The sequence below is a fragment of the Scyliorhinus torazame genome, chromosome 14 (assembly GCF_047496885.1).
Source record: "Scyliorhinus torazame isolate Kashiwa2021f chromosome 14, sScyTor2.1, whole genome shotgun sequence".
In the NCBI taxonomy this organism is placed as follows: Eukaryota; Metazoa; Chordata; class Chondrichthyes; order Carcharhiniformes; family Scyliorhinidae; genus Scyliorhinus; species Scyliorhinus torazame.
The window spans coordinates 99,376,887-99,521,065 of NC_092720.1; the positions used below are offsets into that span (position 1 = coordinate 99,376,887).

The 144,179-nt window shown below is 46.9% G+C and overlaps 2 long non-coding RNA genes across 2 annotated transcripts; one reads left to right on the forward strand and one right to left on the reverse strand.

Moving 5' to 3' along the window:
* Positions 1-48,007: 48,007 nt before the first annotated feature.
* Positions 48,008-80,380, reverse strand: LOC140389324 (uncharacterized). Its single transcript, XR_011934348.1, has 4 exons — positions 80,263-80,380; positions 64,600-64,641; positions 64,133-64,231; positions 48,008-49,314 (listed from the first exon to the last, which is right to left on the reverse strand). It is a non-coding gene; the product is annotated as an uncharacterized lncRNA (long non-coding RNA).
* On the forward strand, positions 80,344-116,300 carry LOC140389326 (uncharacterized). Its single transcript, XR_011934349.1, has 3 exons — positions 80,344-80,453; positions 86,972-87,119; positions 116,028-116,300. It is a non-coding gene; the product is annotated as an uncharacterized lncRNA (long non-coding RNA).
* The last annotated feature ends 27,879 nt before the right edge of the window (positions 116,301-144,179 follow it).

The following is a 144,179-nucleotide window of genomic DNA, read 5'->3' on the forward strand; positions in this document are numbered from 1 at the left end:
CCACACCATCCGGTCACTGCTTTGTACCACGATCAACCAAACACCTCACAAACGTCTCCTTGTCTTCCCCAGGAAGTCCTCCTCCAGGAACTCGCACCCGACGTGGCTGGCAGCACCCGGACCCATCCTGCTCCGAAAGCACGTGCGGGCGCACAAGTCGGACCCGTTGGTCGAGAGAGTCCATCTGCTGCACGCTAACCCCCAGTACGTCTATGTGGCATTCCCTGACGGCCGACAAAATACGGTCTCTCTACGGGACCTGGCGCCCGCCAGAATCCCACGTACATCCCAGCCACCAGTCCCACCCTCCCCTTCACCACAGCACCTTACGGGAGGATCAGTCCTCCCGCTGCCCCTGCCTAGGCCCCCCCACCCACCGACGCACCCTACAGGCGCCCCCTTCCCAGGTCAGCCGTTTCTCCCACCAGCCCACTAGGGGCGACGAAGCTGCCATGGAGGCCGAAACCACGCCCCCGGAATCGCAGATGCCCGGGCCCCCACCGGAATCACCACCGAGGCTCAGACGATCCCAAAGGATGACCAGGGCACCCGACCGACTGATTGCTTCATTTTAATGAATGTATCTACCCGCCATGCTTCTAAATATTCGCTGTAAGGAGGTATCACGGTACCTCCATATCTGATCATACCATGCTGTTACATTTTGTTGTTACTGGCCACCACCCCCGCCAGACTCCTTTTAACAGGGGGTGAATGTGGTATTATCAGGTATTACGGTACCTGAGAGGCTGAAGTACCATTGGTTAAACCTAGGGGTTTACCATTGGCTGTATAGTATTGTAGCTCCGCCCTGATAGGCAGGGTATAAGAACACGTGCCGTCCCAGCAGCCCTCATTCCGTACCTGAGCTGCTGGGGAACAGTTCTAGCTTATTAAAGCCTTCAGTTGTACTACAACCTCATTTTAGTAGTTATTGATCGTGCATCAGGGATGTGACCAACTCATGGGGCTGTAGGGTCTCACATGGTTGGGCCGGCCGGAAACGCTGACAAGTGGGGCAGTTGAGCACTGTGTTGGCGATGTCGTCATTGATGCCGGGCCAATACACTGCCTCTCGGGCCCGTCGGCGGCACTTCTCCAAGCCAAGATGGCCTTCGTGTAGCTGTTCCAAGGCGAGCTGGCGCATGCTGTGCGGGATGACAATGCGGTCCAGTTTCAGGAGAACACCATCGACTACCGCCAGATCGTCTCTGATTGTAGAACTGCGGGCATTGGCCTTTGAGCCACCCGTCTGTTAGGTGGCGCATGACACGCTGTAGCAGGGGGTCAGCCGCTGTCTCGCGGCCAATTTGGACGAGGTGTTCATCCGTGGCAGGAAAATTGGAGGCCACGAAGGCCACATGGGCGTTAACTTGGCAGACAAATCCCACTGGGTCACACGGAGTGTTGGCAGCCCTGGAGAGAACGTCGGCAATGATTTGGTCTTTGCCCGGGGTGTATACCAGCTGGAAGTCGTATCGCCAGAGCTTGAGCAGAATGCGCTGGAGGCGAGGCGTCATGTCGGTCAAGTCTGTTTGTATTATGTTGACCAGCAGGCGATGGTCGGTCTCAACGGTGAGTTGGGGAAGGCCGTACACATAATCATGACACTTGATGTCACTGGTCAACAGGCCCAGGCACTCCTTTTCTATCTGCGCGTAGCGCTGTTCCGTGGGGGTCATGGCGCGTGACGCATATGCAATGGGGGCCCATGATGAGGCCTCATCGCGTTGCAGGAGCACTGCCCCAATGCCAGATTGGCTGGCATCGGTCGAAATTTTTGTCTCTTTCGCTGGATCAAAAAACGCCAATACCGGGGCCGTGGTGAGTTTGGTTTTGAGTTCTCTCTGATGTGTTGGGTGCTCTGCTACACAGATGAACCAACACGGTTGCGGATGGTGCAACTCAGTTTTATTACTAACATATATTTACAGTGGTAAACTGGTTAATGAGGTTCGATCATAACCCTTGAATCTGTGGACCTATTCCTAACACTATCTTGGAGTGGCACTCAGCACATGGTGGATGTCTGAGTGGCTTGCTGTGAGCTCTGTGCCCTGACCTGTCTCCTGCTGGAATGAGCGGGAAGTGTCATGTTCCCTGTTTTATAATGTGTATGCTCTTGCCTGTGGTTGGCTGTGGTGTTGTGTGTGTATTGATTGGTCCGTTGATCTGTCCATCAGTATGTATGTGTGTTTGCACCATGATGTTTACCTGAATATCATGACACTCTCCATTCGCGCTCGTGGGCAGGAAGCCATTGGAAGTCTGTCGTCTTCCTGACCAGGTTCCTGAGAGCCGTGGTATCAGAGGCGAGGTTAGGGATGAATTTCCCTTGGAAGTTGACCATGCCCAGAAATTGGAGGACCGCCTTCTTGTCCTCTGTCGTTTTCATGGCTGTGATAGCAGCCACCTTGTCCTCATCCGGCCGCACACCCAACTGGGAGATGTGGTCCCCTAGGAACTTGAGTTCCGTCTGACCAAAGGAGCATTTGGCTCTGTTGAGGCGTAGGCCCTGCTCCCGTATGCGTTTGAACACGTGCTGGAGGCGACTGACATGCTCCTGAGGGGTGGTGGACCAAATGATTATGTCGTCGACATAGACTCGAACACCTTCAATGCCTTCCATCATTTGTTCCATGATCCTGTGGAACACTTCTGAAGCCGGTATGATCCCAAATGGCATCCTGTTGGAACAATATCTGCCAAAGGGGGTGTTGAAGGTACAGTTTCCTGCTGGATTTATCGAGCTGGATTTGCCAGAATCCTTTTGAGGCGTCATGTTTGGTGAAGAGCTTGGCGCGAGCCATCTCGCATGTGATCTCTTCACGATTGGGGATTGGATAATGCTCCCTCATGATATTGCGATTCAGATCCTTGGAATCAATACAAATTCTGAGCTCGCCGGAGGGCTTTTTATCGCACACCATGGAACTGACCCAGTCGGTTGGTTCTGTAACTCTGGAGGTCACTCCTTGGCCTTGGAGGTCCTGCAGCTGCTGCTTTAGGCGGTCCTTGAGGAGTTCTGGGACTCTGCGAGGTGCATGCACCACAGACATGGCGTTCTGTTTGAGTTGGATCTTGTAAGTATATGGGAGCATGCCCATGCCTTCGAAGACGTCGCGGTGCTGGTCGATGATGGCGTCGAGTTGCGCCCTGAAGTCAGCGTCCTGGAAGGCAGACGTGTCATCAGGAGAGAGAGAGTGGACTATTTGAACGAGGTTTAGCAGCTTGCACGCCTGTGCGCCAAGCAGGGAGTCCTTCGAGGAGCCCATGATCTCGAAAGGAAGGATGGCTTTTCGTGACTTGTGCGCCACTTCAAGTTGGCACGAGCCGGTAGCAGGAATGATGTTGCCATTGTAGTCCAATAGCTGGCAGACCGATGGAAGGATGGCTGGTTTGACACGAAGGCTTTGGAAAGCAGACCACGCCATGAGATTGGCAGAGGCACCAGTGTCCAGGCGGAATCGTATTTGGGACCGGTTGACTGTCAGGGTGGCACACCACTCATCGTCTGGATCGATGCTGTATACCAATAGCGGCTGGTGTGTTTGCTTCGGGGACAGCCTGTTTTTCGTTACGACCACGACTCGAAAAGGCGCCTTTGGGTCCTCGGTGTCACTCCTGTGTGGGTGGTTCGCATCGGACTCGGTGACCATGGGTTGAATTGCCCGAACATTCTTGCGAGGCTGGCTGAAGCGATATGAGTTGGCAGGCTGAGCTGCTCGACAGCAGGCAGCATAGTGGCCAAGTCTTCCACATCGTAGGCATTGTTGGGATTTGCCGGGGCATTGACGCTTTAAATGGGCGGAGCCACAGTTGCCGCACGTCGTGATGTCAGCACGTTCGCTGTGCCACCGCGCATATGCGATGCGGTAATGCTTGGTGCGTGCCTGCGCATTCCGTTCCTCAACGTCGCCGTCCCCTCGTTTGGTGCGTACAAGAGCGGGAGTCCGCGAAAAGTGCGTGAAATGGCCGCCCTCATCCAGGCTGAGACCCTGGAGGTGCTCAATCACTTGGACCCGTTCCGCCTCGTGGAGACCTTGCCACGCCGTTTCAGCCGTTTGTATTTGGGAATACCGACTCGTGGCGTTTTCATGTAAGACACAGGTCTCGATGGCGGTCACTGGGGTGAGCTGCTTTACTTTGAGGAGCTGCTGATGTAGGGGTTCCGACTGAACACCGAAAACGATCTGGTCGCGTATCATGGAGTCGGAGGTGGACCCGTAGCTGCAAGATTGTGCAAGGATGCGGAGGTGCGTTACAAAGGATTGGAAAGGTTCATCCTTACCCTGCAAACGCTGCTGGAACACGAGGCATTCAAAACTTTCATTCACCTCTATGCTGCAATGAGTGTCAAACTTGAGGAGAACTGTCTTGAACTTCGTCTTATCTTCATCATCTGCAAAGGTGAGAGAGTTGAAAATGTGGATGGCATGGTCCCTGGTCGTGGAGAGGAGAAGATAAATCTTTCTGGTGTCCGAGGCGCCCTCCCTGTCCGTGGCTTCGAGGAAGAGCTGGAAGCGCTGTTTGAAAATCTTCCAGTTGGCCCCGAGGTTGCCGCGATGCGGAGCGGCGGCGGCGGCGGGCTGATGTTGTCCATGTTGCAGGATGACGGAATGCTGGCGGAAGGCAGATCACTTGCAGGTAGGTCTAAGAAGTGCTAGTATCCCACTACTCCTGGTATCATGATGTGTTGGATGTTCTGGATCACATACAGGTCACCAACACTTGAAATTGTGCAACACTATTTTATTGAATCATTAACTGTTTAAACATACTCAGACTGTGGGTTTATATGATAATAGCTTTAACTAAAGACCTTTGCTTTGTCCTAACCAGTTGATGCATTCAGCACATGGTGAATGTCTGTGTTACAGGCTGTGAGCTCTGTCCTCCTAGCTAGCTGCTACTCGAATGAGCGGGAACTCTGATGCCCCCTGTCTTTATAGTGCGTGTGCTCTAACTGGTGATCGGCTGCGGTGTTGTGTATCTTGATTGGTCCCACTGTGTGTCCATCAGTGTGTGTCTGCACCATGATATACTGGTGTATATTATCACACTATCCACATGTCCCTGGACTATCCTCATAACCCTTCTTGTCTGCCTGTTGCAGCACAGAAGGAAGCCATTTGGCTAGTTGTGCCTGTGCAGACTCTTTGTAAGACCAACTCAGTTACTCCAATTCCCCCATCTTTTCTCCCAACCCTTATTTTCAAGTACTTACCCAATTCCCTTTTGGAAGCCACAACTGAATCTTCTTCCATTACTCAGGATGTACATTCCAGATCCTAGCAAGTTAGTACTTAAAAAGTACTTTGTGTTGCTGTTTCTTTTATCACTCATATTAAATCGTTGTCCTCTGGTTCTCAACTTTTCAACCGATGGGAAAAGTTTCCCCCCGCTCTGTTGAGGCCCATCATGATTTTCTTTTTGAAAATCTTTTTATTGGCTTTTATTGGCTTTTCTCATATTTATAATGTATATTTGTGCTATACATTACATTTTTCTTGCCCGCGCTAATTTGCTTTATTTTACAGAGAGGTTTATTTTGTCCTTCATTCAACTAACTATGTGCATTCCGTTGCCCTCTGGAACGGTCTATGATCCCCCCCCCCTTCCTCTCCCCTCCTGCTCCCATGGCTTCAGCACCCTTCCTCTTCTCTTGTGGTTTCCCCACCTTCCTTCGTGCCTCCCCCTCCTTCCGCGCACACCAGCAGGATTCTCCGGCATGCGATTAGGGAAGCAAAAGCAAGGGCGTTGGCCCCCTTCCCCCTGTGTAACTCTGGCTGCTCCGATACCCCGAAAATTGCCACGATTGGGCATGGCTTCACTCTCACCCCCACAACTTTGGACATTGCCTCGGAGAAGGCTGTTCAGAACCCAGCAAGCTTGGGGCAAGCCCAAAACATGTGGGTGTGGTTGGCCAGGCCCCTCTGGCACCGTTCACATTTGTCCTCCACCTCCAGGAAGAACCTGCTCATTCAGGTGTATTCTGTGCACCACTTTGAGCTGCATTAGGCTTAGCCTTGCGCAGGAGGGGGTGGAGCTCACCCTGCTCAGTGCTTCGCTCCAGAAGCCCCATCCTACCTCTATCCCCAGTTTGTCCTTCCATTTCTGTCTGGTCTCTTCCAGTGGTGTTCGAGCTCTGTCCAGTAGCTGTCCATATATTTTCCCACATAGCCCCACCTTCTCGCTGCTTCTGCGTAACAGGTCCTCTAGTAGTGTGTTTTCTGAGGCTCAGGTACCCCACTGTCTCTTTGCGGGGGAAGTGCTTTATTTGGAGGTGTCTCAATTCCTGTCCTCTTGCTAGTTTCCACTTCCTCGTCAGTTCGTCCAGTGTCGCCAGTCTGTGCCCTACGTAGAAGACCCCGACCGTCAGTGTGCCCCCATCCCGCCTCCATCTTTTGAAGGTGGTATCTAGCAAGGCTGGGGGGAATCTGTGATTGCCACAGATGGAGGCCATGGGGGACATTTTAGTTATCCCGAAGTGCTGTTTCAACTGGGTCCATGTTCTCAGCGTGGCCGCTACCACTGGGCTTGTTGTGTATCTTGTTGAGGAGGATGGGAGAGCTGCTGTAGCCAGGGCCCGGGAGGTTGTTTCATTACAGGATGCCTCCTCCATTTGTACCCAATCTGTGTCGGGTTCTTGTACACATCCCCTCACTTTTTCTGCCGTTGCTGCCCAGCGGTAATATTGTAGGTTCGGTAGAGCCAGGCCCCCTCTGGCTTTCCCTCTTTGCAGTGTCGGTTTGGGAATTCTCAAGTTCTTACTCCCCCACAAAAACGCCATGATTAGACTGTCTATGTTTTGGAAAAAGGCCTTGGGAATGAAGATTGGGATGGATCTAAACAGGAAGAGGAACCTTGGCAGTACGTTCATCTTGATCGTCTGCACTCTCCCCGCCAGGGAGAGTGGGAGTGAGCCCCACCGTTGAAGGTCTTTTCTTACCTCCTCCACCAGGCTGGTCAGGTTCCACTTGTGGATCTGTGTCCAGTTTCTGCTGATTTGGATCCCCTGGTAACCACAATCTGTTCTGGGCTGTTTTAAATGGGAACCCCTGCAGCTCTGTCCCTCCCCATTTTGGGTTCACTGGGAATGCCTCGCTTTTGCCCAGGTTAGGTTTTCTAGCCCGAGAAAGTTCCAAACTCTTTCAGTATTTGAAGTATTGCCTTCAGTCCCTCCTGTGGCTTCGAGACATAGAGGAGCAGGTCATCTGCATAGAGTGAAACTCTTGTGCTCTCCCTCTCCTCTCCGGATTCCCTGACCCCTCATGATTTTGAACACCTCTATCAGATTTCATTTTAACCTTCTGTTCTCTAATGAAATCTCCTCAGCTTCTCTAATCTTTTTTTTTTCATTTATTCATTCTTGGGATGTGGGCTCGGCCAGCATTTCCCATCCCTAACTATCCTGGAGAAGGTGGTGGTGAACTACCTTTTTGAACTGCTGCATTTCATGTGCTTCTGGAATACCAGCAGTGCTGCTAAAAAGTGAGTTCCAGGATTGTGACCCAGTGACAGTGAAGGAAGGGCAATATAGTTCCAAATCAGGGTGCTGTGTGACTTGGAAGGGAACTTGTAGGTAGTGTGTGATCTGTTGGGTGTTCTGGATCACATACAGGTCACCAACACTTGAAATGGTGCAACATTATTTTATTGAATCATTAACTGTTTAAACATACTCAGACTGTGGGTTAATACGATACTAGCTTTAACTAAAGACCTTTGCCTTGTCCTAACCAGTCGATGCACTCAGCACATGGTGAATGTCTGTGTTGCAGGCTGTGAGCGCTGTCCTCCTAGCTAGCTGCAACTCGAATGAGCGGGAACTCTGATGCCCCCTGTCTTTGTGCGTGTGCTCTAACTGGTGATTGGCTGCGGTGTTGTGTGTGTTGATTGGTCCCACTGTGTGCCCATCAGTGTGTGTCTGCACCATGATATACTGGTGTATATTATGACATCCCCCCTTTTATAAAAAATGTACCTGCGTGGCAATAAATAGTGTATGGTGAATGTCCCTGACGACGTGTGTGCGAAATATTTACAGTACTATGTACATGAAAACTATGCTATTTACATGGAAAGGTGCCTGGTGCAGTAAAACACCACGTAAACGATTAAACAGAGGAACAGAACAAATCAGAAAGTCCATAAGTCCACAAAGTTCACAAATTAAGTCTCTGAGATGGGCGATGAATTCTGGTTGACCGCCTCACGGGTGGGTCGGGAGCCGCCGGCTGAGGAGCGAGCTGGACTGCGTCAGAGTGAGGAGGATGCAGAGTGACCGGAATCTCTGCATAGTCCAGGGCAGGGTCAGCAGGAGGGCGAGACGACAGTGGAGGATCACGTAGCGAGCGCGGAACGAGACGAAGGGCACGTCGATTGCGGCGCAGAATGGAACCATCCAGTAGATGAACCAGGAACGAGTGGGGGGCCACCTGCCGAAGGACAACAGCAGTTGCAGACCAGCCACCATCCGGAAGATGAATGCGGACGTTGTCATCTGGAGCTAGAGCAGGAAGATCAGCTGCATGGGAGTCATGAGCCGCCTTGTGCTGTGCGAGAAACAGCTGCATTCGTTGAAGGACCGGAACGTGGTCGAGGTCTGGGACATGAATGGACGGCACCGTTGTCCTCAGGGTGCGACCCATGAGCAGCTGGGCTGGTGACAGGCCAGTGGACAGTGGGGCAGAGCGATAGGCCAGCAGGGCAAGGTAGAAATCGGACCCAGCATCGGCAGCCCTGCAGACGAGCCGTTTGACAATATGGACTTCCTTCTCCGCTTTGCCGTTGGATTGGGGGTACAGGGGACTGGATGTCACATGGGCAAAATTGTACCGCCTGGCAAAGTTGGACCATCCCTGGCTTGTGAAGCAGGGGCCATTGTCCGACATCACAGTGAGTGGGATTCCGTGTCGAGCAAAGGTGTCCTTACAGGCACGGATGACTGCAGACGATGTGATGTTGTGCAAAGGTATCACCTCCGGGTAGTTTGAAAAGTAGTCTACAATCAGGACGTAGTCCCTGCCAAGCGCGTGGAACAGGTCGATGCCCATCTTGGTCCAAGGGGACGTGACCAACTCATGGGGCTGCAGGGTCTCACATGGTTGGGCCGGCTGGAAGCGCTGACAAGTGGGGCAGTTGTGCACTGTGTTGGCGATGTCGTCATTAATGCCGGGCCATACACTGCCTCTTGGGCCCGTCGGCGGCACTTTTCCACGGCAAGATGGCCCTCGTGTAGCTGTTCCAGGATGAGCTGGCGCATGCTATGCGGGATGACAATGCGGCCCAGTTTCAGGAGAACACCATCTACTACCGCCAGATCATCTCTGATGTTATAGAACTGAGGGCATTTGCCCTTGAGCCACCCGTCTGTTAGGTGGCGCATGACACGCTGTAGAAAAGGGTCAGCAGCCGTCTTGTGGCGAATTTATACGAGGCGTTCATCCGTGGCAGGTAGATTGGAGGCCACGAAGGCCACATGGGCGTCAACCTGGCAGACAAATCCCGCTAGGTCACACGGAGTGTTGACTGCCCTGGAGAGAGCGTCGGCAATGATGAGGTCTTTGCCTGGGGTGTCTACCAGCTGGAAGTCGTATCGCCAGAGCTTGGGAAGAATACGCTGGAGGCGAGGCGTCATGTCGTTCAAGTCTTTCTGTATTATATCGACCAGCGGGCGATGGTCGGTCTCGATGGTGAATTGAGGAAGTCTGCACACATAATCATGAAACTTAACCACACCGGTCAGAAGGCCCAGGCACTCCTTTTCTATCTGCGCGTAGCGCTGCTCCGTGGGGGTCATGGCGCGTGACGCATATGCAACGGAGGCCCATGATGAGGCCTCATCGCATTGCAGGAGCACTGCCCCAATGCCGGATTGGCTGGCATCGGTCGAAATTTTGGTCTCTTTTGCTGGATCAAAGAAAGCTAAGACCGGGGCCGTGGTGAGTTTGGTTTTGAGTTCTCTCCATTCGCGCTCGGGGGCAGGAAGCCATTGGAAGTCTGTCGTCTTCCTGACCCGGTTCCTGAGAGTCGTGGTATGAGAGACGAGGTTAGGGATGAACCTAAAAAGTTGACCATGCCCAGAAATCCGACGACTGTGTTCTTGTCCTCTGGCGTTTTCATGGCTGTGATAGCAGCCACCTTGTCCGCATCCGGCCGCACACCCAATTGGGAGATGTGGTCCCTGAGGAACTTGAGTTCCATCTGACCAAAAGAGCATTTGGCCTTGTTGAGGCGTAGGACCTGCTCATGTATGCGTTTGAACACGCGCTGGAGGCGACTGACATGCTCCTGCGGGGTGGTGGACCAAATGACTATGTCGTTGACATAGACGCGAACACCTTCAATGCCTTCCATAATTTGTTCCATGATCCCGTGGAACACTTCTGAAGCAGATATGATCCCAAACGGCATCCTGTTGTAACAAGATCTGCCAAAGGGGGTATTGAATGTGCACAGTTTCCTGCTGGATTTGTCGAGCTGGATTTGCCAGAATCCTTTCGAGGCGTCGAGTTTGGTGAAGAGCTTGGCGCGAGCCATCTCACATGTGATCTCTTCGCGCTTGGGAATTGGATAATGCTCCCTCATGATATTGCGAATCAGATCCATGGGATCAATGCAAATTCTCAGCTCGCCGGAAGGCTTTTTTACACATACCATGGAACTGACCCAGTCGATTGATTCCGTAACTCTGGAGATCACGCCTTGGTCCTGGAGGTCCTGCAGCTGCTGCTTGAGGCGGTCCTTGAGGGGTGCTGGGACCCTGCGAGGTGCGTGCACCACAGGTGTGGCGTTCTGTTTGAGTATGATCTTGTAAATATATGGGAGCGTGCCCATGCCTTCGAAGACATTGTGGTGCTGGTCAATGATGGCATTGAGTTGCGTCGTGAAGTCAGGGCCCTGGAAGGCAGACGTGTCATCAGGAGAGAGAGAGAGTGCACTCTCTGAACTAGGTTCAACAGCTTGCATGCCTGCGCGCCAAGCAGGGAGTCTTTCGAGGAGCCCACAATCTCGAAAGGAAGGATGGCTTTGCGTGACCTGTGCGTCACTTCAAGTTGGCACGAGCCTCTAGCAGGAATGACATTGCCATAATAATCCAATAGCTGGCAGGCTGATGGAAGGATGGCTGGTTTGACACAAAGGCTTTGGAAGCCAGACCACGCCATGAGATTGGCAGAGAATGTCCGGGCAATTCAACCCACGGTCACCAGTGTCCAGGCGGAATCGTATTTGGGACCGGTTGACCGTCAGGGTGGCACACCACTCATCGTCTGGACTGATGCTGTATACCAACAGCAGCTGGTGTCTTTGCTTCGGGGACAGCCTGTTTTTTGTCACGACACCGGCTCGAAAAGGCGCTTTTGGGTCCTCGGTGTCACTGCTGAGTGGGAGCTCCGCATTGGACTCGGTGACCGTGGGTTGAATTGCACAGACATTCCTGCAAGGCTGGCTGAAGCGATATGAATTGGTAGGCTGAGCTGCTCGGCAGAAGACAGCATTGTAGCCAAGTCTGCCACATCGTACGCATCGTCGAGATTTTGCAGGACATTGCCATTTTAAATGGGCGGAGCCACAATTGCCGCACGTCATAGCGTCAGCATGTTCGTTGCGCCACCGCGCATGCGCGGTGCGGTTGTGCGTGGTGCGCGCCTGCGCATTTCATTCCTCAACGTCGCCGTCCCCTCGTTTGGTGCGCACAAGCGAGGGAGTCTGTGAAATGCGTGCGAAATGGCCGCCCTCATCCAGGCTGAGGCCCTGGAGGTGCTCAATCACTTGGACTCGTTCCGCCTCGTGGGGATCTTGCCGCGCCGTTTCAGCCGCTTGGATGTGGGAATACCGACTCGTGGCGTTTTCGTGTAAGACACAGGTCTCAATGGCGGTCACTAGGGTGAGCTGCTTTACTTTGAGGAGCTGCTGACGTAGGGGGTCCGACTGAACACCGAAAACGATCTGGTCACGTATCATGGAGTCGGAGGTGGGCCCGTAGCTGCAAGATTGCACAAGGATGCAGAGGTGCGTGAGAAAGGATTGGAAATGTTCATCCGTACCCTGTAAACGCTGTTGGAACACGTAGCGCTCAAAACTTTCATTCACCTCTACGCTGCAGTGAGTGTCAAACTTGAGGAGGACTGTCTTGAACTTTGTTTTATCTTCATCATCCGCAAAGGTGAGAGAATTGAAAATGTGGATGGCATGGTCCCCGGCCGTGGAGAGGAGAAGAGCAATCTTTCTGGAATCCGAGGTGCCCTCCTTGTCTGTGGCTTCGAGGAAGAGCTGGAAGCACTGTTTGAAAATCTTCCAGTTGGTCCCGAGGTTGCCGGCGATGCGGAGCGGCGGCGGCGGGTTGATGTTGTCCATGTTGCTGGATGACGGAATGCTGGCGGAAGGCAGGTCACTTGCAGGTAGGTCTAAGAAGTGATAATATCCCTTATCTCCTGGTATCATGATGTTGTGTGTGTTGATTGGTCCCACTGTGTGTCCATCAGTGTGTGTCTGCACCATGATATACTGGTGTATATTATTACAGTGTGTTCCCATGTACCTGCTGTCCTTTTCCTTCTAAGGTCGTAGATGTTGTGGTTATGGAAGGTGCTGTTAGTGAGCCCCTGCTATGCACCTTGTACATAGTACTCACTGCTATCATTGTGTTATGATGGTGGAGGGAGTGAATGTTGAAGGTGGTGAATGGGGTGTCAATCAAGCAGGCTCCTTTGTTCTGGATGGTGTCAAGATTCTTGAGTGTTGTTAGAGATGCATTCATCCAGACAAGTGGAGAGTACTCCATTACACTCCTTACATGTGCTTTGTAGATGGTAGATAGGTTCCGGTGAGTCAGGAGGCGAGTTACACCCTGCAGAATTCCTAGTTTCTTGCCCATTCTTATAAACATAGCATTTGTATGGCTGGGCCTGTTCAATTTCTGCTCAACGGTAACCCCCAGGATGTTGATAGTGGGGGCTACAGCCATTATTCATTCCCTTGAATGGCAAGGATAGCTGGCTGGATTCTCTTTTGTTGGAGCTGGTCTTTATCTGCCCAAGCCTGAATATTGTCCAGTCTTATTGTATATAGACACAGACTGCTTCAATATCTGAGGAGTCACAAATGGTGCTGATCATTCTGCAATCACCAGCGACATTCCCTATTTCTGTCCTTATTATGGAGGGAGATCGTTGATTAAGCAGCTAAAGATGCTGGGCCTAGGGCCCGAGGGACCCCTGCAGCAATTCACCAGGACTCTGGTGATTGACCTCCAACAACCATCTTCATTCAGTGTAGAGTTTTCCCTCTGATTCCCATTGACTCCATTTCTTTGTCCATATTTGGATCAAGGCTGTAATGCATTCAGGAGCTGAGACCCTGACAGAACCCAAACTAAGCATCAGTGAGCAGGTCATTATTGAGTAAGTGCTACTTGACAGCTTTGTCGTTGACACCTTCAATCACTTTGCTGATGATTGAGAGTAGATGGATGGGGCAGCAATTGACTGTGTTGGATTTGTCCTACTTTTTTATGGACAGGATAATCCTTGACAGTTTTACCGATTGTTGGGTACATACCATTGTTGTAACCGTACATGAACAGCTTGGCTAGGGGCACGACTAGTTCTGTAACAAAGCCTTCAGTACTATTGCCAGAATGTTATCAGGGCCCCTACCACATGGACATAATCAAATTGGCAGAAGACTGTCTGCTGTGATTCTGGGGGCCCATGAAGGAGATCAAGATGGATCATCCACCTGGCATTAATGGCTAAAGATAGTTTCAAAGGTTTCAGCCTATGTTCTGCACTGAAGATTTAGATTGTGAAACCTCCTCCTCTTCTTGGTTGTTTCATTGTCCACCACCATTCACAACTGGACATGACATGGGTCCAGAACTTAGATCTGATTCATTGGTTGTGGGATCACTTCGCTCTCTCCTTGACTATTATCTCTTAACTCTTTGTAATACATATTTGTAATTTTACGCTTCCCTGCCTACAGCACGGCCTATCTTTGTTTCATTGGCAAATTTGGATATGCGGCACTCTATACCCCCATGCAAGTTGTTCTGGAATTCAGTGAATAGTTAAGATCCATTGACCCTTGCAGTAGTCACATCCTGCCAATTAACGTACCTGCTCTATTCTCTGTCTCCTTCTGCTCAACCAAGTCAATAATTTGCATTCAATTCCATTTGCTTCAACATTAGCTAATATTATCTTTATGAGTGACTTTATCAATTGCCTTCTAAATGTCCATTCAGATAAAATCTATAGCTAGTCTCCCCTACCTTTGACACCTCTTCAAAAATTCTAACAGATTCATCAGACATGACCTGCTCTTAACAAGTTCATTCTGGCTCTCCGTAATTTTCAATTTTCAAGGTGTTCAGTCTCCTTATCCTTAGTTCTAGACAGCAGCAATTTCCAGACAACAGATGTTCGGCTAACAGGTCTGAAATTCCTTGGTTTTCCTTTCTTAAATAGTAGAATGGCATGCACAACTTTTCAATCTAGGGGAACAATTCTCAGCTTGGTGTACTTTGGAATCCCAATTGCTTTCAAAAAGTGTTACTGGATCTTTTTCATTCACTAAAGTTGGCCGCGAAAGGCCTCTGTTCAACATCTCAGCTGAAGGATGGCACCTCTGATATTGTAGAAGTCCCTTTGTGCTGCTCAACTGTCTAGAGTGTGATATGAACCTACCACAATATGACGCTGGGGCGAGATTCTCCGACCCCCCGCCGGGTCGGAGAATTGCCGGGGGCTGGCGTGAATCCCGCCCCCGCCGGTTGCTGAATTCTCCACCACCGGATATTCGGCGGGGGCGGGAATCGCGCCGCACCGGTTGGCGGGCCTCCCCCCCCGCGATTCTCCGGCCCGAATGAGCCAAAGTCCCGCCGCTAAAATGACTGTCCCGCCGGCGTAAATTAAACCACCTACCTTGCGGGCGGGACAAGGCGGGGCGGGCTCCGGGGTCATGGGGGGTGTGTGGGGCGATCTGGCCCCGGGGGGTGCCCCCACGGTGGCCTGGCCCGCGATCGGGGCCCACCGATCTGCGGGCGGGCCTGTGCCGTGGGGGCACTCTTTCCCTTCCGCCTTTGCCACGGTCTCCACCATGGCGGAGGCGGAAGAGACTCCCTCCACTGCGCATGCGCGGGAATGCCGTCAGCGGTTGCTGACGCTCCCGCGCATGCGCCGCCCGGAGATGTCATCTCCGCGCCAGCTGGCGGGAAACCAAAGGCCTTTTCCGCCAGCTGGCGGGGCGGAAATTCGTCTGGCGCCGACCTAGCCCCTCAAGGCTGGGGCTCGGCCCCCAAAGATGAGGAGCATTCCGCACCTTTGGGGCGGCGTGATGCCTGACTGATTTGCGCCATTTTGGGCGCCAGTCTGCGGACATCGCGCCAATACCGAAGAATTTCGCCCCAGAAGTGAGTGCTACCACAGAATTGAAGCTAAAATTATGATATGCCATGTCTTAACTTTCAACCTCAAAAAGTAGCAAAGTAAAGTCTGAGCCAGGGACTAACGATCCAGAGCTTTTTTTCAATAGAACAATAGAACATTACAGCGCAGTACAGGCCCTTCAGCCCTCGATGTTGTGCCGACCTGTGAAACCAATCTAAAGCCCATCTACACTATTCCATTATTATCCATATGTTTACCCCCCCAAAATCGATTATTTGCAGAAAATGGATTTCAGGTTCCATGCTGAAATGTGCTCTCATTTGGTCAACTTGGCATAATTTTGTGCCCTAATTTTGCTCATCTGTTTAACATGTCCATCTAAAATTGTCATGTAACACCATCATTACCATGCTTATTTTAACCAGGATAACATCTGTTTTTTAATGGACAAGAATTTATGTGAACACATTAACAGGTATCTTCAAAAAAGCAAAGAAAATAGGGAATTGAACCGCGGGTGAAAATCCACACACAGACTGGGCTCAGCAATGATGTCCTCCATGAGGAAGTGCCTGCCAGCATACATTATCCATGCTCCCACCAGAATAAATGACCAGTAAAAAATGACTAGTTGGCAACATTCCAGTGGGTTTCAATGTTGAGAGATTGATCCCCTGGCAGGGGAGTCCAGAAAAAAGGTTAAGGAGCCTACCATTTAGGACTGATATGAGGAGAAATGTCTTCACTCGGAAGGCTGTGAATGTTTGGTCATTGACTATAATCAAGACTGCAATTGGTAGATGTTTGGGCACCAGGAGAATCAAGGCATGTGGGGATAGGGTGGGGAAGTGAAGTTGAGGTTGAAGATCAGCCAGGATCTTATTGAATCATGGAGCAGGTTGAAGGTGTATTGTGGCCTATTGCTGCTTCTATTTCTTATCTTCTTATCTTAGCATTCCCTGTATCGGCTGAGGTTATTCATGAAGGCCTGCCTTCTCAGCCTTACCTTTGCTTGAGGTGTGGTGATCCTCAGATTATATCACCGCCAGTCAGCTCTTCCCCTCAAAGGGGAAAGCAGCCTATGGTCATCTGGGACTATGGCGACTTTACCCTTTTACTAAGCAAGAGTGAGTTACCTTAGCAGAGAGAGACAATTGGGGAGAATGCATTGCACAATATAGAAACTAAAACCTTGGGAGGTTATTTTTGAAACAAGTGCACAAATTCATTATAGAGCCTTGTTTTGAAGTATTCTTTCATATCGTGACAATATGTTAGTATTTTACATTAAAAGACTCTCAAAAGCCATAAAATTCAGCCAGTACGTTCAACACAGTTCTATAAGTAATCGTATCGCTCCAGTGGTCATGTTACCGGTATTTTCAGCAACAGCCATGTCGTCTGAGCTAATAGTTTTCACCATGTTAAAATAAACAGGTCTCCTGTTAAAAAGCAGCAGACCTGAGTTTTCTATTCAGCACATGCTATGTGGGAGGCTGCCTGGGTAATATCCGAACCCACTTATTCTTTTTTCTGCATGTCAGTACAATTTAATTATTAGCCTGTTTGTTTTATTTGACTGTTTCATAGGAATGAACCTATTGTTCCTAAAGTTGGAGAATCCATTTTCTTGGGGATTATGATTTGGATTCAAACCTGGAACAAGGTGAAAGTAAAAAGCTCATACTGCAAATTTAGCACTGTTGATGCTTTGGGCCCTTGAAGGTGACAATTTTATGTATTGAGCTAACATGACATATTAACAAGAAGCACTTTAACAAAATAAACCCTACCCAGTAAAAACTAATGGTTTGTGATTCATTATTTAAGAGAAATCACAGAGCTGTTATTAGATGTCACTGTCTAACTGAATTCTGGAAGCTCTATTTAATCAGGATCTCAGAAATATTTGGTTTTGAAAACATTCAAAAAATTGCTTTTTAAATTGACTAAGTGTAGAGACCGCAGGCGACTCAAGTTGGGAGGGATGGAAAACTGTATTCCATAACTTTATTCATTACATTATTCATTTTATTTTTATTTGTGTCATGCCCTGTAAATAATATGCATAACATTAAACATGGATTTTATTCGGTATAAAATTTTCTAAACTGCTTCTTCTTTTAAAAATGGACATTCAAAGGCTGATAAAATGGCTCCTGAATGTCAGATGACGTTTGCAGTTTCTCCACTAACTCAGAAATAACTCAAGTCTCCAGAAGGTTCCTAATCGAATGACAATGGGTGGAGTGCCTCCCTGGTTTAGACATACTAACATGAAAAGCTATTTGTGGAATTCATACCTCCTATGGTTTGCGGATTTACCTGAAACTCCAAATCCATGGATTTTCAGACTCATTGTCTCCGAACCCAAAGCTTAACAAAGAGAGCTGTTGAGAAAGCAGTTCATCATAAGTAGGTGTGAATGGTTAACATCCATTCGCCTTTGTGTAGCAATGGCTTCTAAATTTCAGTCACCTAGTTTGGATAATAGAAGTATTGATCATGTCGACACCTGATTGAAACTGTCTTCAGATAAGCAATTTTACTTACTCCATGCACAGGCAGAAACCAGTTAGTCAACAAATAACACAGCAAGAAACACAACATCAGCAGCAAAGGCAGCAACATCCAAGCCTTAAGACTGAAGACTGCTACATTGTAAGTCTCCAAGCCTGTTTAATTTAAAGTCCACCAGTTCAGATAACTGACATTCTAACAATAAGACTATAAGCAACTAACTTTGTGACCATTGGAAATCTACGTCTTCAAGGGATTCCTGCAGTGACTTTGTGCAAAAAAAACATCCTGTTCAATCAGGCCTGCACTGAGATGAGCCAATATTACTTACAAACTTCTGTTTTTTCTAACTTGTAACAGTACACTATATGTGTGCGTAAGCGATGAGTGAGTGAAATAGCATTAGATTTTCACTGTGACATATGAATAAATAATCCTCTTTGTTTAAACTCATGTAAAATGCTGCGGTTTATTCAAACTGACCATACATTCAGCGGTTTAGAAGCACCCACGTTTTCCTTTTTGAAGCACTGGGGTTTCAGTTATCCCTCATTCCTGCCCGTGACAATGTAATTACAATCATCTATTCTCAACTGCATCTTACCCCTCTGCTGTAGGGGGATAGAGGAAATAGGGTTAAATAATTAAAGAAATATTTTCATACTTTATATGGAGCCATGAATAGTAGAAACTCTATAGTTGTCAAAATGAAAATGACTCTTGACTGATCATGCAAATTGCCAGATAATCAAATATTCCCCATACACTGGGTTTACGCGTGTAGTTTTACAATATCCTAGTCACAGCAATGAAGATAAAAGCAATGTAAATCAAACAAGCCTTATGCAATTTTATTCACCAAGAGAAAGAGATGAAATATATATAATAAAAGGCGCAAACTTCATTATCTCAAGCAAAGCTTTGTCCTGCAAAGATCTTGTTGGATAATCTGGATTACAATTATTGAATCTTTGGAGTGCTCAGATAAAGCATTGGAGTTACCATTTGTGTTGGTTATTTAATGATCTCTGCTAGTACTATCAGTTTGTGGATGTCAACAGAGAGCAGAATCATGCTCAACTGTGATGCTTACTATGGTCTAATAGCTTGATGAGGCGGGGCTGAATCCTTCACGTCAAGAGGAAACTTTCACTTTCTACTCTGACCCTCACGCCAGTGTTCTGAGGACGGGCCATTACTTTTTCATGGCAGATCCCCAGCAACAAGTGGGAGCCTAATAATGGAACAGAAAACTGCAGGATCAGATTAAGCATTCTCTGATAGCCCCAGAGAGCTGCAATAAGACAGGTATTTATATGGAGGATGTGGACAAGAGTCACTGCAGGCCTAATGCGGATAATGGTTCACTCCTACTAAAGGGGAGTCTTGATGGTTTCAATGGCTGGAATCCTATATCAGCATTGTTGCAGGATTCCCTCAAAGGCATGGGACAGGATTCTCTGTCCCGCCAGCCCCATTTTCCTGTTCGGTGTGCCCTCGCCAGCAGTGTGATTCTCCGTTCCTGCAAATGGGGTTTCCCATGGTGGCCACCGCACGCCCTCGGGAAACCTGCGGGCGCTGCCAGTGAAGCGGAGAATCCCACAGAATTTTTTCAGACGTTCACAAAATCAATTATTTTTGTTTTCATACCAGGAGATCAAATGTTTGTTTTGGTAGTCTCTGAAAAGGAATGGCTGGAAGACAAGATTTTATAGTCTTCAGGATTTAAAGGTGTCGATCTTATTGACTTTTCTAAAGCTGTTGTTCCTTGCTGTGGTTTCTGCAGACATACCAGTTTCTCTCTGATGCTTAAGAAAATAGATTTGTCATCTAAAGAGTTCTAATCAGGTGACTAGCTGATCATACACTATTGTCTATTCGTCACATTTTAAAGCTAGAAGCCATTCCCATGCAATCGAGAATGGATAGTTGGAGGAGGAGAGGGATTCTGTTCACACCTACTTAAGATAAACTGACCTCTTCAGCTTTCTTTTTTAAGTTTATAATTGGAGACATGGGCCAGAATTCCATCCTCCCCCACCCCAGCTCCCACCGGCAGGATCTCCCAATCTCATTGAGCCGATGAACATTTGAGAGGTTCACCACATCCACTGTGGGAGAACCCATTGTGGTGGGCCAGACAATTCTGGCTATGAAGTCCGGAAGTCCATTGATATTGAGTTTTGGGTAAACTACAAGCAATATCAAGTCTAAAACCCACATACGAGTTCCTTCTGGGTAGGCCCATCCCCATTGCTATTCAACCAGGAACTTGCCGGAGACCTGAGGCAGAACTTGTAGTCACATGATCTTCAGCAGCCATCTTCGCCACCTTGTTAGTTTCCATTGTTAAATAAAAGACAGTTCTGGAAAATTACATGCTGAATGCAGTCCATGTTTAAAGTTATGAGTAGTTCATGTCTTCATTGGGCCATATTGGACCAAAATAAATGTAAAATGCAAAATCATAATTGTACATTCACTTTCTGAATGTGCACATGTAGAAGACATGTTCGTAATTCTTTCTAACTGTTCCACTGCAACATTAGGTCAACAAGGATTGAGGGGTTTGTTAGTAGCCTATGAACAATCAGTTATATTCATGGGCAGCATGGTAGCACAGTGGTTAGCACTGCTGCCTCACAGCTCTAGGGACCCGGGTTCAATTCCGGCCTTGGGTCACTGTCTGTGCGGAGTCTGCACGTTCTCCCCGTGTCTGCGTAGGTTTCCTCCGGGTCCTATAGTTTCCTCCTCCAGTCAAAAGATGTGCAGGTTTGGTGGATTAGCCATGATAAATTGCCCTTAGTGTCCAAAAGGTTAGGTGGGGTTACTGGGTTATGGGAAAAGAGTGGAGGCGTGGGCTTAAGTGGGCTGCTCTTTCCAAGGGTCGGTGTACATTCAAAAGGCCGAATGGCCTCATTCTGCACTTTAGAGATTCTATTGATTCTTCATTGATTGAGCTAAACACATTTGGAAATGTAGGACTGGCTAAGGTCAAGGTACCACCAGATGAGCTTTGGTTAACTATGTGGAAGGCATGTTAAATAAAGCAAGGACAGGCTATTCTTTTAATTGCTGAGTTCTTTGTACTCTGTTAATTTTTTGGTGAACTCTTCGTGCTCTCTGTTTGTTAGGTCAATATAAACATTAAATTCCTTCCTCTTCTTTGCAGTCAAGTCACATTTATGATGTAATCTAACAGGACAAATTAACGGCATGAACACATGCTACTATTGTCCATTTCATCTGCTAATTTATGTAGCCTTCTCTTGGTAAAGAACACAACTCAAGCCTACCCAGCCTCTCTTCGTGGCTCAAATGCTCCACCCCAGGCAACATCCTGGTGAATCTCATCTGCATCCACTCCAGTGCAATCACATCCTTCCTGTAGTGAGGTGATCTGAACTCACACTGTACTCCAGCTGCGGCCTAGCCAAAGTTTTGTACAGCTTCACCATTACCTCCCTGCTCTTATAATCTATGCCACTACTGATAAAGGCCTTATTAACTACCCTGCTGACTTGTGATGCTGCCTTAAGCGATCTGTGGACAAGCACACCAAAATCCCTCTCTTCCTGAGCTTTCTAGTGTCCTCTCATTTATTAAATACTCCTTGTCTTGTTACTGCTTCCAAAGTGCATCTCTCACTTTTCAGGGTTAAATCCAGCTGCCACTGATCTGCCCACCTGACTAACGCGTCTATATCTTCCTGCAACCTAAAATCTTCTTCCTCTCTAACCATGCTGCCAAACTTCATGTCATACAATAAGGGACCTAGCACTCACCACTGTGGTATGCCACTTGACTGCCGCCAGTTGTAGATACAACTTACCAAGTTACCTTGTGCATTTTACCTTCTTTATCAGTCTCCCATGTGCCAAAGGATTTGCTGCAATCGATATAAACTATATCAAGTGCACTATCCTCAACCTCAAACCTGATCACCTCGTCAAAAATTCAATCAAATTTGATAGGCATGATCTCTCTCTGACAAAACTATGCTGATTATTTTTGATCAAACGTTGCCTCTCTAAGTGGAGATTAATTCTCTCCTTCAGGATTTTCTCCAATAGTTTCCCTACCACTGATGTGAAACCCAATGGTCAGTAATCCACTGGTTTATCTCTACTACCCTTCTTGAGAAGTGGAATCACATTAGCTGCCCTCAAATCCTTTGGCACCTCCCCAGAGGCCAAAAAGGAATTAAACATTTGTGTCAGAGCCCCTGTACTTTCCTCCCTTGCCTCCCCCAACAGCCTGGGATACTATCCATCAAGACCTGGGGATTTGTCCACTTTCAAGCTCGCCAAGACCTTCAACACTTCCTCACTCCGGATGTCAAACTGTTCAAGAACCTCACAGTCCCTCTCCCTGAATTTTGTATCTACATCCTGCTTGCCCTGAGTGAAAACAGATGTGAAGTATTCGTTTAGCATCCTACTGATGCCGTCCGACACCAAACACAGATTGCCCCATTAGTCCCTAATAGGCCCTGCTCTTTCCCTGGTTAGCCTCTTCTTCTTAATATATTTACAGAATATCTTGGGATTCTCCCTAATCTTACCCGCCAGTGCAATTTCATGCCCCCTCTTTGCTCTCCTAATTACTTACTTAAGAACCCTCCCCTGCACTTTCTATACTCCACAAAGGCCTCGCTGATTTGTTCCCTGAGTACATGCTAAAAGCCTCTCTTTCCTTTCTTATCGAGTCCTGAATATTCCAAGACATCCAGGGTTCCCTGGGCATGTGATTCCTATGTTTTACCCCAAAGGGTAAAGGGTAAACTTGCTGAACAAGTTTAAACTCCCCCTAACAGCACTAGCAAACCCACTTGTATGGTTGTTGGTACCATTCTGGTTCAGGTCCAGACTGTCCCATTTGTACATGTTCCACCTTCCTCAGAGATGGTCTCAGAATCCAGGAACCTAACACCCTCCCTCTTGCACCAATGGTAGCACAGTGGTTAGCATTGCTGCTTCACAGCGCCAGGGACCCGGGTTCAATTCCTGGCTTGGTTCACTGTCTGCGCAGAGTCTGCATGTTCTCCCTGTGACTATGTGGGTTCCCTCTAGGTGCCCCGGTTTCCTCCCGCAGACCCGAAAGACGTGCTGTTAGGTGAATTGGACATTCTGAATTCTCCCTCTGTACCCGAATAGGTACCGGAATGTGGCGACAAGGGGCTTTTCACAGTAACTTCATTGCAGTGTAAGCCTACTTGTGACAAAATAATAATAAAGATCATAAAAACTCTTTTGCCATATTCTCCTATATCTGTACATGCTAGCATGTGGCACTAGGAGTAATTTAGAGCTCACAACCTTTAAGGTTCTGTTTTTTAATCTGCTGCCTGGCTCCCTGAATTCTTGATGTAAGACAATGGGCGAAATTCTCCTACCCGCCCCGGCACATTTCTGCGCCGACCGGCCGGCGGGAGTCTCCGTAACACCGGCCGGTCAATGGGGTTTCCCATTGTGGGGCAGCCCCACGCCGTCGGGAAACCCCCGGGCGCGGGCAGAACGGAGACTCCCGCCGGCGGAGAATGACGCCCCTTATCTTTCATTTTATCTGCATCATTGGTACCACAACCTCTGACTTATCACCCTGTCCCTTTAGGATGCCTTGCAGCCGTTCAATGATATTCCTGACCCTGGCCTCAAAGAGGCAACACACCATCCTGGAGTCACATCTGCGGCCGCAGAAATGCCTGTCTGTTCCCCGAGCTAATGGACCCTCTATTACTATCGCTCTTCCCTCCATCTTCCTCCCCTACTGTACAGTTACGCCACTTATAGAGCCAGAAGCGTCGCTCCGATGGCGCTCCCTTGAGGAACCAGTGCCCTCATCAGCTTAAAAATGGATAACCGATTTGAGAGTGGGACCCCAGGGGACTCTGTACTACCTGCTGATGCGCAATCAATTACACTCGACAAAGTGATTTCATAACTGAAGGCTTTAATCTACTAGAACTTGTTCCCCTGCAGCTTCGGTACAGAAAGTGAAGGCTGCTGGGATGGCCCTGTTTCTTATACTCCGCCTGTCAGGGCGGAAGTACGTACACCAGCCAATGGTAGACTCCTGGGTCTGACCAATGGTCATTAGCCTCTTAGGTACCGCAATACCTTGTACTACCTCATTCACCCCCTGTTTAAAAAAGAGTCCAGCAGGGGTGGTGGCCAGTGGTAACAGTCGCCTTTAACATGGTATGACCAGGTATGGAGGTACCGTGGTGTTGAGGATATTTACAAAGTGTTCACAGTGAAGCAATCAGTCGATCGGGTGGCCTGGTCATCCTTCTGGAGCGTCTGGGCTTCGGTGGTGATTCTGGTGGAGGTCCCAGTGGTTGCGACTCCGGGAGTGTGGTTTCGGCCTCCCTGACAGCTTTGTCACCCCTAGGCGGCGCTATTGGGGCAAACGGTTGACCCGGGGGGGTGGGGGGGGGGGGGCGCCTGTAGGGGGCGTCAGTGGGTGGGCGGCCTAGGCAGGAGCGGCCGGAGTATTGACCCCTCCCACTGCTGTGGAGGGGGGGTTGAGGGGGGGGGGGGGGTAATGGTAATGGTTCGGGTGCGCGTGGGGTTCCGGCGGGCGCCAGGTCCCGAAGGGAGACTGTATCTTGCCGGCCGTCAGGGAACGCCACGTAGGTGTACTGGGGGTTAGCGTGCAGCAGGTGGACCCTCTCTACCAACGGGTCCGACTTGTGCGCCCGCACGTGCTTCCGAAGCAGGATGGGTCCGGGTGTCACTAGCCAGGTTGGGAGCAAGGTCCCGGAGGAGGACTTCTGGGGGAAAACAAGGAGACGTTCATGGGGTGTCTGATTTGTGGTTGTACAGAGCAGCAACCGGATGGCGTGGAGGGCCATCGGGAGGACTTCTTGCCAGCGGGAGACAGGGAGATCCCTGGACCGTAGGGCCAGTAGAACAGTCTTCCAGACCGTTCCATTCTCCCTCTCTACCTGCCCGTTTCCCCGGGGGTTGTAACTGCTCGTCCTGCTCGAGGCGATGCCCTTGCCGAGCAGGAATTGACGCAGTTCGTCGCTCATAAAAGAGGACCCCCTATCGCTGTGTATGTACGCGGGGAAACCGAACAGTGTAAAGATACCCTGGAGGGCCTTGATGACGGTGGTTGTGGTCATGTCTGGGCAGGGGATGGCGAATAGGAACCGGGAGTGCTCGTCAATCACGTTCAGGAAATACGTGTTGTGGTCGGTGGAGGGGATGGGGCCTTTGAAATCCATGCTGCGGCGTTCAAAGGGACAGGGAGCCATTATCAGGTGCGCCCTCTCTGGCCGGTAGAAGTGCGGTTTGCACTCCGCGCAGATTTGGCAGTCCCTGGTGACTGACCTGACCTCCTCGATGGAGTAGGGCAGGTTGCGGGTCTTGACAAAATGGAAAAAGCGAGTGACCCCCGGGTGGCAGAGGTCCTCGTGGAGGGATCGGAGGCGGGCCACTTGTGCAGTGGCACAAGTGCCACGGGACAGGGCATCAGGAGGCTCGTTTAGCTTCCCTGGACGGTACAAGATCTCATAGTTAAAGTTGGAGAGTTCTATCCTCCACCGCAAGATCTTGTCGTTTTTAATCTTGCCCCGCTATGCATTATCGAACATGAAGGCAACCGACCGTTGGTCCATGAGGAGAATGAATCTCCTGTCGGCCAGGTAACGCCTCCAATGTCTCACAGCTTCTACGATAGCTTGTGCCTCTTTTTCGACCGAGGAATGGCGAATTTCGGAAGCATGGAGGGTATGGGAGAAGAAAGCCACAGGCCTGCCCGCTTGGTTGAGGGTGGCCGCCAGAGCTACGTCGGACACATCGCTCTCGACCTGGAAGGGGAGGGACTCATCGATGGCGCGCATCGTGGCCTTTGCAATGTCTGCTTTGATGCGGCTGAAGGCCTGGCGGGCCTCCGTCGACAGGGGGAAGGTTGTGGACTGGATTAGGGGTCGGGCTTTGTCTGCGTAGTTGGGGACCCACTGTGCTTAATAGCTGAAGAACCCGAGGCAGCGCTTCAGGGCCTTGGGCAGTGAGGGAGGGGGAACTCCAAAAGGGGGCGCATGCGCTCAGAGTCGGGGCATATCACTGCACTTCGCACTACGTAGCCTAGAATGGCTAGACGGTCAGTGCTAAACATGCATTTACCCTTATTGTATGTCAGATTAAGGATTTTCACGGTCTGGAGAAATTTGCGGAGGTTGGTGTCGTGGTCCTGCTGGTCGTGGCCGCAGATGGTGACATTATCGGGATACGGGAACGTTGCCTGTAAACCGTACCGGTCAACCATTCGGTCCAACTCGCGCTGAAAGACCGAGATCCCGTTAGTGACACCGAAGGGAACCATTAAGAAGTGATAGAGCCACCCGTCTGCCTCGAAGGCAGCACGTACAGGCGGAAATTGCGGAACCCTTTTATCTGCACTGCGCGTGACCCAGAGGCCGGGGAGATCCTTTGTTTGACGGGATAGGTGACCAGAGAACAGCGCCTTACCGTGTCGGGGTGAACAAAGCTTTCCGTGCTCCCGGAGTCGATCAGGCACGACGTCACGTGGCCGTTGATGGCGATCGTTGTGGTGGCCTTCGCTAGCTTACGGGGCCGACTCTGGTCCAGGGTAACGGAGGCCAGCTGCAGCAAGGAGTTCTGGTCGGGCATCACGTAGTCAGCCGTGGTGAGGGCTTGAGGCCCCATCCAAGATGGCGCCGGCCATGGGTCGCACATGGAGTCCGGGGACGGGGATTCCGAAGATGGTGGCGGCGAGGGACAAAATGGCGCCGCCCACCCATCCAGCATGGTTGCCGGGGGGCAAAATGGCCGTGGCCGCGGGTCGCACGCTGCCTGGAGAGACAAAGGCTGCGGTGGGCGTTGGACGGCCGGGACCTGCAAAACGGACTGCGGTGGGCCTTGGGCTGGCGGGACCTGGAAAAAGGGCTGCGGTGGGCCTTGGGCTGCCGGGACCTGAAAGAACGGCTGTTGGTGGTCGCTGGAGACCGCGGCCACAGCACGGGCCAGGCAGACCGTGGTATAGTGGCCTTTCTTGCCGCACCCTTTGCAGATGACGGTGCGGGCTGGGCAGCGCGCGGCAAGGTGATTCGCCTGGCCGCAGAAGAAGCAGCGTTGGCAGGCGGCGGTAGCGGGCCGTCTTGCCGCGCAGGCCTGCGGAGTTAGCGGGTAAGTCTGCGGGGTTGGGCAAGTCTTGGGGGCTGCCGCGGCGGGTTGCCACGCAGCCCAGGGGGACGCTATGCCCACGGGGGCATTCGCGAGTGCGTTCTTGTACGCAATGTCCATGGACCCTGCCAGGGCCCAGGCCTCAGTGAGGCCCAGTGTGTCCATTTCAAGGAGCCTTCGGCGGGTGTCGGGGGAAGCCATACCTGCCATGAAAGCGTCCCGAATTAAAAGTTCCGTGTGCTCGTTCCCCGTCACTGCTGGGCAGCCGCAGTTTTGGCCCAGCACTATCAGCGCCCGGTAGAAGTCTTCGAGTGTCTCATCTGGGCTCTGCCGTCTCATTGCCAGCAGGTGACGGGCGTAGACCTGGTTCAGTGGACGAATGTAATGTCCTTCTAGCAGCTCCATAGCTGCAGCATAGTTCGCCGCCCCTTCAATCAGGGGTAGATCGCCGGGCTGACCCGCGAGCGTAAGAGGTGTATCTTCTGTCTTTCCGTGGGGGTATCGGCAGCCGTTTCGAGGTAGCTCTCAAAACGCGCCAGCCAATGCTTAAAAATAGCAGCGGAGTTTTCTGCGTGGGGGCTGAGCTGAAGGCACGCCGGCTTGATGCGGAGATCCATCCTTCAAAAGTACTAGCTGATTAAATTGATGCACAATCAATACTCTCGAGACAAAGAGGAGTCATATCTAATTGGCTTTAATCAGCTAGAACTGTACCCAGCAGCGATGGGCTGCTGGGATGGCATTGGTTCTTATACCCCGCCTCTCAGGGCGGGGTAGACCCCTTGGTCTAGCCAATGGTCATTCACCTCTCAGGTACTGCAATACCTGGTATTACCACACCCAATTATTTTCTTTCCCAATTAAAGGGCAATTTAGCGTGGCCAATCTAACCAACATGCACATCTTTGGGTTGTGCGGGTGAAACCCAAGCAGACATGGGGAGAATGTGCAAATTCCACACAGACAGTGACCCGGGGCCAGGATCGAACCCGGGGCCTCAGCGCGTAGGAGCAGTGCTAACCACTGTGCCACCGTACCGCTCTAAATGTGCTTCAACTTACTTGACAACTTTTCAAATTACTTAGTCTTTTTTTTTAATTTAGAGTACCCAATTATTTTATTCCAATTAAGGAGCAATTTAGCATGGCCAATACACCTACTCTGCACATCTTTGGGTTGTGGGGGTGAAACCCGCGCAAACACGAGAGAATATGAAAACTCCACACAGACAGTGACCCAGTGCCGGGATCGAACCTGAGACCTTGGCGCCCTGAGGCAGCAGAGCTAACCACTGCGCCACTGAGCTGCCCTAAATTACTTAGTTTTAAACAAACTCCTCTTACCTTAGTCTCCTGGTCTAATTTTACTTCGCCCTACTTATCCTTGTATTACTTATTATAATTATTTATAATTATATATAAAATAATTTGAGTTACTTTTTAAAAGCTAGAACTCTTGGGCGTCATTCTCCGCCGGCGGGAGTCTCCGTTTTGCCGGCGCCCGGGGGTTTCCCGACGGCGTGGGGCTGCCCCACAATGGGAAACCCCATTGACCGGCCGGTGTTACGGAGACTCCCGCCGGCCGGTCGGGGCAGAAATGTGGCGGGGCGGGTAGGAGAATTTTGCCCCTTATCTTTCCTTCATGTAGTTTTAAATTGTATAGAAACAGCTCACCCATGACTGACCAATCAGCTCTCTCCCTTGTAGCCTCTACTCCTGCAATGGGGCAAGACCACTCTCAAACAATCAACTTATAGCTTCCCTGGGATGTCACTGCTCACTTTGTATTAACACTCAATGCACTCCCAGACTCTTGGGAACTCCATTCTCCGCTCCCATGAGTATCTCCCGTAGGTCTGACTCTTCCCTCCTCCCCAGAAGGTGAGTCGGGATTTTGTCCTGAGAAAGGAGTGGAAGTCTCACCTTGAAGCAATTAACGCTGCTACCAACATTAAGTTGCTGCTGGGCAGCCATTGTGGGCAACCAATCCACTGGATCTACTCTGGAGAGCAGGGACAAAGGTACCCTATAAAATCCAGCCCACCTTGTTCGTTGTTTGAGATGTGAGTTGCATTTGACAATATATTGTAATCCATCTTTGGACCAGTACAAATACTTAGGAATAGTTTTATCAACAAACCACAGTCATTCACCAAGATAATATCAGTATCACAGGCTGCTTTTGTCAAGCTGCATTACACAAATGAAACAATGTACACATGCCTATGTCTCAAATTTATTTTAACAGTGTCATATGAAAGAGGTGCAGCAGAGGGTAAGTGGCCTGAGAACTGTCAATTGCAGCCAAGGGTGGCATACGAGAGCTCAAGTGTGCTGGGGAACAATCAAACCAACAGTACCCATGATTTTCATCACCATCACAGTTTATAGTGCCAGGAAACTGAGGTCAAGCTCATTTCTCTAACTACTGATTTTTGGAAACCAAACACAAAGACAGGTTTCATTCTAAATTGGGTTTTGCAGTATCGTGTCACTTAGAATGGTAAACAGAAGCTGAATCACACATTGATTTAGTTTCTGGTAGTTACTATGGAAAAGGCATGAGTAGAAATGCTCTTCTTTCCATAGAACTAAATATTGCAAAAGTTTAATTGCATTTCTTAAAACATTAAGGATGTGGTTCCATGGTTTACCTGTTATCATTCAATTTATCTTCAACCCCACAGATGTTCAATTTACTCAGATCACAGTGTCAATTTAGTTAACAGATTATGCTGTCAAGCCCCCTTAAATAAATAATCTTTAAATAATCTTTATTGTCACAAGTAGGCTTACATTTACACGGCAATGAAGTTACTGTGAAAAGCCCTAGTCACCACATTCCTGTGCCTGTTCGGGTACATGGAGGGAGAATTCAAAATGTCCACATTACCGAATAGAGACTTGTGGGAGGAAATCGGAGCACCCGGAGGAAACCCACGCAGACACGAGTAGAACGTGCAGACTCCGCACAGACAGTGACCCAAGCCGGGAATCGAACCTGGAACCCTGGCACTGTGAAGCAACAGTGCTAACCACTGTGCTACTGTGCCGCCCGTGCTCCCAGCACATAATCTACACTTCAATGTGCTTCCGAGCGTGTGCTGCAGTATTGGAAGCAACGGTTTTTGACAAAGATGTTAAAATCAGATCACAATGAAACTATTTGAACAGTACATATTTCGCTCTGTGTTTTAGCCAATATTTTTCACCCAGTCACTAAAACAGATTAACTGGTACCTTCTTTGTTTGCTGTTTGCCGTGTCTGCCCCCAAAAGAACAACTAATCCACCAGAAGTAATTTGCAGAATGCTTTTTGGATTGTTGGAGAACGTGAATGGTATTCCACAAAACCAAATTCTTTCCTTTCCTTCTTGTCAATTATCCCCAACGTGTTTAGTCAGATCTCTCAGCGTAGGGATAGTCTGTGCTCAGGCCAACACAAATGTGGAGGACCTGGTGACAGGTTAAATCATTATTCAAAGCAGGAGTGGGTTTTAAACATCATCTGCCTGTTTTATGGCTTTGAAGAGAAAGTAGGCACATGCTTTACATGAGATTCCTCTATTTGCTCATTTAATTTAGGTGTTAATGTATTTTAAATGATTAATCCAATGACTAGAGTAATGTCAAATGCAGCATACATATCACCAATGACATCACCAACAGTTTTGAATCCCTAATATATTTTAATCATGTTTTATACAACCTTATTCTTTCAACTTTTAAATTTTATCCAACATTTTCCCATTCTGGCTTTGAAGTTTATAACTTCTGGCATATCCAATTTCCTTCAGCGATGCGAACCAGTGTATGTGATCTCCCAGTTTCACCATATAGCATCTATCACCACTTGCATTTGCATAGTGCCTTTAAAACAAAAATAAAAATCATCTGAAGGCAGTTCAAAGGTATGGAGAAAGAAAATGGATCAAATTCAAATTACAGATTTTTTATAAAAACTCAAAAATGTATCTACTCTGAAATAAAATATTTTAAATTTATCTAACATCCATTTCAAAGAACAAGCAAAATATGCTGGAATAAGCACATAGCTTTCTTACTTCCTAACATATCTATATTGTACATCATCTAATTTTGATGTTATCACAAAAAGCTTAAGAAATTAAGACTGACAATTGTGATCTGAGCTGTTACAATTGTGGATGCGTATCTGTACATCTGATTACTGCAGTTACTTGCAAACCAAACAAAATTCAATCAGGAATGTTAATAAGTTTCCACTTCTTATTGCAATATTAGGCATGCTTTTCAAACATTTAATTTCATTAATTATTAACATTCTCCTCTGGGAGTGTTCTTTTCATTGCTTGCAATCTTAAAACTATCAAAATGTAACCATTGTTACCCAGCGTAAATGGCACATGGGGTGAAATTCAATGGCAGCAGAAGCTCAAAATATACAGTAGCAGAACAGCCCCTTGTTATAACCCCCCCACCACCACCAATGAAAAATTGACCATCATGATGAGGGGGTGATCCAGCACCAGGCAGAAGTCAAACTTTACCTTTGAATTGTGCCAACCACTCCAAGTACAGTATGATATACTAACTGCTGGTTACATAGAAATAACAATGAGGAAAAAGGCTGTCCAGTCCAAATTGGTATTCCTCCTCTACACGAAGAGTGTCGTCATCTTGTGTGCCCACCCCGTTTTGACAATGCTTCATTTCCCTTTCTTTTTTAAAAATTTAGAGTACCCAATGTGCAAAATCCACACTGACAGTGACCCAGAGCAGGGATCATACCTGGGACATTGGTGTTGTAAGGCAGCAGTGCTAACCACTGCACCCCCGTGCTGCCCTTGCTTCATTTCCCTTTCAATCACCTATCTGATCTACTCTTTGTGATGAACGGTTACTGCCTTATCATCATGTAAGGTGATGTCCCCTTTAAGACCAGGCTTGGAACCCTGGGGACTCCGCCTCTGGCTCCGCCCATCTGGGAGCCATACATAAAGGCCTGCCTCATGGCCTGTATAGCAGTCAGCTCTCGTCCAAATCTGTAGCATAGTTATTAGCCTAATAAAGCCTTCTTTACAGTTTAATCTCTAAGCTTCATTATTGAGGGTACCTCACTCTTAAAATTTGTCATAGTTTTATCTTCAATGAACATTCCTCAGTCTCACTGTCTTTTATTTTATTATTTTTAACGTCTCCTGCACCCGATCATTAACAATTCCAAAATAGATACATCACACAAAGGTTGCAATAAAATGATTATATAAGGGCAAGTGTCTCCGTTTGTCAGACTACGTTTTGACGTCAGGACTGAATTGCGTGCGGTCCGCCTTCCCTTTGGGGACGCTATTCGTTGAGCATTTCAGGACATGCTAATGGGCCAGCACTCTGCTGGCGTGAATTCAAAGCCATTCCCGATCGGTTGAGGCGGTTAGCACCAAAGAGCCTGGCAGCTGGAGCTGTTTTTAAACGCTTCACTTACCCATCGCTCACTGCGGCCACCAAGATAGATCAGAGAAGACCTCCTCCAAGTCGGGAGTCCGAGCTGGACCTGCAGCTCCATGCCAGTGAGTAGCGGAGAGACACCCTCTTCCACAGCATGGCCACAGACTCAAGTCCACCCTCTTGAACACTGCCTGGGAGGTGGGGCAGAGGTAGTCAGTGCAGCCAGTCTCACCAGGTGGATCTGGAGGGTTGGCTGTCACTGGTGAGTCCTCTGTCCTGAGAGGGGCAGAGAACCAGGGATAGTTCCAAAGGCTGCAGTGCAGTTGTCCTCTGGCTAGGGTGAGCTCTGCTGATCCCCTGTTTCCTCCGCAATGGGGCAGTGCTTCTGAGGAGTGCCAACACCTGGTCGGCTCCTGATTGAGCTTGGCACTTGATAATACATTTGGGATCCAGAGGGGTGCCCAGAGGAGTGGCCTGGGTGGGCTCCCAGACCACTGAGCATTTAAAGGACACAGGTAGTGTGAGCAGCCAGGAACCTGTAAGTAGAACCAAAGGGGTGCATGTAAAAGGCAGACTGCAGCAATGGGTGGTCTGAGCCAGGCCACCCAAGGGGGACACCCCAAATCTGATTCGCAGCCAAATGCAGACCTCAATTTTGGCTGAACTCCCAATTCTCTCCCCAATCGTGATTTGCGTTTGCGGCGTCGTGAGGCGGAGCATTTCGCTCCAGGTTAGTGTTTTGATAGTATCAACCCGCAGTGAAATATAAGAAACCTGTATTCTCACATTGCCACATTTATTTTATAAGGATTACTAGATACCAAGGAGTGAGGAAATTCAATACTTGATGTGTCAACATTTTAAATTTTACTGCTAATTTTTTCATTTTCCACAGCTGTTTTAGTGGATATTATTCCATGTGAATAATACCCCTGTGATAGAAGGGAAAGAAAGAGAGGAAAATACTTGAATTTCTGTCCTGCTGATTAGAAAGTATTGAAAAAATGGTTAGAATCTAGGTTTGGTGGCAGGAGCGAAAGTCATAGTGATTTCCGCTGGGAGGGCTGTGAACTCATTACCTCAGCATCCATGTGGAGCATACCAAATCTCATGGCGGGAGGGCAGAAAGTCATGTCCATGCCATTATCTCATGGGATTGAGGGTCCGGGCACCAGGACAATCATTCAGTCACTGCAGGCCAGAGGCTTCAGTCTGACTATCTTTAATGTCAAAGAGAAGAACTTGTGGCTCCACGGTTCAGCACAGCCTCCTGGAGACTCTTCTCCATGCCTTCCAGGATGGCAGCAGAAGCCCCCCCCCCCCCGCCACCCTCCTCTACCTGGCCGTGATAGCCTAAGTCCCAGTGAAGGCTAGGCTGTGGGGCCCAGCACAGAAATGTCCAGCAGTATCTGAAGGGGATGAATGATCTGCTGCACACCACCAGGGCAAGTGCACATCTGCTCACATTGCAACTGACAGTCATAAGGGCATCAGGCAAATGGACAGGGATGTCAGACAGCAGTTTGGGTTACAGCATGGACCAGCAGATGGAACATGTTCACCGAATGTGTGCCAGCCACTTAATGCTGTCAATCTTCTAACAGCACCAGAATATCCTGCTTCTTAATCACACTGGGGTGAGCTCACCAGCTGCCATTGGATAGTCTTGATCTTTTCATGCAACCATTGGGATGCCAATCTTTCCTTCTGTCTTTTGGCAGGAGAACATTCACAACAAGCAGGAGTGGTCCCAGACCGAAGGTAGAATTCCAGATATTCAATTCCTCATCCCTTTCGAGGGGCAGGCTACTGAGCGAGCCATGGATGAACAGGACCATGTCAATGCTGAAGGAAAGGTGGGCTCCCTCAGGAAGCCATTGAGGATGCCTCCAACTGGCAGTTGTCAGCTGTCCACAGAATAACATATTGTTTTAATTGAGGATCCTGCTTAGTCAAGCCCTAAATCTTTATTTTCTCTAGTCCAGGTACCAGTAAAAAGATGGGGGACCCACAGCTCATGTCCAGCTCCACATCCGGGCTGGATACCTCAGAAGCCTCAAAAGATGCACCATCATAGTGTTCTCCTGCACCCTCCACCAATGCAGGTATACTCACCTGGGTGGGTCCACATTCTAGAGTATGCTCGAGGTCACAATTTGGTGAACACTTCACGGACACGGATCCACAACTGGCGTAGAAAATACAGCTCATTATGTCTGACACTCGGATGACTGCTGGAGAGCAGGTCCCTACTCAGCTCTATGCAGATGATAAGCCTCTGGAAGTAGCCATAAAAGACATGTTGGATATGCAGAGACAGGTAGGATACAGCAGGTTGCCAAAGGCCATGTGCAAACTGAACTGAAGGCTGAAGGAGCCCATTCACTTTCTGTCTGCTGACGTTGCTCTGGTTTGCGAATGCTTGACTGCCTCCATCTTGGAGACACAGATCCAGCAGAACACACAGTGGCTGCCAGATACATGTTCGGGCCTTCACTCTGTCGCTCTAGCCATGAATGCAGTGTGGTAGTGGCTATGCAAGGTGGGATGGGGCACCTCAACCTCCCCCCAGGGAGGCTGTAGTTTCAGGGCTGAGAGAGTGAAGCTCTACACTGTCTTCCTAACATTAAAAAAACCCAGAGACTTCCCTCCATGTCTGGAGAAAGCTGTGGTGGGCACATCCAATTGCTAATGACCTTTCTTGATGATTTGTCATTTTGAGCTAACATGTGGGCAGCACAGTGGCTCAGTGGCTAGCACTGCAGTCTCACGGCGCCGAGGTCCCAGGTTTGATCCCGGCTCTGGGTCACTGTCCGTATGGAGTTTGCGCATTCTCCCCGTGTTTGCGTGGGTTTCGCCCCCCACAACACAAAGATGTGCAAGGTAGGTGGATTGGCCACGCTAAATTGCCTCTTAATTGTAAAAAATGAATTGGGTGCTCTAAATTTTTTATTAAAAATAAATTTTGAGCTAACATGCAAGTAAGGAGGCAACGGGCAAGTTAGCTTTGACTGCAAGAGAGATTGGAGTGTAAGATTCAAGAGTGTGTGCAGTTGACTGCAGCCTTTGTCACATGTTACACAGATATTTGTTTGGCCTGCTCATCTCCTTATCAAGAGTGGCAGTAGAAAACGCGTAAAGGGGTTGCAGCCAAAGTGCATCAGACATCATTGAAGTACCGGGCTCCTACTGCATGAGGTTAGAGAGGGTAGAATGGACCTGAGTGCTGGACCAGACTGACATCAATGAAGCTATCCCCGTGAAGCATCAGCAGCTCTAACAGGCCTATGAAGGGTCCATGCAGAAACTTACTTGGGACGCCAAAATGAGGATCGCAATTTCACACTAATATGAGGATAAAACAGGTAGTGGTCACTCCGATTGGAGGGTCCGGAATATTGCAGGTGAGACACTCTCAGTAAGTGGATTCCAAATGAACCTGGAAACTTTTTTGGCATGATAAAGATACAAAGGGATATGGGTTTCCTGGGAGGAAGTGGCAGTGGGGGCAGGAACAAGACATTTCCTGATCAATCTGCATGAATGAGCGATCTTGAGGGGCCAAATGATGGTGTCATGCTGTTCCCTCCCATAGACCCATCTATCTGGTTCTGCCTGAAAGAGCTCTCTGCAAGGTCTGTCATAGAATCATAGATCATAGAATTTACAGTGCAGAAGGAGGCCATTCGGCCCATCGAGTCTGCACCAGCTCTTGGAAAGAGCATCCTACCCAAGGTCCACACCTCCACCCTATCCCCATAACCCAGTAACCCCACCCAACACTAAGGGCAATTTTGGATACTAAGGGCAATTTAGCATGGCCAATCCACCTTGATTGCACCAGAGTGCAATCCCCACATTGCGGTCAGGATAATGTGAGTGCATTCCGATATTGCTTCCAAGTTGCCATAAAATGGACCTTGTGAGGGCATGGGTAAAATCACAATTCTGCTTACAGGTTCTAAGGCCATGCAATGCTGTGCAGTTCTAAGGCAGATGTTTAGTACCAGGACTCTGCATGGTTAGCATAGTTTGGTGCATGCAAAGGATCAAACCAAAGCAGGGCAGATGTTAAGCAGTGCAATTTAATCCAGCTATCATAAATCAAGCTACATTAGATGTAGGTCGGGCAGTGCATGTGGTGTATATGGATTTCAGTAAGGCATTTGATAAGGTTCCCCATTGTAGGCTCATTCAAAACGTTATGGGGCATGGGATACAGGGACATTTGGCTGTCTGGATACAGAATTGGCTGGCCGAAAGAAGACAGCGAGTGGCAGTGGATGGAAAGTATTCCGCCTGGAGGTCGGTGACCAGTGGTGTCCTGCAGGGATCTGTTTTGGAACCTCTGCTCTTTGTGATTTTTATAAATGACTTGGATGAGGAAGTAAAGGGTGGGTTAGTAAGTTTGCTGATGGCACGAAGGTTGGTGGAGTTGTAGATAGTGTTGAGGGCTGTTGCAGGTTACAACAGGACATTGGCAGGATGCAGAGCTGGGCTGAGAAGTGGCAGATGGAGTTCAACCTAGATAAATGTGAACTGATACATTTTGGAAGGTCGAATTTGAATGCTGAATACAGGGTTAAAGGCAGGATTCTTGGAAGAGTGGCGGAACAGAGAGATCTTGAGGTCCATGTACATAGATCCCTCAAAGCTGCCACACAGGTTGATAGGGTTGTTAAGAAGGCGTATGGTGTGTTGGCTTTCATTAACAGGGGGCTTGAGTTTAAAAGCCTCAAGGTTTTGCTGCAGTTTTATAAAACCCTGGATAGATCACACTTGGAATATTGAGTCCAGTTCTGGTCGCCTCATTATAGGAAGGATGTGGATGCTTTGGAGAGGGTGCAGAGGAGATTTACCAGGATGTTGCCTGGACTGTGTCGTGTTAATCACCCTGGGGTAACACGGACTGCAAATGGATGCAGTTGCACTTGAAAGTAGACTCCAAACTTTGATGTTAGTTCAATACGCTTTATTTAACTTGTTAAACAGTGCACACAGTTCGCTATGGGTTTGACACTCTACTAATCTAAGCGTGCTTACTATAACTAACTAGACCAGACTAGCTCTGAGCCACGTGTAGAAGGTGCTAACTGATATGTACACCCTGACTGTTACTATAGTTGTCACCAGTGGAAAGAGGCAGTGTTGATGCCTCGTGTGTTTTATAGTGGGAGACCACCGTCTACTGTTCTGCCTGGTGATTGGTTGTGTTCTGTCCTGTGTGTTGATTGGCTGTACTGGGTGTCTGTCACTGCCTGTCTGTATCTCATTATGTGCATGAGTGCATATCATGACATCTCCCCCTTTTAAAAAAAAAATGTTGGTTGCTTGGAACATATGCGACTGTATTTACATGTGGAACTATTTATATTAAATGGCGAGCGGATGAAAGCGAGTGGATGAATATATACTGTCATGTGAGAAAACGCCTCGCCCATAACAATACATAAGAGGTGTCCAGCGTGCAGATGCAGAACAAAATTTACAAGATAAATGTCCAAAAGTCCAATCTTTGGGGCTTGCGTCTGATCCTTGTCGACCGCCTGAGAGGTGGAGGTGGGGACGACGGCGCCTTGACAGGCGGGATTGCTGCCAGATTGGTGGCCTCGTGGTGCGAGGTGTCCGGAGGAGGCATAACAACACATGGAAAAGTAGGATCTGGTGGTGGGCAGGCAACTTTACGCAGTGCCCTTCTGTTGCGCCTGACAATGGAGCCATCAGCCATACGAACTACAAACAATCTGGGAGCAGCCTGTCGAACAACAACAGCTGGAGCTGATCAGCCTCCATCAGGTAACTGGATCCGAACAGCATCCTCCGGAGAGAGCACAGGCAAATCAGTAGCATGAGCATCGTACATCAACTTTACCAGTTCCTGAGTTGCTGCACCTTTTGAAGCACTGGGAGGTGACCCAGGTCTGGTAAGTGTACAGCTGGAACAGTCGTCCGTAGGTCTCTATTCCTGAGGAGTTGAGCCGGAGACATACTGGTGGACAGAGGGGTTGCCCTGTACGCCAACAGCGCAAGGTTGAAGTCAGAAGCAGAGTCCGCAGCCTTGCAGAGCAGTTGCCTCACTATATGGACCCCTTCCTCAACCTTCCCGTTGGACTGCTGGTAGTGTGGACTTGAGGTAATGTGGTTGAATTGGTACGACTTGGCGAAATTGGACCACTCTTGGCTGTGGAAGCAGGGGCCATTGTCACTCATGACAGTGAGTGGAATACCTTGCCTGGCAAATGTCTCCTTGCAGGCCTTGATGACTGTCCTTGATGTGAGGTCTGACAACTTCACAACTTCCGGGTAATTTGAGAAGTAATCTATGATGAGCACATAGTCACGCCCATTGGCGTGAAAAAGGTTGATTCCCACCTTGGACCATGGAGAGGTCTCGATCTCGTGTTGATGGAGTGTTTCTTTTGTTTCAGCAGGCTGGAAACGCTGGCAGGTCGCACAATTGAGGACCATGTTGGACATGTCCTGGCTGATTCCAGGCCAATAGACAGCCTGCCGGGCTCTGCGCCTACACTTTTCGACACCTAGGTGTCCCTCGTGGATTTGTTTGAGTACTAAGCTCTGCAGACTGTGAGGAATAATGATACGATCTAGCTTGAGGAGGATCCCCTCGACGACTGTCAGGTCGTCCTTCACATTAAAGAACTGAGGACATTGCCCTTTTTGCCAGCCATTTGCAAGGTGGTGCATTACACGCTGCCGAACAGGGGTTTTGGCAGTCTCTTCACGAATGCTGATCACTCTGAGGCCGGGAGGTTGCTGGCACACAGCTGCACCTGTGCCTCAATCTGGCGGATGAAGTCAACCTGTTCACAGGGCGAGGTGATGGAGTGGGACAGGGCATCCGCAATTATCAGCTCCTTGCCTGGTGTGTATACAAACTCAAAATCGTACCTTCGGAGTCGAAGGAGAATGCGCTGAAGCCTGGGCGTCATGTCATTCGAGCCCTTATGAATGATATGGACCAAGGGTCTGTGGTCTCCACTGTGAATGTTGGTAGACCGTAGACATAGTCATGGAACTTTACAATGCTGGTTAGGAGGCCCAAGCACTCCTTTTCTATTTGGGTGTACCTCTGTTCAGTAGGAGTCATGGCCCTTGACGCATAAGCAACTGGAGCCCAGGACGAGGAGTCATCCCCCTGGAGGAGCACCGCACCAATGCCGTCCTGGCTTGCGTCCGTGGAGATTTTGTTTCCCTGTCCAGGTCAAAAAACACTAGTACCGGAGCAGTGGTGAGCTTTGCTTTGAGCTCGAGCCACTCTGCTTGATGTGTGGGTAGCCACTGGAATGCAGTGGACTCCTTCACCAGATGCCTGAGAGCCGTGGTGTGTGAGGCCAAATTGGGAATGAATTTTCCCAAGAAGTTCACCATTCCGAGGAAGCGTAGTACCGCCTTCCTATCTTCCGGGGTCTTCATGGCATTAATGGCCTTGACCTTGTCCGAATCGGGCCGCACAACCTGCTGAGATATCTGGTCGCCCAAGAACTTGATGGATGACATGCCAAAGGAGCACTTGGCCTTGTTCAGCTTGAGGCCGTTTGCATGGACACTTCAAAAGACTTGTTTGAGATGAGATATGTGTTCCTCGGGGGTCGTGGACCATATGATTAATCATCTACGTAGACACGCACACCCTCAATGCCCTCCACCATCTGCTCCATGAACTTGTGGAAGATTTCAGAGGCTGAGACAATGCCGAACAGCATATGGTTATAACCGTACCTGCCAAACGATGTGTTGAACGTGCAGAGCTTCCTGCTGGACTCGTCCAGTTGTATCTGCCAGAAACCACGCGATGCATCTAGCTTCGTGAAGAATTTGGCGTGTGCCATCTCACTGGTCAGTTCCTCCCGCTTCGGGATCGGGTAGTGTTCCCACATTATGTTCTGGTTAAGATCTTTGGGATCTATGCATATCTGCAACTCTCCTGAGGGCTTCTTCACACAGACCATCGAGCTCACCCAGTCAGTCGGTTCCGTCACTTTGGAGATGATGCCCTGGTCTTGGAGCTCCTGTAGCTGTGCCTTTAAACGTTCCTTCGGAGGAGCCGGCACCTGGCGTGGTGCCTGGATTACAGGTGTGGCATCAGGCCTGAGTAGGATCTTGTAGCAGTATGGCAGAGTACCCATTCCATCAAACACATCCGGAAATTGAGCAAGAATGTCATCAATGTCAGCCCGAAGATCCACATTGGAAGAAGACATGGCATGTACTCGCTGTACGAGGTTGAGTAGCTTGCATGCATGGGCACTGAGCAGGGATGCCTTATCAGGCTTGAGGATTTTGAATCGCAGTGTGACATTGATGGTCTTGTTGGAGACGAACAGATGACACGATCCTAGTGCAGGGATGGCATTGCCATTATAATCGAGGAGCTGGAAGAATTTTGGGTTGCTTTTTAATGTGGTCAAAATCAGCTTGAGAGATGAGATTGGCAGAAGCACTAGTGTCCAGCTTGAACTGGATGCAGCATTGATTTACTTGTATGACAGCAAGTCATTCATCCACAGAATCCACATTGAGGATAGATAGGCATCTTGCTGAATTTGAGGAGGCATACTCACATGTAGTGATGATGCCCACACGATAGGGGGACTCCAGGTAGTTGTCCTCTGGATCTGTAGTGCTACCAGGATCAGAATCCAGTAAACCTTACAGTACACATCGAACGTGCTTGCGTTGGAATTGGGATTGCTGGCCCTTGACTGGTGGTGCAGACCTACACAAGGCTGCATAATGTCCAGGCTTCCCGCAATTTAAACATCGCCTGCCTTTTGCAGGGCATTGCCACTTCAAGTGGGCGGTGCCGCAGTTCGGGCACGTCATGAAGTTGACGTCATAACGCTCCGTGCGTCGTCGCACATGCGCAGTGCGGTCAGCCGACGTTCGCACTTGCGCAGTTTGGTTTTCGGCCGCTTTGGTCTTCCGTTCGTGGTGTGTATGCGTGGGGCCCCGGGAAAAGCACGCAAAATGGCCGCCTTCATCGATACTGAGGCGCTGCATCCGGGCAATGGCCTGTACACTCTCTGCCTCGTGGGAGGCAAGTTTTTCGTATTCTGCCGATTTGAAACGGGAGTACCGATTTCTCGCATGCTCATGCACTATACACGTCTCGATTGCGACTGGCAGGGTCAGGTGCTTAATTTTGAGGAGTTGCTCCCGCAAGGAATTGGAGTGCACCCCAAACACGATCTGATCCCTGATCATGGAATCAGCGGTTGCACCATAATTGCAGGACTGCGCTAATATACGGTGATGAGTTAGAAAGGATTGGAACGGTTCATCCTTACCCTGAAGGCGTTGCTGGAAGATATAGTGCTCAAAGGTCTCGTTTGTTTCGACTTCACAGTGACTGTCGAACTTCTCCAAAACGGTCTTGAATTTGGTCTTGTCCTGGCCGTCGGTAAAATTAAGCGAGTTGAAAATCTGTAGTTGATAGGAGCAGAGCGATTTTTCTGGCATCGGATGCATCCTCGAGATCTGAGGCCTCAATGTAGAGAAGGAACCTCTGCTTGAAGACCCTCCAGTTGGCGCCGAGATTGCCGAAGGTCCGTAGCTGTGGAGGGGCCTGGAACTTCTCCATGCCGCTGGAAGGCACTTGCTGGTCATCACGGAATCACTCGAGGTAAACCACTTTGAGATAGTAGACTACTGGTACCATGTCTTTTTAATCACCCTGGGGTAACACGGACTGCAACTGGATGCAGTTGTACTTGAAAGTAGACTCCAATCTTTGATGTTCGTTCAATACGCTTTATTGAACTTGTTAAGCAGTGCACACAGTTCGCTGTGGGTTTGACACTCTACTAATCTAAGCGTGCTTACTACAGCTAACTAGACCAGACTAGCTCTGAGCCATGTGTAGAAGGTGCTAACTGATATATGCACCCTGACTGTCACTACAGTTGTCACCATTGGAAAGAGGCAGAGTGTTGATGCCTCGTGTGTTTTATAGTGGGAGACCACCTTCTAGTGTTCTGCCTGGTGATTGGTTGTGTTCTGTCCTGTGTATTGATTGGCTGTACTGGGTGTCTGTCACTGCCTGTCTGTATCTCATTATGTGCATGAGTGCATATCATGACAGACTGGAGGCCATGTCTTATGAAGAAAAGTTGAGGGAGCTAGGACTTTATCTCACTGAAGCAAAGAAGGAAGAGAGGTAACTTCATAGAAGTGTACAAGGTGATTAGAGGCATGGATAGTGGATAGCCAGAGACTTTTCCCCAAGGCAGAAATGGCTGTCATGAGGGGACATAATTTTAAAGTGATTGAAGAAAGGTATAGGGGAGGTGTCAGGGGTAGGTTCTTTACACAGAGAGTGGTGGGTGCTTGGAATGTGGAGGTGGTGGAGTCAGGGTCATTAGGGACAATTAAGCGAGTCTTGGACAGGCACATGGACAGCAGTAAATTGAAGGGGTGCAGGTTAGGTTGATCTTAGATTAGGATAAATGGTCGGCACAATATCGTGAGCCGAAGGGCCAGTACTGTGCTGTACTGTTCTATGTTTTATGTTCTATTCGAGAAAATTATAATGCCTGTAACTAAAACGGAGCTGGGGCCTTTCAGCCAGCGGAGGATAGGAAACAAAAAAGTTAAGGAAATGTGTCGACAGCTTACTCTGCTTGGAATCTGGTAGCGATCAGATTGAAATGGGTCTGACTGCCACATTTCACCCCTACTATGGCCTCTGCATGTGGCTCAATGACATTGTGGTCCTCATGAGCTCCATCCCCTTCACTCCTCATCGTATTCTCCTCCGTCCCCCTTCAGCCAAAGACATCCCGCTTTACAGCACAAGGCTGTGCAGGCTGCAGCAGATAACAAAATGCTGACATGATTTCATGAGCAACAATGGCAAGTTTTCATTTTTTTTATTGTTGGGAAATGAAATGAATCCCCAGATTAGATTGTAATCTTAAATCTCTGCCATGTTACCTTGATGATGTACATTTTACAATTTGGGGAGAGTGGTAACCCATTTTTGTGCAAAATAAAATCTGCCACCAATAAGTTATTAAGATTTGTACTGCTGGACAGCATGTCTTGCATTCCTATTATATGTTAAAACTGACAAGCTGGTGCAAGATTCCAAAGGTATGTACGAGTATGTATGAGTAGCTGACACTGTCAGTAGATTCAAGTCCCACTCCAGAGACTTGAGCACAAAATCTAGACTGACACCCCAGTTTAGTATTGAAGGAATGTCGTAATATTGGATGAGGCATCTGTCCCACTCAGGTGCAAGTAAAGGATCCCATGGCATGATGCTGTAGAAGAGCAGGACAATTCTCCCGAGTTTATCCATCCAGCAGTATCACTAAAACAGATTAACTGACCATAATCTCATTGCTGTTTGTGTGATCTTGCTGTGTGCATGCTGACGGCTGCATTTCCTTCATTACAACGACGGCTATATTAAAAATAAAATTTCACTAGCTGTAAAGTGCTTTGGGGCATCCTGGGGTCACAAAATAAATACTAAATGCAAAGTATTTCTTTCTTTCCCTGCCCTTTTAACATTCCCCTGTGGCTAATCTTTGTCTCCATCACTGTGCTCAGCTGGCTTCTCCTGAAGCTGTTTAAATCTTAATAAGATGATCAGATAATAAAACATGGCACTATGAGTGAAAACAAAATCACTACTTTTTTCTTAACCCACTATTTTGTGTCCTCCTCTCTGAAGAGACAATAATTGGAGTACAGTACAATACCACAGACACCAGCAGTTTTCCAGTAGTTTATCAAGTGACCATCGCTCAAGGCTGAAGCATCAGGAATATCATCAGCAAGGTCCGACCTTCTGGCCTGCAGCTTAATAATACTTTAACACTGTAATCACCGGTGATAATTCACAGTGTATCAGATGGTGACAGAGTCATGATATTAGGAATAGTAATAAGTGTGGTGATCCACTGTAATAGGAGATGTAAGGTAGGACCTGCATTACATGTTCGCCGGTAGCTCCTGCCGGCTGGCTCCGCCCAGGGAGAACTGTATAAATATGCATGACCTCCAGTGCCCTGCCATTTCGCCAGCTGCAGCAGGAGGCCTCGCATCTGACTGTAATAAAGCCACAGTTGTACACAACTTTAGTCTTTGTGCAATTGATCGTACATCAATAAGGTTGAGAGAATCATGATAAAATCTCATTTATTTCAAGTGCATTTGCTGATTTCATGAAGACACTCTCACCTGTTTCTATGTATCACATGATAAATTCAAGCCAAGGATGAATATCTTCAATGTGCTTACAGATTCTCCCATGAAAACATAGGCCAGAGGTTTATGCTTTAAGAGTGGGGCGTGCAGCCAACACAGACCGTGAAATTGCGTGTGGAAATGGCGGGCGTGCGTCCTGAGGTCATCATGTCCTCATGCCACATTAAGGTCGGTGGATGCATGCAGGAGTCAGAAGCACATTAGTTAACAATTAAACAGACTATTAAGCTCATTAAAAAGGCAATTTTATGACATTTTATGTGGGCCAGACCTTACTGTGCATCTTGTTGGACAACCAGAACCTGCTAACTGATGGACAACTCAAGAGGCTCATCATCTGCCTCAAATTCAGTTTGGATCTGCTCTCTAGCAGTCCTCCAATGGCTGGCACACTGGGCACTCTCTGCCTTTGCAAGCTCCTCATGCAAGTGTGATGTTCCCTCACCATTGTGCACTACCAACTGAACCAATGCGCTATTGTCCACTGACATGCCTGTATCTGCACTGGTGTTTGGTTTGGAGAGAGGATGTAACACGGCTGCACCTTTCCACGGCTCCTTCTCATGTGTCATTGGGAGAGTTCTAGGGGTCTCTCAGGCATCGTGAGATGGCATATCTGAGGGAGGAGGGAACATGTCAGTTGATTGTATTATAACAAAGTGACTGTGCGTGCACGACAACTCCTTCATAAGAGGCATTGGGAATGGATGAGCAATGGAGACTCTTGATTCAATCTTCTCATTCGAGATGTCATGCCCCTACCTTTCTTATACACTTCCACAGTCTCTCATCTGTCCACTGGACTCTTACCTTCATCCAAGGTTCCCTACCTCTCTGTGACCTGTGGCCCTTTCTCCACACGCGCATTGCATGTCCATCTCGAATTTGGAAAGTATCAGCAGGTTGGGCATCCTACCAACCATTCGTGCTTGCTTCTCCTAGGCTTCTCTTCTCCTGTATGGACAAAAGTATATTAATTAGTGCACCATCTACACACCGCATGATACTAGCCTCGTGCCCCCAACCCCCTCGGGCCCCCAACCCCAAGGGGAGCCAGTTGAGGTGCCCGTCTGATTAGCACACTTCACCCTTCTCTACATCCAAGGCACATTGGCACATCACCCAGCCTTTGTAGCACAGTGATTTATGCCATTTGGCACTCTGCATCTCATACCCCTGAGCACCACAAAAATCTCCAAGACATCTATGCACAGTTCCATGTCAAGCTGATATTACCTTTGCAGAGTGCAGAAGATCATTGACCTTTTTCCAGCACTGGGTCCAGTTGTGCCACGCAACATCCTGCTCTCTCACTTGGGCAGTCACCACCAATCATGCACATATGACATGCATAAAATTCATGCCGTGAAACATCAATTGTTTGCAGAATAATAGGAGGCCATTCAGCCCAGCATGTCTGTGCTGGATGAGAAAGAACTATTCAACCCAATCCCACTTTCCAGCTCTTGGTCTGCAGTCCTGCAGTCACAGCACTTCCAGTGCATGTCCATATTTTTTTTTAAAGTGATAAGGGTTTCTGCCTCTACCACCTTCCTAGGCAGTGACTTCCAGACACCCACCGTCTTCTGAATGAAATCAGTTCTCTTCAATTCCCCTCTCATTCTTCTGGTAGCTAAATCTAGTGAAGCTCCTGGGAGCGGGAAAGGAGGCAGGTGGTTAGGATGGGGAAGGGAAGGCACTTAATTGTACAGGAAGAAAATATCAGCTTCCTGGAAAGCAGGCTGGAAGGTGAGACGTTGGTGGCAAATTAAAGAAAGACCCTGGTAAGTGTCAGGAACCTACTTTTAAGCATTAGCATGTCAATCATACTCATTAAACCATGTTTGCCAAATTAAATCGCACATAAATTGGCAACAAGCAAGTAATATGTTCCTTCAGATTCACAACTGGTGGATTTTGAGGAGCTGCTATTCTTGTATTGGGAGCTTTGTTCAACCAAGTAGAGATGAGGATGAGCTTTTTCACTGAGCTCGGCAGCTGTCAAAGGTGGTCGGAGCGTGGCTGTCAGAAGCAGAGTGGCGGCTGTCCAAGAAGAGCGGGACATAGCTGTCTATGGAAGGCAGGGTGGGTTGCGGAGGTGCTAAGAAGGTTAGGGGGGACAGGTGGAGTGAACTGAATGACAAAGGGAAGGTCAGTCTCCACTGGCTGGAATTTAAGCTTGATAGAGGGGAGATCAAGGAATATTACGGGCAGGTCAATGTGAGGCTGGAAAATTCGAGGGTAACCATGGGCAGGATAATAGAGGGAGGGGTGAGGATGATGGTTGGTAGGTCCAGGGTGGTTGGGGGGGCAGCCAGATAGAGGCAGTTCTAGATTGACAGTTGATCAAAGGTGATGGTGGCTGGTTCATGGATCACAGAAGGCGAGGCTGGGGTGAAGGAGCGAAGTTCAAAGGTGACTGAGGGAGGGTGCTAAGTGCTGGCTTGTAGCTCCAGGGATCCAATTGTGGTAGTCGAGGAGGGCATGGGGGTGCTGGCAGTTTGAGTTCAAAATCTTTCTCTCAGACAGGCAGGATGATGCTGCTGAGTTGCAGTGAGTGGATGCCTGTTTGGATACCATTTAAATATCGTGCCCAGATCTTCGGCTACTGTATGGTGATTGCGAGATCAGGAACTTGCTAATCACAAGACCCCTCTACTGTGCATAGCTAATTGGCTGGCCAGCTTGTAATTGTGTGTGACTACGCATCCCGCCTTTGTATGGAAGTCCTACTTACTTTCGATCTCCCCACTTGGACACACACTGCTGCAACAAGATTCCGCCCACTGTTTCCAAGTTATTAATCATTCTGCTAAGGCAAAATGATCATTCCTATTCACACCCCGCATAATTTATACATTTTAATTTCATACATCAATTAAACATCTCCTCAGCCTCTTCTGTTCCAAGAAAAGAACCTCAACTGATCCAATATTTCCACTTACCTAAAGTTGTCTCTTTGCTACCTGAAACGTATTAATAATGAGGAATGTGAGTAGATAGATGTGAACTGTTTTATCTAAAATTGGTTAGATTCAGATCTTTAAGTCTTATAGTTTGTGCTTTCTCACAAGATAGAACTCGCCCTCAGTGAAGTATTTCACTGATCTTTAGTTGTTTGTTAACCAATTTAGAAATAACAGCAGTCCCTCAAAGCCAACAACCAAAAACAAATCATTACCTATTGATTTTAGGACAATTAATTAGACCTTTATAGAAAGTAAGTAAAGTAACAAAAGCCACTAAACAGCAGATATTTATTAGAATCATCCACTGCTTTGGAGTTGCATGTATCTAATAGACACAGCCAATCAAAAATGGTTATCTGTCACCACAGCTATTTGAAAAAACTAATCAGACGAGGTCATCTATCAACACGGCCATTCAGAACAGCCAATCGACAATGCTCCTGAGGCTAAATGCTGAAAAAATGCATGGGTCGGTGACATATGAATATTAGAAAATCAGTGCAAAGTTGGACTGTGCAAAAGGAAACGATAGCATTTCTCACAAAGGAATCCTTTGTAAACCATCAACTGTGCGTTAATGGGAGCAATTCAAAATGACTTTCAGATAGCTGTGGTTCTATTGCTTGCCATTTTTTTAACCAACCTTATCAGAAGATAAACTTGGATTGCATTGTTGTTCATGGAGTGTGTTCGAAATTTACACAATACTTAGGAGTGAATCTGCCAATTGTAATACATTTCATTCATTTAAAAATAATATTTGTTTTGCAAACTTTGGAGTTTTTCTCTTAAATAGTTTGTGCATCGATTGGGCCAGCATTTACTGTAGCCACTGAAGAATGGAGGCAACTTCAATTTTCACTTGTCTGTTTAATTTCTGCAATTTGTTGCATTGTAAGTTGCAGTAATTTAGAGATTCAAACATTGTGGGCAGGATTCTCCGGTCTCCCAGCCGTGTGTTTCTCACCGGCACGCCGTTCAATGTCGGTCGGACTTTCTCTTCCCGCCACTTGTCAATGGCATTTCGCATTGAAGCCACCCCACACTGACGGGAAACCCATGGTACTTAGACTGAAATAGACAAGCTTTCTGTGGTGAGTTTAGTTCATATCACGCAGGTACAGTAATTTCATGCCTTTGTATGGTGAGTCGGACAGTGAGATGCCACAGTTTAGAGACAAGTGACAGATGTTGGATGGCAACTTCTGGATAGTCACATTTATCTGTGCATTCGCCATCACCTGAAGCTGCTATCCGATGTGTGTGTGAATATTGGTGCAGGTATTAGCCTATTTTTTATGTAAATTCTGGTCCAATATCTGTTTTAAACAGTTTTTAATATCAAGTGAAAATATAGTTTTCAGTTGATAAAAAATAATGTAAATAATCCATAACTTGCTTTCCCTGGCATTTTAAAACTTATTTTGTCTCTTCGCTCTCATTTTCAGGGCTCCATTGTACATGTTCAGGCTTCAAGGTAAAGATGCAGGCATATCCCAGTCTGTGTCTATTCGCTTTCATAGTTGATGCCAGTAGGACTGACAGTGGGATGACTTTCTGATTTTTGCTCTGTTTCCAAGGGGAATTAGTTGGCTTCTGAAGAGCACTGCACCTGAATGCACAATGGAAATTGGTAAGCATACATACTTTTGCAGAATGCATTTTCCACACAGTCCCCGAAGCTCCATAAGGTTAGCAGGACCTGCTGGTCTCCCTAGGTGTTTCCAAAGTCCATATTAAGCACTGGCATACAAACCATTTAGTCTTCTGAAATCCCAGGATTCTTAGGCACTCCATGCAAAAATTGTACTCTGTAAATTGTGAATTAATTTTTCCCACCAATATACACACCATGCATTAATGTACTGTTACGATCCCAGACCAGACCACAACAGAGGCTGAATACTGGACAGAAACCTCAATATTGTATGTTAACTTTGTAAAACTCTGAGGAAAGGATAACTCGCTCCAGTTACTTTCTCAGCTTGCCTCCCAGCCACAAACTAAAATGGAACCACAACACCTGACTGCTTCAATCCCTGGCTCCTCCCATTAACTACATCATCTCCCCAAACTGAACACAATGGCCGGGGACCCCCCGCCAGGTCGGAGAATCCCCAGTGGGGGGAGCCGCAAATCCCTCCCTGCCGCCACGACGCCGGCTGCCCTATTCTCCGGCGCCGTTTTTCGGGTGGCGGTGGGATCCCCGCCAAGTCGGTCGGGGGCCAACGACAGCGTCTCCCCCCTGATGGGCCGAGCGGCCATCCAGTTTTGCACAGACCCGCCGGCGTGAATTACGCACCTCTCGCAAGGTGGGACCTGGCAGGGGAGTGTGCGGGTGCGGTCCTCGGGGGGGCGCGGGTGGATCCGTTCCCGGGGTGGGTGGGGTCCATGGTGGCCTGGCCCGTGATCGGGGCCTACCGATCTGCGGGCGGGCTTGTTCCATGAGGGGACTTCTTTCCTCTGCGCAGGGCACCTGTAGGGCTCCGTCATATTGCCCGGGGGCCGGCGTGGAGAAGAGAATCCCCGTGCATGCACGAACTACACCGGCCGGCCCACACATGCGCGAGATCACGCCGGCCATTCCGTACATGCGCAAACTCACGCTGGCCCTTCGGCACCGGCTGGAGCGGCGCCAACACCTCCAGTGTCCACCTAGCCCCCTAGAAAGGTGAGAATTGACCAAGCGTCCATCGAAAAAGATTTTTCTATTTGGGATAAGTGAACATCTGTGCTTCTGAAAAGAGGTGGTAGATTGTGGGCGGGTTTCTCCGTTGCCCGACGTCGAAATCGGGGTTCAAGCGTTGACACCTGTGCGTTGACCTCCGAGGAGGGATACAACATGGCGCATAAAGCAACATGATCCGCCATTAAGCATACCATTGGCATCTTGAAGATGTGCTTCCAAACTTTGGATTACTTTAAATGGCTCTGCAGTACTCTCCACAGAGGGTGTCCCCATCAGAGTGATCTGTTGTGCTTCAAAGGAGGGATATCTTGCTAGGGGGAGACATGGAGGAGGCTGAGAGCCCCTCAGCTAATGAAGAGCAGGAAGGTCAGGAACCTGAATAAAGGGATGAGGGTCTGTTTCCATGGGAAGATACCATCAAAGAAGCACAGTGAGGAAGATGTGTCTGTGTCACAATGATAGCCACACAATTCCAGGAGGATTAAGGCGCAGACAATGGGACACACCACATACCTTCTGTCTCTTAGATACATGCCAGTTAATAGCAGTACCCTGGGAGTTCCCATGACTCCTACATCCTACTTCATTCCTGGGGTGTCCAGCTTCTTGGGGAGCCATTGACGCCGGAGTCGTTGGCACTGGTTTTCCCGCCGGCGTGGGGACATAGCCCCATTTTCAGAGAATCCCACCCAATGTCTCTAATTAACTGCTCTGCAGGAGAACCTCGCAATATAAACAAAAATCCAATAGCCCATAGTTGTACAATGCTTTAATTGCATGCATGGCTCCCAAAAAGCCTAGCTGTCTTGCAAAGCAGGATTTTTAAAACACTACTGCAGCAGTTGTACACACTAACCCAGGCTTTTAACCCTTACTGCACCAAATACATACAATACAATATATCGGAAATTCCTGCATTCATTATAGTAGCAAAACATTACTTTGGAATAAAAGGTGAGGAAAATGTCTTGGCACGTTTTATTAATCGTTGGTGAAATTCAACCTACACCTTCCAATTTATAATTCCCTTGTTTTTGAGGTAATACTACAAGAAGCAGAAATGAAATGCAACAATGTCAGATAGGTGAGTAGAAGGAAAGCCAAGTTCCAGGTTTAGATGTGTGCTTTTCAAGTGAACAACTTTTATTTTTTAGCATATTAAATACAATAAAACGCTTCAAGGTACTTCACAGAAACATTATAAAACAGAATATGACACCAAGCCACCTAAGAGATATTCAGTCACATGGGTAGGGCAAAGTTTTGTACAGGCACAAAGCAGGGCAAAGAGTCGTAGGGCGGGGTTTCCAGAACTTGGGGCCCAAGCAACAGAAGGCACGGTCACTAATGGTGAAGCAATTAAAATCAGGGATTCTTAAGAACAAAGAACAATACAGCACAGGAACAGGCCCTTCGGCCCTCCAAGCCTGCGCCGACCATGGTACCTGCCTAAACTAAAACCGTATGCACATACAGAGTCCGTATCCTTCCATTCCTACCCTTTTCATATATTTGTCTAGATGTCCCTTAAATGCTGCTATCGTACCTGCTCCCACCACCTCCCCAGGCAGGGCGTTCCATATATTTACCACCCTCTTGTGCAAAAAGACTTGCCTCGCACATCTGTTCTAAACTTTTCCCCTGTGGTAGTCTGTGTAGAGGTATTACGGAACCTGGTAATGCTGGAACACCATTGCTAGATATTGTATGTTTCCTATTGGTCAAGCTGTATGGAAGCTCCGCCCTGCAAGTCGGGGTATAAGAGCCCGTGCCGCCCCAGTAGCCTTCTTTCTGTACCTGAGCTGCTGGGGGAAACATCTAGCTTATTAAAGCCTTCAGTTGGACTACAACCTCGCTTTAGTGGTCATTGATCGTGCATCATCCCCACGCACTTTAAACCCATGTCCCCTAGTACTTGCCTCTCCTACCCTAGGAAAGAGCATCTGACTATCCATGCTACTCATAATCTTGTAGACATCTATCAGGTTGCCTCTCAACCTCTGCCGTTCCAGTGAGAACAGGCCGGGTTTAGCTAACCTCTCCTCATAGCTAATGCCCTCCATACCAGGCAACATTCTAGTAAACCACTTCTGTACCCTCTCCAAAGCATCCACATCCTTCTGGTAGCGTGGCAACCAGAATTGTGCACAATGTTCCAAATGAGACATAACTAAGGTCCTGTACAGTTGCAACATGATTTGGCAATGTTTATATTCAATGCCTCAACCGGTGAAGGCCAGCATGCCGTATGCCTTCTTGACCACCTTATCCACATGCTTGCCACTTTCAGTGATCAGTGGACATGCACGCCCAGATCTCTCTGCCTGTCAATACTCGCAAGAGTTCTACCATTTACTGTGTAATTCTTACATGCATTGGACCTTCCAAAGTACATTACCTCACACTTGACTGGATTAAATTCCATCTGCCATTTCTCTGCCCAAGACTCCAACCAGTTTATATCTTGCTCTATCCTCTGACAATCCACTTCACCATCCGCAACTCCACCAATTTTTGTGTTGTCTGCTAATCAGACCAGCTACATTTTCTTGCAAATCATTTATATACACTACGAACAACAAAGGTCCCAGAACTGGGGCGGGATTCTATGATCCTCCGATTCCTGCCGGGTCGGAGAATCGCAGGGGGCGGCGTGAATCCCACTCCGACGCCGGCTGCCAGATTCTCTGGCACCGGGGTTTTGGCGAGGGCGGGAATCACGCTGCGCCGGTCGGTGGCCGCTGGCAGCGGCACCCTCGGCGATTCTCCGGCCCGCGATGGACCAAGCGGCCGCCCGTTTTCGGCCGGTCCCGCCAGCGTAAATCAAACCAGGTCCGTACCGGCGGGACCTTGCACTGCGGGCGACCTGCAGAGTACTCGGGGAAGCGCGGGGGGATCTGGCCCTGGGGAGTGCCCCCACGGTGGCCTGGCCTGAGATTGGGGCCCACCGATCCGCGGGCGGGCCTGTGCCATGGGGCCACTCTTTCCCTCCACGCCGGCTGCTGTCAACCTCTGCGGAAAATAACCCCCCTGCGCATGCGCTGGGATGACGCCAGCTCTCGCTGGCGTTCCCGCGCATGCGCCAACTCGCGTTGGCCGGCGGAGGCCTTTCAGCGCCGGTTGGTGCGGTGCCAAGCCCTTCCGTGCCGGCTGGTGTGGTGCCAACCCCGCGGGCGCCGGCCTAGCCCCTGAAGGTGCGGAGGATTCCGCACCTTCCGGGCAGCTCGACACCGGACTGGTTCACGCCACTCCTCGGTGCCGTTACGGCCTGCCCCGCCGGGTAGGGGAGAATCTCGCCCCTGATCCCTGTGCAACACCGCTAGTCACAGCCAGCCATTCAGAAAAGCACCCTTCTACTGCTACCCTCTGACTTCTGTGCCCAAAATTAGAGGGCCATTGGTAGCTTGGAAGTTTGTGGGATTGGAGAAGATTACAGAGGTGAAGCTGTGGAAAGTTGGGCGGCATTATGGAGATGGAAACAGGTGCTCTTAGTGATAGTGCAAAGGCCAGAAGCTCACCTTGGTGTCAAATGTAATACCCAAGTTACAAACAGACTGGTTTCATCTCTCAGACCGGTTAATGTGTTGCCAGGGAAAGGGATGGAGCTGGTAGCTAGGGAACAGAATTTGGATCAGGGATTGAAAAAAATGGCTTCAGTCTTCCAAGTATTGAATTGGAGGAAATTTCTGCTCATTCAGTGCGGGATGACGGATAAGCAGTCTAAAAGTTTAGCAGTTTAACAGTGAAGAAGTTGAGAACAGTGAGTGAGGGAGTACTGGGCACCACAAGCATACAGATGAAAACCAGTGGGCCTTTAGAGATGTTTTTGTGGGGCAGCATGTAGATTAGATGTAGGAGGGGGCCAAAGATAGATCCTTGGAGGATACCAGAAGTAATGGTCTGGCAGCAGGAAGAGAAAGCATTGAACATGATTCTCTGCCTATGATCATATAGGTAAGACAAGAACCAGGTGAGATTTGCACATAGCTGGATTACGGGGAAGAGATCTGGGAAGAGGATGGTATGTTAGAGGCTGCGGACAGGTTGAAAATGACAAGGAGACAGTATACTTTGCACGGGATTCTCTCAGCCCACGCCGGGCCGGGCGCGAATCACGCGGCGCCGCCCCGACGCTGGTCCGCCGATTCTCCAGTGAGCAGAGAATCGGCACCATTGGCGCCGGCGCGGTCGGCGCGCCGTCGGTCGGGGGGGGCGCTCTACGCTACCACCACTCCCCAGCGATTCTCCACCCGGGATGGGTCGAGTGGCCGCAAAATAAATCCGAGTCCCGCCAGTGCCGTCCACGTATGGTCTTACCCGGCAGGACATTGGCATGCATCCTTTTGTGGGCGGCCTGGTGGGGGGAGAGGGGTGGGGGGGGGGGGGGGGGGGGGTCCGACCCCGGGGGGGGCCTCCGCAGTGGCCTGGCCCGCGAATGGGGCCTACCGGTCGGTGGGCCGGCCTCTTGGGCTGGGGCCTCTTTGGCTCCGCGCCGGCCCCTGTCACCCTATGCCATGTTGCGTCGGGGCCGGCGCGGAGAAGGAGGCTACCGCACATGCGTGCATTCGCACCGGTCGCAGTGGGCATGCGTAGACCTGCAGTGCACATTTGACGCTGGTATCGGCAGCTGGAGCGGCGTGGGTCGCTCCAGTGCCGTGCTGGCCTCCTGTCGGGCTTGGAATAGCTGCTCCTGGGGGCCTGTTGGTGCCATCGTAAAACGCGACGGCATTTACAACAGCGTCAACACTTAGCTTTAGGATCAGTGACTCCCGCCCCCTGTATTTTTACTTGTAGAAATGGCTTTTGTAGCCATGACTGTCGGCTTTATGTTACATATAAGAGATGAAGTTATGTCATTGTAAGTTCGCCATTTTTGTGAGTAGTCTGGGCTAATGTTAGAAAGGATGCTGAAAAAAATAGTTATGGTGATATATCTGGGGTTGTATTCTCCGGTCCCCCAGCCGCTGTTCTTGGCGGAGCGTTTTTCCTTACTCCAGTCACTTGTCGATGGAATTTCCCATTGAAGCCACCCCACACTGCCGGGAAACCCGCGAATGGGATGCGCTGGCGGCGGGAACAGGGAATCGCAATGACCGGAGAATTCCAGCTCGTTTATTAAAAAATGTTTTCATTGTGTTTTCATGTTTTCTATCCAACACTACATAAATTACAAATTACAAAACTGCACAAAAGAAAACCCAACATATATATTTACAAGCAAGTTTCTTCACTGCACCTGTGGCTGTGACCCCCCTTCAGCCAGCACACATATTTAAAATTCCCCAATATGGCCAAAACACGTACTTACGAGCATCTATTTGGAGTTTGTTTTGGGCCTTAGCCCCTACAGCTTTCTCCCTTCTGCTTGTCCCTCATGTTCTTTTTCTTGCCTTTGCCCCTCCTTCCTACCCCCTTTCCCCTGCCCTCCCCATGCCCTCCCCTCTTTTCCTTTCTATCTCTGTCTTGCGGCTCGTCTGTGTCTCACCGCCACCTCCCCTCTCCCGCCTCTACACACTACTGGTTGCCAGCTACGAACAAGCTGGTGAATGGCTCCCACGTCCTGTGAAAGCCTTCTTCCGACCCACGGATGGCAAATTTTATTTTCTCCAGATTGGGAGATTCCGCCATTGTGGTAGAATGGTTTACTGGGCAGTCCTTATTGGAGTTGCCACCACCCTTTTGGACTGTCATCAGGGTTTGTGGGTGCGGGGTTGATTTTGAAAGACTGTTCCATGGTGGTTGGACTATGAGATGGACTACAGTGGTATTTTACATGGCGATTGATGTTGCTGCATGGCTGAAGGTTTTGTGCTTACAGAAACTGTTGTGGTGTGTGGACCCTACATTTCTTTTGTGTGATATGCCTGATTGAATCAGTACTGTATAAATTCTGGGGCAACGGCTCCCTGGGCATTCGGTGGGCGCAGTTAATTACCTTTTTTCTGTACGCTGAGGTGAACGTCTTTGCCCTTTGTGTGGTTAGTGGGGATGTTAGGCCAGATGTAATGTTCGGCGGGGTGTACACCGGTCCGTCCTGTTCCCTGTTTTTGTGGCGTCTTGTTGGGCCTGGGATGGTTGTTGTTGTCTGGTCATTGAGGTTTTGTTGTCCTGGATTTTGTCCTCTTTGTTCTCCTAATTTTTTGTGTGCCTCTCCTCCATGGTCGTTTTTGTGAGTTTTGGACTTTGAGGGGGAGGGGTATTATAACCCTGCATGGGACTCATCCAGCCAGGGATGATTGTTTCCGAATGCTGATTCAGTTATGAGGTAACCAGCATTAGTCTAACAGGTCAGCTGCTGTCAGAAAGGAGTGAGGACCCTGAGATGTGTAACTGGGTCCTGTGTAAATACTGCTGTTACGCTGAATAAACGTCTTTCTTATGAACTCATCGGGCTCACCTTTGCCATTTATTTCAGTACCCAACAAGTCTGAGGCAAGCCGGGCAAGCCTGGAACATATGGGCTAGGTTGATCGGGCCTTCCTGGCACCATTTGCTTTTGTCCTCCACCTCTGTAAAGAACCCACTCATTCGAGTTCTGGTGTGCTCTGTGCTCTACCTTTAGCTGCATTATGCTCAGCCCTGCGTACGTGGAGGTGAAGTTTGCCCTCTGCAGTGCTTTGATCCGGAGTCCTCCCCCACCTCTATGAGTAGTTCCTTCTCCCATTTTTTCATTGTCGAGTCCAGGGGGAGTATATCTCCTCCAACTATCGTCCATATATGTCCGCACAGTTTCCCTTCATCCCCGGACTTTTTCTGCGGTGGCTGCCCAGTGGTAGAATTGTAGTTTCGGAAGAGCCAGGCATCCCACATCTCTTCTCATTTGTAGGACCTTCTTTTGGATCCTTGGGTTCTCCCGCCCCCCCCCCCCCCCCCCTTCACACACACACACAAATGCAATGATTAGTTTGTGGCATGTGTTGTAAAAGGCCTTGAGGATGTAGATCAGGAGGGATCTGAACAGGAATAGGAACTGGGCAACACGTTCATTTTGATCATCTATATTCTCCCTGGGAGGGAGCGTGGGAGTGGTCCCCACCTCTGCAGTCTCTTTTTGACTTCCTCCACCAGACTCGTCAGGTTCCATTTGTGGATCCATGCCAGTTGTGGACTGTTTGGATCCCCTGGTAGCGAAGTTTGGTCTGGGCTTGCTTAAACGGCAGTCCCTCCAGCTCTGTCACTCCGCCCTGCGGGTTCACAGGGAAGATCTGACTCTTGCCCAGGCTAAGTTTGTAACCTGAGAAGGCTCCAAACTCCTTTAGGAGTTTCATTGTCCCTTCCATGGTGGTCTGGGGGTTAGAGATGTAGAGGAGCAGGTCATGTGCGTAGAGCGAAACTCTATGCTCTCTGCCCCCCCCCCCCCCCCCTTCGATACCTCTCCACCCATTCGTTGCTCCAAGGATAATCGCCAATGGCTTGATTGCCAGAGCAAACAGCAGCAGGGATTGCAGCATCCGTGCCTCATGCCTCTGCAGCCGGAAGTATTTAGATCTGCCGGTGCTTGTCTATGCACTCACCATGGCAGGACTGTACAGTGGTTTCGCCCAAGAGGTGAACCCTGGACAATACCCAAACCATTCCAGTGCCTCGATTAGGTCTTCTCCAGTAATTCTATTAGGTACTTCCATTCGGCTCTATCGAAGGCCATTTCTGCATCCAAGGAGATGATCACTTCTGGTGTTCTATCGCCAGATGGGGACATTATCATGTTCAGCAGATGCCTGATGTTCAACGTTAGCTGCCTGGGACCTCTGGGACGCAACTCTCCAGCTGCTCCGTCATGGCCTTCACCAGGATCTTTGCATCTATGTTAAATAGTGAGATGGATCTGTAAGACCCACATTCTGTTGGATCTTTGTCTTTTCTGAGTATCAGCGATATTAAGGCTCGTGCTAGTTTTGGTGACAGGGAGACCCCTTACTAGCGAATATCTCTCACAGGTGTGGGGCCAACGCATGTCCTGTCCATCGAGGAGCTGCTTCGTCTTCGAGTCCCCTTCCGGTGCTCGGAGGTGTACAGCCCTCGGTTGAAAGTTGTGAAGGCTTTGTTGATTTTTTTCTGGCGAAATACCTAGCCTGCTGCTTCTGTCTTTATCCTGAGCTATCCCTTGTGGCTGCCTGCTTTCTCAGCTGGTGAGACAGCAGGCGGCTGGCTTTATCTCCATGCTCAGAAAATGTCCCCCGTGTCTGGCGGAGCTGGTGCACTGCTTTCTCGGTGGAGAACAGATCAAAGTCCATCTGTAGTTTTTTCCTCTCCGCCAGTAGTTTCACAGTCGGAGTCGAGGAGTACCACCGCTCCACCTCCAGTTGACTAGCTGTTGCCTAGCCACCCTTTTCTTCCTGTCTTTGCACATATTGTATGCAATAATTTCCCCCCTTATCATCTCATTCAGTGCCTCCCAGAACGTGGAGTGAAACGTCCCCATTTTGGGTGTTGGAGTACCCGCCTATGGTGTTTGATATCGGATCGCAGAATGTCTTATCGGCCAGGAGGGCAGTGACCAGTCTCCATGGGGGGCGTTGTGGCCAGCCCGTCTCCAACCTCACATCCACGTAGTGTGGAGCATGGTCGAAGATTACAATTGCGGACTACTCCGCTCCCACTAACCCTGGGAGCACCGCTTTCCCAACTATGAAGAAGTCGATCCTGGTATATACCCTGTGTACGGGGGAGAAGGAGAACCCGTTCTCCCCTGGGTGTGTGAACCTCCATGGGTCCACCACCCTCATTCTGTTCCATGAAGGCGCTCAATTCCTTCGCCATGATTGATCTTTTCCCTGACATGGGGTTGGAACTGGCTGTTCATGGGTCCTGTACGCAGTTAAAGCCAGCCCCCCCATGATGAGTCGGAGTGTGTGTGTGTCTATATTAGATATTCTGCCCATGGTTTACTTCATGAATTCTGCATCATCCCAGTTTTCAAGGGCCAGGTTTGTGCTTGGCCAGATCTGCCCATGTCCTGGTACACATGGATTGAGTGTTGCTCCCACTTACAGGACGATGTGTGCCTTGCCCAACTCAGGATGTTTTCCCAGTCTTGGTGCAGTTTTGCGATAATGGGCCTCAGCTGCTTCCCAGCTTTGGGCCTTGGCCAGAGAGACCTGTGGTCCCTGTCCACTTCTGGAGGCTTGGGGAAGCTTTCCCCTCCAACCAGCTTGCCCAACATCTGGGCCATGTGCTCCATGGGGTTCCTGCACTCGGTACCCTCCGGTAGGCCTACAATGCGGCACGATCAGTTCTCCTGGTCCTCAATCTTCCCCTTCAAAGTTCCTTGTGTCGCCACCCACTTAGCCATCTCCAGCGAGGTGATCCGGTTGCTCTGGTCAGTCGCAGCCTTCTCCACCTCCTTGATCGTCGCCTCCTGTACCTCCAGTCACCGCTCCACCTTTTCCAGCGCCGCTGGAAAGGGGACCAGTGCCTTCACTACTGTCGCCTTCACCGTCGTCATCATTTCTAATTTGATGGCATCTCTGTTCAATTGGAGCTCCTGTGTTAGGAGGTCCATCCATTCATTTACGGTGTGTATACCCTGGAGACCCATCCCATTTGGGTGCAGCCGATTCCTCACCGCCCTGCGTGTTTGTTGTCGCCTCAATCTTCCTCTCCAGGCTTTTGCTGACATCCTTCTGGCTCCAAAATTGTTGCCTGGCACGTCTCATTTGTTGTGGTGAGGTTGGAGGAGGATGGGATTTTTTCCCTCAGGTTTAGTGGCCTATCTTTGTGCTAAAAGTGCCTAATTCCAAGTTTCCATGAGGAGAGCCACCTTTCCTGCATCCATTGAGCACATCCCCATCCCCGAAAGTCTCAATTCCAGCCCTGATGATCCTTTTCTCTAGCATCAATTTATTCATGCTTTTAAAATTTCATTAGTGCCCAACAAAAATTTCTCCTTCGCGACGCTTGTGCTATGATACCCTCATTGGGGCACTGCTTTTACTGAAAATGGAAGATAAAATTTGTTACCCTTTATCCATCTATCACATAAGCATTTCAGAGATCAAAGATTACATAATTGCAAAATATCCACTTCAAAAGTCATCTCCGCCATGTAAGCACATAAGGGAGCAGAGATTCCCACTGAACCAATAAACACCATCACTATAATATCATGTTAGTGAGGTACAAAAGAGAAAAGAAATTCAGGATTGGACACGTAGTAACTTCCTTCAAAGGAGGTTTCATAATATTGTGTAAATTTAAAAATGTTATCTTGTCAAAATGCCTCAGTGTAGAGATTGCCTCAGTGTTGAGATTGTAATGTACACAAATGTAGGAGTCATTCTTCATGAACAACATTTCATAGTCATGAGGAATTAATCTGTATTCTTTTGATGATTTTATTTTAAAAGAAATGTTGGACAGATTCCAGAAATACTCCCTGCTCTTTTTCAAATAGTATCATAGCGTATGAATGTCCCTTTATCCAACAGAAAAAATAGAGAGATTTTAGTTTTACAGGTACAGGGATATGCCACAAAACTCCTTCAGCCCCATCTGCCATTATAGATCTATTGATCACAGTCTTGAACATGTTAATTGATCCAGGGACCACAGTCTTTTGGGGGAGTGTATTCCAGATTCCCATTACCATGCATAAAAGCATGCTTCCAGATTTTTCTCTCATTTTAATGTTATGACATTTTGTTTTAGATTCCCCCACCAGAGGAAATTATTGTTTTGTATTGACCCAATAAATCGATGAATTATTTTAAATACCTTCTGCATACTAGATTCTCGTGATTTGAGTATATGGACACATTTCTTCTACAGTTTCTGGGGCAACGTCTTTTATGTACCCCCACAACAGATTTGCAAGGGGGGGGCATAACATTCTCGGGATTGCCTCCCCAGCACCCTCCCATTCTCCTGACCTATCCACAATTTTACTGGGTATGGGCAAGTCTTAGACCAGCCTGCACTCCCTTGCCCCATTTGAAGCCCTTAATGGGATATTAATGATCACATAAGGTGTTATTTCCTGTCCAGCCTCAATTTTGAGGCTTACAGGGGGAGTTCAGGAGTAGGGGGGCAAAACCAAAAAATCAACCTCGGGTGGGAAGAGTGGTGGGGAGGGGGTGACACCTCCCTCAATGGCGTCCTTTCCACATTGGGTGCCCCTCCCACCCCACAAGATCTGCCTCCATGGATGTTCCCTCCCTCACCACCCAGACTTTTCAACCAAGACCCTCACCTCTCTTTCCCCTTCACCAAGGCCTTATCTTCCAATTCCACTGGGAGACCTCCCACACTTACCTGGCCCACTAAAAGCTGATAGTGTCAGTGATAATGGGGAAATGGAGACATGTTAAACATGTTGAACAATTACTTTGCCTCAGTATTTACAGTAGAAAAGGAGGTTAACTTGCGTAAGTCCTGAAAAATATAATAGTCGATAGAGAACAGGGACTTAATACAATTAACAGCATCACTAAATAGGAAATTAATGGAACTAAAGAGTGACAAATACCCAGGACCTGACAGTTTCCATCTGAGGGTAGTAAAGGAAGTAGGGGAGTACATTTTAGATGCCCTAAATATAATCTTCCAGAGCTCACTAGATTCATGAGTAGTCCCTCTGGATTGGAAAAATGCATGTGTCACTCCACTTTTTAAAAAGGGTGAAAGGGGGAACCTGGGGAATTACAGAGCAGTTAGAGTAACATCTGTGGTGGAGAAATTGCTGGAGTCTATAATCAGGGATGGTGTAACTGAACACATTGAAAAATGTTAGTCGATCGGGGAGAGCCAGCATTGGTTTGTGAAGGGAATATCATGCCTGACTAATCTTATTGAATTTTTTTCAGTGGTGGCTAAGGTAATCGACATGGATATGTATATGGATGCCATTTTAATGGACTTCCAGAAGGCATTTGATAAAGTCCCACACAAGAGACTGTTAACTAAGGTGGAGTTGAGGGCAAATGATTGAAATGGTTAGGAAATTGGTTGAGTGGCAGGTGACAGAGTGGGGATAATGGCAGGGGGTGATTAGTGGTGTACCACAGTGATCTGTGTTGGGGCTGCAATTATTCATACTATTCATTAATGATTTGGATGATGGCATAGAACGTCATATATCCAAATTTGCTGATGATACAAAGTTAGGTGGCATTGTAGACAGCCTAGATGAAAGTATAAGGAGATATTGACAGACTAGGTGAATGGGCAAAATTGTGGCAGATGGAATTTAATGTAAACAAGTGTGAGGTTATCCATTTTGGAAAAAAAAAGATTAGAGCAGAGTACTTTCTAAATGGAAAGAGGTTAGGTACAGTGGATGTCCAAAGAGACTTGAGGTTCAGGTGCGTAGGTCCTTAAAATGACAGGAACAAGTGCTGAACATATTCAAAAAGGCTAATGGAATACTAGTCTTTATATCTAAAGTATTGGAGTATGTTATGTTGCAGCTATACAAAACCCTGGTTTGACCCCACTTGGAGTACTGTGAGCAGTTCTGGGCAGTAAGGGTATTTTGGCCTTGGAGCGAGTGCAACAAAGGTTTCCAAAATTATACCTGGATTACAGGGGTTGAGTTATGAAGAGAGGTTACTCAAATTAGACCTGTTTTTGCTAGAGTTTAGAACGTTAGGGGGTGATTGAAGTATTCAAGATATACAGGGAAAGACAGGATAAAGATAGGATAGATAAACTATTTCCAGTGGTTGGAGATTCTAAAACTAGGGGAGCATAGTCTAAAAATTAGATCTAGACCATTTAGGAGAGATGTTAGGAAGAACTTCTTCACTAAAAGAGTGGTAGAGGTTTGAAAATCTCTGCCACAAACAGCAGTTGAAGCTAGATCAGTTGTTTATTTTAAATCTGAGATAGATAAACGTTTGTTAAGCGAAGGTATTAAGGGATATGTGCCAAAGGCAGGTGTCTGGAGTTAGGTCACAGATCAGCCATGATCTCACTGAATGGTGCAGCAGACTTGAGGGGTTGAATGGCCTACTCCTGTTCCTATGTTCTGGATTCCAGGGACTGCTTGTGGTCCCTGTGCTTGGTGGTGCTACTGTCAGCCAATCTGACTGATTGCTCAGGGCTACCTGAAATGTCTGAGGCGGTGTTTCCCCCAGCTTTCCGGTCCACTGACACCCTGACAATGTATCACCCACTTTGTCTTTTGTTTGCTTGGTGGATTGTTTGTAACACAACAGTTAAACTGTTTGAATGAAGGTCAATAATGTACTAGAAACTTCCCCCGTAGATTTGTGGGTGAAATTTGTGACTTTTGTGCCGAGTTTGTTGACTCAAACTTAGAAACAATAAGAACTATATATATTGCTGACTTTTTAACCATTGATCAACAGTAACAATGACACAGCACCTGCTTCATCCCACATTTAGCAGTCTGCCTTGAGCTGCCTAAAGGGCTATTATCAGCAGCAATAATGTGATATCAATATGTATCCACATTGATAAGTGACAGCCATGTTTCCCTCATTATACAATGACTGCACTTTAAAAGTCCTTCTTCGGATATATGGAATGTTCTCAAGGCATGAAAGGTAATATATAAATGCGTGTTTTAATTTTTTTAAATCACTCTAATATGATTAATACTCAAACACCACATTTTTGAAATCCATTTATAGGTGCTATGAAGACTGAAGGACTGACTAATGAGTGTGCAGCCCATTTTGTGTCTAGGAACACATTTATCCCATGTTCATGGTAACACACTTGTCAATGGCATAATTTTAATAATTCATATGTTGTTTAGACAAACTGGCAGGATACTTACAGTTGTAAAAGTTAAAAGAGCACGGTCATAGGCACCCACAAGGCGGTTACAGGATGTATCACAGTTTTAAATAGTCGATTTACCAATGCAGTTTCAATTCTGGAAAAGACAAAATGCAGCTTACCAAAGATGCAAATTTAACGGCGTTGCGCAGGGAGGCCAGATTAGGCAGGGCTGCTTTTGTAATTAGGTGCCTCCTGCTGATTTACTCACAAGGCAACACTATGAGGAGGTAGGACTTTAAACTACAAGCAGTTTATTAGTTTTAAACTATGCCCCTGGCACATTTACTTTATTTTTTACTGTAGTTTATTTTATTGCATGCAGTCTGCTAAGGAAATTTGTTGGATGCGATTATGTTTAACCAATGGAGAATTTGACTAGTAAAATGTCAGATGAGCTATTAAATTTTTTGGGTCACTAACAGCAGGTGTCTAGCAAGCATTAAATTTAATACCCAACCTTACCGGGTGTTCTAGTCACTAATATCCTGACTGGCGGTTCACGACCTAAAAGATGAGAAGAAAACTTAGTGAGGATGATGAATTCCAAAGGAAGAAAGTAAGTCAAGTGAACCTCCTGTTTTTTTTTTAATAGGTGAACTGAGTGGTCTGGGAAAAGGTTTCTCATCTCAGATGGCACTTTTACACTGTCAAGAAGGTCACAGGGAAGCAGGGGTCAAATGTAGAAAGGTAGGACTTGCATTTATATAGATACTTTGTGACCTCGGGGCATCAAAAAGTACTTCACAGCCAATGACTATTTTAAGTGTGGTCACTTGTTTTAATGGAACGAAACCCAGCAGCCAATTTAAGGTCTTACAAACTGCAATGAAATGAATCATCAGGTAAGCTAATTTGGTTGTGCTGGTTGAAGGATAGATATTGTGCAGGAGTACACTGAGCAAGCTCCCCTCCTCTTCCTTTGTATGGTGTCATAGGTACCCAAGAGGGCAGACAGGGTCTGAGTATATTGTCTCATCTGCTTGGAGACAGCATCTCCAACAGTACTGAACTGAAGTGCCTTTCGATTAAATGCTGTATCTCTAGGGGGGCATTTAAACCTACAACCTTCTGACTCAGACGCCGGAGTGCTATCACTGATCGGTCCAATATTCCAGCAATTGTGAGCAGAGATTTTATCAGAGATTAAATCAAAGAGTTTATGTGTGACTACAATCATTAGAAAATATCATACATGAAAAGCTTAAGAGTCTGGTGATAACAGTAAAATTCCCAAACGTTATACCCTGGTTACATCTAGAATGTGAGGAGCCGAGTGCAGACGGTCAGTGGAAACTAACCAATCTCTCACTGTGGGAAAGTAAGGAATTCACATCATTCGAGAGGAAATGGAGACAATGTGGCAAAATACCAATGAGGTGTGGCACTCTTTTACAGCACCAATCTAGAACGTCCACTTTCTCTTTTGAAGATGTATGCAATTGCTTCATGCAAGACTGGCAAGTCTTCAAATTAGACATAGAGCCTCTAACCTCAAATGCAAACAGAGGCAGGGAAATGGAATATGGTTGTCCAAATATCTCGTTATTCTATGAGTACATGAATTAAAAAAAATCTTTTTGTGACAATCTGTTGTTAAAGAATTCAAACAGCATAGCTTTGTGGGCTCTCTCTGTTTTACAAGATTATGCTTGTGCCTATATATTTGTGTCCGGTCGTCAGTTTGTCCAAATGTGCCAATGTGTCAATGAATGTATCTGTGTATTTTTATATGAGTCTACACACGTGTGTGCACATGCAAATGCTAATATATATTAGAATATGTCACTGTATGACTGTCAATAGAATCATACAATCATAGAATACCTACGGTGCAGAAGGAGGCCATTCAGCCCTTCAAATCTGCACTGAAACTTCAAAAGACCACCCTACCTAGATCCAACCCCACCTTATCCCAACCTTTGGACACTTAGGGACAATTTAGAATGGCGAAACAACCTAGCCTGCATATCTTTGGACAGTGGGAAGAAACCGGCTCACCTGGAAACCCACGCAGACACAGAAAGAATGTGCAAACTCCACACAGACAGTAACCCGAGGTCGAAATCAAACCCGGGTCCCTGACGCGGGGAGGCGGCTGTGCTAACCATTGTGCTACCTTGCCACCCATATGTCCACATTTCTGCATATGCAGGCCTGTGCCTATTATGTCTATACCTCTGCGTGCCTGTACCTCTGTGTGCCTGTACCTCCTTGTGTCCATTTCTCCCTGTGTTCATCTCTCTATGCCAGCGTTCCCGAACTCAATAGAGCCGTAATCTCCATGAGTCCAATGCTCCTAGTTTGTTTTGTGGTTTCCCTAGCTCCATGTCATAAGGTCAGAATTCCCTTCACTAAAAGAGAGAGAATCGGACTTTACACATTTAGTTTTACATGGAGATCTGAAAGGCTCAGGAAGATGTAGAAACGCAGTTTTGTGGAATATGAACAAATAGATTCCTTACATGTGGGAGTACCACACATCTGCTGCCAATAGCATTGCTCCTTAACAGACTGTATCCAATAAAACACACTCCAATAAAACAAAATAAATGAAAAACTGTTTTTAGTATTTAGCCCAGGCTAACAAAATCTCATAGGTGGACACTTATACATGAAATGAGTTGTGGGCAACATTAATATTCTCTCCTGAAGGTGCTGTTTCATCCTGGGGTATACACCAAGAAAGTATAGTTCACAAATGAGTCCAGACATTGATTGTCAGTATACTATTTAACCACTGGAGCATCACCTCTAATCCTAATCCTGTCTTGAATACATAGACACTTTTAAAAAAAGTTATTAGATGACACTAACTGGAGGAACCCTCTTTTCTTTCCCTTCTATATTATAGTGGTATTGCAACCAACGAAGCTATAACTAGCTAACTTAGAACGTTTTCACTTCATGGCCTGTGTGGCCAAGTGGTACACAAGGTGATTTACTTGCCACTAATCTGTGAAGCCAGCATGGAAAACTGGCTTCCTGAATGACAGTGATGCATCTGTGGGTATGTGGAAATATTCATACACTGAAGCCAAAACTAGTTCTGATGTTGAGATATTGCAGTAAGTTTCCAACTCATTCCACTCTCGGCATAATATTCAGAGCTAAGAAGCTAATCTGCTCTGTTTTTAAATAGGAATGTCCTGACAGAAATTGCCAAAAATTAAAAAATAACTGGTAATATTTGTCAGGTTTACTGTCTCCTAGTTCGTTTGTCACTGTGAGCCACACAGAACAAGTGAAAAATGCTATTGTCTCCTTTCTTTAGACTCTCTCCATTTTGACAAAGTATTAAGTGCATTTTCGAATCGACATAATTCTGAAAGTTCTCTGGGGCTCTGAAAACGTGTTTAAGGACAGCTATTGCCTCAGAAAGAAAAATAAGAAAATGTTCCTTTAGAGTTTTGATGTTAAAAGGCCCCATGTTTATGAAAACATACATCATCCAAAGATACCAGATGAAAAACAAAAGCTTCAGTGTGTCATGGAGGCATTTTTGCCATGGATCCATCCAGGGTAAAACATTGGTGATGGGCTTGAAGAGGATGTTGAATCAGAAAGGGTGACATTGCTAGGAACAAATTTTATTTTACCTTCAATATTTCTGATGTGCTGGGACTAATTGAATGCAACTATGTGTGTGTCACACAACACAACTAATTAGCCATCCGGCATTAAACACTCAGAACCGTTGAACGTGATTATTTACTTCCATCATATCCTGACATGCTTTCTCCCACCCAATATTAACTGTCTGTTATTTCAGTTGCAGTATTTCAACAGGACTTGCTCATATATGAACAGGAAAGGCAAATTGTAAATGATACAGAATTGCGGATGTTCTCTTTCAAACTGAAATCAATGGGTCTATTACGCCGCGTTAGGCCAGAATGGGCTCTGCAGTCAGAGCTGATCATTACAGGCCCCTTTGAATGTACCCTTTCAGGAAACAATGTAAAAACACATCTCTCTAACACTTGGCCTCTGGTGCTGAGAGAGTACTGGAGTGTTGCTGTCATCAGGGGCAAAGATCATCTAGGATTACCTACACCATAGAGGAGAAACACATCTGTATTGAGTGGATAGTTGGAAAAAATATTAAACTGTACTTTACAGGTTATAAATCTACTTATTTATTCATTACAATGCAATGGATAATACTTGTCTGAAGTGACATTTATTCTTAGCTATTAAAACTAATTTAATGTCACATTGTATTATGTTTTGTTGCATAATTTCACATTTTTCTTCTACTTCAAACATCTTTAAAACTTCACAATTGTAAGATGGTAGCTGAACAGTGGAGTTAAGGAACAGAGTGGCATAGTTCTATCAAATAATCACAAACTCCAGCGTGGATAGTACCTATGAGAGTGTGATCTGTGAATTTATCGTTGCCTTTTGCTTCCTATTTCCAAGTCAATGTTCAATCTTGCCAGTTAACTTGCTATGCATTTTGAGTACTTTTACATTATTAAAGTCCCAGATGTGGAACCTTATCACTTGCATTATGAAAGTTAAAGCATAGTAGGTCTATTTAATATCCCTTAGCCACTAATTGAATTGCCGCCTCAGAGAAATCCAGTTGATTAGCGAGGCCAATTGCTTCTAAAATCATGCTGTCTTTCCCTTGTGGCCTTTGCTTTCTTTAGATATACATTGACAGTTCTCCTTAAAATGTCCTTGTACAATTTCTCTCCCACACCACAAATCATTTATGCTCCATTCCTTCTCTGAATACCAGGATTGTTTGAGCCAGCTTCAATACCTCTGACTCAATGTCTAGGTACCAAAGCACTGACAAATGTCAGTCACTGTTTCCTCATTCATTTTATTGATGCTGTCAGGTTGTATCCCACCTGATCTAGTTATCCTGTCTTTACGTGGGGATTTGGAATTGCCCATAATCTTCATTATTGAAGGCTTGTGAGGAAAATGAATCTCCAATACCCAAATTCTCTAACATCGCTGCATTAGTATTATTTATCCTTAACACTCATATGTAGTTAAAGAAATTATCTTCCTTTTACTCTCCGTCCTCTCCTAAAGGTGCTGATTTGTACAGTTTCATCAAAATTGATCATCTTTAATTCCTTACCATTTACACGTGAGCCTTGAGCAACTATCAGCAAGCCCTTTGACCATGACAAATATCAAGCCTGAACCAAATTGTGTTCTCACCAACATTTGTACGCAAATGCACAAACATACACAAGCACATCAAAAGCCACAGGATACTGATCAGGAGTGGGATTCCTACCTGTTATTTCCTCTCCCTACACCAAGGATCTGAGATCTCTGCTGGTATCCTGGATGAGTTATTTTATTGGAATTACTTTTACGTTCCAACTTGGTTCTTATGAGATTAACCTAAATTATGGCATTTACCATTAAATAGTGCAGTCAATCTTCTGAAATTTGAGTTTCAGTATTCAAAAACTGACAATGACAGTTCATCCATTTCACATGTAGCACCTAGTTCCAGAAAAGACCAACGGCAACCTATTAAAATCTTTAATGTCTTTTGCGCTTTGGTGCGGTCAACTGCCTAAGATCTGTACATTTGGAGCCACTGGTACATGAGATATACAAAAACAATTACAATGAAACAAAGTCTTGTTCCTTCTATTTATTTCAGTTACTCCCAGTTGACTATTGTATGATTCACTGCCTTCATTGTTACTTCTGCATCTTAAAGTTTATTAACCTATTTGTGTACCCATTAGCACAGGTCTGGCTATTTGACTCATCAGGATCTAGTTTTTTTTCATATCTACATGTACCATTAATTTCCATCTTTGTTCCATTATTTTACAATCCAGCCCAGCCCTTCACGTAAAGCCATCCCTATCTTCAGCCTTAAAATTCATTTTGCTGAGCCTCTGTGTTGTTAGTCTTAACTTGAGCCTTTAAAATAATGTTAAATCTGTTAAATCTAACATTTTTTTTTTTAATTTTTAAAAATTCTTTTACAGGATGTGAAAATAAACTAACCAGCATAATTGCCCATCCCTAATTGCCCTTGAGGTGATGGTCGTAAGCTGTCTCCTTGAATTGCTGCAGTACATGTGGTGTAGCAACATCTACAGTGCTATTAGGGAGGGAGTTCCAGGATTATTATGCAATGACAGTGAAGGAATATCAATATAGTTCCAACTCAGGATGGTGTGTGGCTTGGAGGATAACTTGCAGATGATAGTGTTCCTGTGCATGTGCCGCCATTGTCCTCCGATATGGTAATGGTCAGGGGTTTGGAAAGTGATGCAGAAGAAGGTTTGACAAGTTTATGCTGTGCATCTTGAATATGATGCACACTGCTCCCTTCCATGTCACTGGTGGAGGAGCGAATGTTTCAGATGGTGAATGGGCTGCCAGTCAAGTGGGCTGCTTTGTCCTGGATGATGACTGGCTTCTTGAATGATGTTGAAGTTGAGCTCATCCAGACAATGGAGAATATTTCAGCATGCTCCTAACTGGTGCCTTGTGTAACACAGTGGTTAGTACCGTTGCTTCACAGCGCCAGGGCCCCAGGTTTGATTCTTGGCTTGGGTCACTGTCTGTGCGGAGTCTGCACGTTATCCCCGTGCTTGCGTGGGTTTCCTCCGGGTGCTCCGGTTTCCTCCCACACGTCTCCCTCAGTGTACCCAAACTGGTGCCGTATGGTGGCAACTAGGGGATTTTCTTAGTAACTTCATTGCAGTGTTAATGTAAGCCTACTTGTGACAATAATAAAGATTATTATTAGATGGTGAACAGGCTTTGGGGAGTCAGGCGGTGAGCTACTCACTGCAGAATTCTCAGCCTCAAACCTGCCCTCGTATTTATATGGCTAGTCCAGTTCAGTTTTTGGTCGATGGTATTGCCTAGGATGGTGATACTGGGGAATTCAACGATGATAATTTCATTGAATGTCAAGGAGAGATGGTTGTAATGTCTCTTTTTGGAATATAAAAATGTTTTAGATAGCCTTTGCCTGTCTCTCACATGACACAAATGTTCCTAAACACTTATCAGTCCAAGCTCAATGGTACTGAACATTGCATAGTTTTATTTTTATGTCACAAATGCAAACCCCCAAAGCCAAGCTAGAGCCTCTTTATTTGTTAGGTTTGAGGTGATTAGACAGCCACTTAATCTGCAGAGGGAAAACTCTTCGGTAATGTGCAGCATTGTTTGTGTCTTTCCACAAGTTCATTAGCAGTCTGTACTAAGGCTCCAGAGATGGAGGTTGGCTACCCAGGTGTCCTGGTCTGTCCTGAACCTGTTTAGCAAGGACCATTCTCACTGTGGCAGTTCAAAACCTGCCATTCAATAGATGGCCTTTGTCAAAGGAACTTGTTAGTGACTTCCCAGGTTTTCCATTCCTTGATCTGAAGGAAGGATGTCTTCTGGTAGATCTTTCTCAGGAAGAGTGCTCCATATGGAAATTGAGATGGGGTGCAGGCAGTAGGTCATTATGGAATGTTACATGAGGTCCAACTTGGATGGTTTCAGCTAGCTTGTGGGTTTTTGTCAGTCAGCAAATATGGGTGAGAGTGATGTTTGAGATGACAGGAAGCCAGCGGAGGACTTTTGAATGGAGAATTCCAGTTATAATGCACATTGCTGTATGCAATTGAGTGCATGATGACCTTTTCCAGAGAAGCGCACAACAGTATTCAGCTGCAAACTATGTATGATAGGGCAAGTACTGGCGTCCGGAGTGTTGCAGCAGCAGCATCATACGTAAATCCAGTAAATTTGGTTAGTAGTTTGTGTCTGGTTTTGGCATTTATTGCTGTTTTCTTCAGATTCTCCTGCAAGGACTGTCTAGAGGCACTCCCAAATATGTTGGGTTGGGATTATGGTTCAACTATGACTAGGGCACTACTCTGAGGAACTTCTGAAACAATGTCCTGGGACTGAGATGGTTGACCTCCAATAATCACAACCATCTTCCTTTGTGCCATGTATAGCTCCAACCAGCAGAGTGTTTCCCCACTGACTTCAGTTTTACTAGAGCTCTGAAAAGGGGAGCGAAATGCACACACGCTGGCGTTGCCAGCATCATGCCAACCCGGGATAGCATGGTTAGCAGGCAGGTCTGCAAATCGGGAGCCTGCCCACACCATGTATATTGAAGGTTAACGACGGAATTTTCCCATAATTTGTCAGAGTGTCAGGCTCTGACTGAAAAACGGTGTATATTGCTCCAGATGCACTGCTGAGTTTTCAGAGCAGATTTCATCGCTCACTGACAAAGAAAATCAGGGCTGGGGGGAAGGTTTACACCATTAGTCTGGTGGGGCAGAGCCTGATAGAGCTTGCAAGGCACAGTGGGGCAGTGATTAGCACTGCTGCCTCACGCCGACGAGGACCCAGTTTCGATCCCGGCCCTGCGTTACCATCCGTGTGGAGTTTACACATTCTCCCCGTGTCTCCGTGGATCTCACCTCCACAACCCAAAGATGTGTAGGGTAGGTGGATTGGCCATGTTAAAATTGCACTTTTAATTGGACAAAAAAAATCGGGGTACTCTAAATTAAATAAAAAGATAGAGCCGGCAGGCCAGCTCCACAGAGATTGGGGTGCCATCTTTAAAAGACACAGAATCACCCCCAATAGGTTAGTGGTGCTCATTAGAAAGGCAATCAACTGCCATAATGCTTGCAGAATGGAATAAAACACTTCCAAAGTGGGATTTACGGCAGCCTTATTTACCGGTTTGTCATCAGGCCCGTTGTAGTGGTGGGTTGCCTGACCGCAGAGTTAAATCTTGGCTGTTTAGCGTTCTTTGGACACTGAAAGTACTTTGTGGAAGAGGTAGATGCAGACTGACTTAAATTCAGAGCAGAGAGGTCTATTTCTGCATTACACTGCTAAGGAGGCCAGAGTGGTCTTTTCAATTACAGGCCGTGACCGCAATCTAGTTATCCAACCCTTCTGCTCTTGTTGGGTGGGATATTCTCTGTCTGTTACCCGGAATCCATTCAGCATTCTTAATTGGTTCAATTGACACTATAGTCAGCATTTTTGGGTGGCAGGGAGCCTGATGATAGTGATCCCAATAATTTAACTGAAACACTGTCACTTGGAAACTTGGCTTTTGAAGAGCAGCATTTCCATTGAGTACTTTTCTACTGTGATTGTCCAATTTTAATTGGATAGGTAGAGGTACTCATCATTATTGTAATTATGCCTGGGGTGAGGGGAGCACTTCAATAATGTGCTTGCTACATGAAGTCAGTAAATGGTCTAATATACACTGAGGTCCTAAGATGTGTTCTAAATGAAGCAGACAAATGGAAAGCAACCAGCAGCAGGTTGAATGCTGCCATCAGTCCAGCTGCTGAATACAACACAGAGTTTACTGGGGCTGCTCTGAATTTGGACTAAAAACATGGAGCTAAATAATACGCGCCTGTCCGATGCACTCGGAAGGAGCTGGCTTCTTACAGTTTTGAGTGTTTTTGGTGATATTACTGTATACCTGTGATTTGCTTTCAGGTCAGGGGAGATAAATTTACACTGATCAGTAATCAGTCAAATTACTGATATTTCATAAATAGAGTTTTATCATGAGGATGTATTTGCCACATTTACTTTGGTTTGGGTCGGGAGAAAAGCAGTGTCATGTTTATTATAAATCACACAAGCAACCCAATGGCATGATAAAATATCGTGTTAGTGTCATTGCTTTGGTTACAGGTGGGAAAAGATTACCAGTGTATGGTAACTCTTCACATTTTATGCAGATCGTCAGAGTTTGGTTGTATCCAAACTTGCAGTCGAAATACAAAACAGAACAACCAGGATTCACCCAGTTCAAGGTGCAGGAATATAGTGCATCAAATAGTTTCCATACTCAATGCAACAGGTGGAAAGGAACTTCCTTGGAAAGATGCCCCAGTGAGATTGTCAAGGAAAGTGGCTCAGTTTCAAGTGTGAACATCTGGACGTGTATGTACCAGGGGGCTGGATTCTCCGCCCCGCCGCACCACATTTCTGCCCCGACCCTCCGGCAAGATTCTCCGTTATGCTTGCCAGTCAATGGGGTTTCCCATTGTGGGGCAGCCCCACACCGTCGGGAAACCCCGGGCTTTGGCAAAACGGAGAATCCCACCGGCGGAGAATCCCGACCCAGGTCTATTGACTGCAACCACATCAGCAGGATCCACAAACAGCCCTATTGCTTTCATGTGAGCTTCACACCATCTTGAATCCACTGCTCCTTCTATCCTGCCACTGGCCTTGTGATTACAAGAAAAGCAATATCTTTTCATATGATCTTTAGCTTGACCTAATTTAGTGGTATCTTAAATTGGAGATATGACCGCTGGGGTTTATGTTATCTTTTGCCTTGAGAGCTAATGTGTAGAGCAACTCTAAAATACTAAATAGGAGATCATTATCCATTCTGATGAAAGGTCATAACCTGACACATTAACCCTGTTTCTATTTCCACATGCTTTGAATTTCCAGAACTTTCTGTTTTATTTCAGATTTTCAGCAATCTCTGAAATAGCAAATGCATAGAATCCGTATAGTGCAGAAGAAGGTCAGTCGGCCATTGAATCTCCACTGACCCCCTGAAAGAGCACCCAATCTAGGCCCACTCCCCTGCCCTATCCCCGTAACCTCATAACCCCACCTAACCTGCACATCTTTGACTGTGGGAGGAAACCAGAGCATGCGGAGGAAACCCATGCAGACGCCGGGAGAAAGTGCAAACTCCACACAGACAGTCACCCAGAATTGAACCTGGACCCTGGCGCTGTGAGGCAGCAGTGCTAACCACTGTACCATAAATGACAGCTCTGGAATAGTAAAACTCAAAGCAGCCTATCCATTATCCAAGTAATTAATGAATAACCCAACATTAATGAATAATTAGTGTTGGCCGAATGTAAAAGAATTTAGAAATTTCTCTCAGGTCATTGGCCATTAGAAAAGGTTTCTTTTTAAATCCGAGAAGTCCAAAGCTGCCAGGACAGCTGTAATTGATTCAGTTTAATTCTGGCACATCAGAATAGAGAAATGCAGTTTTGCATTTTCATAAAGAATCATTAAAAATTTCATTTAAAGATATTGCTAGGAACATAGGCATTTATGTTGTACTAGTTTTAGAAAACAATTCAATATTTACGTGCAAATTAAAAAAAAAAACGGATGAATTAGTTGCACAGATAGATGTAATGGGGTATGCCATAGTTGGGATTACGAAGGCATGGCTCCAAGGTGACCAAGGATGGGAACTAAACATTGAGGGTTATTCAGTTTTTAGGAAGGACAGATCAAAACAAAAAGATGGTGGAGTTGCATTATTGATTAAAGAAAATATTGATACAATATTGAGGAAAGATATTAGTTCAGACGATATGTATGGGTTGAGTTAAGAAACACTACGGGGCAAAAGTGAGGGTTGGTATGTAGACCACCAAACTGCAGTGGTAATGTTGGGAATAGTATTAGACAGGAAATCAGAGATGCATGTGATAAAGGAACATCTGCGATTATGAGTGACTTTAATCTGCATACAAATTGGCTGAGTCAAATTAGTCACAGTACAATAGAGGAGGAATTTCTAGAGTGTGTATGGGATGATTTTTCTGGACTAATACATTGAGGAACCAGCAATGAAACAGGCAATGAAACAGAAATGCACTGGGTGTTGTGCAATGAGAAAGGATTAGTTAGCAACTTAGTTGAGAGAACCCTTGGGGGATGAGTGACAATAATATGATAGACGTCTTTATCATAGTGGATGGTATGAATCTTAATAAATGTAATTATGATGGTATGAGGCATGAGTTGGCTATCATAGACTGGGAAACATTACTGAAAGGAAGGACAGTAGACAGACAATGACAGGCATTCAAGGAACGAATGGGTGAACTACAAAAGTTGTTTATTTCTATTTGGTGCAGGAGTAGAAAGGGAAACTTTGCCAAACCATGGCTTACAAGGGAAATTAGAGATAGTTATCAAGAAAAAGCAATAGATCAGAGGATTGGGAAAAGCTTAAGATTCAGCAAAGGAACATTAGGGGTTGATTAAGAAGGGGAAAATACAATATGAAAGTATGCTAGCGGGGAACATAAAAACTGACTGTAAAAGTTTCTATAGTAATGTAAAGAGAAAAATATTGATAAAAACAAATGTAGTCCCCTTACAGTCAGAAACAGGGGAATTCATAACAGACAACAAAGAAATGGCTGAAGAACTAAACTCATACTGTACTTCTGTCTTCACAAAGGAATACACAAATAATGTACCGGAACTTCTGAGAAACACAAGTTTTAGTGAGGAGCTGAAGGAAATTAGTGTTAGTGGAGAAATAGTTTTAGGGAAATTAATGAGATTGAAGAATTATAAATCTCCAGGGCCTGATAATCTTCATCCCAGAGTACTTAAGGAAGTAGCCCTAGTAATAGTAGATCCAACGGTGGTCATTTTCCAAAATTCTTTGGACTCTGGAATGGTAGCTATTCAAAAAGGGAGGTAGAGAGAAAATAGGGAACCATAGACCAGTGGGCCTAACTTCAGTAGTAGGGAAGTTGCTAGAGTCCATTATCAAGGATTTTATAGCATAGCATTTGGAAAGTAGTGGTATAATCAGACAAAGGGAAATCATGCTTGACTGGAATTCTTTGAAGCTGTAACTCATAGAGTTGACCAGGGAGACCCAGTGGATGTGTTTTATTTAGACTTTCAGAAGGCTTTTGACAAGTTCTCTCATAGCAGATTATGTTAAAGCAGATGGTTTTGCGGGTAGTGTCTTGAGATGGATAGAAAGCTGGTTAGCAGACTGGAAGCAAAGAGTTGGAATAAATGGGTCTTTCTCCAATTGGCTGGCAGTGACTAGTGGGATATCGCAGGGATCTGGGCTAGGACTTCAACAGTTCACATGATATATTAATGATTTGGACGAGGGAACTAAATGTAGTATTTCCAATATTGCAGATGATACAAAGTTGGGTGGGAGGGTGAACTGTGAGGAGGATGCAAAGATGCTTCAGTGGGACTTGGACAGGCCGAGTGAGTCGGCATATGCATGGCAGATGCAGTATAACGGGGTAGATATGAGGTTATCCACTTTGGTCGCAAAAATAGATTATTATTTGAAAGGGTGTAAATTGAGAGAGCAGGATACACAGTGGGACCTCGTGCATTAGTCACTGAAAGCAAGCACGCGGATACAGCAGGCTGTAAAGAAGGCAAATGGTACGTTGGTCTTCATAGAAAGAATTTGAGTATAGAAATAGGGATGTTTTACTACATTATGTAGGGCATTGGTGAGGCCACACCTGGAGTATTGTGTGTAGTTTTGGTGTCCTTATCTGAGGAAGGATGTTCTTGCTATGGAGGTTATGCAGCGAAGGTTTACCAGGCTGATTCCTGGGATGACGGGACTGTCATATGAGGAGAGACTAGTCGGTCCGGATCATATTCATTGGAATTTCGAAGAGTGAGGGGGGATCTCATAGAAACTTATAAAATTCTAAGAGGATTAGACCAGGTAGATTCAGAAAGAATGTTCCCCAATGATGCGTGAGTCCAGAACCAGGGGTCAAAGTTTGAGGATAAGGGGTAAACCTTTTAGGACTGAGGTAAGGAGAAATATCTACACCCAGAGAGTGGTGAATCTGTGGAAATCACTGCCACAAAAAGTAATTGAGGCGAATACAATGTGTAATTTCAAGAAAGAATTAGATATAGCTCTTGGGGCTAAAGGGATCAGGGAATATGGGGGTAGTGGGGGGAAGGCGAGATGAGGGTATTGAACTTGATGATCAGCCATGATTATAATGAATGGTGGAGCAGGCTCAAAGGGCTGAATGGCCTCCTCCTGCTTCTGTTTCCTTTGTATGTTTCTATGTAAACACTGCAAATTTAACTTGCTATTGTATAAGGTTACATCGTTTGATCAAAATATTTAGCCTTGTCACTGAAATTATGTAACCTATCAGCATGATATTCTCCATTTATGAGAGGTCAAAATAATGTGGTGCCCACCATGCTCTGCTTCTAACAGTGCAAATGTTAATCGTTAACCTGAGACACACCAGTCCAACATATACTAGATGCTCCTCAATTAATAATTTTAAATCTGACTTTTGCCAGATAAGGGTACAAAAGACCTGGAACCAAGGCAGGTGGATAGAGTTATGATACGCATCAGTTACAATCTTATTGAATGGGTGGAACAGTTTCAGGGGGCTAAAAGGCCTACTACTGTTTCAATGTTGCTATGAATCATAAGGTTGATATGTGTTCAGACAAGGCTACTTAAGGAATCAGCCTTTGAAAAAATAACCAATAAAAAGCGATGGTGAAAAAAGCTAATCTTAACAGGCCTAAATTCAGAGTTGTTAGTTTTCTGGTTTGACATGGATCTGATCACCAGGCTATGATATTCTCTTATTTTCAACTTTCTAGTCATTTCTCACGGGATACCAAATATTAAAACTAATCTCTTCAATGAACACCTGAATTTCTTGTTGGCCAAATAGCTTCTTCATTTGCCAGTATTCTCGAAAATGAACTGATTACTCTTGCAGAGCTCTTTCACTGCTGCTTCAGGTCTGTCCATACCGCTGGGATATTGAAATTCTCCATGATCAGCACATTACAATTCTCTGCAACCTCTCTTCCATGCCTGAACAATTTACTATCTACCCAATCACCTTGAGTTGGCAATCAATAGCAATTGTCAATTATTTTACTGCCTTTATCATTATCAAGTTCTGCCCAATTGCTTCCACCATCCTCTCTTCTCCAGTTCTGCTTACTTTTCTGATGGCTGTTATATCATCCCTCACCAATCATGAAACTCTTCAGCTTAATCAGTCTGTGTCTGAGAAACATTCTATCCCCTCTTAATTCCAGCTGTACTCTATCTTCGTCACTCTTGTCGGTATGTTTGCTTGTCATTAATAACTCTTGATAAGTTAGTCCAAATATTCTCTGCATTAGTATAAATTCTGTTTCCTTACATTTCTATCCCTTTGTCTTTTGTTGAAGCTATTATGCTTGTACTCTCTCTGAGGAACAGATCGCTTTCTTTTATTTTGTGGTAACCAGCTTGGTAACTAACTGAAGTATACTCATGAAATGCAGCAGAATACATGCTCTTTGTTCAGCATCCAACCAGATATATTGGGATATTTTAAAACAAAAAATTGATAGCCCAATATAAAATATTCCTACATAGATATTGCTCGCCCAATTTTGCACACAATATTTTTACCTGTGGAAAAAGAGATTTCACAATGAGCGCTGAATTACTTTATTCATTAAATTTCCAGTAGATTTTGGATTAACCTTTTTGCCCTCCCCAAAATTTCCTTTTTGACACTATGCATCATCTTTTGATTGCCTTCATTGCTCCCCCGGTAGCTTAAGCCTCAATTCTGACTGCTGTTTTATTCTATGCGGCTGAGCACAGCACAATTATGCTTTAGTGTAAATTTGTGCACAATGAACACATGCAGCACTCTGAATATATTAGATACAGCTGCGATTCTGCAGTGTTTTTGTTAAGTTACCAAAGCAGGGGGGGGCGGGGAGAGAAAGCCAGATTCTGGCTACAAACTGATTTTATTGAACATCTAAATTTAGCAAAGTATGTTCAATCCTCTGAGGCCGATGGCTTGTGTTATTAGATCATAGCGATGCTTAATGCAAACTCAGCCACCTGAAATCAATCCTTATTCATCAGGGCTACAAAGCCTGACCTTCATGGAATAATTGAAAGTGAATTTGGACTTGATTTTCATTCATCTATGTCAGAATAACCCCAATTGTGTAACTTTTAAAGCATGTTTTATATTTTGTGCTGTTTTAACAGCAAGGTGATAATATTTCACTGTGCTTTCATACATTAAAAATTGCTTGGTAACATATGAGGTTGCTCACATTCAACTCCTTTCAAATGTTGCCTAAAAAGATTAACTATCAAGTTAATTCATAAACAAGTTAAATATTGTGACAGCATACAAGAGTCAAGAGATGACCTTCATACCCAGGAGAGTAATATACTTGTTATTTTACATGGAGAGAGGGCTCAGTTGGAATAAATTAAAGAATGATGTTTCTTATTTGGAACAGACTGCTTGTTCCCATATCATACACGTAGCTTACCTTTGTCACATTGAGCCTTGGTTAATGCACTTGAATGAAGCAACTTTAAACTGAGCTAATGCAGGTCCTTCAAAAGCCGTGCCTTTGTACAGCTGAACTGGAAAAATGTGTACTGAAATGGTTGTTTTACCAATTCTGTCTCCTTAACTTTTCAGATGGAAGGCCTGATTTTAACTCCAGGCAAGTTTCGGGTGAGTGAGCACGATGCGAATTACAATCTCATCTGCTGCTCCAGAAATTATGACGTTGTGTTTTACCAGTTTGTTGTATACTTTATATATGTTTGGTTTGCCTCTAACAATGCAGAGCGACATTAGTTTCTAAGTATGCAACAAATTTATTTACAAGAATTTTAAAATTCTTAACTCGTGGGGCAGTTGAAAGACATTAGCAAACCCAATGGATTTTTATGACAATCGGCAATGGTCACCTTCAGGCATATAATTCCAGAATTTTATTGAACTCTAATTTCACTATCTGTCATGGTGGGATTCAAACCTGGGTCCCCAGAGCATTACCCTGGGTCTCTGGAATACCAGTCCAGCGACAATACCAATATGCCAATGCCTCCCCTGCGAATTGCGATTTGACGTGAACCTGGCACCTGCCACGATTTCGGTGTCAAAACTGATTCTCTGCCCAATCGCCTTTCCTGATTTCACCATCCGTCAATGGAGAATCCCACCCATAATCTTTATTTTCAATTACACCAAATCTCTTGGTTTGAGTTGAATTTCCCCATTGTCCCCAACTATGTTATCAGTACTATTTTTAAAATATTAGGTATCATGCTGTCTCAAACTGTACCTAAATATGATATGTGTCCCCAGGAATCTTTCAAACTGCTCAAACTTCCTCAAGTTTCAAACATATGCTGCTATGTTCTTCAGTCCTTAATTTCCCAAATGAAATATACAAAATAATTCAATCGCAGCCTTGTCACCATCCTTCGTCTTTTTTGGCAACAATTAAGCTACCACATGCTCAACTGCAGGCATCCATTATTGACAACGTTATTTATACCTTTCCCAAGAGAGAGGGAAGCAGGGTATGCTCTATACTGCAGCTACTACCATCCTGCCCCACCAGGGGATGTAGTGCGGGGGGAGACGGCCACTCTTGCTCTTGTGGCATAGCTCACAACCATTTAAAGGTTGGGAGGGGTGGGGAGGGAGCATAAGTGACCTGAGGCGAGTCTTCTACCCCCCAATTGGGGAGGGAATTCCACCTATGGGAGTTGCCATCCAATCAAATGGCCTGTAGTTCCTTCGGCCCAAAATGTCACCAGGAGCAGTAGCCACTGCTGCAACTGCATCCAGTCCCAATGACGATCGTCACCAGTTTGGCAGACTGAGGTGAAGGGGTGGAGTCCGGGTTGGACAGACCATGGGGGAAGGGGATATGTGGCGTGGGGAAGTCTGAGGGGAGGGAGGGAGTCCGATGGCCCTCTTTCCCACCACCAGGCACCCAATTGTACATCCTATGCTCATCTGCCAACACTGCCCTTGTGGAGTGTAAATTTAAATGACCCACCTGCCCTCATATATTCATTAACAGAAACGAGAATGTAAAAGACATAAGTTTGCTCTGTCACAAAATAACAATGGCTTCTTGTTCATCCTACACTAAAGTATCATTATCATGAAAAGCCTGTTGATACTTACTAACAAAGCCCATAAATGAGCAGCAATCAGATAATGCATTGATAAAAAAATCATAGAACACCTATAGTGCAGAAGGAGGCCATTCGGCCCATTGAGTCTGCACCAATGCTCTGAAAGAACACTCTACCTAGGCCCACTCCCCCGCCCTATCCTCATAATCCCACCTAACCTTTGGACATTAAGGGGCAATCGAGCACGGCCAATCCACCTAACCTGCACATCTTTAGACTGTGGGAGGATACTGGAACTCCCAGAGGAAACACATGCAAACACGAGGAGAAAGTGCAAACTTCAAGGTTGAAATTGAACCTAGATCCCTAGTGCTGTGAGGCAGTGCTAACCACTGTGGAAATTACTTCTGGAAGTTGTATGTTACAATTTATTGTTTGTTTAAACTGGACCTTGCCATTTTTAAAATGCACACACGATACCCATCTTCATTACTGGGGCAAATTATCTTCAACTTCAAAAAGTTTTTGGAAATTTAAAGTATTTGTACATCTGGGTGATGTGAAAGGCTAAAATGTATGTGTGGCCAAATCTCTTAAAAATACAAGTATACTTGCACAAATCCCTTTGTCAATGACCTTTGCCGTGATCCTGATCCTTGGCCAAGACTCTCAAGTTGTTAGTAAGATCCAGTTCGGGATCAGTGGCATTTTGTTCAAAGAGAACAACGTTTTGAGATACAAGATCCAGCAGAGGGCAGTAGAGCGGAGCTGCTGATTGGTGTTGCAAGGGAAATTTGCATACCTCCGTCGTGGTCACCTTAATTTGAAGGTAGTTTGTGGAGGAGCTGTTGTCAAGTGACACTTAAACCCGAAACACTTCTTCAGTGTTCCCCTCCCTACCCCCTCCTCTAAACAAAAAAAACCAACCGCTGTGAAGATCCAGAGGAAGGCTCGAGGTCAGTGACTGGTAAGTAGTGTTTCTGTTGTCTTTTCATTGGTATATTGATATTTTCTTTTTCTTCGTTGTTTATTTATTTATTTAATTTTTTTGGTAAATTGTAATTGTTGAAGTTAACCGAAGGTTTAAGACATGGCAGGTGATCTAAGACCCGTGTCATGCTCCTCGTGTGCGATGTGGGACCTCAGGGACACGTCCACTGTCCCTGGCTCCTTCACGTGCAAGAAGTGTGTCCAATTGCAGCTCCTGTTAGACCGCTTGATGGCTCTGGAGCTGCGGATGGACTCACTTTGGAGCTACATGTCGATTGGTTTAACCAGGTCGGTCAAGGCAGCCTTGAGGAGGAGTTTATAGAATGTATCCGCGATAGTTTCTGAGAACAGTATGTAATGGAACCTACGAGGGAACAAGCGGTCCTAGATCTGGTCCTGTGTAATGAGATAGGATTGATTCAGGATCTCATAGTTTGGGATCCTCTCGGAAGGACCAATCAAAATATGGTGGAATTTAAAATACAGATGGACGGTGAGAAGGTAAAATCAAGCACTAGTGTTTTGTGCTTAAACAAAGGAGATTACAAAGGGATGAGAGAAGAACCAGCTAAGGTAGACTGGGAGCAAAGACTTTATGGTGAAACAGTTGAGGACCAGTGGAGAACCTTCCAAGTGATTTTTCACCGTGCTCAGCAAAGCTTTATACCAACAAAAAGAAAGGACGGTAAAAAGAGGGAAAAACGACCGTGGATATCTAAGGAAATAAGGGAGAGTATCAAATTGAAGGAAAAAACATACAAAGTAGAAAAGATCAGTGGGAGACTAGGGGACTGGGAAATCTTTAGGGGGCAACAGAAAGCTACTAAAAAAGCTATAAAGAAGAGTAAGGTAGATTATGAGAGTAAACTTGTTCAGAATATAAAAACAGATAGTAAAAGTTTCTACAAATATATAAAACAACAAAGAGTGGCTAAGGTAAATATTGGTCCTTTAGAGGATGAGAAGGGAGATTTAATAATGGGAGATGAGGAAATGGCTGAGGAACTGAACAGGTTTTTTGGGTCGGTCTTCACAGTGGAAGACACAAATAACATGCCAGTGACTGATGGAAATGAGGCTGATAGGTGAGGACCCTGAGAGGATTGTTATCACCAAGGAGGTAGTGATGGGCAAGCTAATGGGGCTAAAGGTAGACAAGTCTCCTGGACCTGATGGAATGCATCCCAGAGTGCTAAAAGAGATGGCTAGGGAAATTGCAAATGCACTAGTGATAATTTACCAAAATTCACTAGACTCTGGGGTGGTCCCGGCGGATTGGAAATCAGCAAACGTGACACCACTGTTTAAAAAAGGAGGTAGGCAGAAAGCGGGTAATTATAGGCCAGTGAGCTTAACTTCGGTAGTAGGGAAGATGCTGGAATCTATCATCAAGGAAGAAATAGCGAGGCATCTGGATGGAAATTGTCCCATTGGGCAGACGCAGCATGGGTTCATAAAGGGCAGGTCGTGCCTAACTAATTTAGTGGACTTTTTTGAGGACATTAACAGTGCGGTAGATAACGGGGAGCCAATGGATGTGGTATATCTGGATTTCCAGAAAGCCTTTGACAAGGTGCCACACAAAAGTTTACTGCATAAGATAAAGATGCATGGCATTAAGGGGAAAGTAGTAGCATGGATAGAGAATTGGTTAATTAATCGAAAGCAAAGAGTGGGGATTAATGGGTGTTTCTCTGGTTGGCAATCAGTAGCTAGTGGTGTCCCTCAGGGATCAGAATTGGGCCCACAACTGTTCACAATTTACATAGATGATTTGGAGTTGGGGAGCAAGGGCAATGTGTCAAGTTTGCAGACGACACTAAGATAAGTGGTAAAGCAAAAAGTGCAGAGGATACTGGAAGTCTGCAGAGGGATTTGGATAGGCTAAGTGAATGGGCTAGGGTCTGGCAGATGGAATACAATGTTGACAAATGTGAGATTATCCATTTTGGTAGGAATAACAGCAAAAGGGATTGTTATTTAAATGATAAAATATTAAAACATGCTGCTGTGCAGAGAGACCTGGGTGTGCTAGTGCATGAGTCGCAAAACGTTGGTTTACAGGTGCAACAGGTGATTAAGAAGGCAAATGGAATTTTGTCCTTCATTGCTAGAGGGATGGAGTTTAAGACTAGGGAGGTTATGCTGCAATTGTATAAGGTGTTAGTGAGGCCACACCTGGAGTATTGTGTTCAGTTTTGGTCTCCTTACTTGAGAAAGGACGTACTGGCACTGGAGAGTGTGCAGAGGACATTCACTAGGTTAATCCCAGATCTGAAGGGGTTGGATTACGAGGAGAGGTTGAGTAGACTGGGACTGTACTTGTTGGAATTTAGAAGGATGAGGGGGGATCTTATAGAAACATATAAGATTATGAAGGGAATAGATAGGATAGATGCGGGCAGGTTGTTTCCACTGGCGGGTGAAAGCAGAACTAGGGGGCATAACCTCAAAATAAGGGGAAGTAGATTTAGGACTGAGTTTAGGAGGAACTTCTTCACCCAAAGGCTTGTGAATCTATGGAATTCCTTGCCCAGTGAAGCAGTAGAGGCTCCTTCATTAAATGTTTTTAAGATAAAGATAGATAGTTTTTTGAAGAATAAAGGGATTAAGGGTTATGGTGTTCGGGCCGGAAAGTGGAGCTGAGTCCACAAAAGATCAGCCATGATCTCATTGAATGGTGGAGCAGGCTCGAGGGGCCAGATGGCCTACTCCTGCTCCTAGTTCTTATGTTCCTATGTTCTAAGACACCTACTAATAGAATATAGCCACAAAATTCCATGGGTTTTGCGCAAGCAAAAATAAACATGTTTACACAAAGTCAGAAAGATAAAACAACTTACAATATTGATCTTGCACTCCACCATTCAGGATAAATATAACGTACATGAGAATTTACAGACAAATTGTGATCGAACACATCCACGACACAATGATGCCACATGCGACCAAAACTGATTCCACAAATTTCTCAATAACGCACCCAGATATTAATAATTCTGTAAGTTAACCAATCTCCAAATTACAGAAAGTGTTTCAGGGAGCAGACCTTAAGTAAAGAGGGCTCAGGAGAGGCTCTGGAGATCCAAGAAGGCAGCAAAGGTTGGTGACTCCATGCTTCATGGGCAGTTGGGGCAAAAGCACCCTTTTGAGCCGTGGTGTTCTGCTCTTTCTTGAGGGATTCCAATCTTCATCTTCGAAGATCTTGCCTGGGAATTCTCTCCAAAGGTCATCCCAGGTTGGGCAGCTTCAATAATGGCCCAGCTCATAGGGTTTTATTCCCATCTCCCGAGATTCAGTTCTGCTGGATTCCTCAGTATGCACCCAAACGCCAAATTACTAACACAACTTCAGATCTTTGGCCACGCTGAGCAGAACATTGCTGTTCCAAAGGGCTACTTTTGCCCCAACGGCCCATGTAGCATGGAGTCATCAACCTTAATTGTCTTCTTGGATGTTCAAGGCTTCTCCTGACCCTTTTTCAACTACCAGGGTTTTTCTGGAGTTCTCTTAGGTCTGCTCCCTGCGACCCTTCCTCTCATTTGGAGCCTGTTTCTCTGCTCCAATCTTTTTAGCTGAACTTAGGGCAGCACAGGAGCACAGTGGTTAGCACGGTTGCTTCACAGCGCCAGGGTCCCAGGTTCGATTCCCAGCTTGGGTCACTGTCTGTGTGGAGTCTGCACGTTCTCCCTGTGTGTCTGCGTGGGTTTCCTCCGGGCGCTCCAGTTTCCTCCCACAAGTCACGAAAAATGTTCTGTTAGGTGAATTGGACATTTTGAATTCTCCCTCAGTGTACCCGACAGGCACCGTATGGTGACTAGGGGATTTCCACAGTAACTTTATTGCAGTGTTAATGTAAGCCTACTTGTGACAATAAAGATTATTATTATTATTATTATTAATAATCTGTTTTTGTCCCCTGTTTCTGTTCCCTGTCTCTATCCACTACTCGGGGCTTTCTTGTTGGATCTCTCCCTGCCTCCGCTCCCCTTTTTGAAATCTCTCCCTATCCCTACCTAGGGCGCTAGTCTTTCTTGGCGCACCCCTCCTGATCACCTGACCCAGAATTTTACACTTTTTCTCCCCCCATCTCTTTATACGCAGGTGTGCTGGGCCTGTCCTGGGCCCGAAGAACTTAAGGATGCAGACCTGCTGAATTTGTGCATGTGCAGCCTGCTCCTGGTCTGCACATGTGCAGCAAGTCCAAGGTTTGTCAGGGCTTGGAGTTACCAACCACTGCGCTCAACATTAAGTAAGTTTGGGTTTCATAATGCCTGCCTCCTTCACTTATCGTAAAGGTCACAAGGTGAGAGGATGGGGGTGGCAGGGGAGTGGGGTAATGTTTGCTGATGACTGCACAGTGTTCCGTCCATTCAGCATCCCTCAAATTCAAACACCATCCTGACTTGGAAACACATGGCTACTTCTTCATGGTTGGGTTAAAGCCCTGGAACTCCCTCTCTAGCAGTACTGTAAGTGCACCTACATGAAATGGACTGCAACATTTGAAGAAGGGGATTTAGTGTCACCTTCTAAAAGGCAATTAATGATGAGCACTGAATGCTAGCCTTGCCAGCATTACCCACATCCCGGAACTGAATCAAATCACCATGTATTTCCTACACAAAGTGAATATAACTAGTTACCTACCTTTGAAAATCAGACCAGTGTAACTTAAATCAGGTGAGATAAATTAGAATTTACTGGAAGTGAAATCCCCAGGCTACTCCTGGTCACTGATGCTTATGTTCCTGAAACAAAATCCCAGATTTTCATCCCCAGGTTGGGTTTGCCAAGTTGGGAGATTTCCTCTAAAAATGTCCAGCCAGTTCAGTTGATGGGAAGGGCAGCAGTGTGCCGAAACAAGGTTCAGGGTGGAAGACCGCAGAACAAATGTTCAGGCTGCCGAGTGTGGAGGTAGACTCGATGCAAGGTTTGCCTCTGTGACCTTCACTGTGCATAAATAAATAAAAGATAATAATAAAACAAAAAATGTCCTCCAGTCCTCCCCCTTCAGCCCCCACACATTCATGATGTCCAAACTATGCCAACCCATGCCATCCAACCAACCCCCATTGCTCCCATGCTCTCTTGACCAACAAGTGCCCCTAAACTCACCCCAATGTGGCCCTGTTCTATGCTAACTTAGTGCAAACTCATGCCAATGCATGCCACCCACCCGCCACGTATTTCCCCATCTCCCATTCACACCAACTCACGTGGTACACTTAGACAATTCTGTGACAGCTTTGACATATCCGAGATAACTTTAATATCCATGACCGGATTAACACTTCATGGATAGCTTTGATATGCTTGATAGCTAAATAGTTCCTTGACAGCTGGGCACCTCTTTTACATTCCAATAATTTTGTGTATAAAAAGTGCACAAGCATGTTCAGCAATTCCAAAGTATGACTTAGCTCTCCAAAAGGGTGCCTTCCTCTCCCAAAATTAGTAACCTGGTTATTCAAACACATCCACCAAGTTTAGACCTCCTCTTCCCTGTTCTAATATACACACTGCAGATTTTACACTCCTGTCCTTCCAAAATCCCACTTCAGGTGGTGATTTAAATTTCCAGTTCCCTCCACGAATCATGCATGCACCAGTACCAGCCAAACTCCAGTCCCATTCCTGCAAAGATTAAAACTGGGTTTTGGGATATTTTCAGCCATTTCCAGGATTTTCATCATGATGGAAAGGCTCTGACAGAATCTTCTGCAAGAGACATTTCCTAAAGAACATTAAATATCATCGATATTTTCTGACAGCTTCATTCACAGAATGAGCAATTATTAATAACATGCAGGTTCAGGCATATAATGCTGTGAGGTGCACAGTTGTTGAGTACCAGAATACAAGAAAGAAGTACACAGGTTTTTTTGAAAAATTAATAATTATAAAATGAGGTATTAGTGGAGTTTTCAGTTTCAAAGAGTAGGCTAGAATCTCACATTATAATCTTTGTGTGTATTCATCCTGGCAGTAGGGGAAAGACAAATTGCGATGTAATGGAACAAGTGATTTGAGCCAAACCCAAAGGAGAAAGTAATTCTGTTGGGAAAGAGTTTGAAATATAACATTCTTTTTGATCTATTCCATGCGTGTTTCTTTTTATCTGCAGCAATTTTTACTGATATTGAAGGGAGATTGAATGACTCACACTATTTTTTGACCTATTAATGAAATTTCTCTTGGGTTATTTGCACAGATATCTAGGTTCCTGCCCAGCCTTGACTGAGAGAAGGGAGGTTTCTTCTCTGACTATTGCAAGATTCTCAACTTGGGCAGCCTCACCTGCTTCCTGGCACATCGAAACAGTGCAAGCCTACCCACTATTCATTACGAGTTCGAAATCTCACTTTCACCGTTAGTTTAAGATGTCATCCTCACCTGCCAATTATACCCCATACAACATTTAATAGAAGCCTAACATTAACTAATTAATTTAATGCAGATATTTCGCTTCAGAAATCTTCTACTTGTGAATAAAACCAAAGGTTTGGCCTTTGTGCTAGGTTCCCAGTGTTGCCAATTTAAGGGAATACTACCCCACGAGGATCGCCAATAATGTTGCCAGTTGCCACCAGAGTCACCAATAATGTTGCCAATTAATAATGATGCTCTTTAGAGTCGCCAGGTATCAAATGATACCACCACAAGGCTTTACCGGATATTGATCAAAGAACCACACAACCAGTTAGTTAGTTCAAGTTCAAAGATGGTTTATATACACACAATTTTGGCCAATAAAGGGGCGGGTGCCTTGATGGCTGGGCGTGTCCTTAGCAGTCATTGACCCTGGCTGTTTGGGCTCCCTGAGTAAAGGGAGTGGCACCAATTAGTCTGTATCTGTATCGGTTACCTGAGTACAGTTCCCCACCTACTATTTTTTCTGGGGAAATGGATTATTAGAATGCAAACGAGCGGGGGTTTCGATCGCTTCTAGCTATCTGGGTTGCAAATGCACACACAAGCTCTGAGTCTGTCTGTGTCCTGGGATGGCCATAATTCCCATGGTTCTTTGCAGGTGGCTATCTGAGATGGCTACATCCCATCCTCTTGATCCTGAGCGCGAAACATGGTGGATCACACTGTTGATCCCTTATCCATCCCTGGTGTGCCGGTTACCCTTGGTCAAGGACAGGTTCTACACTACTCTGTCCTATGTTTTTGGAGCATTTACCTAACATTTTTATTAACACATCATACATTCATAATTTCTAACGTGTCACTATGAAACATTTCACTATGCTGCACAATTGAATATCTAACTAACACTATCTAAGCTACTCTCATGCTGCTGGCAAATATTAGAAAGAATTTATGTACGATACAAGATTTCAAAACAGCAGCATCACATTCCTACTTCATCCTTCAAAGTTAGAGAGGTATACGGTCTTTATTTTTATCAGCGATTACAGTGTTTGTTGAGTTGGGTGAATTCCAAAGAAGGGGGCTCGGAGTGTGTATATCGGGGAGCGGGAGGCTCTTTTTCGCCATTTGCGGAGTCTAAGTGTCTGGATGACACTGCTGATTATTGCAATTACCAGATGGGCCTCTACTGTGTATGAAAGGGGGTACCATTTGGCAATGTTTTCGCACCAAGTGGGGTTTTCAGTATCTATCTCTATGTGTGGTGTGGTGTCCGGGCTAGGGGTGTCATGTTGTGTGGTGGTGTTCGGGGCTGGTGTGGTGTGTGGTACAGAGGCTTGTAACGCGCGCAGTTGTAAGAGTCCAGCGATGATCACAAAGTAGGTCATTAGTCCTTGCTTCATTTTGTCTTCTTCCGTGTTCCGTGTGATCCTGGGGGTGCAAGCATAATATCTGTTATTATCTTCGGTTAATATCTCGTTTTACTTGTCTTTCTCTCCTTAATCCAATTTCCCATTATGATCGTCACCATGCGTGACTCCCTCATTTTTTTTTGTTGAAATAACATTTTGAGAGACAAGAAATACCAATGTTTAAAGTACAGAGATTCTCGCAGCTTGTGGTCGATGTGGGGAGTGGGCGGACAATTTCTCCGACCAGTCTCGTCTTTACTACAACCAGTGTAGTAAAGAATTTTAGGGCGGCCAGTTTCATAAAGTTTCTTTGTCCCAGGGTCGAGAGGTAGTTCGCGTGTAGCAGCATATGTGGCAACCAAGTGTGTCAAACGTGAAAATAGTAGGTGGGGTACGACCAGAGAGTTGCGCAAGGTAAAGGGATGAGTGTACAGACTGTGGCAAAGGGCATTCTTTAAACCACAATAAAAGGGCAGAGAAGGGAAACAAAGACCTACCAAGGACAGTGAAAAGAGTAAAGAAACATTCCAGAGTACTCAAAGTGACGGGAACATGAGGTGCGTGTGGGCAGGGCAAGAATGGGTGGAATCCCTGGGTAGGGCGTTTATCAATGCCATTGCTCCACTACCCGAGCTTAACTGACCGGATACATTTGGGGTCCTCGGGCAGGGCGGGGATTAGTGCCGTTATTCCCCACCTGGGTGACCTAAAGGAGCGGAAAGAATTTGTAACACATGTGAGATCCAACAATTGTTCCTTTAACGGCTATTGGTCAGTAAATGGCGTTGGAAGAGTAACTATGACTGTATCAAGAAATTGGGTGTCAGGCCGACATTAATTAAAACCATGTAACAAGAAGAAAGAAAGAAGGATAAAAAAAGGCGGGCAGGCTTCATCAGAAAGTAGGACACCGTAATTCTTATGCGGCGTCTTTTTCTCACCATCTGGACACCTTAGGGTTCTGTATCAATAAGTGTTGTGAAAGGATTACCATAACCAGAGTCAGAATCTGAATCATCACCATCTCCCGGTTGCCAGACTCGTGACTGCCGTTTTTGTGCCGTGGCCGCGTGGGCCGTCATTGAATCCGAATCGTCATGTCTAACCAGTCTACAAGAAATGTTGTGGTGCCAAAAAGGGGATCGTTTGTCATGAGGCGTAGGGCCGGTGGCAGTGAAGGGCAAGTTACTGTTGTCGGGCGCTGGCGGCGGCTCTGGCTGTGGCTGTGGAAGGGGGTATAGGGGGCCAAACATGTCTTGGTCGTGGTACCGGGGGCTGGAGTGACTGGGGCCAGGGAGGTTGTACCAGTGGTCAGTGATCATGGTCAATTAGGGGAGGCCGCCGCTTTCGTCAGAGTCAAGCTCAAGGTGGAAGGTCGTACCTGTGGGCGGAGACAAGTTCGGGTCTGTGGGCGTGGACGTGCTGGTATGGCTGGGGGAGGGTTGGACTATGTTGTTGATGGGCGAGGCGGAATCGTCTGCTATTGCCAGAGAGATGTGGTGGGAGTGGCTACATTGGGTTCCATAGACTTTGAGCTGGTTGATGTGGAACCAACCAGTTTTACCATTGGGGTACGTTAACTTGAACACAGAGGGGCTTACTTTGTCCGAAATGGAGTAGGGTCCTGCAAATTTGGTGGAGAGGAAAGAACTGGGATTGTAAAGGGAAACCATTACTTGCTGATCGAATGTGTACTCTACGGGGTGGACGGTTTTGTCAAAGAAGGCTTTACTCTGCTTCCTTCTAGCACCTAGTCGGACACCTACAGCGAGCTGTGCTGCTTTAATATTGTCTGTGGCTTGTTGGACTGCTTTTTCATGGGTGAGGGTGGAGACTGTAGGGCTTGCCAAATCGAGACCTAATAAATATTTAATTCCTTTCATGGGCAGTCCGGTCATGAGAGTGTGGCGGGTGAAACCTGTGGAACTGGAAACGATGTTCTGAATAAACATAAGGGCAAATGGGAGAACTGTGTCCCATGTGGTATTATTCTGTTGCACCATCTTTCGAATGGTCACTTTTAAAGTGTGATTCCTTCTCTCAACAATGTCACTGGATTGGGGGTGATACGCGATGTGAAATTTTTGTTTGATTCCAAAAATCGCTAGGACATTTTGCACTGGGGCTGTTTAGCACACTGGGGCTGTTTAGCACAGGGTTAAATCGCTGGCTTTGAAAGCAGACCAAGGCAGGCCAACAGCACGGTTCAATTCCCATACCAGCCTCCCCGAACAGGTGCCAGAATGTGGCGACTAGGGGCTTTTCAAAGTAACTTCATTTGAAGCCTACTTGTGACAATACGCGATTTTCATTTCATTTCATTTCATGACTCTGCTGGTGAAATGGGAACCTTGGTCTGACTCAATACTGCGGGGGAGTCCCCAGCGTGTAAATATCTGTTGGGTCAAAGTCTATGCAATGTTTGTCCGTGAGGGAAATACTTCTACCCATTTTGTAAAGGTGTCGATTATCACTAATACGTATTTGAAACCATTTCTGCAAGAGGGCCAATGTAGTCGAGTTGCAAATTTGTCCAAGGGCCATTAACAGGTCGGGTGTGTCTCAATTATCCCTTCTAGGAGTACCTTTCAGGATTGTTCTGTGCACAGATTAAACAGTTCTCAACATAATGTGTTACATCGGATTTTAAATCGGGCCACCAGCACAAATGGGCAATGGTATTGTCTATCCCCTGATGTCCGTGTCCGTCATGAAACTGGTAAATTATCTGGTTTCTGTCCTGGGTGGGGACCACATCAATTCTATTTTTCAAAACTGTACGTCAGTGAGTCCTTGCATTTATCGTAGGGGGCTGGGAAGTTATCGTCTAAAACTTATTTGAGTGTCGTCTGCCTTTTGGGCCTGGGATAGATCCTCAATATTGGTCTGAGAAACCTGGACTGCGTGTATCGGTTCACTTTCGGGGAGTTGCCAAAAGTGTCCGTGGCGTGATCCTGACTTAGCTAAGGCGCCTGCCTTTACATTACCGGGTGGGGAGAAACGATGATGGCTTCTCACTTTAATAATACCGTACGTGCGGTCTTTATCTGTCCTTTCAACAATGGGGCTGAGGGTGGGGGTTTACCATCAGCGGATACGAATCCTCGGGATTCCCACAGGGGCAGGAATTCTGTAAAGCTATTGCACACATATAAACTGTCCGAATGTATGTCTGCGGGGTGTATCACCATCGATCACACACGAGGCGAGACGTAGAGAACTTCAATCGAGGCTTTATTGAGCAGACTTGTTCAGACTTGTTCCCCAGCAGCTCAGTCACAGAATGCAGCTGCGGGGAGTAAACCGGGTTCTTATACCCCGCCTATCTGGGTGGAGCCCAGTAGGCGGCAGATCCAATCGGGACCCAGCATCTGTCCTCCAATAGCTCCTCGGCATTCATGGTGTACCGTATTACCCCTAATACATGCCACCACACGGGGGTTGGATAGGAATCGGGGTGCTGCACTACATATGCTATGGCTGCTAGTTCTGCTGCTTGTGATCCTAGGTGGCTGGGCAATTTTAAAGATATTTCTTCTAATGCGCATCACTGTGCGTATTCTACATAAAATCCACAAACAGTTATTCTCTTTCCATTTTCTATCGTGGAGGAACCGTCGACATAAATCTTTAAAGCGTTGCCTGTGGTTTGGGAATCTTGTGTTTTACTGCCTGCTCGTGTGTGCAGTGACTTCGGAATAAAGGGTCCTGTGTGGTGTTGGGCTGCTATGATCTGTCACTCATGTGGGGTCCCTGCATACTGAAGGTTATCTGCTAGAATATGTGGGTCTTTGTACATTTGACTGTAATGTCCCTTCCTTGTAACAAGTGTCCAGCGAGCTGCTCTGATCTGGCTGACTGAACCGTCCTTTAACCTACCATCTAACAATAGCTGCGTTGGGGTGTGCTCGGTTAAAATCGTTACTGGGTTAAGGCCTGTGATGTATGCAAAATACTGTACTGCCCAAAAGACTGCAAGCAAGTGCCATTCACAGGCTGTAAATCCTTGCTCTATGGGGTCCAAAACTCGTGAGGCATAGGCTACGGGTCCTAAGCGATCATGTCTTTCCTGCAGGAGTACTGCTGATAGAGTTCGGTCGGTGGTTGCCACTTCTATGGCATAGGGCGAATGTGGGTCTGGAACTTGCAAAGCGGGGGCTGTGCCTAGGGCGCGTTTTAATTCATCGATGGCGTCTGTGTGCTGCGGAAGCCATTCCCATGGGGCGTTCTTTTAAAGGAGTTCTGATAGTGGGGCTGCTTTTGTGGCAAAACCATCTATTATGGCTGCGGCAATATCCTACTAAACCTAAGATTGACCAGAGTGTAGTGATATTGTGGGGCAGGGGCATATTTAACTATTGACTCAATTCGCTTCTGTTCGATCTCTCTCTTCCCATGGGTGATAATGGTGCCTAAATAAAGGACGTTTTCTTTTAAGATCTGGGCTTTTTTTGGGTTGACCTTGCATCCAATGGATTGCAAAAGACCTAGTAATTCCGAAAGAAGCTTTACATGCTCTTCCTTTGTGTCCGTCAGTAGGAGTAAGTTGTCCACATACTGTATAAGGCATTCAGGGCGGGGACATTTGGAAAGTCTGTTGGCCAATTGTCGGTGGAAAATGGAGGGGGAGTTGTGGAATCCTTGCGGGAGGCATGTCCACATATACTGCTGCCCTTGAAATGTAAACGCAAACTTATATTGACAGGTCTTGTCTAGCGGGAAGGACCAAAAGCCATTGCTGAGGTCCAGCACTGTGAAGTACTTTGCCTGTGCTCCCTGCTTGAGCATGGTCTTGGGACTCGTGGCAACAGTGGGGGCTGCTAAAGGGGTGACTTTGTTAACTTCTCGATAGTCGATTGTCAGTCGCCACATATTAAACAATCTATTTTTGTGTCATCTAACAAACTGCCAATTTCACAAACTTTGCAAGTTGCTTGAGGGTTGCAAAGTATTGTGCATATTTTCCTCTTCGAACCGATTCCTTCGATGAAAATGAAATCTATCCCCAATAGTCAAGGGCTTTGGTGAATAATGATCTAATAATATTGTCACCAGTTTTTGGTGCGTCTTGGGTTGGATTTTCCGGGAATCGGTGGGGCGGGCAGAAACGGCGCAGTGGAGTGGCGGGAACCGCTCCGGCGTCGGGCCGCCCCAAAGGTGCGGAATCCAATTCTGACGATTTCTGACCTTCTGTTAATTAGCTGCTCCACTCCAACTAGAAATGTTTTTCTTCTGGTCCATCCCTTGTCACGAGTTTTCTTTTTGAAAACTGTTGTGTCTTTAGACTAACAGTATAAAAGAAATAGGATTGCCAAAACACATGGGTTTGATGCAAGGCTAATAATCGTTTATTGAATAGGTCTGCAATGAAGGCATGCTTGCCTTCATTGGCCGGGCATTGAGTATAAGAATTGGCAAGTCATGTTGCAGCTGTCTAGAACATTAGTTAGGCCACACTTGGAGTATAATGTTCAATTCTGGTCCCCACACTACCAGAAGGATGTGGAGGCTTTAGAGAGGGTGCAGAAGCGATTTACCAGGATGTACCTGGTATGTAGGGCATTAGCTATGAGGAGCAGTTGAATAAATTTGGTTTGTTCTCACTGGAACGACGGAGGTTGAGGGGCGACCTGATAGAGGTCTACAAAATTATGAGGGGCATAGACAGAGTGGATAGTCAGATGCTTTTCCCCAGGGTAGAGCGGTCAATTACTAGGGGGCATAGGTTTAAAGTGCGAGGGGCAAGGTTTAGAGTAGATGTACTAGGTAAGTTTTTTACACAGAGGGTAGTGGGTGCCTGGAACTCGCTGCCGGAGGAGGTGGTGGAAGCAGGGACGGTAGTGACATTTAAGGGGCATCTTGATAAATACATGAATAGGATGGGAATAGCGGGATACGGACCCAGGAAGTGTAGAAGATTGTAGTTTTGTCGGGCAGCATGGTCGGCACGGGCTTGGAGGGCCGAAGGGCCTGTTCCTGTGCTGTACTTTTCTTTGTTCTTTGTACACTATATAAAGTTTGTCACGAGACTCCCTAAAAGGCCGCAAAGCAGCTGATGGTATCACACATGTTATGTGACTCAATTCTTAAACAGACATTGCACACAACACACATATGTAACAAGGGTGGCAGGATAGGTAGAGTAGCTGGGTGGTAGATGGCAGGGTGCCAGCTGCTCAGAGTATTCATCCCATTTGAAAATGTGTGTATTCGACGGTCACTGACAATGGAGGCATATGGACCACTGATAGAATGAGCTGAAAAAAATGAATAAATGCTAATTTCTGAACGTTTAGGGCACATAACAATATCTTTCTTTTATATTTCATTTTTATTTTCATTTGCACCTAATCCAGTTTGTCGTGATTGCTATTATCCCATCAGCTACTCACTGCATTAGGCCAACGATACAGATCATACATTTGGACTTGTATCTTCTCCCACAAACATTTTCTGAACTTTTGAATATTTCAGACAGTTTCTCTTTTTGTTTGAGACCTGAAGCATCTGCAGTGTTTTTATTTTGCTGAAGGGAAATAATTCTATGGTTAGAGAGAGGACGCTTAGATTTTTAAATAAACAACATAAATCAAGACCCAAATTGATCCAATCAACTTATAAAGGGAATTGAAACTAACTGTTATGCATCATTATGTTGCAGAGAAGTGGCGACTACCAGATCCAAATTTATACAAGCATGGTATTTATTATAATCTTCCGTCTCCACGAACTGGTTTAGCTTGTTTTTTGGGGGAAATTTGTTTTAAATACTTAGTGTTAACAAAAGGGCTTTGCAATAATTTGCTTTAGCCAGTATCAACCAAGAATATATAAGTCATTGCATCACTTGCACATTGACAATAATAATGCACAGCTTTCTGGTTCTTTGTCTTTCCCAAATAAAATAAAGGCTTATCAATCATTTTCTTTTGCTGAAAATAATACCACGCGGCGCAAGTTAAAAAATTTAATTAAGTATTTAGCTGCTTCACATGAGGCTTGCTGTAAAACAAGCTCTTTTGGAACATATCTGATATTTCAGTTTGACATAAACAGTTTAATATTTAGGGCTAACTGGAGTCGATGCCTTCAAACTTCAACAACATTGTTTTTTCTTATCCCTTTTGTTGTCAAGACAATTTAAGTAACAAGCTAGTCAAAGCAACTTGATTTGATTTAGCTTTGCAGTGAATTATCTTAACTTTACCTTCAGGCGAGCCATTTGTATCTGTAATGGTTGAAAGTATTTGGGGGATCATGTCATCGATACAGAAAACAAAGAGTAAATAATGCAATGATGGGTGTGCTTTCTAAAATGGCCTCAAGCTCATTGGCAGTGTGTGGGGCCCTCTGGGATGGTGGAGGTTGGATAACATTCAAGGCCTCTCTTTAGACTTCACTGAAGCAATCAATGACTATTTCCTAGGTTGTACCTAGGGAAATCCTCCCCAGATCAAAGTAGGCTCATTAGAATCAGTGCAGAACTAATTAATGATATAATTAGTTTGAATGATGAAATAATCACATGCTGCTTCTGCATTTCAAGCAACTTAGACCATTTGGTTTCCAGCTGTTAATTTCTGTCAATCAAAGACAAAATGGTCTGCCAAAACTCCATTGAGACAGTTGTCATAATATACACCAGTATATTATGGTGCAGACACACACACTGATGGACATGCAGGGGACCAATCAGCATACACAACACCGCAGCCAATCACCAGTGAGAGCACACGCACTATAAAGACGGGACGGGAGAGTTCCCGCTCTTTCTAGTACCAGCCAGCTCGGAGCACAGAGCTCACAGCCTGCAACACAGACATCCACCATGTGCTGAATGCATCACCTGTTTAGGACTAGGCAAGGGTCAACAGTTAAAGCTGGTATTGCATTTACCCACAGTTCAAGTATGTTAATATAGTTAACCTTATAATAAAATAGAGTTGCACCACTTCCAGTGTTGGTGACCTGTTTGTGATCCAGAACACCCAACACATCATGATACCAGGTTTGGTTGCATACTAGCACTTCTGAGACCCACCTGCAACTAATCAGCATTCCGGCATCCTGAAGTATGGAGAACATCAACCCGCCGCCGCCGCTCCGCATCGCCGGCACCTCAACGTACAGTGACAACCAGCAACGATACCCAGGCAAGATGTTCAAGATCCGGGTTCCACAGCAGCTCCAGTGCCATGGCGATTTCCGTGAAAACTGGCGGGTATTCCGGCAACAGTTTGAAATCTTCCTGCTGGCAGCCGAACTAGAAGACCTGGCCGATTCTGAAAAAAACAGAACTTCCCCTCACCATCGCCGGTGCCAGAGCAGAAGAAATCTTTTAACAATTCAAGTTCTCCAAGGGGCAAAACAGGAGCGACTTCCTGGCAGTCCTGGACAAATTCGGCAAATACTGTGAGGAAAACACACTCCAACCAGCAAGAAATGGTAAGAGAAGCGCCAGTACATACGTCAAGGCCGAGATTCCGCCTGCACGACATCACATCACCGGCGGTCATCCGTGCCTGCAAGGCGACCTTTTCTCGTCACGGCATCCCACTCACTGTGATGTCAGACAATGGCCCCTGCTTCGCGAGCCAGGACTGGTCCAGCTTTGCCAGCAGGTACAATTTTGTGCATGTGACATCCAGTCCCCTGCACCCCCAATCCAATGGCAAAGCGGAAAAGGGCATCCACGTCGTCAAGTGGCTCCTCTGCAAGGCTGCCGATGCAAGATCCGACTTCTATCTCGTCTTACTGGCCTATCGTTCGGCCCCACTCTCCATGGGCCTGTCGCCTGCCCAGCTGCTCATGGGTCGCACCCTCAGGACCATGGTGCCGTCCATTCACGTCCCAGACCTCGACCACGTTCCGGTCCTTCAGCGGATGCAACAGTCTCGTGCACAACACAAGGCGGCGCATGACGCTCGGGCGGCTGATCTCCCTGCTCTGGCGCCGGATGACAACGTCCGCATCCATCTTCCGGAGGGTGGCTGGTCTGCAACTGCTGTGGTTCTTCGGCAAGTGTCTCCCCGCTCATTCCTGGTTCGTCTGCCAGATTGTTCCGTTCGCCGCCGCAATCGGCGTGCCCTTCGTCTCGTTCCATGCTCGCTACGTGATCCTCCACCAGTGCCACGCCCTCCTGTTGTCCCCAACCTGGACTATGTGGAGATTCCGAATACGCTGCATCCTCCTCACTCTGCCGTGGCCCAGCCCATTCCTCAGCCGGTGGCTCCTGACCCACCCTTGAGGCGGTCAACCAGAATTTGTCGTCCACCTCAGAGACTTGACTTAAGTTTTACGATGTTGGACTCTTTGATCTGTTCTGTTATCCTGTTTCATCATTCCAGTAGTTTGTATATAATGTTCATTTTGTTGTTGATGTGACACCCTATTTCTCGGCACCAGGCACTTTCCTGTGTAAATAGATTAGCCTCATGTACATAGTCATGTAAATAACACGCACACACATAGTCAGGTACATTCACTGCACGATATTTATTGTCCTGCAGGCACATATTCTTTATATAAAAGGGGGGGATGTCATAATATACACCAGTATATCATGGTGCAGACACACACACACACACACTGATGGACACGCAGTGGGACAAATCAGCATACACAACACCGCAGCCAATCACCATTGAGAGCACACACACTATAAAGACAAGGGACGGGCGAGTTCCCGCTCTTTCTAGTATCAGCCAGCTCGGAGCACAGAGCTCACAGCCTGCAACACAGACATTCACCATGTGCTGAGTGCATCACCTGGTTAGGACTAGGCAAAGGTCAACAGTTAAAGCTGGTATTGCATTTACCCACAGTTCAAGTATGTTAATATAGTTAACCTTATAATAAAATAGAGTTGCACCACTTCCAGTGTTGGTGACCTGTTTGTGATCCAGAACACCCAATACATCAACAGCCATTGAATTAGAGGAACATTATAAACAGAAAAGGATGTTTGCTTTACAGGTATAACCCAAAAATCTAGTTGTGGGGCAGGGTGGGAGGGAAGGATGGATAAAATATTCCATCATCAGTGACCGTGACAACGTTGTGCTCCCTTTTACTTGCATTGAGAGGTTGTCATTGATGAGACAAAGAGGCTGAGTGGAAGAAGTTTGAGGCAAAGTTTGGGACAAGGTGGGGAGAGGTTAACACAAAATGGTGTAGCTGTGAACAAAACTGCTGACCATTTAACAACTCTCTTTTTGCATCATTGAAGTGAACTGAAATGAAGATCAGGCAAGTTGTACAACAGGTGACTGATTTTATATCACCCATCTTATGCCATTATCAATACTTAAAATGACCTCTCGGATGGTAGTTGGGTTGAGGGGAGATGGACGTCTGAAATGGAGTTAACCTTCACGTGCCGCTGCAGTCCATGTGTTGCCTGAACACCCGCGGAGCTATTAGGAAGGAAGTTCCAGGATTTTGATCCAATGACAGTGAAGGAATTTATAATGTTTTCAGCAGTGAATTTGACTTGTGGCAGGGCTTTTCAACTGGGGTCCACAACCCCCTAGGAATGAGCAAGAATGTTTGATGAGGGCTGCTGACACTTCCCTGCTCAGCACTTCTTATTGATTGGCAGTGATGTCTTTTGTGTCTTATTTATGTCAGCAGGGCAGAGTATCTCAACCTGACAGAGTGTATTTCACTTGCAAGCTAACTCAGTCTGAGCCTGGATTTCCAGCAGTGTTGCCATAACCTTATCAGGAGATATGCACAAATAGTCGAGCCCTATTGCTCTGAGGTGGCTAAAACCGAGCAGCCAATATACACCATCGACATAGATGTACTTGATAAAGTGCTTACTCCGACCAAAGTACTTGTCCCCTCTTGGGTTTACGGACCAGATGTTTTTTTTTGTCTGAGTTTGCCTGTTATCTGAAGAATGTTACAATAAATAATTATTCATTAAAAAAATATCTAATTTATTTACAGATCTATAAACATCTCCGTATTCCACATAAGGTTACACTTCTGCTTCCTACCAGATCTCCAATCTCATAGTCATCTGACATTGCACCAATATCATTACATTAGGTGCTTCTGATACTAACCCTTTACTCTACAGTACTACACTTGATCTGAGCCAAAAGGCCGAGAAGCGATGCTCTACAGTACTGATTACAGCCGAGAGCCAAACACACAGGAACTGTTGCAAGCCTGGGGGGAAACAAGAAGGGGGGAAAAAAGGATGGCTTAATCTGGCACGTGTGGGAATCAATTTAGCTTCTGGAAATTTATAATACCGATAGCAGGAAGGAGTGAGGAATCACGGCCAGGATGACTTAACATTGGGCAACATGTTGTGCACCATGTATCACTTTCAGCTTCAGTCATTATTAAAACTGGATAACAATTGAATAATTATTGAATAAATTCTGAAATATTTATTTAAGCGACTGCAGTAGAAGGTTATGTTTACTTTGCTTCTGCAAAACTGACTGCCATTTTCTTATGTCACTGAATCAAAAATTAATGAACCCACTTGGGAATTTAGATATATTTTCCTAACTTTTAAAAAATTATGTTGAATATTTACAATATCTCCTAAGGTCATCTCTACTTATATCAGGTTTACTAATGTGAAGCACTTTGTGCGATGCACTATTAATAATTTTGTGATGAGATGGCACATTCCTCACCAGATTTCAACCAACAGCCAGAGGCTCATATTTTTCCCAGTCATGGACCGGGTGGCCTGGCCCGGCCCACAATTGGGGCCTACCGATCGGCGGGTGGGCTGGTTCCGTGGGGGCCTTCCTTCCTCCGCGCCGGGCCCCTGTAGGGCTCCGCCATATTGCCCGGGAGCCAGCGCGGAGAAGGGAACCCCCGCGCATGCACGGATATACGCCGGCCGTTCTGCGCATGTGCAGAAATACGCTGCCCGTTCCGTGCAGGCGCAAACTCGTGCCGGCCCTTCGGCACCGGCTGGAGCTGCGGGAACCACTCTGCCGTCAACCTAGCCCCCGAGAAAGTGGAGAATTCCTCACTTTCGGGGGCCGTTGCCGCCGGAGTGTTTGGCGCCGGTTTTCACGCAGGCTTGGGGACATAGCCCCATTATTGGAGAATCCCACCCAAGGTGTACAGCAGCCAATCAATTACAGGTCATTTAGAGGTGAGCATTTAGGTGCGATTTAGTCATCGGACAAGGGACACAAGTGGTCTGCAGCCACGACAGTGGAAGCTCACCCTGCTTCCATCTGTCTGCTCCACATACTTGCAGCGATGCTCACTGTGTGCACCAATATGATCACCTAATTCACTACACAAGTGTCTGCACGCACTATGATTCGAGCTCGGAGGGCATTCCAACTGCCCAAAAGAATAGGTGCAAAACATCCCAACTTCTCACACTAAAAATTTTTCAAAAGCTTGAAGCATCTGTACAATAAGTGTAAACTCATCAGAGAAAGTAAGAGAGAGAAAACAATTGGGCACGATGTTCCCACGACCTTGTGCCCAGCATCAATCCCATTGCACTGGGAGCTACGTGGGATAGGCCCAAAACAGGCTTCGCGCCGGGCGCCAAGCCATTTGCGAATTACCTGACTCGCTACACCCAGTGGAATCTGGATTACACCCAGGCCTGGAGGGGGAGCCTTGCCAGTGATTCAGAAAATTATATTTAAATGAGCGAATAGGTGGCATTCTCCTGGATCCCGGGAGTCATTGGCCGCACCGGCGAGGCCTCACTCAGGCGCGGATTAGCACTGGCCTCCACAAATGGAGACCATGCATAATGACCATGCCGGAGGACTCAGGCCAAGGGAGCCAGAGGACTCAGGCCAAGGGAGCCCACCCACCCCCGGAGCTTGGAAAAAGGGCAGGACAATGCCCTGGCAAAGCCTTGGTACTGCCAAGCTGGCACCTGGGCACCGTGGAAGAGCTAACCTGGCACTTCAGAGCTCCTGGGGCACTGCCAAGATGCCAGGTTGGCCATGCCAGTGTACCAGAGGCAGTTTCTGGCGACTAGGTTGGCACTGCCTAGGGGCAGGACATGAGAGGGGTGCCCATGAAAGGAGGTGAGGGGGTATTAAGGGTAGGGATGTGAAGGGGAATATTAAGGGTGGAGGATGAAGGGGTTCATGAAGGGGGTTCATGAAGGATGGAGGGATGAAGGTTCTAGTCCAGAAAGGGGGGATCTGAAAGGGGGGGGATTAAAAGGGAGGCCCAATGCTGGGGGAGCCCTCACCAACCCCATAGCCAGGCATGCTCACTTGGAAGGGGGGGCCAATGCCCCGATGCCCACAAGGATGGTTGGATGTGGGGCAGGGTCACCTCATGCCTGAGTGGTGGGGGCAGGCTCAGGCTGGGCGCAATTTAATGGCCTCATCGCGCATGACTTTGTGTCGGGGCGAGGCCGTTGAATCTCATAAGAGGCCTCTCGTGGGATTCGCGACGTTCAAAACTCTTTTTAAGAGTCAATGGTGTCTTGCAACGTGCCGTGATCTGGATCTCGCTCACAGTGGCCGAGATCCAGATCTGCATATTTAAATGAGGCATTGGGTTCATTTAAGTATGAGTTCACTGTATTTATCTGGCACAGGGACTCGATGGTTGCAACTGGGAGTTCTTGCTAGGGCATCGTTTAATACTGGTCCACACAAATGTGGACCAGGCTTAACGGTACCTGGGGAAGGGGGGGGGGGTCTCCCAGGCCATTGAAGTCTTCTGGGTGGTCAGGAACAGGGCAGAGTGGCACTGCAGCACTTCCTCTGGCACCTGGGAACCCTAGCACTACCAGCCTGACACACTGGCTGTGCCACTCTGGTACTGCCATGTTGCCTTGGCGGCACTGCCAGGTTGCCTTGGCGGCACTGCCAGGGCACCTGGAGCACTACCAGGTTGCCCGGCTGGCAGTGCCAGGGTGCCCAGGTGCTAGGTTTGCACTGCCAGGGGTCAGGCCTGGAGGGGGAGCCTTGCCAGTTAGAGGGGAAGTGAGAGGGGGTTACCGGGGACCTCCCAAAGTTCTAGTGCACCAGCATTGATCAGCGTCCGGCTGTACCATCCCTGGGGAGACCAGAGAGTCAAGGGAGGCCGGTAGATATTGGGTGGGTAGGCCATAGTAGGTTTATGACCTACTGCCGTTTTGGGCAGCGTTCCGAATCCGACGCCTCGCAGGACTTGGATGAATCCCCTGAGGAGGGGAGGCTGCCAGGAAGAGCACGGGAGGGCTCTCCCGAGATTCTCTGGCTGCGTTGTGCTCTCACTCGAGCACAAAGCGGCCACAGAATCGCGCCCATTATCTAATTCAATTGATAATAGGACAGAATTGTGGGCTCATTTTAGTACAGCAGTGTAGTGCATTATGGATACATTATTGTATTATTTAAAATCATACGATTCATGCACAGTGATAATTTATTTGAAGGTAAAATAGAAATCTGAACTTGTTGGCATTATTAACTTTCAGTGCAGAAATTAGTGACTATTGTTAAACAGGCATCATCTGCTGCATTGTCTCCCAAGACAAATTACGAGACTGTTAAAACGAAGAGACGTGGGTATTGCCTGATTACCTCTCTGTCTTTCATCTCTGTGACCTGAGCTTGGACTTTGCTTCAAGGACGGATGAAAGAGTCTCTCTTCTCTGTCAGTTATCAAGCTCTCACACAAAATAAGGTTGGGCAACTTGAGCCCAATTCACAGTAAGAATGGCACAAAATCATTCACAGCCTTACCCAGAGAGGTCTGCAAGATGATTGGTATGAATAGAAACAAATCTGATACCACAAGGAAATGTTCCCCTGAAATTTGGGTTAAAATATTTGAGATTGAAGTCCCTTCTGACAGTGTGAGCCTAAAATGGAATGTCCTGTTTTGGAATTGCGCTCTCTTTTGACGGGAATGTATTTCATCCTTCCGCTTGGAGTGCCAATTATTGATTTATATTCAGTTTAATCACACTGGATAAAAATTGGAATGGGTTTTGTCTGTTTTATGTGGCGTCTGTAGGCCCAAATCAAGCGTTGGGCCTTCGAACATATAAATTAGTGGCCGATACGTCTGTTAAAGGAACCCTTTTACTCATCGATGCATGATGAGCTGGGCAGAATTTGGATTCAACAACCTTTTCAGCCACCAATGTGAAATATATTATTCAAATATTTTCCACCTCAAAGCCTGTTGTGTGAAACCAGGCAGAGTAGGAGTGCTCCTCCTAAAACCACAGGAATCACAAAGACTGTTGTCAGTACCCATTTTTCCTTCTCCCAAATCCCCCCCCCCCCCCCCCCCCCCACCCTCTTGCACACCTACCCCAGGGTCCCAGAGGCCTGTAATTTGTGTTCACTTCACTGATGCGCTGCCTGGAGATGGACAATTGCTTATCAATCTTATTTAAATAAGACCCAATCAAATTTCGATCAGACCTGGGCAGCACGGTGGTGCAGTGGGTTAGCACTGCAGTCTAACGGCGCCGAGGTCCCAGGTTCGATCCCGGCCCTGGGTCACTGTCCCTGTGGAGTTTGCATATACTCCGCGTGTCTGCGTGGGTTTCGCCCCCACAACACAAAAGGTTGTGCTGGGTAGGTGGATTGGCCATGCTAAATTGCCACTCAATTGGAAAAATTGAATTGGGTACTCTAAATTTATAAAAAATAAAAATAAAAAATTTCGATCAGGCTTTGGGTCGACCACATTAATTTAAACACGCAGTTCAAGAGTGAAATTCATAACTGTTGTTGATAGTTTTCTCTGGTAAAATTATTTTTTTGAATAAAAGTGTTCCAAGTACTGTAGTAGATCTTCACTGTCCTACCCCAGGAATTTGAAATTTTTTGTGAGACAAATAACATTTATTTAAACCTCTCGAATACAGCAGCTTTGAGAAAAGGTCGCTTCTCCCTTTTCTTGTCTTTTGTATTACCAGCTGAAAAATGAGGAAGGACGCTGGAAAACAGTACCACCTCAGCTCACTTCAGTTTAAAGAGTGTACTGAAAACCTGAGATCATCAAAGCTGACATAAGGGTGATATCCTATCTGAGGAGGCTGAAAAATAACTTCACAGATAATTCCCTGTATACCAGAGGTCTGAGATGTTGCTGTGGATAGGGTTCACTTAAGTAAATAAGTCTGGACTGTCCTCCCAGTATCCCTCGAACTCAATCGGTATTCAATGATTGATACTGCATGATCTGATGTCTCCAGATTAGACCCAGACCATCGGTTGAAGGATTTTAAATGTGCATAATGATGTAACCGAACCGGTGCCAATGTCTATCACCTCATTCTGAGATTGTTGCGCATAATAATTTTCACCTTATTTATTTGTGACTCCAAAGGCTTTAAAGTTGAAAAATACTGTTAAAATATATTTTAATGCACACATCTCATTACCATGATTGCAAATAGAATGCGGAGGGCAGGTTGTGTCACATTCTCACAGAAAACCGACTGCTGTGATGATGGCAGCAGAAACCTTGCCATTTTGGTTCATTGCTCTGCACAAATACACATTCTCAGAAACCAAATGTTCTGAGAGGGATGGAAGAAATTGTAATGCAGTTTCTAACATTGACAGAAGACCACACATGTTTTATTTGAGGAATAAAATCCATCTGGGAAATTTAGAAATCGTGACAAGAACTCTCACGTAGGCGTCGTAGACAGTGTTACACTGAAGGTGGAATTGAATTTTAGCATCTTGATATATATATTTAAATATGTCTTATCGTTAAAATACTCAGCACAATATTTTCTGTTAATATTTAAAACAGTCACTTTGAGGTACAGATCTTGAGTATTGGTGAAAAGAGAGATGTGTCGTTGAGATTTTTTATCATGCACTTATCAGGACAAATGCAAGAATGCCAAATTTCAAACAATCACAACAATTTATACCGAAGGTGAAAAGGATGCTGTTTGGTTGGCAAGTCAACTTTGATTGGCCAAGCCATTGCCATGGAGAAAGCAACAGGGAACTGCAGGCTTCCCAAGCTCCCAGATAATTCAAAGAAGGAGCAAAGCTTGAACATATTCCTTTTGTTTATAGAGAAGGAGGTCCCTGCGTTGTCACTTCTGGCGAGCATAAATGAGCCATGATATGAGCTCAACTGATTATCCTAAATTGGTTGTTAGTGCACCTATATGTGCATACAGCGTTATGTAGACTAAAAGACAGAGAACAGACCATACTCAACTAGGCCGTACTTGCAAAACCTAAAACAAATTATTTACTGTTAGATGTGATTACTGACACGGTGGCACAGTGGTCAATACTGCTGCCTCACAGTGCCAGGGGCCAGGCTTCAATTCCAACCTTGGGTGACTGTCTGTGTGGAGTTTGCACATTCTCCCAATGCCTATGTGGGTTTCCTCCGGGTGCTCTGGTTTCCTCCCACAGTCCAAAGATGTACAGGTTAGGTGGATTGACCATTCTAAATTGCCCCTTAGTTTCCAAAGGTTGAGTCAAGTTATAGGGGTAGGGCAGGGGAGAGTGGGCCTAGGTAGGATGCTGTTTCAGAGGGTTGGTGTAGACTTGATGGGCCGAATGGTCTCCTTCTGCACTGTAGGGATTCTAGAATTCTACAATTCCACGAAGGATTGTACTTGCGCTGTTCATTTCACAATCTTTTAATCTCATTGGCTAAGGTTATGAACCATTGCCTGCTCTGTTTGCTCATGCCACAGATGCCTAGTTTCCTTCACTGTGCTATTATCAGCAACATGCGGATCAAAATGTTTTGGAGATTAAATGAGCATGATTACGTCTAATAAACCGCTGATAACATTTGATTAATTCCTGCAGCAAAATATGATCCACTATGTTTGAAATTGACATAAAATATCTAAGGGTACACAGGCTTTAGTGAAGGAGAAGGATTTAACCATACAGGCAGTGGAAGTGCAGAGTGCTCAGTGACAGTGAAGACAGATAATTTGGAAAAATTGGAGAGAATTTCTGAGTTACTTGAAAGAGTGGGTGTTTAGATTTGGGACTTAACAGATGAACTGCAGGATCTTCTTTGATTTTTTTTTTCTCCCATTTTGTTATGTATTGTCCTTACTGTTGGACCAGCTATCAAACCCAAGCTCCAATTTGTCTGCATGGTTCAGTTTCACACTGGACAATATGGGTGGGGTTCCGTGACCCTATTATGCCCGGCGTAGATGCAAGTGCAACGGGTGAATCGTAAGTAAACCCTAAATCGGGCTTGCTCTGGGCCAATCGCAAATCACCGGACTCGCTCCGCCCGGCGTGATCTGGATCGCGCCCTTGCTGACCACAAAATATTTTGGAGATTAAATAACAACTAACAACTCATTTAAATATCCGGACGCCAAAAGAACCTGATGCCCGGGACTCACCGGCTGCGCCTGGGGGACCTCGCCAGGGCGGCATTTACTGCTGGTCCACACAAACATGGACCAGGCGTAACGGCCCCTGGGGGGGAGGGGGGGATTGTCCAGGTTATTTAAGACTCTGAGTGGTCAGGGACAGGGCAGGGTGACCCCCTGACATTTCCCCCAGAATGTGGGCATCCTGGCACCACCAGGGTGACCAGGTGGCACTGTTAGAATACCAGGGTGTCCAGGGGCCAAGTTGGCACTGCCAGGGGTCGGGCTCGGGGGGCATTGGCAAGTAGAGGGTGGGGTGAGGGGGTCCAGGGGGCTTCTCCAAGATTGGGGCGTGAGGATGGTGTCATAAAAGTGGCGGAGGGAGCCTGAAAGGTGGGGGAAGATCAGGGCTGCTGGGCAAAATGCTGTTCCGATCTGTGAGGAGCTGCGGAAATCCCTCTAAGTGCAGCCTCGGCGGGGAGAAACTCCCCAAGGTTGTGGGAATACCCTGTTAAAAATGCTGGTCAGCGGACTTTAACTGCAATCTGCTGAATTGTGCCCAATATTTATCAACTGAACATTTAGTGCAATCCACATTTTGTTTAAATTATTTTCTTTTAGAACCTGGGAAGAATGGATGGCCCAGTTGCTCCAAAGATAATGTAGCGTAAAGGGCTTCCGACCAGAGGGTCACAAGTTCAAATCTTAGCCTTGATTGACATTTGACCTGGCCTAGCCTTACTGAATGAGTTTTCTGAAATCACAAGTTAAGCTGTGTGATGGATCAAAGTGTAAACTGTTTCATCTTGGAGGATGAAAATCTGATTTCCACCACAAGCTGGCTTATCACAAAGTAACATTGATAATGGGTCATGAAGAAGCTTGTGACCCAGACACTCCTAACTTCAAAAAGGAGGAGTTTGGTGATGGGGAGATGTAGTGAGAAATCACAAAGGTCATTTAGCAACGAGCAATTGTCAATGTAAAAAGAATAGAATATTAATTGGTTAATTAACATACGAGCATTTAAACGACGACAAAACACCCTTTATGAATATGTGAACACAGACAGCACGGTGGCACAAGTGGATAGCGCTGTGGCTTCACAGCGCCAGGGTCCCAGGTTCCATTCCCCGCTGGGTCACTGTCTGTGCGGAGTCTGCACGTTCTCCCCGTGCCCGCGTGGGTTTCCTCCGGTGCTCCGGTTTCCTCCCACAGTCCAAAGACGTGCAGGTAAGGTGGATTGGCCAGGCTAAATTGCCCTTAGTGTCCAAAAATGTTAGGAGTGGTTATTGGGTTACAGGGATAGCGTGGAAGTGAGGGCTTAAGTGGGTCAGTGCAGACTTGATGGGCCGAATGGCCTCCTTCTGCACTGTATGTTCCATGGCATCTAATGGCATCTGCGGTTAGTTAGACTTGCCCTTACATGTATAGCTTTTTATGTGACAACTTGCTGAAAGTTTGAGCTGATAACATTGTAGTAAGGGAAGCAGGGCATCTGGAACTTGAGTGAACGGGGCAAGGAACTATGTATCACCTTAACTAATGTGATTGAAGGATTGTGAACTTAACTTGTAAGGATTGAGAAGGAAGAGTAAATTGAGATTTTAAAAATTCAATACCTGGTCAAGTACGGAAAGATAAATAAAGAGAGGAAAGTAAGGATTAGAATGAGATGTATTGAAAAAAGTACAACAGCAATTAAAACTTGGAGAAACTAAAGTTCATGTTATTAGTGTTGTATATTTTTCAATGCCAGAGAGTAATAAACAATTATCACATCGTTAAAAAAGGACATAAATTGAAATGGACAAGACTTAACTTCCTGTGGAGAGTGTAGTTTGTACCTACCATACAAATCATTGACTCATGGAATCCCTACAGTATAGAAGGAGGCCATTCAGCCCATCAAGTCTGAATCGACCCTCCAAAAGAGCACCCTACCTAAGCCCATGCCCCCACCCTATCCCCGTAACCCAGTAACCTCACCTAATCCTTTTAGACACTAAGTGGTAAATGATTATCGCCAGTCCACCTAACCTGCACATCTTTGGGCTGTGGGAGAAAACCGGAGCACCCGGAGGAAACCCTTGCAGACACTGGGAGAAAGTGCAAACTCCACACAGTCACCCAAGGCCGGAATTGAACCCGGGACCCTGGAGCTGTGAGGCAGCAGTGCTAGCCATTGTGCCACCATGCCACCATTAACACTATTCAATTCATTTCAATAGTGATGAACACAGTGAGATGTAATTTATGTAAAAGTAAGGGTGGAGCAGCGTAATATTGGAGATCAACATTTACATATTTGAGCTTAAACGCACATCTTAATTTTCCTCATCTGAAGTTGCTGTAATTTTTTACATAAGTGACAAAGAGCACCATTAGCCTCAGAGTTATTCTGAAAGAAAATTATAGCTCAATGTGTTTCTGTTCAATTAAAAGCTGAACCTTGAAGCTTCAGTACAAATGATTAGTCGTGGGGAAATATATAAATAAAAACAAGTTTATTGTGTTGATTCTAGTTATCCATTTTCAATGTATTAGCTTCTATAGGGCTCTTACTCGTATGTAAAGATGTGGTAGATTTTTGTATCCCAGGTAATTAGTTAATTCAGTCTTTCATCTTTGGTAGAAATGTCTTTGCACAAATTTAAATTATTATGCCTAGACTAATTGAAAATATAAAGATCCTGATGAATGTTGATGCCTTGGTAATTATCCACCTATATTACTGTTCATTTTCCATTATCTATCAAGAGCTTAGCAGACATGTGGCTGTTTAATATTCTAGCCCAGTCTTGACTGAGTGAGACACTTTGTCTGGATCCATTTTAAGTCTATCCTCAAGGTGGTTAAAAAGAAATTGGTTCAAAATGAGTTTCTCTGTGTTGTTTGAAATCATGATTCACACTGGTCCAGCGGTAACAAAAAACTAGATGAAGTTGCCCCACTGCCTACTTTATTTCATGTCCATTTCACTTTTTGATTAGTCTTTTTCTCATCAAATGCTTGACATTTGTCTTATCGTTGTTTTCAGTTAATGTTTTTCTATTTTTTATTTTGTCCATTCTCTTGAAGGGCCTCTATGGTATTTGTTTCCTTTTTTTCTCGTTATTTCATTTCTATCTTTTTCCCCAACATTTTTCATCATTCCATCGATCATTTCCAATCTTCATTTTTCCTTAATGAAAATACATGAATCCATTTGTAAGTGAAGGTGATGAAAGACATTTTCCATGACCATTGACCAAGAATTTAGGCTACTTGGTTTTATTAGTTTTCTATCTTGACTTTTTTTTAACACTCACCATTGGTTGCTCCAAAGCAGACTATGAGTGATTGATTTTAGCTGGTTTGTTAGCTCCTGACCAAGTGTCAGTGACTAAACATACCGACCAGTGAAATGCAAAGGGTCTTTCGGAGATGCAGCAACAAAAGGAAGGACAGCTAATTAATACAATAGAAGTCAAAGGAGACTGTCTGGATCTCCTTGTTACATATAATGTCTATGTAAGTTCAATGAAGCCAGTTGTAAAATGCAGTATTGATTTCTAGCTATAAATTATAGTTTAATATATGTAATTATATTGCAGCAAGAGAACCAGCATAAACTGCATGAGGTTAAGAAATGCTTTATAATGCATTTGTGTGTCAGTCTTTCTCTCCCCGCCTCGTGCACCCCCCCCCCCCCCCCCCCCACCACCACCACCACCACCTCCACTCCCACTAGAATCAATGACAGTCTCAAAGCTCCTGAAGGGCAGGATGTTGCGGGTTGTAAGGTTCTTTACTGCATCAAAACCAGCTGACAGAATGTGTGCTTTGCCAGTGCTGATCCTGCTTTATCAATTACCTTCCCCATGGGAAATAAAGTAGCAACACCCACTCACCTCAGTGACTGGGGGACTCATGCCACTTCCATTTGGGAGGAGGCAGGTGTGCCAACATTATGAGACAACCCAAAGAAAATTAATCATCCAAATAGAAATCATTTATTAAATGCATTAACATAAGAATAGAAATGCATTTGGCACTTTTCTTTTTTCTAATGGAAAGGGTCTTATTTCTATGCATTGGAGGGGTGGGGGAGGGGGTGCAGGTGGTGTGAGGGGGATGGAAAGTAAAGCACATATCTCTCAGCAACTTAAATAATATAGATTATTTCAATAATTGAACGATCACTTTGCCTGGCATAGAGCTCTAATCTTATCACAAATATCCTCAAAATCTGCACTATCTACTTTTTTAAATCACATGCAGTTTAGCAAAGGATATTATAGAAATAAATTCAAGTTTTAAAATGCTCTTTTTTATAAACTTGTCTTCCAAAGTGGTGTCATAAAAAATTTACTTTAAAATACTTTTCTTACATGAATTTCTAGCATTGAGTTCATAATAGGACATGGTTCCACAATTACCAATGAATCATGACTCCAGACATTGAGTGCAGTTCGGCCACTTGACCATGGCTAGGGGCTGGGAATTCACAGGTCAGTCAATTCTTGTCCTCATCCGATATTCCAATAGTGATTATTCCTTTTAGGCCACAGCCTAATAGCCTGCAAAGAGTCTGCACCTAAGCCACTGCTCATTGTCATGATGATGTGACTTGTGCCAGAGTGATATTAATGTGCAAAATCACTGGTTGACCACACATGCACTGAATGTTTAAAATGGACTTTTCAAATACAAGGAAGACACTGACTAAATATGGCTGCCACAGGTCACTTGACATTTGGCATTGCCAGGGACCAGTTCCTGGAAAGTTCTGATGCAGACACCATCATGGAATTTCACATCTGAGGATGTCAAGAACCACTTTAAAATGAATTAACTGAAACTGTACTGGATCACATATTCTGCATCTCAATAAAGCTACCTTTTGAACAGAGATAGAAATTCTCAGAGGACAACAGAGATGGCATCATCAGGATGGATAATGAATCTTTCAGAAGCTAATGGCTGGGACATTATAAATATTTTTTTAAATATTTCCAATTAAGGAGCAATTTAGCATGGCAATTCCACCTATCCCTGCACATCTTCGGGTTGTGAGGATGAGACCCACGCAGACACTGGGCGAATGTGCAAACTCCACATGGATAGTTACCCGGTCCGAGGTCAAACTGGGTCCTTGGCGGTGTGAGGCAGCAGTGCTAGCCACTGCACCACCATGCCGCCCTGTGTGGGACATTAGAAACCATGTAACAATAGGTATAGTCAGTTCAGACGTCACATCAACAAACCTTGTCCGAAATCAATGGGAAGATAGAGGTCATGTGACTGAGGTAACCATTTTGAAATATCTTTAATACTAGCTGCTTAAGACGGGGTGGCATGTGGCACAGTGGTTTGCACTGCTGCCTCACAGTGCCAGGGTCCGGGGTTCATTTCTGGCCTTGGGTGACTGTGTGAAGGTTTGGGGGAGGGTGATGGGAGGGGGTGCTGTAAGGGGGATTAAAGGGGACTCCCGGGGACCCCTTAACGGGGTGTCCTTACTTGGGGTGTGTGGGGATAGTGTCCATTTGTGTGGGGGGGGGGTGACATTGCCCCTGGGTGGGGAGTGTGGGGGACCCACAAGCTGACAAAGAAATCGGGGTACACTTTCAAAATCGTGGCCCGATCTCTGAGTTCAGCTCCCCAGTGCTAAAAAAAAATTCGAAGTGTGGACTAAACCGTGGGAAACTTCTCTGGGCCCAAAAATGTGACTAAGTGGCATTGAATAGTGGTGCAGAACTCACCAGCAGAGCCGGGGGGAAACCCCCTGAAAAACCCGCCACAAATTAACTTAGAAAGTTTTGGGAGAATCGCGCCCTTAGATTCACAATAAACACTGTTTCATCAGACTTGGAGTGGGAAGACAGAGGAGTCATTTTTACCCCTCCTCACATGGTCATACAGCATATTATCATCCAGAATGACATGTCACACAATGTCCCCTTCCTTCAATAATACCTAAGCTTTGGTATTATCTACAAATTAAATGAGAAAATTATCATGAGGAAGTTTAGTTAGCAACTGCAAATCCAATAAATATATATCCCCAGAAATGGCCCAAGGGAACTATGTGATAGGTGCAAAATTTTATTTAATAAATAATTTAAATTACCTGTGTAGTAAAGGTTGTGGAGATCCTTCACTAGTATCTCCTGAACATATATACATGTACTATTTGGATAATTCATTTATCTGTGGTCTTCCTGGATGCAGGTCCTTGGCTCATTTGTCTGCTGAAGCTTCATCCTGAACCATTTTCTTGGTAATTTTTGTTTTAGATGGTTTCCGATTGCCTTTCACTCTCAGGGATAGGACAAGGAGGAAGGTCCTAAACCTACCTCTGGGTTGTTACTGTTATTCTAAACCACACACTAGCTAGTTAGCCATTTTAGCTAATTGGACTGGTGCGATAAAATACTGAAGCAAAATTGGTGCTCTCTTTCATCCAGAATCCATAAAATCTTACTGGTATAAACCAATGTGGAATTTTTTTTTTTAAATTTAGAGTACCCAATTCATTTTTTCCAATTAAGGGGCAATTTAGCGAGGCCAATCCACCTAGCCTGCACATCTTTGGGTCGTGGGGGCGAAACCCACGCAAACACGGGGAGAATGTGCAAACTCCACACGGACAGTGACCCAGAGCCAGGATCGAACCTGGGACTTCGGCGCCGTGAGGCAACAGGGCTAACCCCCCTGTGCTGCCCACAAATGAGGAATATTAAACTGATTTATTACCGCTACATTACAATCCATTTAACAGAATATTTCTAGTCAGTGACTGAATTGAAAACTCTCTCTTACTATTAAGTTGATGAAGCTATTGTTCAGTGTCATGTTGAATTGTACATCTAGTAACATTTCAGAGTTCATATGACATGTGCTGACTTTGCTGCCCTGGGGTATTGAGGTACTAAAGTTGACCTTAACATACCTCTGAGCCCAAGAGAAAGGGAAATAAAACTATCAGTCAAGGATAGTGCATTGTATGTGGATGGTGTGTATGGACAGGAATAGGTTAAGATGTGATACCTCCATGGTCAAATAGTCTACCAATATTTACTATCTCCAGCATTACCATCGCTGAATATGCTACTATCAGCATTCTAATGGTTACCATTGGCCACAAACTAAGCCTGTTCAACCATATAAATACTGGGGCAACAAGACCAGGTCAGATGTTGAGAATTCTGTCGCAAGCAACTCACCTCCTGGCTCCCCAAAGCCTGTCCACCATCTGCATGACTCAATTCAGGAGTGAAATGGAATACTCTCCACTTGCCTGGATGAGTGCAGCTCCAACAACACTCAAGAAGCTCAACACCATCCAGAACAAAGCAACCCGCTGGTGTGCGCCCCATCCACCACCTTAAACATTCACTCCCACCAGCACCGAAGCACCTTAGCAGCAGTGTGTACCACCTACAAGAAAAACTGCAGCAAATCACCAAGGCTCCCACAATAACACCTTCCAAACCCACAAATTCTACCACCTAGAAGGACAAGGGCAGCAGATGGATGGAAACATGACCGCCTGCAAGTTCTCCTTCAAGCCACATAGCACTCTGACATGGGACTATATCACCGTTCCTTCATTGCCGCTGGGTCAAAATTCTGGAACTCCTTTCCCAAAAGCACTGTGGGTTTATCAACTCTACATGTACTGCAATGGTTCAAGAAAGCAGCTCACTACCACCTTCTCAAGGGCAATTAGGGATGGGCAATAAATGCTAGCCTAGTCAGCAATGCCCACATCCAATGAATTTATGAATAAAAAAACAACCTAGGCTTCAACATGAAAAATAGGCACAGCCAAAGGCTGTCCCATACCCTTGGAATTATATGGATTTAGAAAGATCGGAAGCGAATAAAAAATGTCAGAAGCATGTCAAAATATTTGAACATTTCAAACAATTTCTCACCTAAATCTGTCTAATTGAGTAATTTCAACTTTTCTCGTCTGTCATGTTCCTTGGCCGTGTTCAACAATATGTGATATAAAGAGGGGAAGACTTACTGTGCTGCAAGTTGAAACCAGTAGGAATTTATGTCGAACTTTACATCTTGGACAATTTTTTTCAATGAAAATATTGAGCTGTGCAACGAAAGGATATTAGTACAATTTAATAGTTATGATTTGAATATAATGTTATGGTAAACTGCTAATGATAGTAATAGTCTTATATTATAAAATGCACCATATTCGGAGAATAAATCAAAACTAATCAAATGCTATAAAAGTCATTAATCCGAATCGAAGATTTGATGTTTTACTAAAATAGTATAACAATTAAATTTTTCAAGATTCAGATTGTTTAATACGATGTGCAACGTAATTAAAAGCTAGAATCACTGAACTGGGTGGTCATGATTTATTCTCTCAAGAAGTAAATGTTCTTCAGTGTTTTCGAATTGAAAGGTATGAGGACAAGGCTTATTTTACAGCTATTGCTTTTTAATTTAAATCTCTAACCATTAAAGAATAACATTGATAAAAGCAGCAGGATAGAACAAGACTTCCAAATCTGTTTTGACAGAAAATCATCCTTCTATCACAGCACCAATCATGTTAATGCATTCATATTTGTTAAATATAGTATTTAATACAAATTCTTTCTTTCAGACAACCACAGCTTTGTGAAGCTTTAAAGACACTAACCATTTCAATCATTTCACTAAATATATAGCTTCAGTGACTATTACAACACAGAACGCTTCATTTCCCTGCAACATCTTAAACTGGATTTTGTGGTATTTTAGACCAATAAAATAGATTATCAATATAAACAATGTGAGTGAAAGGGCATAAGACAAGTGACTGTTGCTGCTGTTTCCAATATTAACTTTTGCTTATTATTTAGCAAATGATAGTTTTACACAATCCATTTCTCCTCTATCTTTGGAAAATGTAAATTGTACAATTGCTTTTTTTGTTATTTATTTGCAAAACAACTATGTACTGAAATAAGTCAAGACCATTGTTTGTATCCATGATGTGGAGATGCCGGCGTTGGACTGGGGTGAGCACAGTAAGAAGTCTTACAACACCAGGTTAAAGTCCAACAGGTTTGTTTCGATTTCACTAGCTTTCGGATCGCTGCTCCTTCCTCAGGTGAATGAAGAGGTCTGTTCCAGAAACATGTTTGTTTCAGGGAGGAGGACAAGGAAGTAAATACATTTCTATGTGTCTATGTACTGTGTTATACTTATAAAGAACGGCAAACCATATTATAGAAAAATGTTTGGTCATATCAATGTATTTATCATAGAACATCCCCATTCGCATTATTTGACATAAATGTTAACATGCGTTAACTGATGTTTACATCTGTGTCTTACAATATTTCACAAATAATCTATTTGATAATTTATATGCTTGCAGACCAGTTACAATCATTTTACATTTCCATTTATTTGATAAGGTGATAGTCTATCTTGGTAGCAAGAACACATGCCTCTAAACCTGAAAGATATTGAGCGGGATTCTCCGACCCCGTGCCTGGTCGGAGAATCGGAAGGGCGAATCACGCGACGCCGGTCCACCGATTCTTCGGCAAACGTAGAATCGGCGCCAATGGTGCCGGCGCAATGGCACCGGTCGGGGGCCGCTCAACGCGGCCTCTCCCCGATGATTCTCTGCGCTTGACGGACCGCATGCTGGCCGAGTTCATCCGAGTCCCACTGGCGCCGTTCGCGTGTGGTCCTTCCCGGTGGGACCTCGGCGTTCATGCTGCGGGGGGCATCCTGGTGTGGAGGAGGGGGGATCTGACTCTGGGGGGGCCTCGACGGACTCACGGCGGCCATGGCGCACATGCGCCGACATGTGCCGGCTGTGCTGGCGCCCGTATCGGCAGCTGGAGCTGCATGAAGTGCTCCAGTGCCATGCTGGCCCCCTGTGCAGCGCACGATCGCTGCTCCTAAGGGCCAAATTACACAGTTGTAAAACACTCCGGCGTTTACGACGGCGTCAACACTTAGCCCCAGGATCGGAGAATCACGCCCATTGATTTGAACCTCGTTATGAACTTGAGCCAATAACCTCGGTGGACACTTTAGTGCAGTTTTGAACTGGTACTGCTTTGCCAGAAGGAATGGCCGGGATTCTCCGACGGCATGATTCTCCATTATGCCGGTGTCTGGGGGTTTCCCGGCGGCGTTGGGCTGCCCACAATGGGAAACCCCATTGACCGGCTGGTGTAACGGAGAATCCCGCAGGCTGGTCGGGGCAGAAATGTGGCACGGTGTTGCGGAGAATCCCGGCCAATGATTCTGGTTAAACCACATCTCTATTTAGCCTTCGGGCGAGTGTAAAAAACTCCAAAAATCATAAAGTTTCCAATGTCCTTGTCCACATTCCTATATTGGCCAGCAACAACATCTGGTTATCAAATAAGTAACATTATTTTGTGTAGGATTTGTTACATTCAAATTGCTTTTTATATTTACCTACATAACAATAATGACTACACTTGAGAAGTATTCATTCACTGTAAAGAGTTTTGGTACGACCTGAGGCAATATACAAAAGCTCTTTCTGTAGACTGGAACAGTAAAACTTCTTTAAGTAGGATATTGGGATAGGGTGGTAGGGTCAGACTCGCTGCTTCGGCCTCATACCAATTTTAAATAATTGTATTCACTCTCAACTTCGCCAGTCCAAGACAAAGCCAGAGTATGAACTGAAATAACTGTTGATGTATGTATTCAGCACTTTTCATATTTTCCCAAACATTGTCATGATATCCACATCAGCATATCATGGTGCAATCACACACACACTGATTGACAGGCAGTTGGACCAACCAGCACACACATACCATCGCAGCCAATCACTAGTGAGAGCGCATGCACTAGAAAACAGGGAACACCACAGGTCCCGTTCATTCTACCAGGCGATAGCTCAGAGCACAGAGCTCACAGCGCGCCACTCAGACATAGACCTTGGGCGAAATTCTCCCCCAACGGCGCGATGTCCGCCGACTGGCGCCAAAAACGGCGCCAATCAGACGGGCATCGCGCCGGCCCAAAGGTGCGGAATGCTCCGCATCTTTGGGGGCCGAGTCCCAACATTGAGGGGCTAGGCCGACGGCGGAGGGATTTCCACCCCGCCAGCTGGCGGAAATGGCATTTGTTGCCCTGCCAGCTGGCGGAAATGGCGTTTGTTGCCCCGGCAGCTGGCGCGGAAATGCAGCGCATGCGCGGGAGCGTCAGCGGCGGCCGACAGTTTCCCGCACATGCGCAGTGGGGAGAGTCACTTCCTCCTCCGCCATGGTGGAGACCGTGGCGGAGGCGGAAGGGAAAGAGTGCCCCCACGGCACAGGCCCGCCCGCGGATCGGTGGGCCCCGATCGCGGACCAGGCCACCGTGGGGGCATCCCCCAGGGTCAGATCGCCCCGCGCCCCCCCCCAGGACCCCAGAGCCCGCCCACGCCGCCTGGTCCCGCCGGTAAATACCAGCTTTGATTTATGCCGTCGGGACAGGCAATTTCTGGGCGGGACTTCGACCCATCCGGACCGGAGAATTGAGCGGGGGGTCCCGCCAACCGGCGCGGCCCGATTCCCACCCCCGCCCAATCTCCGGTACCGGAGACTTCGGCGGGGGCGGGATTCACGGCGGCCAACGGCCATTCTCCGACCCGGCGGGGGGTCGGAGAATGACGCCCCATGTGCTGAGTGCCTCACTAAGATAGTGAGAGCACTGGGTCCACAGGTTAGCTGGTGAAGCACGTACCCAAGCCAGTAGTTAGTTGTTACAGTTGTTTAGACAATAAAACAGAGTTGTACCATCTCCAGCCGTGTTGGATCATTTGTGCAGCAGAACACCAAACACGACAAACATGTTTCGGAAAATAAAGAATATTATATGCTGTAATGAAAAACTAACATCAGCAGGGCAGACAGTGACCCACACCAGACACCCATGTTCTTCAGTCCGCTGAACTCATGTGGGTCTAAAATTAGATGAAATCACCTTCATTGAATATTTGTTAGAATGGGTACATGGAGACAACAAGAATCAATGCTTCTTAACATCCAACTGAACATAAATGATAAAGTGAGATAAATGAAAATTCCAGAAATATCTGTTTTGCTTGTGAATACATTATTCACTAAGCTAGTTCTACGAAATCTCGATAAGTATTGTTGGGTCTTTCCAGCTTTATATGACATTGTTATTTTAGTGAACCAATCATTTCTTCTAGTTCTTTCACATCGAATCCCTATAGTGCAGAAGGAGGTCATTCAGCCCATCGAGTCTGCACCGACCCTCCGAATGAGCGCCCCTGAATTTAAGCCAAGCTCCACCACATGCTATTAAATGGCAGATTACAAGGCACCCCTCCCCAGCAGCCCTACAGCTCTATGCCCAGAAATTCCAAGTGTGGAGGATCGTATCATCCTGTGGGGGGTTTGTGTGGTCATCCCACCGCACGGTCAGGAGTCTCTCCTGAAGGATCTACACATTGGTCACCCGGGTGCCTCAAAAATGACAAAGCTGGTGAAAAGCTACATCTGATGGTCTGGTATCGATGGGGTCATTGAGTGAATTGCCCAGCATGCCAGGAGTACCAAAAGCTCCCATGGGCAGCCTCCCTTCACCCCTAGGAATGGCCAGGGTGACCTTGGGTAAGGCTATGTGCCGACAGGGACTTTCATGGGGTCCATGTTTTTCATCATTGTGGACACCCACTCAAAATGACTCGATGCTAAAGTGGATTTGGCAAGATGGGATTGTCTTCCTCGATTGCTGGCAGGTCGGGTGCAGGCAGTGGAGACGAATGTATTGCTGTGGTTTTTGTTCATTTTTCATTACCTGCCGATCTTTTTATCAAAGGTGTTTTTTAAGGAAGTAGAAAAGATGATTACCTCATTTATTTGCGGGGGAGGGGAAGGTGGCCAGGATTAGAAAGATGCTGTTGCAGAGAGGACAGCAGTCAGGGGGGTTGGGTCTCCCGAAGTTTACTGTATTATTACTGGGCGGCGAATGCTGAGAAGGTGAGGAGCTGGGTTGGAGGGGGGGTGACCTCCCAGTGGGTTAGAATGGAGGAAAATCTATGCAGTGGGTCTCGGTTGTGGGTATTTGCCACAGCGCTGCTCCAGATGGCCCCAGGGAAATACTCAGGGAGTCCGGTGATAGTAGCTCAGGATCTGGAGGCAGTTGCTCCAGCACTTTAGGTGGTGGGCAGGGTCAAGGGAAATGCCGATTCTAGGGAATCATAGATTTGAATCTCCGGCTAGTTTTGCCTGTGCCGCCGGTACGCAGCCTTTTCATCAGCAAACTCAATGTTGTGCATCCCTGTGGCAACAGACATAAACTAGGTACCCCATGATCCCCAGGCCAAACCACAAGGGATTATGAGGAGGCCCGACCCCCAGGTGTGTGGCATCGAGGTCTCCCGGTATATGGTTATGCCCTAGTGTGCATAATCCCGCATTTTAGGGTAAATAGCCTCATGGCCTTGTGGGTATCACAGGAAAGAAGAAAGCTGTGGGAATAAACACTGACAGAAAGTCAGAGTGGAGCCTTGCAGGAAGAAATCTGTCATCTATCAGGCAACTTTCTGGCAATTCCTGCAGCAGTGCTAGTTTCACCCTTTCCTTTGGACAATCTCACAATGCTGAATAATGGGACCCTGATGCTTGGCCAACTTGAAATGAAATGAAATGAAAATCGCTTATTGTCACAAGTAGGCTTCAAATGAAGTTACTGTGAAAAGCCCCAAGTCACCACATTCCGGCACCTGTTCGGGGAGGCTGTTAGGGGAATTGAACCGTGCTGCTGGCTTGCCTTGGTCTGCTTTCAAAGCCAGCAATTTAGCCCTGTGCTAAACAGCCCCAGCCTTCATTATATTTGTCCAAGTCTGTGCCCTGGAGAAGACACTCCGAGCCTCAACAGCCACAACAGATGATGTTTAGTCCAGAAGGGACAGACATCCTTGTGTACAGTTCATTGTTCCCAAGACAGATGGATGCCATCTATAATGTTCCTGCAACTAATCAGCATACCTCACTTTTAGCAAGCTTCACATCCCGCCATATTTTCGATGCATTAGCTGCTCTGATGTTAACCCTCCCTTCAATTCTCGGGTGATCTGTTAAATTTGTTATCCGCACCTGGACCAATTCGATCAAGAGGAAGTGAAGAGGACACTCAGTAGAGTGCATGCCTCTGCCATACTGTTTTAATGATATTACAATTACACAGCTCTTTCTTGAGATTTTTCCTTGATCGGTTGTTGTAACTGCAAAGCCGAAAGCAAATTTCTATTAAAAGCTCCTATTTCACTGTCGATCGAGGCGTCAGACCAATGCACATTCAACAATCTGCTCTGAAAACTCTGCTTACATTTTGACAGCTGTGGCAAATTGCAACACAGTGGCTGAGTCAATCCACAACATTCTAAATCAGATAATCCACAACATTCATAAAAAAAAGTCAATTTTCCCCATGTCCCAATGTTAATGTATCCTTTAGTTTCTGAGATACACAGGTGTGATCTTATGACAAAATGGCTAAGTGCCAGGTGATACATTTTGCAAGATCAAATCTAGGTATGAATTATACTATAAATGACAGAACCCTTAGGAACACTAACATACAGAGGGATCTGGGCATGCAGGTCCACAGTTCCCTAAAAGTGGCAACACTGTGATTAAGAAGGCATATGGCATGCTTGCCTTCATCAGCTGGGGCATTGAGTACAAGAGTTGGGAAATCACGTTGCAGCAATATAAAACCTCGGTTAGGCCACATTTGGAGTATTGCGTGCAGTTCTGGGCACCACATTATCAGAACGACGTGGAAAAGGTTCACCAGGATGCTGCCTGGTCTCGAGGGTGTTGGCCAGAAGGAGAGGTTGAATAAACTAGGATTGTTTTCGCTGGAAAGACAGAGGTTGAGGGGAGACCTGATGGAGGTCCAAGGAATTGAGAGGTATAAACAGGGTGGCTAGTCAGAGGCTTTTTACAAGGATGGAAGTGTCAATTACATGGGGGCACAGGTTCAAAGTGAGAGGGGGAAAGTTTAAGGGAGATGTGCGGAGTAAGTTTTTCATGCAGAGAGGGGTGGGTGCCTGGAATGCACTGCCAGAAGATATGGTGGAAGCAGGCACATTAGCAACATTTAAGCGGCATCTGGATCGATAAGTGAATAGGGAGGAAATAGTGGGATACGGACCGAGTAAGTGCAGAAGGTTTTTGTTTAGTTAGGGCATCATGATCGACACAGGCTTGGAGGGCCGAAGGACCTGATCATATGCTGTACTTTTCTTTGTTCTTTAATCTGGGGCGAAAAACGGAGTAATTTCTCACGGAACATTGAGCCTCTTACACAAGATTTTCCTTCTCCACATGAATCACGCCATGCTTGTGGTGAACTCCGGCAGGTTTGCTCACCCCACAAAAACATAATCACTGCACTTGTTCCAGATACTTTGGAGGTGAGATGGAAGCCTGCTCCAACATTCTCGAAGGGAGCCCTGATCAGAGGCGGGAAGTTCTGTATCCCCACCACAGAAAGCGTCCCACCAACAAAGTGACCACCCCCACCTGGGAGGCTACAATGCTATTAGTGAGTGCCAATTCACTACAGAAGAGGATGGGGCAGCAGTGCTGGAAGAACATTTGTGACCTTCTTCGCATGGCCAGGTAAGTCTGCCACCTCTAGTCTCCCTCTGCACCTACTCACCCACCTGTCGCACCTCCAAGGTGATCATTCACCCAGCCACCTGGTTGGTTGCCCACCTGTCACAAAGCTCTCTTTACCCATCCCAGCATTCCCATGGTGACCCCCCCCCCCCCCCCCCCCCCAGTCTCAACACAGCTCCTCACATCCCTGCTCCCACTCAAAACCCATGCATGCCACTCCTTAAACACCTGAACTGGCTGGACACCCGCCGACATCTGTCTCCCTGCAGGACAAAATCGAGCACAGCCAACATGGAGGTCACAGCCACCCGGAGTCATGAGAGAGCGGCGCATCCTTACCTCACATGAGGAAGGAGCCCTTGAGTAGGCCAGGGAGGAGCAGGACCGTGCCTGTGCGGATGGTGAACTGAGGGCAGTGGGCAAATTGGGAACTCTCAGAACACAACAGTCATTCCTCAAACCACAAGTGAGTAAATATCTTGCATCATTTATCCCCCTGTGATGTACGAATGCCATCTCCCTTTCCTTGCAGGGCAATTAGATGAGAGGCCTTGACCATCCTCACGCCCGCTCGAAACGACTGATCTGAGCAGTTCAGAGGAGGATTTCTCGGACACCAGAATTGAAGAAACGTTATATTGGTTACCCTCGCCCTCCACCAGAGCAGATACTCGCACCTCGATGGGATTAAGTAGTCGGCAGGCTTTTGGGTCACTCACTGGTGAGCACCTCACAGCTGACGATCCGCAGCAGGTGGAGGCAGGAATGTTCCTGGGATCTGGCACTCAGAGGGATGCTGAGCCCCTGGACCCAGGACGGGTCCATGGGTCCGGTCGTCTCAGAGCTGATAGAACTGCAGAGGCAGAGTCGCGAAAATCAGGAAGGGATAACAGCATCCATCCTCAGATTGCAAGGCTGACTGGAGGAGTCCACTAGCATTCTGCAGAGGAGAGGGTGTCATCGCTCCAGCGCAATGAAGCCAATATTACAAGGGTGGCATCCATAGTACAGACCTTGGTGCAGAATGTGCACTCCATGGGGGGGGGGGGGGGGGGGGGGGGGGGGGGGGAAATGTCCGGTCCATGGCTTAGTTCATGATCTCCATGGCTAAGGGCATGAGCTCCATGGTGCAGGGTTTCAACTGCCTAGTGCAGGAACTGGTGGGAATGCATGAGTGTTAGTGCCAGAGGATATTGGCGTTTCTGGATCTCATTCCAGTTGCTCGTCTGTACCACGGAGGGCACTGGGCCCCCCCGGGCACCGAAGGCAAGAGGGTCGGCAGGGCGTAGCCTGGGGACCTTCATCAATGAGACCCTGGGAGTGTCCAGCTCATCTGGCACACCCTTCCCTGTGAGTGATACACCTCCAGCCCCATACATTGAGGAGGGCAGCATTGCAGCACCCATGCTGCCCAAAAGTGGGCCTGGATCATCAGGGGGATCCCTGCCAAGGTCATCTCAGGCAACAGGCCACCTCAACATCAGCTGTAGATCCTGGTGAGAGAGTGAGGAAGAGTGGCAGGGAGCCCCACCCCCATTCCATCAATGCTCAGGCCTCTAATTTCGGCAACTCTTCTCCAGTGATGAGGAAGCCATGGGCTGACATAGTATAGAGAGGCTGACCCACCCCAGAGGATATTTGGAGGAAGACAACAGGACCCCTGACCTTGAAGGGGGCTGTTGCTGATGAGAGATCATCCTACTTCTCTAAACTCCATGATAAGCCTGTTCATTGGCAGGAAGCATTCAGCTCTCCATCAGCCAGGAGTCAGACATATCGCTGAGGAAGAGAGGAGCATCACTCAGTCCTCAATGCAAGTCATCACCATTCTCTAGCAGAGTCCATCTAATGGCTTTAGTGCCCTGCCCATGGAATAGGACACCATCACGAAAACCGACAGCTGCCACTACATTAACGTTGAGCTTATAGTCCCCATGGCAGGAGATTTTCTCAACCCCGAGTTCTTCTTGTCCTCAAACCGAAAGACTATGAGGGAGACCCTTGCTCATTGGTGCATGGGGCATAGGCCATGGCCCAAGGTTCTTCCTCCTCCAAGGACTTCTCCTCGATGCCCTCCTCAACCTCATCTTCAACTGAGGCGCTTCTCCATCTCCTCCTAGTCCAGGAGGTCTCCCCTCTTCAACGCCAAGTTGTGGAGAGTGCAGCAGACCTCAATGATGCAGTACACTCTCTGGAGGCTGACATCCAGGGCACTTTCGACTGATCCAGCCACCAGAACTGTATCTTGAGCAATCCATTCACCTGCTCGAGCAGCACGCGGGTTGATGCATGAAACTCTGTGTAGTCAGTCTCTGCATGTGTTGGTGTCCTCTGCACTGCCATCATCAGCAAACTCCTTCGTGGGCAACCCTATCACCAAAGAGCCATCCATCCAGACTGTTTCCCCTCAAAAACATCTGGGACCTGAGAGTGCCCCAGATGTAACTATCATGGATGCTCCCCAGGAAACAGTACACACCTGCATGATTCGCATTGTGTGGTCACACCAAATTGAGCGGTGAAGATACCTGACAGAGCTCTGACCCTCAGCCCTCCACTCCTCTGGAACATCCATCAATGCGTTTCAGTAAGTGCCTTTCCACTGAGCCTCTCACCTTCCCCTCTCACATTGTATATCCCCATACCTGTCCTCTCAACTCCACCTGCTCGGATGTAGGCTCCAAGACTCTCGAGAGTCTCACTGGCACATTTCTCCCAACCGGTCTCCGAGTTTAAGCGGGAGGTCTCCTTTATAGAGGGTCCTCTAATGGGGACCTCCGCCACTGGGCGGCAACAAGGTGCACCAAGGCATGGGTGGGTGATGGGCAGGGGCAAGGAAGTAAGGGTGTGCAGCACCCGGCCGACACAGAAAACCCATCCGTGACGTGTGAAAGGGCACGGAGGACATTTCCGCGAGACGGCTAAGGGCCGTGGGGCTGCAGCACACGAGGTGGGGTTCAGGGCTTGGGGCAAATGTGAAATTCTGACTGAGCAGGGGTATTCTCTAGTGGGAGACAATTGGGACTCCAACTATTTTGCATAAAACAATTAAACTAAATTAAATAAACAAAGCTTTGACAAAGGGTCATCCAGACTCGTTAGGTCCCTTTTCTCTCCACCGATGCTGTCTGACCCACTGAGATTATCCATTATTTTCTGGTTTCGTTTTAAATAAACTGAGGGAGAAATTAAAAGGGGCAACAAAATACTCCTGAAACAAAAAAGAAACCACAAAGGAAACTTAAAACATCAAACTGAAATGCCATTAAAGGGGTCGATAAAGCACCCCTGATGCCGCGGTGCCCACCAGGCATGGAAGGTCTCAATGGTTCCCATGGACACCAGATGCTCCCACTCCAGGGACACCCGCCCACGAATGTAGCCGAGGTGGAGGGAGCAGACAGTTGGGTTGGATGACTCCCTCGGTTGCCCGCTGTCTGTACCTGTTTATGGCAAGTTTGACCAGGCCCAGGAGCAGGTTCATGAGAGGACCCCATCCCTCCAAACTCCTCTCTGCACCGGTGCCCACAGATCAGGAACATGGGGCTGAAATGCAAACAAAACTGGTGCAAAAGGTTTTTCTAGGAAGCTGAAAAGAGGGTGCAGTCTAATGCAATTTACATAGAAATGGTCCACGGACTCCACAAGGCCACAAAAAGGGCAGGCACCTTGGGAGTCTGTGAATCAATGCAGTCTATGGTTAGATGGAACTGTTGCATGCAACACCCTCCACCCCAGGTCCTCAGGTTTAAGGAAGAGGGGTCAATCTATTGAGGGACCTCCAGCGGGAACCTCCACCGCCGGGCGGCAACAAGGCACACCAATGCGAATCCAGGTGACGGGCGAGAGCAAGGAAATTAAGGGTGTGCAGCAGCAGCCCACATAGGAAACCCCTCCATGCAGTGCGAAAGGGTACAGAGTATATCCGCGAGGCGGCTAGCGCTGCAGAGCTCCGGCTCCCAAGGCAGGGTTCAGGGCTTGGGCCAATGTCAAATTTCCATCCGAGCAGGGGTATGCTCAGGCAGGAGACAATTGCGACTCCAATAAGTGGCAGTAAAGTTTGGTTTTCATCTTTCATTGGCACAATTGGCTTGTCAATGAAGGGTGAAGTTGCATTTCATGCAAACCTTGCAGCCTTGTTTCTCATGAGACCCCACCCAGTTACCTCACAGTCCCCCCCATTGCTGACCCTCTGTATTCACCTTCTCCCACCCACTTTCCAGCTCCCAACAAGGACGGGCACTCCCTCAGTGAGCGCAAACCCAGCAAGGAGGACACAGGAAGCGATACCTGCATGCCAGGCTCCGACCCCTAAAGCAACCGGCCCCAAAGTGAATGGAAGGTAAGGCCTACTAGTGACCCTGCTCTCCGAGATTGAGTGATTGAACCCCAGTCCCAGCCCCGAGTTAAACTTATCTGTGTCCCCCACTTCCTCTCCGGTGCATCCTGCCAGTGATAACCCAAGAGATTCATGGCTGCCTGAGCGCTCACCTCCAATATCCCCCTCGGAATCCCCCTTTGAAGCCGCCATGTTCACGCTTGTTGTAAATGGCGTCGATGATGTCACGCATTGTTCCGTGACATTGGCCCCAAGCCCTGAACCCTGAATGCTTGCTAATGATATGCTAATATATTAAAATGAGGTTCCCGGCTCCCCCATGGTACCATTCGCACTACTCCACTATTGTTTTCAGACTAACAGGGGTGAAAAGATTACTTCCGTCAGCTTTCAGTGGTGGAGTCAATGAGAGAGAAAGAAACAAAGGCTATCACAAAATGCATATTATTGAAATATGACTGAGGAAAAAATTATTGTCAAGTAGCAAATCTTTTGGGCTACAATTACCAACAACTTCATAATTTAATAAATGTAAGGTAGGTAAAGTTGTCATAGTCCCAGATGACCACAGGCTGCTTTCCCCTTTGAGGGGGAGAGCTGACTGGTGGTGATTTAACCTGAGGATCACCACACCTCAGGAGAGGGGAATGTTGAGAAGGCAGGGCCTTCATGGAAAACCTCAGTCGGTACTGGAATTGAACCTGCGCTACTGGTCTTGCTCTGCAAACCAGCTAACCGGCATATATATTTTTGTGAGGGCCACGAAGAATCCAGCACGAGTTGAAGGATAGAAAGAAATAACATTTTTTGACAATAACATATATATACAACAGCAGCAGCAACTCCTTGCTGCTCACTCTCCTCTAGCTGGTTCCAAACTGGCCAGCTTTATTTATGCAGGGGATCTGCTAATGATTTCTCTGCCCCCCTCATTGGGGAAGCTCATACTCCCAAAGGATTGCGGGATTGCCATTAGTCACCAGCCAATGGTAAGCAGGCAGGTTATAACATCCCCCCCCCCCCCCCCCCCCCCAAAGTCCAAGGAATCCACCGAAGGCCCTGGCGAAGGAGGGCGTCGGACTCGTTTTTGCCGCAGGCAATGGATTTGCACCAGGCGATGGATCGGGCGGCGTGTAACGAGACGGAGAACGGCGCATCCGTGATGAACGGCATAACGGTTGTACATCCACGGCCCGTGGGCAGTGGATTCCCCCTCTGAGGCGTCCTGTGTCTCCATCTCGGAGTCGGATCCGCTGCCTTTGGCATCTCGGCGTCTCTATCTCCGCGCGGTTCTGCAACGACCTGCGCAGGCTTTGAGTGCAGCACCAGAGGAAGATTGTGAGGAATACTTTCCACTGTGTCTGGTCTCTGTTGCTGTAGAAATAAGCTCCGGGGGCGGGGAATCTTTGGAAGGGGTGGTCCTCTGGACCGAACGCGGTCTACATGCTTGTGCTGGAGATGACCCTGGGCTTGCACCTGGTAAGAGATAGGGCCCGTTTTGCGAAAGATTACGCCAGGGACTCACTGGGCACCACCAGCAAAATTCCGAACGAACCCTGGGTCACCGGGCGCAAACTGCCGAATCGGCCGATGCCAAGAAAAACCATGTCCCTGCCGTTCTTGTGTGCGATGTACTTTTGCGCCAATGTCCGGGAAAAGTATGCTAAAGTGGGTACGAAGTCTCCGGCCCATTAGGAGTTCCGCGGGAGCTACCCCAGTCACCGCATGTGGGGTGGTCCTATATGAAAACCGAAAACGACCAAGTCTCGTGTCCATCGACCCGGAAGATTGCTTCTTTAGGCCTCGTTTGAATGTCTGCACTGCGCACTTCGCCAACCCATTTGAAGCCGGGTGGTATGGGACGGTGCGGATATGGCGTATGCCGTTCATCTTCACGAACCTCGCAAACTCCTCACTTGTGAACGGAGTGCCGTTGTCCGTGACCAGCACCTCGGGGAGGCCATGCGTACTGAAAGACAAACGCATCTTCTCGATTGTTGCGCAGGACATTGTGCCTACCATCTTATGCACCTCTAACCATTTAGACTGGGCATCGATTAATAGAAGGAACATGGATCCCTGAAATGGGCCGGTGAAATCCGCATGCAAGCACTCCCAAGGCCACCCTGGGCATTCCCAGTGATGTAGGGGTGCGGCCGGCGGAAGCTTCTGATGCTCCTGACAAATGGAGCAGTTTTGGGCCACCTTCTCAATGTCAGTGTCGAGGCCTGGCCACCAGACATAACTCCGGGCCAACATTTTCACTTTGGTCACACCCGGATGCCCATTGTGCAAGTCTCTTAGTATCAGCTCCTGTCCTTTTTCCGTGACAATCACACACGTCCCCCACAAGAGGCTACCGTCTTCCACGCTAAATTCTGACAGCTTGTAGGAAAATGCCTGCAACTCGCCTGGGAGCTGTCTATGCTGCCCCAGACAGGACTATGTGCCGAACCTTTGACAGGACTGGCTCCGTCTGGGTCCACTCACAGATCTGTGATGGCGTGACAGGCAAAGTGTCCATAAAATTTAGGGTTGCAACCACCTCACCGGTCGTGGGGGTCGACATGGGGGTCGGTCGATATAGGCAATCGGCTCAGTGCATCGGCATTTGCTCTCTGGGTTCCTGGTTTGTGCTCCAGAGAATACTCGTAGGCAGCGAGCAACAAAGCCCAGCGCTGGATCTGTGCGGAAGCAATGGGCGGTATTGGCTGATCCTCTCGGAAAAGTCCCAGCAGAGGCTTATGATCAGTCACAATAGTGAAGTGGCGGCCACACACGTACTGGTGGAAGCGTTTCACTGCAAAGACCACAGCCAGGCCCCCCTCATTGGGGAAGCTCATACTCCCAAAGGATTGTGGGATTGCCATTAGTCCCCAGCCAGTAGTAAGCAGGCAGGTTATAACATATATGTAAAAGTATCACCTGTTCTGATGAAACTTTAATACCATGGGCGATATTCTACATCCACCGATGCCGGAATTGTGAAACGCGATTGGGCGGAGAATTAGTTCCAACACCAAAATCGTGGTAGGCGCCAATTTCAGGGCAAATCACAATTCTCCGGCACCTCGATAGAGGTGCCAATGCGTTCCAGAATGCATGTATAATAAACGCCATTGGCATATCATATTAGCAGTCCTGACCAGGTATTCCCCAGGGCCGCCGCGATTCTCCGCCTGCAATGGGCCGAATTCCCAACTGCGAGATTCTCTTGGGCTGTGGGGTCGGGCTGGACGGGCACAGAACACCATTTCCACAGTCTGCAAGGCAGCCATGCAGTGGCGTACTCCGCTGACTGCCCACTGTAAACTTAGGGCCACGGGTCGTATGGATGTCCCCCCAGTCCAACCCTGAGGTGCCCTCTGGCCCCACCCGACTCACCAGCCATATGGGCGTGCCCCAGCGCAACCAGTGCCATCTTGTTGGCTGGGGTAGTGTACGTGGGGAGTGAAGTGTGTATAGGAGGCTGCAGCTTGTCAGCCTCCTGAGTGTCAATCGTGAATCCGGCGCTGTTTCTGATTAGAATCGATTGTGTTCCATGTGGCGTTGGTGCTAGCCCCTTAACAGTCGCTGAATCGGTCCAGGTGTGGCGCCAATTTTGCTGTTCAGGGAAATCCACAAATCCTGTGCCGGCGTCAACACTTCGCCTCAGGAACGAAGAATCCCACTGCATTTCTCTGTCCACGGATGCTGCCTGACAGCCTGACTGTTTGCAGAATTCTATGTTTTTAGTTTCAATTTTGAGCATCCAGAGTTATTTAGCTTTTGGAACATCTGTTACTACTTGCATTTGTATAAGGTTTTGAAAAATAAGGTAATCATCTGAAGAGAGTTCAGAGATAAGAAGAAAAGGAATCAAATTCAGATGACAAATTTTATGTACACATCATCTGATATAAATGATTTAAATTTATCTTGAGATCAACATTCAACTCAAAGTACAGGCAAAATATTCTGGAACAAGCAATTCACCTTTTATTTAATAATTCACAGGATGTTACAATTGTTGGCAAAGGCAGCAGTTAGTCAGTCGATCCCAATTGACTGTGAGAATTTGAGCTGTCTTCTTGCACTGCTGTGGTCCTTGTGGTGAAAGTGCTCCCAACACAGCTGCTTGTTAGGGAGTTCCAAGGTTTTGACCCAGCCATGGTGAAGCGATTGCAATATATTTCCCAGTTTTTGCTTGGATAGGACGCACCTAAGCAATTTTCCACTTTGTCAGGTAGATTGCTTCCTAAGGATGGCACAGTGGCACAGTGGTTAGTACTGCTGCCTCACAGCTCCAAGATTCCAGATTCAATCCCAACCTCGGGTGACTGTGGAGTTTGCACTTTCTCCCCGTATCGACGTGGGTTTCCTCCGGTTGCTCCGGTTTCCTCCCACAGCCCAAAGATGTGCAGGTTAGGTGGATTGGCCACGATCATTTGCCACTCCGTATCCAAAAAGATTAGGTGGGGTTACTGAGTTATGGGGATAGGGTGGAGACGTGCATTTAAGTAGGGTTCTTTATCCAAGGGCCGAATGGTCTCCTTCTGCACTGTTAATTCTATGATTATCTAAAATACATATTGTACATCAGCTGATTTTGATATTGCAATAAATAACATTTCAGAAATTAAGAATGGCAATTTTGATTTGAGCTGGTATAATTGTGGATGCATATCTGTACATCTGATTATTGCAGCTGCTTGCAAACTAAACAAAATTCAATCAAGAACATTAAGCTGTTTCCAGTTTTTATTGCTGTATTAGGCATGCTTTTCAAATGTTTCATTTCATTAATTAATATTATTCTCCTTTCCCAATATTCTCTGCATTTTTTTTATGACCTTAAACCCATCATAATTTTAAATTCTAATATCCTAAATGACATATGTTATGAAATTATTGTAATCATTGCTATTGCCAGGTGAGAAGGAGTGAACAGGCTCACTTCTATTCATTTTCCTCAGTTGGTCACAACAATGATTTAAGTTTCTTTTTCATGAGGATATATATTTTCCGAATTGGAATGTATTTAACTATAGATCTAATTGCATTAGAAGCAGTTCAGAGAAGGTTTATTAGACTAATACCTGGTGGGTGTCTTATGAGGAAAAGTTGGAGAGGCTAGGCTCGTATCGCAGCTTGGTATGGATCCTGCTCTGCCCAAGACCGCAGGAAACTACAAAAGGTCGTGAATGTAGCACAATCCGTCATGCCTCCCATCCATTGACTCTATCGATAATTCCCGCTGCCTCGGAAAGGCAACCAGCATAATTAAGGACCCCACGCACCCCGGACATACTCTCTTCCACCTTCTTCCGTCAGGAAAAAGATACCAAAGTTTAAGGTCACGTACCAACCGCCTCAAGAACAGCTTCTTCCCTACTGCCATCAGACTTTTGAATGGACTTACCTCGTATTAAGTTGATCTTTTTTCTACACCTTGCTAGAACTGTAACATTATATTCTGTAGTCTCTCCTTCCTTCCCTATGTACGGTATGCATTGTTTGTACAGCATGCAAGAAACAATACTTTTCACTGTATACCAATACATGTGACAATAATAAATCAGATCAAATCAAATCCGCTGGAGTTTAGACAACTAAGTAGCGACTTGGTTGAAATCTTGAAGACCCTGAGGGGTCTTGACAGGGTGAATGTTGAGAGGATGTTTCCTTTTGTGGGAGAATCTAGAACTAGGGGCAGAGTTCTCCCAACCCACCCATGGCTGGTTTGGTGGTGGGTGAATACGGTGAATCTGGCAGGAGCCAAAATGTTGGTCGCTCTTCCTGCTAGCAGATAGCGCAAATGCCAGTTGCATTAATTTGCCTCTCATTAAAACAACTGGCTCGCAATACTCCATCAGGCCTTCCAATTTTGCGTCATTCCAACAAGAAATCATGTTGACGTCAAACCCGATTGATAAAAAGTGGTGTGCACAAGGCAGCCCTCAATTTGTCAGAGACTTTGAAGTGAGTGCAACATAGCCTTTCTGCCATGGTGCTGCGCTGCTACTGAAGCGCTGTTCACCACTGTGTCGGGGGCAGACCGGTCCTTGCCCTCCACCTTCATGCTGAGATGCCCTTCATGGACAGCACCATGCTGCTGGACTCATAGATGCTGCTATGTCAGCGAGTCATATCAGTACAGCGCCTGAACATGGGGGATTTGGGGTTCTCCTTTCCCCCTGGTACCACACACTGGTGTCTATCTGGACAGTGCTGTGTTGCTGGACTCATGCAGTACCATAGCAAAGGTCAGAGGTTCAACTGAGGGTCGGTTGCGATGTGAGGGCAAGGGTGGGGGTGGGCAGGCGAAGACAAGGGGGGAGGGGGAACATGGAAGGGGGCTGTGCAACAAGGGAGGGTGGGGTAGGGGCAAGGGCTCACAATGTCAGGCAGTGGGTCAAGGAGATGGATGAAGCGGATAGACAATGGAAGGCAAAGGGAAGACTAAGGCGAGGGAAGCTGGACCCCGACAAAGCTACAAGAAAAGTTTAAAAACAAAGGGGTCTTTGGGCTTGCACATGTCTTACTGGAAGGGGGTACATACAGATGCCAGATTATGGGGTAGGTGCATATTAATGTGACACTTTAGGGATAGTTCGCATAAGTACTAAACAGATCAGGCCTGCAGTGCTTTGTGACGGTCACTGTTGTCCGTAGACTTCTTTGGAAATGGTGTTACAGCATCCTGGGTGAGTCCGCAGTCAGTTCCAGCCCCACAGGCCTCGGAGACCCAACACAAGTGAATTAACCAATAATTTGTATAAGATTTCTGAAGTCTTTAGTCCTTGACTGCTCCAATGACTTACAGGCACCAATTTGTAAGTTAAAAAACTGTTCATTTAGGACAAAAATAGAGTTCAAACATGCAGTAATTGTAACAAACTAGTGGCTAATCTACTACTCCACCCCCTATTTAGTGTCCCACCCTCTACCAAACATACACAAGACAGAAACACACAGCTGAAAGATGAGTATGCTTTCTTCTGTTGTTGAGGTCATTGCAGCAGGCTGTCCTCCCAGGATGCTTAGGGATTGAAGCCACTGGCTAGATAACTAATGAGGATCTTTTAGCAGGAATATTCTGTCGGATGTCCCGGGCTGTAGAATCTCTCTGGGGAATCACTTTAACTTTTATTAACCTTTACTCACAGGATCTGCCTCAGGCCTGTTTAATTATTACTTGTTTCTAACTCCACCAGAATGATTAACATCCTTACTGAGATAAGAACAAAGTTCTCCACCCAAAATTTAAAAAAGGGTTATGAAAGAACTGAACCTGTCTGCAGATAGTGCTGGACTGGATTTCTTTGTACTTCAGTCTGGCTGTGGAGAGGGAAAGGTCTTTACTTTGGATCTTCAGAAATAATCCATTTGGTGAGAGAGAGAAATCAGGGCAATGACCCTCCAGCTTCTGACCAAAATGAAAGTTAAAGCAAACACAGTCACATAGAGGAAGGAACATTCCAGAGAAACCAACGACCAATCACCAGGGACCATTGATAAGGCCTGCCGATTCGAAACAGTCCATTGGCCGATGTCCAAGTCAATCAAGAAATGTCTTTACTGATCTCCCTTGAATCTGCTGATCCGAAATATAAACCACTCTTTGCAACCTGCCTTGCCTGAGGTCATAAATCAAATTAAATGTGCAGTTCATCTTAAAGGAACAGGTCCCATTAATTGTCCAGAGACAGAAATTGAACTGGCAAAATAGCAGAAATTTAAAGGGGAAAAAAACAAGTACAGACAGGAATAAACAGAAGGATCCTTACAATGGGAACTATGTCGAGGCACCCATTGATGTTCAAGGGCTGGCAGACAGGAGTGGACAATCTTGTTGCAAAATGGAAAGGAATCAAAAATGACAGGCAGTCCATGGGTAATGTGGAGATCAGTCTGAAGTTAGAGAAAGGAGACAGTGAAGAATAGCAGTGGGCATGCAGCAGGAACAATCATTGGAAGCACGGTGTTTCCCAGCTGCAGGCAGGGACAAGGGTTGTGTGCTCCACAGGAAAAAGGCACAGTTTGGTGAGCAGGATTGCCCTACAGTCGATGTCCCTGGGTATGATAGGCTCTGTATTGAGCGGCAGAGTATGGTGATGTTTGCAGGGGGCATCTGCAGCCGGTAGATAGGGAACACACAATACAAGGGGTTGTATGTGAAGTTCTGTTGGAGGGAGGGGGAGCCCCTGATAGTGATGGTGCACACAACCTCCAAATGGGGTGGATACAGGTCCACATGAGGCATGGCTCCTCACAGGTGAAGAGCTCAAGGAGGAGAATGTGTCAATATCCACCACCACAATCACAGAATCCACCAATTGCAGGGATGAAGGAAAATAACACGTGGCATCTCTAGCTGCACATCATGAGGGTCCAGGTAAGTGGGAGGCACACGGACAGTGCGGAAGGGAGGGTCGAACTCTGTCCTGTAATAAAGGTGCAGAACCACCATCTTGACACTCAAAATTTCTAAAATTGAAATTAGAACAGTTCTGTCTGGGAGGGATATGGTGAAGTGTGAGAGAACCGTGAAACTGACCTCTGTGCTCCTGGGAATGCATTCACACTTGTTGATGCCTCGACAATAGACAGGATCTAGGTTAGTTGCACAGGACTCAGAGCCCATTTTACAGGAAGAAAGAGCAAGCCAGATTTCTAATTTTGCACTTTGAAAGGAATCTGCACAATGAATAGGCTCACATCACATTTGGAAAAACTACGCAGTGGAAGGCGGAAATGTAGTCTTGGGAGTGAAGGCTAGTCAAGGGGGCACAGCTACATCAATTCTGCCGTCCCATCAGTGAAGAGGAATCACATGTTAACAATTAATGCCATTCATTGGGTCACTGTCTGTGCGGAGTCTGCACGTTCTCCCCGTGTGTGCGTGGGTTTCCTCCGGGTGCTCCGGTTTCCTCCCACAGTCCAAAGATGTGCAGGTTAGGTGGATTGGCCATGATAAATTGCCCTGAGTGTCCAAAATTGCCCTTAGTGCTGGGTGGGGTTACTGGGTTATGGAAATAGGGTGGAGGTGTGGGCTTGGGTGGGGTGCTCTTTCCTTAGAGCCGGTGCAGACTCGATGGGCCGAATGGCCTCCTTCTGCACTGTAAATTCTATGAAATCTATGAAATCAGTGGCCAAACTGATTCCATTCATTCACCATTAACAAAGGAATGCTCATAGTTATGCCATGTCAATGAGTGGAGTTCAGAGGCACATTGGTTCAAGGAGGTAATTCACAAGTTCACCCGCTACAGAGATCCCCATGTAATACCTGTGGAATGGAATACTGCTAACCTCTACGTGTGTGCTAGAGTTCCAGTGGTAAGGTCGCATGAGCAGCAATGCGACCTGCAGTGCCAAAGATTAGCTGCTCAACTTCTCCCATAACTCTTCACACCTTTGTAGTTAGCACCCTTTACCCATTCGGGGCTTCAATATCTCTGTTCAGAGAAAAGCCAAATGTGAGAACGGATCCAGTGGTCCAGGGAGCTTTTCCACAAATCCTCATTTGAGGCAGGAGGAGAAGGAGGGAAAGGCATCTGCACGCACAGCTCCAGCAGGATGCACTGTTTGTGGGACGAGACCAGGAGGAGCGTGAGCATCACCAGGAGGCTGAGAAACAAAGACCCAGACTGTGGAAATGACTGGCAATACCATGGGTCTATCATCCATCACTCTCCTTTCTACGAATGAATGAGAAGTAGTGTAGGGCAAGGCTGCGATTGTCCAGAGATCTGGGATGGGATTCTCCGACCCGCCGGCCGGATCGGAGAATTCCCGGTGGGAGGCACGAATCCCGGCCTGACACCGGCTGCCGTATTCTCCGGCGCCGTTTCTCGGGCGGGGGCGGGATCGCCGCCATGCCGGTCGGGGCCGTTGACAGCGGCCCCCCTGGCGACCCTCCGGGCCCTGATGGGCCGAGCGGCTGTCCATTTTTGACCAGTCCCACCGGCGTGAATCATTCAACTCACGCACCGGTGGGACCTGGCAGGTGAGTATGCGTGGGCGGTCCTTGGGGGGGGGGGGGGGGCATGGGGGGATCTGACCCCGGAGGGGGCCCCCACGGTGGCCTGGCCCACGATCGGGGCCCACCGATCTGCGGGCAGGCTTGTTCCATGAGGGCACTTCTTCCTTCCGTGCCGGGCACCTGTAAGGCTCCGCCATATTGCTCAGGGGCTGGCGCAGAGAAGAGAACCCCCATGCGCATGCGCGAGAATACACCGGCCGGTCCACGCATGTGTGGAATCACGCCATCCCTTCGCCGCCGGCTGGAGCAGCGCCAACCCCTCTGGCATCAACCTAGCCCCCTAGAAAGGTGAGAATTCCTCACCTTGAGAGGCCGGAGTCGTTGGCGCCGGTTTTCCTGCCAGTGTGCTGACTTAATCCCCAGAAGGGAGGATCCCGACCCTCGTCCACCATAAATAACAAATGCTCCAAGTTGACCTGACACCACCTAGGTTTGGAGGCTTCCCTCTGCCAGTGGCCCTGAAGGTGAGGGAAACACTCAATTTCTTTGTCTCTGGCCTTTCCAGGGAGCAACTGGTTACCTGTGAGACATGTCACAGTCAGCAACACATCATTGCATTCAGGAGGTGACCAGTGCCCTAATGATGGAGGGCCCATCATTATGTGAACTGTGTTGTGGATGAGGATAGCCAGGCTCAGAGATTCACATCTTTCGCAGCTATCTCTGTGTTACCTTGGGTACAGGGAGCAATAGACTGCACCCATGTGGCTGTATGGATCCCCTGGTTAGCAGCCCTTGAGATTCCATTCCATCAACATGCTGTTGGTGTGTGACCATCAAAACCACATCCTTCATGTTTGTGACAAACAGCCTGGGAGTTGCCCTGACTCCTGTTGAGTGGGGCAATTGCCTACATTGAGTCAAAGGACATGATGATCAAAGAGGGCAATGGCTCACATTGGACCGTGAAGCATGATGGTAAAGATTTGGGCAGCACGGTAGCATGGTGGTTAGCACAATTGCTTCACAGCTCCAGGGTCCCAGGTTCGATTCCGGCTTGGGTCACTGTCTGTGCGGAGTCTGCACATCCTCCCCGTGTCTGCGTGGGTTACCTCCGGGTGCTCCGGTTTCCTCCCACAGTCCAAAGATGTGCAGGTTAGGTGGATTGGCTGTGATAAATTGCCCTTAGTGTCCAAAATTGCCCTTAGTGTTGGGTGGGGTTACTGGGTTATGGGGATAGGGTGTAGGTGTTGAACATGGGTAGGGTGCTCTTTCCAAGAGCCGGTGCAGACTCGATGGGCCGAATGGCCTCCTTCTGCACTGTAAATTCTATGATGATACCAACAGACCTGTCTGAGTGAAAACATTGCAGCTCTTTGAAAAATTGATTTTCTGGGAGCAGACAGAACGGCGACTTGTAGCTGGACATTTCACTGATACAACGATACTTTTGTTATGGAACATTGAGAAAAGACTATCTCTCTCTCAAGGATAAGCTCAAATGACATCTGGAGCTGGAAGGATTGTTTAATTGAAACTGTATAAAATATGGGCGCACCGAGATTTCACCAACGATAACCTAGGGTCAACTGTCGTATGTTCAGACCGGAGTGTAAAGACCAACCAGCACACACCCCTCAGAGTGAACCTGGCCAAGCTCTCTCTAATAGGGTAGTATATCTTGATTCAAGCCATAAGTCTTGAAAGTTACGTAACTGTTTAAATAAACACATAGCTGAAGTCTGAGAGAAATAATAAAAACTGTATTTAAAAGTAAATCAAACTGGCTGTGTGTATTCAATTCTGTCTGCATTTGTAAGTTGCAGTCAGCAGAGGCACAGCACTCCTACATCCTCAGTTGCTCTCAGGCCTGGTATCTTCAAGGGCCGTCTACAGGGGTGGTTGCTGGGGGATAAGAGCTATCCACTTTAATGACTCTTTTGTGTCGCCTTCAGAGTCTATCCGAGGAAAGTTACAATGCTACCGATGTCACCGCACACTCCTTCGTAGAGCAGACCATTGGACTGCTGAAGATGCGATTCAGATGCCTGGGCTCTTCAGGTGACTCTCTGCAATAGGCACCAGTGTGGATTTGCCACATCATTGCAGTTTGCTGTGCCCTTCACAATCTGGCAATGCAGAGAGGTGAGGTCCTGCCAGAGGGTGAACTGGAGGATGCGGAATCTTCCTCAGAAGATAAAGATGAGGAGTTGCATAAAGTACATTCTGCACCAATGGTATTCCGGCATTACTAGGTACTGTAATCCTCTTAATACAGACTAGCACATTCACCCCCTGTTAAAAAGGAGTCCAGCGGGGGCGGCGGGGGGGGTGGGGGGGGGGTGGAGGGAGGTGGCTTCGTATTACAACGTGGTGAAAGTGGTAGAAGTTACAGTTATGAAGGTACCCTAATGCCTTCGTACAGCGTTTTGCCTCATTACAACTCTTCACTATTTACAACAGTAATGTACATTTCAAAAGGAAGCAATTAGTCGATCGGGGGCCCTGGTCGTCCTCTGCGATCGTCGTAGCTTTGGTGGTGATGTCGGTGGAGGTTCAGGCGTCTGTGACTCCGGGAGCGTGGTTTTGGCTTCTGTGGCAGCTTCGTCACCCCTAGACGTGGCTGGTGGAAGGGCCGACTGACCTGTGAAGGGGGCGGCTGTGGGGTGCGCTGGTGGGCAGGCCGAGGCGGGGCCGGTGGAAGAACCGATCCACCAGGGAAGGGGGCGTCTGTGGGGTGCGTCGGTGGGAGGGAGGGTGGGACTGGTGGCGGGGGTGTGTGTGTGGGGATCCAACGGTGCCAGGTCCCGTAGGGAGACCATATCCTGTCGGACGTCGGGGTACGCCACGTAGGCGTACTGAGGGTTAGCGTGGAGGAGATGGACCTTCTCGACCAATGGGTCCAATTTGTGCGCCCGCATGTGTTTTCGGAGCAGGACGGGTCTGGGAGCTGCCAGCCAGGTCGGGAGCGAGGTCACAGAGGAGGGCTTCCTGGGGAAGACAAGGAGACGTTTGTGTGGTGTTTGGTTGGTCGTGATACACAGCAGTGACCGGATGGAGTGGAGGGCATCCGGGAGGACTTCCTGCCAGCGGGAGACTGGGAGATTTCTGCACCGTAGGGCCAGTAGAACGGTCTTCCAGACCGTTCCGTTCTCCCTCTCGACCTGTCTGTTTCCCCGGGGGTTATAATTGGTCGTCCTGCTCGAGGCAATGCCCTTGCTGAGCAGGAATTGATGCAGATCGTCGCTCATAAAGGAGGACCCCCTATCACTGTGTATGTAGGCGGAGAAACCAAACAGCATAAAGATACTATGGAGGGCTTTGATGACGGTGGTTGCGGTCATGTCGGGCAGGGAATGGTGAATGGGAAGCGGGAGTACTCGTCAATCACGTTCAGGAAGTACATGTTGCGGTCGGTGGACGGGAGGGAGCCTTTGAAATCCATACTGAGGCGTTCAAAGGGACGAGAAGCCTTTATCAGGTACGCTTTCTCTGGCCTGTAGAAGTGTGGCTTGCACTCCGCGCAGATTTAGCAATTCCTGGTGGTTGTCCTGACCTCCTCGATGGAGTAGGGTAGGTTGCGGGTTTTGATGAAGTGGAAAAATCGAGTGACCTCCGGGTGGCAGAGGTCCTCGTGGAGGGCTCGGAGGCGGTCCACTTGTGCATTGGCACATGTGCCACGGCTTAGGGCATCAGGAGGCTCGTTTAGCTTCCCGGGACGATACAAGATCTCATAGTTGTAGGTGGAGGGTTCGATCCTCCACCGTAACATCTTGTCGTTTTTTTATCTTGCCCCGCTGTGCATTATCGAACATGAAAGCAACTGACCGTTGGTCAGTGAGGAAAGTGAATCTCCTGCCGGCCAAGTAATGCCTCCACTGTCGTATAGCTTCTACTATGGTCTGGGCCTCCTTTTCGACTGAGGAGTGGCGGATTTCAGAGGCGTGAAGGGTGCGTGAGAAGAAGGCCATGGGTCTGCACGCTTGGTTGAGGGTGGCCGCCAGAGCTACGTCGGACGCGTTGCTCTCGACCTGGAAGGGGAGGGACTCGTCGATGGCGTGCATCGTGGCCTTTGCAATGTCTGCTTTGATGCGGCTGAAGGCCTGGCGGGCCTCTATGAACAGGGTAAACTGTGGATTGGATCAGTGGACGGGCCTTGTCCGCATAGTTGGTGACGCACTGGGCATAGTAGGAAAAAAAACCTAGGCAGCGCTTCAGGGCCTTGGAGCAGTGTGGGAGGGGGAACTCCATAAGGGGGCGCATGCGTTCAGGGTCGGGGCCTATCACTCCGTTACGCACTACGTAGCCAAGGATGGCTAGGCGGTCCGTGCCAAACACGCATTTATCCTTGTTATACGTTAGGTTAAGGATTTTTGCGGTTTGGAGGAATTTTTGGAGGTTGGTGTCGTGGTCCTGCTGGTCGTGGCCGCAGGTGGTGACATTATCGAGGTACGGGAATGTGGCCCGTAAACCATACCGGTCAACCATTCGGTCCATCTCTGATGGAAGACCGAGACCCCTTTGGTGACACCGAAGGAAACCCTTAAGAAATGGTAGAGCCGCCCATCTGCTTCAAAGGCAGTGTATTTGCGGTCACTAGTGCGGATGGGGAGCTGGTGGTAGGCGAACTTAAGATCCACCGTGGAGCAGACCTTGTAAAGCGCGATCCTGTTGACCAGGTCGGATATGCGGGGGATATGCGTCCAGCTGCATAAACCTGTTGATGGTCTGACTGTAGTCGATGACCATTCTATGCTTCTCCCCGGTTTTTACAACCACTACTTGAGCTCTCGAGGGGCTGTTGCTAGCCTCAATGGCACCTTCCTTCAGTAACCGTTGGACCTCTGACCTAATAAAGATCCGGTCCTGGGCACTATACCGTCTGCTCCTAGTGGCGACAGGTTTGCAATCCGGGGTAAGGTTCGCAAACAGGGAAGGCGGATCGGCCTTGAGGGTCGCGAGACTGCAGACAGTGAGGGGGGATATAGGGCCGCCGAATTTGAAAGTTAGACTTTGGAGGTTGCACTGAAAATCCAACCCAAGGAGTGTGGCCGCGCAGAGGTGGGGCAGGACGTAGAGTCGATAGGTTTTGAACTCCCTTCCCTGGACTGTGAGGTTAGCTACACAAAACGCTTTGATCTCTACTGAGTGAGATCCGGAGGCCAGGGAGATTTTTTGCTCAACGGGGTGGACGGGGAGAGAACAGCGTCTTACCGTGTCGGGGTGTATGAAGCTCTCCGTGCTCCCAGAGTCGATTAGGCAGGACGTTTC